Source organism: Zeugodacus cucurbitae, chromosome 4 (assembly GCF_028554725.1).
Source record: "Zeugodacus cucurbitae isolate PBARC_wt_2022May chromosome 4, idZeuCucr1.2, whole genome shotgun sequence".
Lineage (NCBI taxonomy): Eukaryota > Metazoa > Arthropoda > Insecta > Diptera > Tephritidae > Zeugodacus > Zeugodacus cucurbitae.
The window spans coordinates 64214320-64358498 of record NC_071669.1 but is presented as its reverse complement, the minus strand read 5'-3'; the positions used below and the strand labels follow the sequence as shown (position 1 = coordinate 64358498).

At 34.9% G+C, this 144179-nt stretch overlaps 11 protein-coding genes, 1 long non-coding RNA gene and 1 other non-coding gene across 40 annotated transcripts in view; 7 read left to right on the top strand and 6 right to left on the bottom strand.

The window, feature by feature from the left end:
• LOC105211168 (uncharacterized) overlaps positions 1–13746 on the top strand; it is a 14422-nt gene extending 676 nt beyond the window's left edge. Inside the window, exons 3-27 of the mRNA XM_054229927.1 lie at positions 87–163; positions 237–358; positions 432–584; positions 655–749; positions 806–966; positions 1072–1234; positions 4656–4732; positions 4792–4913; positions 4987–5139; positions 5204–5298; positions 5355–5515; positions 5626–5749; positions 9336–9388; positions 9462–9583; positions 9634–9742; positions 9822–9942; positions 10006–10166; positions 10247–10370; positions 11904–12119; positions 12212–12294; positions 12359–12471; positions 12534–12686; positions 12927–13024; positions 13219–13361; positions 13551–13746. Coding sequence (XP_054085902.1) covers positions 87–163; positions 237–358; positions 432–584; positions 655–749; positions 806–966; positions 1072–1234; positions 4656–4732; positions 4792–4913; positions 4987–5139; positions 5204–5298; positions 5355–5515; positions 5626–5749; positions 9336–9388; positions 9462–9583; positions 9634–9742; positions 9822–9942; positions 10006–10166; positions 10247–10370; positions 11904–12119; positions 12212–12294; positions 12359–12471; positions 12534–12686; positions 12927–13024; positions 13219–13361; positions 13551–13724 — 3173 coding nt within the window. The 3' untranslated portion in view covers positions 13725–13746. The remainder of the gene's footprint in view (positions 1–86; positions 164–236; positions 359–431; positions 585–654; positions 750–805; positions 967–1071; positions 1235–4655; positions 4733–4791; positions 4914–4986; positions 5140–5203; positions 5299–5354; positions 5516–5625; positions 5750–9335; positions 9389–9461; positions 9584–9633; positions 9743–9821; positions 9943–10005; positions 10167–10246; positions 10371–11903; positions 12120–12211; positions 12295–12358; positions 12472–12533; positions 12687–12926; positions 13025–13218; positions 13362–13550) is intronic.
• Positions 3764–5857, top strand: LOC128921633 (serine protease snake-like). The gene is made up of 8 exons (XM_054229779.1): positions 3764–3918; positions 4008–4223; positions 4656–4732; positions 4792–4913; positions 4987–5139; positions 5204–5298; positions 5355–5515; positions 5626–5857. The coding sequence occupies exons 1-8, from the start codon at positions 3852–3854 to the stop codon at positions 5794–5796; spliced, it is 1062 nt and encodes a 353-aa protein (XP_054085754.1). The 5' UTR covers positions 3764–3851; the 3' UTR covers positions 5797–5857.
• Positions 13747–14208: 462 nt separating the features above from the next.
• LOC105211136 (serine protease snake) lies at positions 14209–16977 on the top strand. Its single transcript, XM_054229780.1, has 8 exons — positions 14209–14373; positions 14446–14643; positions 14720–14796; positions 14942–15057; positions 15114–15266; positions 15348–15445; positions 15551–15711; positions 16725–16977. Exons 1-8 carry the CDS (start codon positions 14313–14315, stop codon positions 16902–16904), a joined length of 1044 nt encoding a protein of 347 aa, XP_054085755.1. The 5' UTR covers positions 14209–14312; the 3' UTR covers positions 16905–16977.
• A 5042-nt stretch (positions 16978–22019) lies between these two features.
• LOC105211133 (epsin-1) lies at positions 22020–43399 on the bottom strand. Of its 16 annotated transcripts, XM_011182442.3 has the most exons (12): positions 42768–43027; positions 42104–42684; positions 32748–32941; positions 30189–30277; positions 29444–30099; positions 29214–29379; positions 28658–29155; positions 28478–28580; positions 28154–28401; positions 27464–27562; positions 25890–26930; positions 22020–22218 (listed from the first exon to the last, which is right to left on the bottom strand). In XM_011182442.3, coding segments are annotated over exons 3-12 (2967 nt in total). In that variant the 5' UTR covers positions 32749–32941; positions 42104–42684; positions 42768–43027; the 3' UTR covers positions 22020–22152. The 16 variants fall into 16 exon arrangements, with proteins under 16 accessions (XP_011180744.2, XP_011180746.2, XP_011180747.2 ...); XM_011182444.3 differs by lacking the exons at positions 42104–42684; positions 42768–43027 and adding an exon at positions 43154–43399; XM_011182445.3 differs by lacking the exons at positions 42104–42684; positions 42768–43027 and adding an exon at positions 43205–43399.
• A 1389-nt stretch (positions 43400–44788) lies between these two features.
• On the bottom strand, positions 44789–64411 carry LOC105211130 (leucine-rich repeat protein SHOC-2). The gene is made up of 4 exons (XM_011182435.3): positions 63092–64411; positions 47269–48283; positions 46770–46968; positions 44789–46703 (listed from the first exon to the last, which is right to left on the bottom strand). The coding sequence occupies exons 1-4, from the start codon at positions 63391–63393 to the stop codon at positions 45670–45672; spliced, it is 2550 nt and encodes an 849-aa protein (XP_011180737.2). The 5' UTR covers positions 63394–64411; the 3' UTR covers positions 44789–45669.
• LOC128921634 (uncharacterized) lies at positions 52166–63085 on the bottom strand. The gene is made up of 2 exons (XR_008471062.1): positions 53141–63085; positions 52166–53108 (listed from the first exon to the last, which is right to left on the bottom strand). It is a non-coding gene; the product is annotated as an uncharacterized LOC128921634 (long non-coding RNA).
• Positions 64412–79535: 15124 nt separating the features above from the next.
• Positions 79536–87280, bottom strand: LOC105211131 (large proline-rich protein bag6-B). Of its 5 annotated transcripts, XM_029039537.2 has the most exons (13): positions 86709–87280; positions 86485–86632; positions 86186–86303; positions 85698–85894; positions 85504–85635; positions 84793–85443; positions 84142–84727; positions 83999–84052; positions 82630–83268; positions 81621–82394; positions 81420–81547; positions 80688–80957; positions 79536–80622 (listed from the first exon to the last, which is right to left on the bottom strand). In XM_029039537.2, the coding sequence occupies exons 2-13, from the start codon at positions 86548–86550 to the stop codon at positions 80284–80286; spliced, it is 3954 nt and encodes a 1317-aa protein (XP_028895370.2). In that variant the 5' UTR covers positions 86551–86632; positions 86709–87280; the 3' UTR covers positions 79536–80283. The 5 variants fall into 5 exon arrangements, with proteins under 5 accessions (XP_028895370.2, XP_011180740.2, XP_011180743.2 ...); XM_011182438.3 differs by having other exon boundaries at positions 80688–80918; positions 86485–87280; XM_011182441.3 differs by having other exon boundaries at positions 81621–82316; positions 86485–87280.
• Positions 87281–87607: 327 nt separating this feature from the next.
• Positions 87608–126164, top strand: LOC114803847 (cytochrome P450 4d8-like). 8 transcript variants are annotated; one of them, XM_054228985.1, is made up of 8 exons: positions 87609–87814; positions 87961–88033; positions 88109–88678; positions 88753–88883; positions 123942–124328; positions 124394–124463; positions 124930–125501; positions 125557–126164. In XM_054228985.1, exons 5-8 carry the CDS (start codon positions 124097–124099, stop codon positions 125898–125900), a joined length of 1218 nt encoding a protein of 405 aa, XP_054084960.1. In that variant the 5' UTR covers positions 87609–87814; positions 87961–88033; positions 88109–88678; positions 88753–88883; positions 123942–124096; the 3' UTR covers positions 125901–126164. The 8 variants fall into 8 exon arrangements, 7 of the variants coding, with proteins under 7 accessions (XP_054084960.1, XP_054084962.1, XP_054084963.1 ...); XM_054228987.1 differs by having other exon boundaries at positions 88098–88678; XM_054228988.1 differs by having other exon boundaries at positions 87609–87855.
• Positions 92530–92611, bottom strand: Trnas-gcu (transfer RNA serine (anticodon GCU)). Its single transcript has one exon. It is a non-coding gene; the product is annotated as a tRNA-Ser (tRNA).
• On the bottom strand, positions 102551–103584 carry LOC105211126 (pupal cuticle protein G1A). Its single transcript, XM_011182426.3, has one exon. The coding sequence runs from the start codon at positions 103462–103464 to the stop codon at positions 102751–102753; it is 714 nt and encodes a 237-aa protein (XP_011180728.1). The 5' UTR covers positions 103465–103584; the 3' UTR covers positions 102551–102750.
• Positions 113935–114809, top strand: LOC105211128 (uncharacterized). Its single transcript, XM_011182427.3, has 2 exons — positions 113935–114085; positions 114167–114809. Exons 1-2 carry the CDS (start codon positions 113942–113944, stop codon positions 114731–114733), a joined length of 711 nt encoding a protein of 236 aa, XP_011180729.2. The 5' UTR covers positions 113935–113941; the 3' UTR covers positions 114734–114809.
• Positions 123681–131298, top strand: LOC105211129 (cytochrome P450 4d8-like). Of its 2 annotated transcripts, NM_001364883.1 has the most exon segments (6): positions 123681–123789; positions 128934–129031; positions 129089–129475; positions 129544–129613; positions 130083–130654; positions 130710–131298. In NM_001364883.1, coding segments are annotated over 6 exon segments (1533 nt in total). In that variant the 5' UTR covers positions 123681–123727; the 3' UTR covers positions 131054–131298.
• Positions 131299–132180: 882 nt separating this feature from the next.
• On the top strand, positions 132181–135255 carry LOC112694738 (cytochrome P450 4d8-like). Its single transcript, NM_001364884.1, is given in 5 exon segments — positions 132181–132537; positions 133267–133717; positions 133781–134367; positions 134425–134954; positions 134987–135255. Coding segments are annotated over 4 exon segments (1533 nt in total). The 5' UTR covers positions 132181–132380; the 3' UTR covers positions 134763–134954; positions 134987–135255.
• Positions 135256–144179: the final 8924 nt, after the last annotated feature.

Sequence of the window (144179 nt, the reverse complement as noted above, 5' to 3'; positions counted from 1 at the left end):
ACAGATTTTTGAAATATTTTTGAAAAAATACTATCTGTAATATCTCTCTATCTCTTAATCTCTCTCTCTCTTAATATTATTGACAGCATGTTTAGACGCTCATATACCAGTACAATTCATTACATCTGGTGTGGTTGCCATGTCAAATGAGTTTCCATTTATGGTGAGTCCAACTCCAATACTAAAATATGTATCAAAAAATGTTTAAACTTTTATTAAAAACATGTTGTTTATAGGCTGCCTTGGGTTGGCGCGTCAACGAATATGATGGTACCGAGAGCATAGCTTATAGATGTGGTGGAACTATGATCGGCAGCAGATATCTCTTAACAGCGGCGCATTGTTTCTATCACTCTAGGTAGCCTTAAAACAACTTTGGTTTACCTATTTTCTTCTCTATTTCGAATTCTTCTCTTTCTAATCCTATCCAGTGACAACCCAGTTGTGGTGCGCCCAGGTGGTTTCGATCTAAATAGCACCACAGCAGTTGATTATGAAATCGACCAGATTATCGAACATCCCGATTACATATATCCTGGGCTATACAATGACATAGCCATCGTTCGTATATCTCAGGAATATTCGTAAGCATTTAATAGATAATAGATAATTTGAAGTATAAGAAAATGGTTTACTTATGTTCTTAAATTACAGCGTAAGCCCGCCGTTTGTTGCCAGAGCGTGCGTTTGGTATAAGCCACTTGAGGAGGAGCAAGTCACTGCCATCGGCTATGGTGATACGCATTTCGGTGAGAAACTGGTGAAATTTTTGGTTTTTTTAATTTAATAACTTAGCATCTTCCAGCTGGCGCCTCATCGCCGCTCTTGATGAAAACTAGTTTATCGACCATATCGAATGAAGAGTGCAATCAACACTATGAACAGGATGATGAAATGCTAAGTTCCGGTATAGTCGCTACGCAATTGTGCGCAAAAGATCATGAAAAGCTGCGTGATACTTGTCAGGTAATATGAAAATCAAGTTTATAAGTATATATATATATATACATATATATATAAACTCAATGCCGTTTTACTATAATTTACAACATAATTACCTCAATTGTCCAGGGTGATTCTGGCGGTCCACTGATTTTATATGAAGAACTACCCACTTTTGGTCGTATGGCTTACATTGTGGGTATTACCTCGTTTGGTATTGGTTGTGGTACTGGTACACCTGCTGTTTATACACGTATTTCGGAGTATTTTGATTGGATTGAGGATACAATTTATAAATAAAGAAATATTTATGTGTAATTTGTATTATAAACAAGTAAGGAAGGGCTAAGTTCGGGTGTCACCAAACATTTTGTACTCTAGCAATTTATTGGTGTAATTTTATTAAGACAACACACAATTTGATTCATATATGCGGCGTAAAGTTCACTAGAATAACGAAAATTATCATATATAGTATATGGGGGCTGAGGTAATACTTGAACCGATTTCACTGTTTTTCACCACCAAGGTACACTATATCTAAGGCTATACGCTCACTTCATTTTATTTAAATATCTCAGATATTAACCGATATTTGCAGAATAAAGACCACCGTATTTTTGAAAAAAAAAAACCTATAATTAAGTATAGTATGGAAGCTAGGGGAAGTTATGCCATGATTTTAACCATTTCTGGTACAAAGGCACGCTATTAGAACAAAGCTCACCCTCAAGCACCAGAAGGAGTCTCAGTTACCTTTTACGCTGATGACTGTACGATATTGACGTCGGGCAATGGACACTATGACATGTGTTCGAAAGTAAACAGCTTCCTCCTCCACCTTTCTCGCTTCTTCACTGCTAGGAGCCTAACACTCTCCCCTATCAAATCCATAGCGACTTTATTCAATAATTGGACGAAGGAGTACGGTCTAGACCTGAACATTTCAATCGTAGGCATTAATATTCCGACAGTCAATAATCCCAAAATTTTGGGTGTCACTACTCCTTCACTTCCCACACGACCGCGATTGTAACCAAAGTCCTCAAGTCGCTAACAAACAAAGAAACTTTGTTGGCAACTTACCAGGCAATCGGCCGGCCGGTCCCTAATTACGCAGCCCCGATATGGTCGCCTGGATGCAGTAGGACGCAGATGGGGAAGCTTCAGACTTGTCAAAATACCGCCCTCCAAACAGTCACAGGTTGCCTCGTGAGATCTCCGGTGGAGCACCTTCACAATGAGGCCCGCATGCTACCTGTTAAGGAGCATAGCATAATGCTTACCAAGCAGTTTCTGTTGGGGTGCTTTCGTAGAAATAACCCCTGCAGTTGCCTGCTGGAAGCCGAGCCGCCTCCCAGAGCCATCAAGAGTACCTTCCTGAAATACGTAGACGACTTAAAAGACTATACCGACAGGAATTCGGACACGACAAACTATGGACAAGCACTGAACGCCATTCGCAGAGGAGCTATTAACACCTTCATTGGCTCCCTACCCGTGAATAGCGAAACAACATCCACCGTTGCAGACATCGAGCTCGAGTTGCCTTGCGAAACTAGAGTGACCCTTGCGCAACTTCGTTCGGGTTAGTGTTGCAGACTATCCAGACATACTAAACATATGTCCTGCATGCAAAGAGTCCCCGCATAACACTAACCACCTCTTTGCTTGATTAACCCTACTCATCTAACACCCTTTTCCCTTTGGTCCGATCCCACCGAAACAGCTCGTTTCCTGGGACTCCCCTTAGATGACTTCGATGACAATTAGGCTAGGCTTGTCGTTTCAGGCAGGCCTGAGTAACCGCTACAACATCAACAACATTAGAACAAAAAGATTCCATCTGACTTACATTAAAATATCTAAGGGATTTACAGATATTTTCGGTGAAAAATTACCCTTAAGCACTCAATTCTTCATGTTCAATATCCGCGGCATTGAAAAGTCATAGTCCGATTTCGACAATTTTTCCACAAGTCATGCCACAGCTCAAATACAGTATTTGTGTAAAGTTTTGTTCTGCTATCTTCATTGGTTCCTAACGTATATATTATAAAGTGAACGAGTCAGATAGAATTCAAAATTGTATTATATTATATTATCCGTTCTCAACCACGCCTAGTTGTGAACGAATTTCGCTCATTTTCCATTGGTAATATCAGGATGTCGAATAATTATAATGTACCGAATTTTATTGAAATCGGTCGAGTAGTTTCTGAGATATGGTTTTTGACCAATAAGTGGGCGACGCCACACCCATTTTCCTTTTTTTTTTTTTTTAACTGAGTGTAACCTTTTTCTGTCATTTCTTCCGTAAAACTTAGTGTTTTTGATGTTTTTCGTTAGTGAGTTAACGTTAACGAAGTAATTTTCAACATAATATTTGTATGGAGAGGGCGTGGTTATTATCCGATTTCACCACTTTTCACAAAAAAAAAAATCATCCAAATATGCCCCTACCTAGTTTGATCCTCTGTACCAAATACAACTTCAATAATTTTATTTATGGCTTAGTTATAGCTCTTTATAAGTGAATAAAACTATTATTCTCTGTGCAATATGTTGCGAGAGTATAAAAATGGCTCTACAAAATAAAAAGTTCACACGGTGTATAACAACTTTTTAACTCTGAAGAAATATTAAATGTATGAATTGTTGCTTTAAAACCACAACAAACTCACAAATATACAATAAAAAAATAAAAAAATTTGCATGCATTTCTTTGGAATGAAACCTGTTAGCTAACCATACGCAAGCGCTTCTGAAGTTTATAGGAGTAACTCACTTGTTTTTAGCCGAATAGCAATTGTTGCCAATTAGACGCCGAATGTTTACAAGTAACATTAAATTCTCGCATTCAAGTTTTGTGTTGACTAGCGGACAGACAGTTGTAGAATTTGTAGAAGATGCGGCGCTTGTGCAATCATTCAAAACAACAAATAATTGTTGGTATTATTAAATGGCTGGTATTGGGTAAATATCTAGTAAATATGTACATATATATATTTTATATTGGAAAATATTTGGTAAATATCTATTGCTTACTAATACTTTATCCACAGTTTTGCTTTTTTCTTTGACAACCGAAGCCTGTCATAGTAGTCAGGAGTGTTATACGCCGCAGAACTTTAAGGGAAATTATTATGCACCTGAGGAATACAAATCACTTACCGATAGACAAAAGGTCAATTGTGCAGGGAATTGTGTGGATAATAATGTGACGCTAATCTGTTGCACATTCAATGATCAACCCCAAAAATATCGGTTGCTTTATCAATGTATGTATGTTTTAGAATTCAGAATTTAAGCTTTGAACTTTTTTTTTAATATTTGGTGTAATAATATTCAAAGCAAAAAATAGTAGAGTTGCCATATGTTAAACATTTTTAAGTCTAAAAAAAATCTATAAACTCACTGAATTTTTCACTAAAATGTGCCTTTAAAGAGATAAACTCTAATAATTTAGTATGCGATTGTAGTGAAATATTAAAGCACGGTCATCAAACAAAATATATCTTTAAGCAGATATTTTCTGTAAGGGTTGCCATCTGTTCAAATAAATATATAAAATTCATAAAAATAAATTAACTAAAGCGGTTGACGGGTTTCTTTCGGCAATACTTGTGAAACAAATTAATATATTTTCGAAAAATTTAATTGAATTCAACTTAAAATTATTAAAATATTCTAACTCTAAATAATATTTGCAGCATGTCTGGACGCGCATTTACCGTATGGTTTTGTTACATTTGGTGTGGTAGCTGAGCCAAATGAGTTTCCATTTATGGTACGTTCAATTCAAATTTATGTACTTAATTATAGATATATGTTTCTTTGAAATCCTAGGCTGCCTTGGGTTGGCGTGTCACCGAAAAGAATGGCACCAAGAGCATAGCTTATAGATGTGGTGGAACTATGATCGGCAGCAGATTTCTCTTAACAGCGGCACACTGTTTCTATCACTCCAGGTAGCCTTTAACCAATTTTGGTTCAGCTATATTCTTCTCAATTTCTAATTCTACTCTTTCCATTTCTCCTCAGTGACTACCCAGTTGTGGTGCGCCCCGGTGGTTTCGATCTAAATAGCACCGAAGCAGTTGATTATGATATCGACCAGATTATCGAACATCCCGACTACATATATCCAGAGCTATATAATGACATAGCGATCGTTCGTATCTCCAGGGGTTATGTGTAAGTATTTTTTAAAATATAGCTATTTATAATTAGATTAAATGTGCCGATTATAATATTACAGTAATTATTCGCCAATTGTTGCTAGAGCATGCGTGTGGTATCAGCCACTGGCTGAGGAGCACGTCATTGCCATCGGCTATGGTGATACACAATTCGGTGAGAAATTGGTGAAATTGTTGATTTTTTTAATTTAATAACTTAGCATCTTCCAGCTGGCAACCCATCGCCGCTCTTGATGAAAACTAGTTTATCGACCATATCGAATGAAGAATGCAATCAACACTATGAACAGGATGATGAAATGCTCAGTTCCGGTATAGTCGCTACACAATTGTGCGCAAAAGATCATGAAAAGCTGCGTGATACTTGTCAAGTAATATGAAAATCAAGTTTATAAGTATATATATATATACTATATACATATATATATAAACTCAATGCCGTTTTACTATAATTTACAACATAATTACCTCAATTGTCCAGGGTGATTCTGGCGGTCCACTGATTGTATATGAAGAACTCCCCGGTTACATTCGTATGGCTTATATTGTGGGTATTACCTCCTTTGGTATTGGCTGCGGTACTGGTACACCGGCCATTTATACACGTATTTCGGAGTATTTCGATTGGATTGAGGACACAATGTTTAAATAAAGAAATATTTATGTATAAAATATATAATAAACGCCGATTTCTTCCATTTTCAAACTACAATATTGTGATGCCAAGGAAATGTTATGCAACGAATTTTGTTGAAATTGGTCGAGTAGTTTCTGAGATATAGTTTATATGACCCATAGTGAACGGAGCTACCCCCATTTAAAATTTTGTATAGAAATATAAGAGCAGCTGCAGCCCTTCCGTACCATCTTTACCATGGAATTTAAAGTTTCTGGCGATTATCCTTTCAGGATTTAAACATTTTTATTAGTTTTCAACATAACCTTTTAATGGGAGGTAGGACTATTTGACATTACTAAGCTTTATGAGAATGCGCAGTGGAGAAAAATATTCAAATTCGATTCACTTAAATAGTGAAGCAGGGTGTATATGTATTTGTATATACAAAATAAAACTAAAGAGCACCGATGGGAAACGTACTGTACCGTTGTTGGTAATGGCGTTTGACGCGCCACTTAGAGTGGCTGATAGCTTTTTAAATTTATTTATTTAACTTTATTTATATTATATAATATATTCGTCATATATATTGTATAAAGTCCATTGAAAGTTGGAAACCATAATATTAGGTTAGAAGCACCGAGGTCCTCATGTTCGATATATGGGGCCTTAAAAACCTATGGTCCGATTTCGGCGATTTGTAGAATGGGGCTGCCACACTATTAACATAGTATTTGTGCAAAGTTCTGCACCGATATCTTCACTAGTACTTACTTTATATTTTGTAAAGAAAACTATACAGATTGTCTTCAAAGTTCTGGTATATAGGAAGTAGGCGTGGTTGTGAAGCGATTTGGCCTATTTTCACAACATATCATTGGAATGTAAGGAAACTATTACAAACCAAGTTTCATTGAAATCGATCGAGTAGTTCCTGAGATATGGTTTTTGACCCATAAGTGGGCGACGCCACGCCCATTTTCCATTTTGTAAAAATATCTGAGTACAACTTTCATCTGCCATTTCTTATGTAAAATTTAGTGTTTCTGACGTTTTTCGTTAGTGAGTTAACGCACTTTTAATAAGTTTCAACCTAACTTTTGTATGGGAGGTGGGCTTGGTTATGATCCGATTTCTTTCATTTTTTGACTGTATTGGGAAGTGGCTAAACAAAACGACTGCAGAAAGTTTGGTTTATATAGGTCTATTGGTTTGCGATATATGTACAAAAAACTTAGTAGGGGGCGGGGCCACGCCCACTTCCCCAAAAAAATTACATCCAAATATGCGCCTTCATAGTGCGATCCTTCATAAAAATAATTTTTTTTATTTCCATAGCTTTATTTATGGCTTAGTTATGGCATTTTTGTTTTCGGTTTTCGCCATTTTGTGGGCGTGGCAGGGGTCCGATTTTGCTCATTTTCGAAAGCAACCTTCCTACGGTGCCAAGTTTCATCAAGATATCTTAATTTTTACTCAAGTTACAGCTTGCACAGACGGACGGACGGACGGACAGACAGACAGACATTCGGATTTGAACTCCACTCTTCACCCTGATCACTTTGGTATATATAACCCTATATCTAACTCGTTTAGTTTTGGGTGTTACAAACAACCGTTATGTGAACAAAACTGTAATACTCTCTTTAGCAACATTTGTTGCGAGAGTATAAAAATGCATCAGTCAAGCATCAATGTTGTCGTTCATTTAATAAAAATAGAAAAGCAGAGCGCAGCTAACAAAAAACCTAACGTAGACAAAGTTATGATTGAATATTTTACGATTTTAAAATTTTAAATTTATCCGGTTTATCTGTTTTAATCAAGTTAGGCATGCCAGCTCCAAATCGTGAATAAATGATGCATTTAATAGAGAATTCAAACAGGAACGGGAATATGTCTTTTAATATGATTACCAGAAATTTAATTCGGTAGTTCAAATGAATATATCGCTGTTGAATCGCCAACAGAACAAACACAATCGTTGACGATTTTCTGTAACTTTGTCTCATCGAAGAGCGTATCCATCAACAAAGTATTCCCATCTACAAAAATAATGAATGGTTGAGAGTGTGAGCGATTTTGGCGGTTAAGAGTTAGATGACTTAAACTACATAATGCAGAATGAAAGCATTAGTACGAGTACACTTCATTCATTCACATCTAGTGCCTGTGTAATAAACAAAAGATTGACACCGTAGTAATCATGTTTCGAAATTTAAACCAACTAAACGCGTTTGTTGGTAAAAAAATCAATGAACAAAGTGATCTACGCGATGATACTCAATGGAAAGTTCGAAGTTGAAGAAGTTCTGATTCCGAGGATACCGATGATCCTAACCTATATGCCGTTTGAGTTGAAACGAGTTCAATTTCCGTTCCGTCTAGCATTCGCTATGGCCATTGCACGTTTGTGGTCTGAATCTTGAAAATGCATGTTATTGCCATGGCCAATTATACGCGACATGAATGAATGAATGAAGTCAATAAAATCAAAAATCTGCTAATTTATTGCCTCTAAGGCGGAAGTAAATACACCGCCGGGTCAGCTAGTAAAAATAATAAAAAAACGTAAATGTTTGTCTTTTATTTCAAACCTGTTAAACGAACTGTTCTCAAGCGCTTAATTTTAACGGAACATGCTTTAATTTAATATCAATTGTTGCCTAATATTTACCAGCAGCATAAAATGCGCGCATTCTAGTTTTGTTTTCACCAGCAGACAGACAGTTGTAGAATTTGTAGAAGATGCGGCGCGTGTGCAATTATTCAAATCAACATATAATTTTTGATATTATTAAATGGCTGATATTGGGTAAATGCATTAATACATTAATTATAGAAATATATTAGCAAAAATATTACAAATTATATTATTTAATTAATTATTTCATTCACAGTTTTGCTTTTTTCTCTGACAATCGAAGCATGTTATACCCTTCAAGAGTGTTATACGCCGCAGGACTTTAAGGGAAATTATTATTCACCTGAGCAATACAAAATTCTTACCGACAGTGAAAAGGTCAATTGTGAAGGGAATTGTGTGGATAACAATGAGACGCTAATCTGTTGCACATTCAATGAGCAACCCGAAAAATATCGCTTGCTTTATCAATGTATGTATAGTATGTTTTAGAATTTATTTAGTCTTTATTATATAAAAAAAATTTGCTTTTAAAGAGATAAACGGATGTTTACAACGTTGGAAAAAGAAAATGAAAACTTATTGCGAAATTAGTTGCCACCATTTTATAAATTAGAATCTGTTATAATGAAAAACTTGCTCATCAAACGTGGTATACTCTTAAGCAGACATTTTCTCTAAGGGTTAGCATCCGTTCAAATAAATATATAAAATTCATAAAAATAAATTAACTAAAGCGGTTGACGGTTCTTTCGAATATATTTGTGAAAGAAATTAATATATTTTCGAAATAATTAATTGAATTTAATTTATATTTATTAAAATATTCTTACCCTTATTATTATGGACAGCATGTGTAGACGATCATCGGACTAAGCCGGGTGATGTTACTACTTGAGGTGTGCAGGCTGATCCTTCCTTACCACAGCAGCCGTTGCGCATGGTTGTGAGGTGGCTAAGCCAAATGAGTTTCCATTTATGGTGAGTTCAACTTCAATGCTAAACTATTTTTCTGGAAATGTGTCAACTTTTATTCAAAACATGTTATTTATAGGCTGCCTTGGGTTGGCGCATCACCGAAAAGGATGGCACCGAGAGCATAGCTTATAGATGTGGTGGAACTATGATCGGCATCAGATATATCTTAACAGCGGCGCACTGTTTCTATCACTCCAGGTATGCTTTAGCAAGTTTTGTTTAGCTATTCTCTACTCACTTCTCCTCAGTGAGGACCCAGTTGTGGTGCGTCCCGGTGGTTTCGATCTAAATAGCACCGAAGCAGTTGATTATGATATCGATCAGATTATCGAACATGCCGATTACATATATCCAGAGGTATATAATGACATAGCCATCGTTCGTATCTCCAGGGGTTATTTGTAAGTATTTGTATAGTTTAACTATTTATAATTAGATTAAATATGCCAGTTATTACATTAGCAGTAGCAAGATGCCAATTATCACAGCATGCATGTGGTATAGCCCACTGGCTGACGAGCAAGTGACTGCCATCGGCTATGTTGATACGCAGTTCGGTGAGAAATTGGTATAATTCTTGGTTTTTTTTTTTAATTTAACAAATACTAAACATCTTTCAGCTGGCAACCCATCGCCGCTCTTGATGAAAACTAATTTAACGACAATATCGAATGAAGAGTGCAATCAACACTATGAACAGGATGATGAAGTGCTCACTTCCGGTGTAGTCGCTACACAATTGTGTGCGAAAGATGATGAAAAGATGCGTGATACTTGTCAGGTAATATGAAAATCTAGTTTTCCTCAAAACTCAATGGCGTTTTACTATTATTTTGTAACGTAATTATCTCAATTGTCTAGGGTGATTCTCGCGGTCCACTGATTGTATATAAAGAACTACCCGGTTACACTCGTATGACTTATGTTGTGGGTATTACCTCGTTCGGTATTGGTTGTGGTACTGGTACACCGGGCATTTATACACGTATTTCGGAGTATTTCGATTGGATTGAGGACGCAATTTATAAATAAAAAAATATATATGTATAAATTGTATATAGTAATAAGAAAGAGTTAAATAATTCCGCTATTTAAAAGAGACTGCATATAAATTGTAAGTTGAAACTGCAAAAATTTACCTCATGGCTTTAGGACTACCCTACCAATTAATAATTGTTACGGTTTTACCAAAAAACCGGCTGTAACTGTCATATATATTGCGCTCACTTGTATATAAGTGAGTTACACTGTGGAAAATAGGTTATTAAATGTAAGAATAATTGAGAATTTTGTACTCATATTTATACAGTTTTATTCTGCCCAGGTCTGTAACAAAATAACAACAAAACATTTAATGTTAATGACATGTTAATTTTTTATTAAAGATTAATTAATTTACTAGTCAAATAATTAATAAATTATTAAATAATTAGAAATCAAAAAAAGCTTCTGCACCATAAAGCAGGAAGGGAATGATAAGCGACTTCTAGAGTTTGATTTTGTTTCGTCGAGAGAGGACTTTAGTTTTCAATTGATTTTACCTTCTCTATTTAGCTCTGCAGCACGTATTATTTTTTCCAGCATCAAGTTAAAGAATTCACACGGTAGTGAGTCACCTTGTCTGAAACCTCGTTTGGTATCGAACGGCTCGGAGAGGTCCTTCCCAATCGTGACGGAGTTTTTGGTGTTGCTCAACGTGGGATCTCCCTTTTTATGGATTGGGCAGAGTACACTGAGATTCCAATCGTCAGGCATGCTTTCTTCCGATCATATTCTGTAAAGAAGCAGATGCACGCACCGTACCAGTTCTTCGTCGCCGTATTTGAATAGCTCTGCCGGTAATCTATCGGCCCCCGCTACTTTGCGGGTAATTGCTATTCGAATTTCTTCATGGTCGGGTAATGGAACATCTGTTCCATCGTCATCGATTGGGGAATCGGGTTCGTCATCTCCTGGTGTTGTACTTTCCATGCCATTCAGCAGGTCGGAGAAGTGTTCCCTCCATAATCCCAGTATGCCCTGGACATCGGTTACCAGATTACCACCTTGGTCTCTACGGTCTTGAAAGCTTCGTTAAATCGCTTCATTTTTTCATAAAATTTTTAACATTACATTTTAAAATATTAAATTTCTTTTTCAACGAAATTGCCATTTTCCCACAAACAAAATGTAGATACCGTTATTCTTAACAGTGTTGCTAACAGGTAGGCATGTAAATATGTAAGCAATTATACTGTAAGAGCAACTTCTTCTGCCAACGAAGCACCGCAAGAGTGCAGTGCGAGTTAAGTAGTTCTTGTGGTCAGACGGTCAGTTGCGCTGCGCTCATCTCAAACTGAAGTTGAAGTAAACAGCAGCAAAGAAGTAACGCTTGCAAGATGCACAAGCCAACAAAACTCATTCGCTTACTAGCAGCGCTAGAATTGTTGATTATAGGTAAAAATAAATATTTTTTAATCATATTTTTTGTTTATGGGTATATTTTCGAAATAAAAAATTGCAAATTTTATTTCACCAGCACCTAATATGCGCTTAGCCATTGCCTGCCACGACGATCAGATCTGTTTGACACCGCGTAACCGGCTCGGCAACTATGTAACACGCGCTAATTATCTTAAATTGTCCAAGGAATTACAAGATTTATGCCTAGGCGTATGTAATTACAATGCAACAACACGATTTATATGCTGCACCAATTTTGATGAGCCCTCAGTACAGAGAATATCGCAAACTCGTGAGTGACCTATGAAAATATATATAAAGTATTTGTTGTTGTTGTTTGTCAAAATTGTTATAAAATTTGAGAATTTCACCGTTTTATGACAGAATGTGAACGAGATCATCGCAAATTGTCCTTTATATTCATCACAAATGGCAAGCCTGCGCGTGAAAATGAATTTCCGTTCATGGTGAGTACAATTTTTTTTTTTTTTATATTTTCACTATGTTAAAATATTCATTTTTCAACATTAGGTTGCCATCGGTTGGCGCTCGACATTTGGCGACAATGGGATTACATACAGATGTGGTGGCGCCTTAATCACCAGTCGGCATTTATTAACGGCTGCACATTGTCTGCACGCAGAGTATGTAGTAGTATATAACGGTACATTAATATATATATATATTTATATTCCCCACATTACAGTGCACCACCAATTGTAGTGCGTCCAGGTGGTTTCGATTTAGATGATGGTGATGCGCGCGATATTGAAATCGATCAAATTCACATACATCCAGGCTATCAATATCCGGGTGTCTACAATGACATTGCAATTATACTTATGAAAGAGGAGTACTAGTGAGTATAACGGCACATTAAATTGCGAAGAAATTGTGGTCTTCACAAAAGCCGTGAAACGACCTTGACTACCAAAAGAAAAGTATTTGAAATTTTTGATTTTGTTTCATAACTCTGAGACCAAACCACTAGCTTTTCGCCATATTTACATGAAATGTAGCAGTTCTATATTTTATTTCAACAAAAATGTGAATTTAACTTAGCTATTCAATACCATTATGTTCCTTAACCATACTTCAGTACCCCCAGAACAGTGAACTCTGGACCAGCATGTTTGTGGGCAAAACCATTATATACGGCAAATGTTACGGCTATCGGTTATGGAAATACGCAATTTGGTAAGTAAATAATATGAAAATAGTATACTCACCACGTGGTGAGTTTCTTGAAATGTGTTTGTATGCAATTTTATGCATAAAATATGAAAATTTTTATACTCACCACGTGGTGAATTTCTTAAAATGTATCTAAATGCTGTTAAGTGTATTTAAAATTTTATCTCATGCTTTTTTCTTTTCTCCCACTTAATCAGCCGGCTTAGCATCGTCCAAATTAATGAAGGCTCAGTTGAGTATTCTACCAAATGAAAAATGCGCCGCATATTATGAAGAAGATGGCATTATATTTTCGCAATTATGTGCTAATGATCCGATAGAAAGGGGTGATACATGTCAGGTGAGTTGAAATTGATTTGAAGAAGTAGATGTTATTATTGATTAAAAAATTGTATTATGAAAAAAAAAATTATAATAGGTTACATTATTTTAATTATTTTTTTCTAATTTTATATTTAATTTTTTTTTTAAATAAATATTATTTATTATTAAGAGTTTATGCATATATTGAGAACACATTTTCGCACAGGGTGACTCCGGCGGCCCTATCATAATGTACCGTAATATCGGTAAACATATTTTTAATGTACCATACATAGTTGGCATCACCTCTTTCGGCATTGGTTGCGGCACTGGAGCACCAGGAGTTTACACTCGCGTCGCCAGTTACGTGGACTGGATTGAGAAAATTGTCTACTATTGAAAGTGTTTTTATTTAAAATTAAAATGCGTATTGAAAAATATAATTTTTATTAACACAATTATTTATATTAAAATATTTATATTTAAAAGTAAAAATAATCATTAGAAGCAAAAAAAGAAGAAACTTGTATATTTAATTGTAGCCTAAATCCTAAAGGTATGCTACATTTTTCTCGTATTGAAATTAAAATTTAGAATCGTTTACTATGAAACAATTGATTAAGGATTAAAGATATAAAGGAGCTGAGTAAAATATTGACCCTTTTCTATACATTTTTACCATTCGAGTGAAAAATTCGTTTAATTTCAAGTATTGAAGATTAAATTAAAAATCATTGCCTACATATAGGCAAATTTCATACTTGAAAACTTACAATTTTCGCAAAATTAAATCTCAACTCATCCGCGCTTTAAATTGCTATTCATTTGTACTCGTTTATTACCTCAACTTGTAGTTGCTTGTAGACAGTAAAAATTCTTAAAGAGCCACAAGCGTGCACTCAACTCACTCTAAAAGTCAGAACAAGTTTAGTCGTCCTTATGTACAGTGACTTGTCGCTTGTTGTTTAGACAGAAGAACGCTTAAAAAATGCGCATTTTAGATTTCATTGGCGTCATTGGCTTATTCCTCGTACAATTTTCAATTTTGGGTAAAATTTTAATATTTTAAAATTCTATTTTGCAAATCTACAAGTGAATCTGTAACTTATGTGACCACACAGTGAAGGGCTGCTATGAGTATCAAAGTTGTCTGACCCCACGAAACCGGCTTGGTGCGTATGTAACGCGTGATGTCTACCGTCAGATGGCGAAGAAATCGCAAGACATCTGTTTGGGTGTCTGTAATTACAACAAGACTACACAATTGATTTGTTGCGCCTATCAGGATAAGCCGGCGGACAAGAGAATATCGCAAATTCGTGAGTTTTATGAGAAAAAAAATTTAAATATTTGCTGTTGTTGTTTTTGTATTTGGTTTTATTTTCTATTTAAAAGAATGTGAGATCGAACACACGAGACATCAATTAATAGTACATGGCAAGTTGGCGAAAATAAATGAATTTCCATTCATGGTGAGTATATTAAAGCTGTGGTGAAAAAAATTTAATTTTATTTTTTTTTTATTATTTTTATTTTATTATTTATTTATTTTTTTAATAATTTATTTAATTTTTAATAATTACTATTAATTATTTTTAATTTAATTTTTTTCCGCAGGTCGCCATTGGTTGGCGCGACTTGTTTGCCGTTAACACCATAACCTATAAATGTGGTGGAGCTTTAATTGATCGCAGATATTTAGTGACAGCGGCGCATTGCCTTTATCATTCTGAGTATATAATCTATAAATAACGGTAATTTTTTATTAATTTTTTTTTCGAAATTTCAGTCAACCACCCATTGTGGTGCGTCCAGGTGGTTTCAACTTAACTGATGCGTTTGCAAAGGATTTCGAAATCGATGAAATCTACATACATCCTGGCTACGATTACCCGAGCGCTTACAATGACATTGCAATTATACGCTTGAAGGAGCCATATTAGTAGGTTTTGATGTCGATTTGAGTTTCGCTGCGAAATTAAGTGAGGTTATGTTAGATGAAATAAAAACTTAATTTTTTTAGTGCCCAGAGTTTCAACAACACTGGTCCGGCTTGTGTTTGGGCACTACCTTTGCATGGTGCCAATGTTACAGCTATCGGCTATGGCAGCACCAAATTTGGTGAGTACAACTTTTTCAATACTCTTTTTAAACATAATTTTAAGAAAGAAATATGTATTACAAAGCATACTTACTTAGTTCTTACCTCTATTTAAACACACTAAGCCGGTTTAGCTTCAAACGCCTTGATGAAGACGGACCTTAGGATCTTGACCAATGAAGATTGTGGCAAATATTACGACCGAGATGAAGATTTGCTTTATAATGGTATTATACACACGCAGGTGTGTGCGAATGATACTGTTGGAATGAGTGATACTTGTCAGGTGAGTATAACTATATTTATAATGTGTTTAACTTTTGCAAAAAATACGTCGAATAGATGAAAAAAAAATTGATGTAAATGCATATATTTTTTAAGGAAAGTACGTTGAATGCATGATTTTAATGAGTTTTACTTACTTACGTCGAATAGATGAAACATTTTTAAATGTGGGCATATATATGTATAAATACATATACGTCAAATAGATGAATTTTGGTTGCTGAAAAATGCTTTGTGTTGTTGAATATTAAAAAAAAGAAGTCGAATAGGTGGAAGAAACTACGAAGTATATGCACTTTAAAGAAAGTACGTCGAATAGGTGAATTTGATTAATTTTGAGTCATGGAAATTTTCTTTGATTACGTCGAATAGATGAAAATAATGTATATACATATAAATACTTTGAATAAATAAAAAAGGCGATGTACATACACTTGATGAATATTTTACCGAAATACGTCGAATAGATGAACTTTGATTGCTAGGAATTGGTTTGCATTTTTAAAGAAAAATCCTCAAATATATGAAAAAACATCGAAATAATTATATTTTAAGCGAAATACGTCGAATAGATGAATTTTGATTGCTGAGAATTGGTTTGCATTATTAAAAAAACATCGAAAAGATGAAAAAATATCTTAACCGAAACACGTCGAATATATGAACTTGGACTGCTGAGAATCGTTTTGAATTTTTGAAGAAAAAACGTCAAATAGATGAAAAAATATCGAAATACGAAAATACGTCGAATAGATGAATTTTGTTTGCTGAGAATAGGTTTGCGGTATACAGAAGTCAGTCCGAAGAAAGTACGACGAATTGTAATGGTTTGCATTATTGAGTATTTTGAACCAAATACGTCAAATAGACGAATATATAAATTTTGATTCCTGCATTGTTGTGTATAATTATTGATATAAAAATTTAATTGTTGCTAAAAACGCCATTTGATTATTGAATATTTTGAAATACCATTGAATTTATAACAATATTTTTCTTTCGCAAAACCTACAGGGTGACTCGGGTGGACCGATTATAATGTATCGTAATATCAATGAAGACTACTTTTACGAAATGCCTTACTTAGTTGGTATCACCTCATTTGGTAATGGTTGTGGCGGTGGGCTACCAGGGGTGTATACGCGCGTCGCTAGCTATATAGATTGGATCGAGAAAATCGTTTATTATGTATGAGAAAATAAAGAATAATATATATAAAATAAACACACAAAAAAACAATTTTGCAATAAAATTGAAATATAAGATCCATAACAACTAACTTCAATAGTTTCATATTCAGCGCTTGCATAACGGCACTTTTCTGCACAGTTATTTTACAGCTTTATTTTTGATTTTTGGTTTTTTTTTGATGACGATTAAAGGTTCGTTAAATTTGAAATTTCCGCATAAGTGACGACGACACGTTTTGTCGCTAACTGTACACATGCTAGCCGTCAAATTGCCGACTTGGTGTGATGTCACCGCAAAACACAGCTGGAGGCTGCTGATAGTTCCAAATAATGCAATGGATGCGGTGTAATGGCAAAGGTCAAATGTTATGTAAAACATGTGACGCCTGCGCCTGCGCACAACTGTGTCAACAGACAGATTTTGTTGGTGAGGCGCGCAATTGTTGCTCCAGGCGCTAATCACAATAGCTGAATTATTAGAATTGCTATATGAGCATGCACATATATATATTTACGATCCTACGTATGTGCGCAAAGGATAAGTGTATCAGCGGTGACGTTGTCGCATCAACGCCTGTTTGCAACACGAGTCACCTCTGATAAGGTGCGCATGCTCACTTTCGCTTTTGTTGCTGATATTGTTGTAGCAGACTATCATTCACTGAATTAACATAATCGTGATACTGCAGGCACGCCGCGTCTATAAAGTGAAATACTATAAATTGAAAGCGAAAAATACATATACAGACAGACAGACTGCCAGACATGTGTGCATAAGTGACGGTTTGGGCAGTAGGTGCTGCATAGAAAGTGTTTATAGGTGTTGCATGAGCAAATAAATAGCAAAATTTCCTCCGGCGAGCATTTATGCACATAGTCTATGCCACCCTAATACATATGCATGTAATTTGTTGGGCTAAATTCGAGCGTAGCAAATTTTCGTGTTTACCGTTATATTGATGTTAAATTTTTTTTCAACAGCATTTTTGTTTCTTCTTCTTCTTCGCTGCTCAGTGCTTTGCAGTGCAAAATTTTAAATTTTTAGCATTTAATTTTTTTTGTTATTGTTTTTGTTATTTTGTCAATAAAAATGCATTGTTTAGCTTTTTATAAAATTTTTTTGGTTTTGTATATATTTTTTATGTTCTAAATAAATAAGAAATTATATATTAGTTTAGTTGATTTTCTTATCATTTCTTATTGTTGTTCTTGTTGTTGTTTTATATTGCTGCTAAGCTTGAGAGTGTATAGTTTACGAGTTTTACCGGCTTATTTTCAAATGTCAGTTTAACGTCGGGTGTGTGTAGAGTAAATATTTATGCAGCAGCAGTGTTGTAACGGGTGATTTTTTTGAGGTTAGGATTTTCATGCATTAGTATTTGACAGATCACGTGGGATTTCAGACATGGTGTCAAAGAGAAAGATGCTCAGTATGCTTTGACATTTCATCATGAATAGACTTACTAACGAGCAACGCTTGCAAATCATTGAATTTTATTACCAAAATCAGTGTTCGGTTCGAAATGTGTTTCGCGCTTTACGTCCGATTTATGGTCTACATAATCGACCAAGTGAGCAAACAATTAATGCGATTGTGACCAAGTTTCGCACTCAGTTTACTTTATTGGACATTAAACCAACCACACGAATGCGTACAGTGCGTACAGAAGAGAATATTGCGTCTGTTTCTGAGAGTGTGGCTGAAGACCGTGAAATGTCGATTCGTCGCCGTTCGCAGCAATTGGGTTTGTGTTATTCGACCACATGGAAGATTTTACGCAAAGATCTTGGTGTAAAACCGTATAAAATACAGCTCGTGCAAGAACTGAAGCCGAACGATCTGCCACAACGTCGAATTTTCAGTGAATGGGCCCTAGAAAAGTTGGCAGAAAATCCGCTTTTTTATCGACAAATTTTGTTCAGCGATGAGGCTCATTTCTGGTTGAATGGCTACGTAAATAAGCAAAATTGCCGCATTTGGGGTGAAGAGCAACCAGAAGCCGTTCAAGAACTGCCCATGCATCCCGAAAAATGCACTGTTTGGTGTGGTTTGTACGCTGGTGGAATCATTGGACCGTATTTTTTCAAAGATGCTGTTGGACGCAACGTTACGGTGAATGGCGATCGCTATCGTTCGATGCTAACAAACTTTTTGTTGCCAAAAATGGAAGAACTGAACTTGGTTGACATGTGGTTTCAACAAGATGGCGCTACATGCCACACAGCTCGCGATTCTATGGCCATTTTGAGGGAAAACTTCGGAGAACAATTCATCTCAAGAAATGGACCCGTAAGTTGGCCACCAAGATCATGCGATTTAACGCCTTTAGACTATTTTTTGTGGGGCTACGTCAAGTCTAAAGTCTACAGAAATAAGCCAGCAACTATTCCAGCTTTGGAAGACAACATTTCCGAAGAAATTCGGGCTATTCCGGCCGAAATGCTCGAAAAAGTTGCCCAAAATTGGACTTTCCGAATGGACCACCTAAGACGCAGCCACGGTCAACATTTAAATGAAATTATCTTCAAAAAGTAAATGTCATGAACCAATCTAACGTTTCAAATAAAGAACCGATGAGATTTTGCAAATTTTATGCGTTTTTTTTTTTTAAAAAGTTATCAAGCTCTTAAAAAATCACCCTTTATTTAATGTTGAGCATTGTTTTTGTAGTAAGAGAACGAATTTTTGTAAAAAAAATAAAAAATCTATGCTATTGCACTCAAAAAAAATATTAAAAAAAGATCTGGTGGAAAATATTTAAATACTAAAAAATGGTCGAAATTTTTGGAAATTTTTTCTGGTCGAAAATATTTTAATATAAAAACACTGGTCGAAATTTTTTTTAATTTTTTCTGGTCGAAAATGTGCTTCGAAGCAATTGCATTAAATTCTATAATTTTCTACGAAAAATTTAAAAAATTAAAAAAAAAACTGGTCGAAATTTTTAATGGTCGAAAATTTGCTTTGAAGCAATGACAATAAGTTCTATAATTTTCTATAAAAATTTTTAAAAGTTAAAGGCACTGGACAAAATTTTTTAATTTTTTTTTGGTCGAAAATGTGCTTTGAAGCAATTGCAATAAATTCTATCATTTCTATAACAAATTTTTAAGAATTAAAAAAACTGGTCGAAATTTTTTTCTTGTCGAAAATGTGTTTTGAAGCAATTGCAATAAATTCTATAATTTTCTAAAACAAATTTTAAAAATTAAAAAAACTGGTCGAAATTGTTTTTAATATTTTTTTGGTCGCAAATGTGCTTTGAAGCAATTGCAATAAATTCTATCACTTTATATAACAAATTATTAAAAATTATAAAATTTTCGAAACATGTGGCAACGCCGAATATCAAAATTTTTGGTGCTAAGCTTAATTTGCTGTGCTTTAATACAACTGGCGACATGTTTTTGCGTTAGAAGCTGGAATTTAATAGAAAAAAATGTTCGATACTCACAATTCGATTTCGATAATCATAGCACTTTTTGTTTAGTATCGTTTTTGGGGATCAAAACTATTTTTTCTGAATACTTAAATTGTTATAACCACTTGTCAATATATCAATTTGATTATGCCACTTTATTTATGCCAGTTGTTTTGTCGTTTCGCCACTCGCTAAGGTTTGAAATAAGATGTAGAGGAGACTAAAATCTATTGCAGAAGCCAATGGAAGCACTAGGTACGTGCCTACAACAGTTGGGTCTACAAAATCGGAGTGCAATCGAATTTCGAACAGAATGGTTTCGGCGATTTTTTTGAATTCTTTTAACACATTTTTTTAACTTTTTTTTTCTAAATATTTTGACAAATTTTTTTTTTCGAAATTTTTTAAAAATATTTTTAACAATTTTTTCCTTAAAAAAGAAAGCACTACAATGCTCAGCCAATAAATACAAACACTGCAGAGTAAATATTTCTAAATTAATACATAATTTAGTAGGAGTAGCTGTCAAATTTGATCAAAAAAGTATAGTTGTTGCTTTTTCTCTATATATTTTACACAATAAATTTTCAACTAATATTTGTTTTTGTAAATTTTATGAAATGAAACAACATGATTATAGCGCTTACAATATAGTATATAGCATGTATGAGTTTGTAGTTAAAAATGAAATAAAACATTTTCGTAGCACACATATTGGGGCACATAATCGTTGGATACCTGCTACCAGCTAAATATTAGGACATTAAATAATAATATGCTTGTAAGTAAATAGTAATAAACATTGGTTTTCGGCTATTTGCAATTTGCACATTTTAATAATTTTGATACGTTTCACTTGAATTTAGTCAGCCTGCCTGCTTAACGCTTGCGCTCATTTGGTTTAGTATTTTTGTAAATTTATAATTATATATAATACGTTGTTCACATCGTTAGCTGTCATTTTTGGTTGTGGAACAGTTATTACAACAAACATAATCTCTGCTCTAGCGCTTAGCATTGGTTTTGGTGTTACTTGCATACATACATACTAGTCTGTTGTATGTGTGTGTTGTATATATATAAAAATATCGCTTTTGTTAAAAATTACAAGACAAAAAATAATAATTATTGAAAATTTACAACGAATAAAATATTTAAACAATTACAATTTCTATGGGTTTTTGAAAAAAGTTAGCATTGGTGTTGTTGTTTACACAATCGTTTAGCATATACCGTTAACAGCTTAATTTCTTACGTTTACATAATAATTCTAGGTGTGTATGTCTGTGTCTGTGTGATTTTAGTTAATTTTTTTATTTTTGTTTTTAATTGATCTGCTGCTTGTGCAACTTCTGGTGGAGCGCAATGCGGCTATGTGTGTGTGTCCGCATGTGAAACGACATTTAAAATAAAAATTGTATAAATTTCCGTAAATAACACGCATTCGCCTTTCAAAATTGTATAAATTTAAAATTTTGCCGTTGCACAACCACACACACACACATGCGCGCATGCGCCACCAACAGCTTGTTGCGCGCTCTCTGCTTTATTGACTTTCGCTCTCTCTCTCTCTCTTTGTTTAACACGCTCAAATACAACTGTCCTGCCACAGCTTTTCAAACATTTATTACAATTATAATACTTATATTAAATTTATACTCCTTCCTACAATTATTTTTTAAATTTTTTTGTTTAGTTTTAGTTTTAGTTTTTCTTTCTTTTATGCGTAAATATGTATATATATAAAAAAAGAACTCTTTATTCCTCTAACTCGCGCACGCTGTTTTAAAACCCGCCCTATATAAATTTCCGCATTTAAAAAAAACTATTTTACGATAAGAATGGATTCGACGACGATGCTGCTTCCGGGTTCATCCAAGGCATATTATTGTTGTTCTGGAAAGGAGATGAGAATGTTTAGTTTCCTTTTTTTTAATTCAATTAAGTGATATTTTATATTATATACAATATAAAAAAGTAAATTATTTAAAAAAAAAAAAGAAATTAAAAATATTTAATAATTAAAAATAAGAAAATAAAAAGTTATAATAAAAAAATAAAAATTATATAAAAAATATCGAAATATTGAAAAAAAAATAAAAAAAGAATAAATAAAAAATATTTTTTATAATAAAAAAAAATATATTTTAGATTTACAAAAAATATATAACTTTAATAATATATGATATAATTGATAAAAAAATATATTTTTTTTAAGTTTTGCAATACAATTATTTTTTGTAATATAAAAAATTTAAATTTTTTATACAATTTAACAAATTTCAAATTATATTTTTTTATGTAATAAAACATATTTTCTTTTATTTTTTGCAATAAAATATTTTTTTGTAATATAAAAAAGTATAAAGAATGAATTTTTTTGTGCAATTTGACAAATTTGAAATTATATTTTTTTTTAATGTAATTGTAGCAATAAAATATTTTTTTTTTATATAAAAAAGTATACAAAATTTATATTTTTTTTTTTTGCAATTTCAGAATTTTTTTAGTAATAAAAAAATATTTTTTTATAATTTTTGCAATAAAAATATTTTTTTTTTTTTAATTTTTGCAAAATAATTTTTCGCAATATTATACCTTTTTTTATAATTTAACAAATTTCAAATTGTAATTTTTTAATGTAATTTTTGCTATAAAATAATTTTTTGTAATATAAAAAATTTAAGTTTTTATTTTTATTTTACAAATATCAAATTACAACTTTTTAAGGTAATAAAAAATAAATTTTTAATTTTTGCAATAAAATTCTTTTTTTTTTTTAATTTAAAAAAGTATAAGAAATTTATATTTTTTTGCAATTTCAATTTGTGAATAATAATTTTTTTAATTTTTTTTTTTCAATGTAATAAAAACTATTTTTTTTTATAATTTTTGCAATAAAAAATATTTTTTTTTTATAATTTTTGCAAAATTATTTTTTGTGAATTAAAAATATATATTTTTTTTGTAATTTAACAAATTTCAAATTGTAATTTTTTTAATGTAATTTTTGCTATAAAATAGTTTTTTGTAATATAAAAAATTAAAATTTTTATTTTTATTTTACAAATATCGAATTATAACTTTTTAAGGTAATAAAAAATATATTTTTAATTTTTGCAATAAAATTCTTTTTTTTTTTATATAAAAAAGTATAAGAAATTTATATTTTTTTTTGCAATTTCACAAATTTTTTAATACTTTTTTTCAATGTAAAAAAGAATATTTTTTTTTTATAATTTTTGCAATAAAAAATATTTTTTTTTATAATGTTTGCAATAAAAATATTTGAAATTTATTTATTTTATTTTATTTTTAAAAAAAATTTTTTTTTCTATAATTTTTGCAATAAAAATATTTTTTTTTTTTAATTTTTGCAAAATAATTTTTTGTAATATTAATTATATATTTTTTTGTTTTTTTTTGTAATATTACAAATTTCAAATAATAATTTTTTAATGTAATAAAAAAATATTTTTTTTTATAATTTTTGCAATAAAAACTATTTTTTGTAAATAAAAAAAGAAACAAATAAATTATATAAGAATATATAAATATTTCTACATAATAAAACCAGAAATATATTTTACACAAACTAAGAAAGTTTTTTTTTGGGTTAGTAGAGACCAGCAATTTGCATGCAAGTTTCTGTTTAGCGCAGAATTTTTCGATTCGATCGGTTTGCTCACTACAATTATTTAAGTTATTTACATGCAATAGGCTACAGCTACGGCAACTTGCTACTTGTTAAACAATTAAGCAACGCAGCAATTCTTAAAAAACGCAGAAATGTTTTATAAACCAAATAAATAGTTATAAAACATTTCTAAAATATTTTTATAAATTCAAATATATTTTTATCACTTTTTATGAATTGTGTGCGTGCGTGTGGCATGCGATTAAAATTTGTTTAAAGCGTTCATTAAGTTTACCCATTGATTTTATTTAAGCGTCCAAGCCTCCATTGTTGGCTATAAGATATAAAATTTTTTAGAGATTATGTGGAGGATAATACTTGTCAGTACATATGCACTATGTATTTGAGCAAAAATGTTTCGAGGAGATATACATATGTAAGTAGTTTAAAGGGAGCGCAAAGGGTACAAGTTGGGAGCAAGATAGTAGCTTAGTGGTAGAGTTCAGGGTTTTATAGATCCGTAAAAAAATAAAAAAATATATTTAGAATTATTTAGAATTTCATCCTAAAAGTATGCTATAATATTAGAAATTCCCTATTTATAAAAGTATCTTAGAGAATTAGATGAATTTGCAACATTTTTCATTGTAAGGTATGCAAATATTACATATTCCGCATTTTGATTTGTTTCAATTTATAAACAAAAAATTTTTAAAATAATAAAAAAATATTTTTGTAGTATTTTGATACATCTCTAACTCCATTTTTAGTCTTCCAGTGTATACTACAGTTACTTATTTCATCTTGATCGCCAAATTTTCTTCCACGCAGAAAAGTAGGCAACATTTTGTTAGGAAGTTCTCTTGATTACACTGAATTTCATATAGACTAAAATAAAGAAATTAATTTAAAGTGCTATTAATAGAATTAAAGTGATCTCCCAGATGTTCTTTTTACTCAAGCAAAGGAAAAAATATTTTTGTAATCAATGATCATTGGTTTCAAGTTGTTTTGCATACTTTTCGGCGCATTTATTTTTTCAATTTTTTATTTATCATTTTTACTTTATTTTGATTTCACATTAAGGCAATAGAATAACTGTAAAATGATCTTTCAAATATTATTATTCGTGGACAAAAATTATGTCGAGTTAGATCAGCTATTTTAAGTAATTAAATATGATGTTGCATACTTTTTGGCGCATTGCATTTTTCTATTTTTTTTCCTTTTTAACCCCATTGAAGGGAAAAAAGCTTTTTTCAATGAAATAACTGTTGTAGTAACGAGTTGAAGCTTTACAAAAGCAAGAGTAGAGATATTACTCCAACACAAGAGAATAGCCAATTTATACATATATATCTGGTTAATACTAACAGATTATATATAATTTGGAGTATGCAGCACTATAGAAGCACAAATTAACCATTACATAATCTTTTAATAAATTCATTCAGTAACGAGTCCTTGACAGCAATATTTAGACACTTTAGTTCTCTATACCCTGTATACGTCCTTGTGTACGCAAAACTTTACAATACTTTCATCTAAAACACAATTTCAAATAAGACAAGAAGAACAGAAAATAATAAGAAAAATAAAACTAGCAAAACTAACGAAAAACAAGTAAAACGTAACGTGTAAAATCAGAGCAATAAAACAAACAAAAATACACAACTAAATTGAACAACAAAATTGAACAAAATCAAATTTCAAACAAAAAATAAATAATTAAGTAAAACGCTCGAAACAGCAACAAATTCAACGCAAATAGCATAGCAACGGCAGTATGTAGCAATAAACTCAACAAAATATGTATGTATGGTACGCATTATATAGCCAACAGCAACGTTGCATTAATACTTTTAACAATTTCAAAATTTTTTTTTGTTTTTTACTTCAAGCAATCAGAGCGTGTTTAATGAGCACTCACTTCCAGCTTGCAGTTGCCCAGCGCTGCTGACGACGACGTAAACAAAGCATTATTATCGAGATTATTGCTAAAATTGTTGTTGTTGTGATAGTTCATTGTAGAATTCGCATCAAAGAAGCCATAATTGAAGAGAGAACCACCGCCACTACCAGCACCGTTACTATCAAGGCTGTTGCCAAAACCAGCCGGATAACCAAATGTTGTTGTTGTTGGCATTGTTGTAGCTGACGTTGATGGCAGCATTGTGACCGGCGCTATCTTAATTCCGGGCGTATCGGCCAGCGCCGCAGACAAGGCATTGCTGTAGGTTGACGTCAATGGCGGCGCTGCTGGATATTTGGCATTTGCATTGCTGATTGATGTCTGGCCAAATGCGTAATTCGAAAGAGGATTGTTGTTGTTGTTGTTGTTGCTGCTGTTGTTATTATTAATAAAATTACCACCGACACTCGGAAAATCCGACTTAATTGCGCTGCCAAAGTCAGCAAAGGGCTCAAAGTGGCTGCTCGCGGTGGGTGCGTGTGTTGGCTGCATGGTCAGCGTATTGTTGTTGCTGCCGATGCTGGTATGGAAGCTGCCACCGGCCAGCATATTGGGTTGACGTAGCGTGGTGGATGAGGCTTTAGCCTGCAGTTCAGTGTCGCTATCGACGCTGGCGATTTGCATATTACGTATATTGTCAACGCTTTGACTATGAATTTGTACTTGCGTTTGGAATTGATATGGTCCATCATGCTGGATTTTATTATTGCTATTGTTGTTTTTGTTGTTGTTGGGATAAGTAAAGAAATCACTGGAGCTGGCAAATGTAGAGTTGAAGACGTCATAATCACTCTTGGAGTACGGCATTGCCTGCTTGTTCTTGTTGTTATTCTGATTGTTGTAGTTATTGTTGTTGGCTTGTTTGTTGCTATTATTATTATTGTTGTTATTGCTGTTGTTAAGTAAGTCATTATGATTATGTTCGCCGCCGCCGCCGCCACCGCTATTGAAACTTGTGAAATCGTCGCTATCATAATCAGTAAAGAAGTTTCTGGAGGGCTTAGTTGTCAAAACAAGGGAATAATTATGGTTGCGTTGTTGTTGTTGTTTTTTTGTTTTTGATTCATGCGTAAGCAAACATTTTTTTTTTGTTTTTTAGAAAAGAGAAATTAAATTTTTAAGAAGAAAAAGAATTGAAAATTGTAGAATTGTTTCAAATAAAAGTTTGAAATAAATTATAGCAGATAATTATAGTAAGTGAAAAAAATTAATGCATTTAGCGCACATTCATTATAAAAAAATTATTTAAGTAAGCGAAAAGAAATGACAATAAGCAATTAAAGTATTTATGGAAAATATATAAATATTAAACAATGCTCCTATATACGTTTATGCCACCGTATAATGCATCTCAAACCCCCTAGCAGACCATGCACCAAAAGTATGGGCTTAAATTACTCAGCTTATAATTATCTATAATTATTTAATCTTGGAAAAAATTTTGTTTTAAATTTTCATATTAATTTTCGTAGTTTTTTTTTTTTTTGCTATAAAATTATAGCATTTTCCTATAATTGTATGGCTAAACGTACCTGTGACGCATTAGTGGAATTAGCGACCGGCGCCCAAGGATCCTGGTTCATAGTCATAGCAAAAGGCTGTTGCTGTTTTAGCTGGTTAATGGACGGTACCTGGAAATAACGGTAAATATTTTTTTGAGGTTAAAAAAATTTCGCGAAAGAAAAAAAATTAATTAAAAATTCTAAACACTCCAACATAAATTTTTTCAGAAATAAATGTGTTTTTAGAATTTTTTAAAGCAAAAACGGCTGTAGTTGTTGTTGTAGTATCATAATAAAGCTTCTGATATAAAAAAAAATTTCCTTAGAAACTGTTCCCCCACTGTATTGGAAAGAATTTAAGATTTCTTTGTTGTTGTTGTTGTTATATAAAATATCTAATACCAGTTTATAAGCGAGTTTTAATTGTTGTGAGGGGTTGTTATTGCTCTTCTAACAGCATGCCAACGAAATAATATGCTTGGGAACATAAAAGAACTGTTCCCATGACAGTTCCCACCACAGCCGGGTCTGATTAACCGAAACGGACACTTAGCAATCCGAAAATTCTTTCGGTTATGTTTTCTATAGCTACAACAACAACATGTGTCTCATCATGTGTGATTATTTATGCTTTAACCAAGTTTCTCAGTGAGAGATTATAACCAAACTTTTCCTCCAATATAATATATAACACAAACAAATATGAAATTCATAACTCACCGCAGGCTGTTGTTGTTGGAATAGATTTGTTTTTGGTGGTATAACAGTATCGCTAAATGGATTGTAGGCAGCATTGCCAGCTTGTGACTGCGTTTGCACGGGCTTTATTAGATTATCCAAGTTAACTAATGACGAATTTTCACCTAAGAACGATTGCGGTGTTTTCAGTTGTTTGTTCGTATTCGTTGCTGATGCATTGAGCGATGAATTCGTTGCAGACAGTGGATCCAAATCATCGAGTAGCGATGCTATGTTGTAAAAACAAAGTATTTTGAGTAAAATATGAAATTAAAATAAAAATTAAAAAAAAAAAATAAAATCTACCGTTATTGTTGTTCGAAGCACTTGTCAAGCCATCGATTAATAAATCGCCAGTCTTATTACGATTGGTTATTATATCGAACTCATCCAAATCGGGCGAAGGCTTCTGGAAAAAAGTTTTATTTTTTTTCATAATTTCCAACACAGATTTTATTATAAAACAAAATTGCTATGCCATCATACCTTAACCACATTCGTTTGAGTGCTCTTCCAGGGATCATCATTTGCCGCTCCAGCTTTGGGCGCCCACGGATCGACATTGGGCGCAGCCGCCAGTGGTGCCATAGTAACTGGTTTCACACTTTCCGTCAACCATGGATCCGCCGGTTCCAATTTCTCCGCTGCCGCAGCGCCACCCATGCCGCCAGTTTTCGATAGCCAAGGATCCAGACCACCAATCGCACCGCCGCCCAGCGAATTGCCATTCAAAAGCGCAGCGCCACCAACCGCACCGGTGATGCCAGCACCACCACCACCATTGCTATGCAGCCAACCCTCAGTCGATGAGCCGGAAGCGACGGACGGCGATTGTGTGCGTGTTAGACCCCAAGCATCGCCACCATTACTGCCTAAACCGCCAACGGCGCCCAGTGGTGCTGAAGCTGTGGCTGCACGCATAGCTGCGGCCGGTTGCCAAGGATCGATTTGTGGCGACGATGTGCCCGACCAAGGATCCGAGAGCTATAAGAAAGAAAAATATCAATATTTGGAAATTAGCTTAAATCGTTGTTGTCAATACCTGACTGGCAGCACGTGCCGGCGTGCCCCATGGATCACCACTGCCGCCGGTAGCGCCCAATGGTGGACTCGAAATGCTCGTGGCGCCCAGAGAAATGTCCAGCAAATCTAGAAGATGTGATTGTGGTTCTTCCCGTTTTGGCGCCGCCGCCGGTACAGTTTGATCTCTGCAAGAGTACACAAATGAAAATATTTTTAACAGTACGTGAAGCAGTCAAAAATTACACGCACTTGAAATCCTGTTCACTCTGGCTCAGCGCAAGCTGTAGACGCACATCATCGCTACGTCGCTTAGCCTCCTCTTGTTCGGCTTCTTCGCGCGACATCGCCATTGCCAACTGCAGCTGTAGCTCCTCTTCGCCTGCCGTTTGTGGACGCACCCTCTCGAGCTCGGACACCGGCTTCGGCTCCTCTTGCCAACCGGGCGGCATATCACGATGCGTCGGTCCATCAATATAACCGTCACTACCAAAACCACTGGGATGTTGCGCAAAGCGTTCTTTCGCCTTCAATGCTTTCACGCGTTCGTTTTTCAAACGTTCATCGTCTTTCAGCAGATTCACCAACTGCTTGGCCTTTTCACGTACATGCGTGCCCTGATCTTTACCCTCCTCGAAGTAGACGAATTCACGCAGCGTTTGTATGGCGAAAATGTTCTCTTTGCACTGTTGCGCTACCTTCTCGGTGCCGGTTTTGATTAAATACTCCAGCAGTATGAGCGCCTTGTAGACGTGACGCCAGTTCTTGCCATGATCATTCAGACGCTTCCAAATCATTTGCATTATCTCCGAGAAGGCAACCACATTGTAGGTGAGATCGGCGATTTCGGCCATTATCGTGGCCGATGGCCCCCATGGATCATTGGAGGTGGCCTCGCGTACTTTCACCTGTGTGTGAGAGAGAAGGACATGGAGAATTAGAAGATAATGATTAAAATAGTTTAATGGTTGTTGTTGTTTATGTGAAGTAAGCTTACCTGCGCATCTGAGTAGTTGTGCGCGAGATTTTTGATGTTCCGACGTAAACCAGCGACATTCACTTGCATGTCTTCCTTTTGTTTTCGCACTTTAGGAGAGATAAATAAGCATTAATTTTATGACAATACAACGGAAAATTATTAACTAAAATTTTAATTTTTATAGACAAATTAATTTGAATGCATGGCTAGTAGAACATGCAAATGGAAAGATTTTCTTCTACGAAGAATTCAAATATAACAAATTTTAGATATCATAACGGTTATCAAGAGCAAGCAGGGATGCAATAGTGCTGGAAAATATCATTAAAGTTTGTGCTGAAGCTTTAAATATAGAACAGCTTAAAATGCGCCTAAAGGTAGGCAACACTTTAAGCGCTTTATACCAAAAACAACGCATAAGCGCCTAAACGTATGCAATAACGCATAGATTTTGCATGAAATACTAGAGAAAACAACTTTTAGTTTAAATAAACCGCAATTTTTAATAAAAAAATTAAAATTTGTATTTCGAAGCAGCTTCACATTGCATCCATGCTACTTCTTTCGTTATTTCATATAAATATGTAATGAATTTGTTAATAAAAACTTCAAAATTAGATGGCAGGCGTTGCATTAGAATTTCGATTTTTCAACCAGGGTTATCAAGTTTGAAAGAACAGCATTTTGGGGTTAGAGCATGAAATGAAGATAGTAGTAATTAAAAACAAATGTTTACGATTTCAGTTAAAAAATATATGATCGCATGTGTGTGTGGAAAACCATAAATTTTAGTAACGAAAAAATTTTTTTTTCTTAAAAAAAAAATAACGGTGATAAAAATAATTTTGGCACACTTTTATTTTTTTTATTTTTTATTCTTTCGTGCGCAAAAACCAAAAAGGCGCTGTCATGCATGTGCCGAACACTTCATTCAACGTAAGTTAGTATAAACAATAACTGAAACGATAACGAAAACATTCAAAAGAAAACCACAAAATGTGAGCTGTCAAAGGCACACTTTTTAGCGTGAAATAAAAATATGTAAATAAGAAAGTGGGATTATTTTTTTATTGCGAATGCACCCGATAGTTGAAAAGTATGAACAACAACATAAGCGAATTGGAGTGATAAAATGGACAAGTACTTGATTATGGTGTTACTAAGTTAGAACATAATGATGCATATAGAAATATATTTTTTTATTTTTTTTTTTAATACAGAGAGATATCCGGACATAAACAACCCTTGTATGTAGATTGATATTCAGTTAAAATCATATGTACGTATTTTTATGGGATAAACAACATATATAATGGATTATAAATTACAGTTCAGCGCAATTATTATGGATTTCGGAATACTTTCGGAGTAGATTCGGAATATATTCGGGTAAAAGCGGAATAATTTTCGAATGGAATGGATTCGGAATATTTTCGGAGCAAAAGCGAAACATTTTCGAATGATTTCGGAGCAAATTCGGAATGCAGCCGATGTAATTTCGGAATACTTTCGGAGTAGATTCGGAATATATTCGGGTAAAAGCGGAATAATTTTCGAATGGTTTCGGAGCAAATTCGGAATGTTCGGTGTAATTTCGGAATACTTTCGGAGTGATAAAATATTTCTTACACAATTACATAGTGTCTTGAATTTCTTATTATTATTTTTTTTTATATTACCAATTGATGTAAAATATGTTGAAAGGTCGCTAAAGTATACCGTTAGTATGATGCATAAAGAAAGTAGATTACAAAAGTTCTTCTGATTTTAAAAGAAATTATTTTTAGAGAAATATTATTTGTTTACTAGTCAAACCGAATAGAACTCTATAAATTTTACTTAGACTTATTCAAAGTGGTTCTAGAGGGTCTCTAATAAAAAAATATTTTTATATTTCAAGAATGAATAAAGATATTAAAGAAACCTCACGGATTTCGAGTCTTCGGACGGTTCACTATTTTGAAAATAGATTCTCAATGCCTTTAAAGGCGCGAGAATTCAAAATTATCATTTTTGTGAATGACTTGATTCCACAAACCGTTGACGATCTCTCTCTCCGTTTCATGCGACCAACGTGACATCTCATTGTAATTTCACAGAGTAAAAAAAATGAGTAAAAAATATATGTGGAAAAGATTATGAAAACAAATGAGAGTTCGATAAACACACAACAAAAACGGGAATGGCGTGAGTGCATAAACAATTGCATTACATTTAAGCGGTGGATATTTATGAGTAATAATGCAAGTGGGACTTATGTAATACCAAGTATGGAGGAACATTTCTTATAAAAAATGCAAAAACATATAGTATGTGTGGAGCGATTTGATGCACAAGAAACGTATTTATGTAGATAAGAACAATATGTTTTTAATAAATTACATTTCATTGCATTGATTGGTGAGAAATGGGTTCATTTAATATATAAATAGAGAAATACTTCATAAACACTAATGATACAAAAACAAAAAACAAACATTTATATATATGTAGGTATGTAAATATGCAATTCGAATATTGACTAATAATTGTAAAATTGTATTGTATGTAGGTAGTAGTAGTAGTTTAAGGACTTACTTTTGATTGTTTTCGCTACGCTTAGTCTTTTTTTGGGCTTTCTTTATGTACTTTTTCTTAAAATTTTATGGCTTTGCGTTTTTGTTTTGCGTAAAATGCTAGTTTTTATTGTTATTTTTTGTTTTTGGTTCAACTTTTTTTTTTGCTTTTGTTGAGTTGCAGATTTTGTTTTTTAGATAGTGCTCCAAAGCAAGCTATGAGATACAAGATACAAGATAACACAATCAAATAAAAATAATATACATTTTTTTTTCAGTGTGTAACGGCATTATTATATAAAAAAAAAAATTAAAATAAATTGTACGAAGGACAGACATACAAAGCGAACACATACAGATATGCGAGAGAAATTGAAAGCGGCATTTCAAAGAATTGTAGAAGGAGTTTCGAATTTATTTTTAAGTACAAAAAAATATGTTTCTTTTCACAAAATTAATGAAAATCACTTTTGTTTTTGTTGTAAGCTATATAATGAATACTCAGCGTAAAAATAGCAGCATTTAATAATCGTTTTACATGAGATCATGAATTAACTTGATTTTTTGGAGGTTATGAAGAGAAATTTTAAATAGTTAAATTATAAAAAAAATCAATTTTATAATTTTTTGAATCTATATTGTTATGATAGAAATCGCACACTAAGCCTACTGAAGTTTACAGTGAAATTTTAGCGTTCAAAACCCCAAAAAACCTTTTTCTTACAATAACATTCACCCATATAATTTCTAATATATTGTTTTATACATTTTATTACTTTTTTTAGTCTGAAAACTATTTTTTCATGAATCACACAACCGAATACTTTTCTAAAAAGCATTGCCTACATTTAGGAGCTTAGTTTTAATACAGAACTGAGAATTTAACCAAGTCACAAACCTCTTAAAATGAAAAGAAAATTGGTATGATAAGCAAAATGTTGTTTAATGGTTTTTAGATACCGTTAAAAGAGTTTATATTTGTTTTTAATATAATTTGGAGACGAGATTTGAAGTTGGATATGAATATTTTAAGAATCAAACTTCTATATAGACGATGATTACTATCTCAAATATAAAAATTTAATTTTTTTAATAAAAAAGTAACAAAGAAAAATTTTATTTTTATTAAAAACTAACCAGACACATTTCTTACTCTTTAATAATCTTTAAAAATCATATAAACACATGTCAACTATTATCTGTTAATTAAAAAAAAAATCCCACATTTAATGGCACTCTTCAAGAAACATTCACACAACACATTTCGACACTGTTTTCGAAATTTCGCACTTTGTTTTACAACTTGAATATTAGTGAACAACAAATCAACAAACAGCTGTTTTATTTGCACTAAAAATATATATATTAAATGATCACTACGAACAAATAAAGAACACTTTAAAAGCAGCGCCAACAACACTAACAAACAATAAACACATGTTTTTGTTAATTACCTCCGAGCAGCAAAATCAAAAGTAATTTTTTTTTATTTTATTTCATAAAGTTTTTTATTATATTTTTAAAATTTTTTATTTGATTTTATAAACTAAAGCACTTCAAATTTCAACCAAACAAAAAATTGCGTAAAACTTTTCACAAACCACAAGTACTGAGTGCGGAGAACTCACAAAAAATATTGTACAATACCTTCGCATCAAGTTCACGCGAAAACTGAGGTCACGCAACACCTTTGCGAACAACATTGGCCCCAACAACGGGCGAAAAGTATGAAAAATTATGCCTATGAGAGTACAAAAAAAAATGGTAAAATTCACACATACACACACACACATGTGCGCAGCACAACCTACTAGTGATGATTATAAAAAATAGCAACAAATATAACAAAGAAGCGCTGTACTGAGTAGAGCGCGCCGAGTTCTAAATGCAATTATCTACATATGCAAAAACAAAAAAAAAATATGAAAGTAAGCAGGCGAAAGCATACATACAAACATTTGCATGAATTACCATAATCACCAACACAAAGCCCATAAAACACACGAAGACTCACTCAATAATATTATGGAAAAAACGGTGTAGACAACAAAATGACTTTCAACAAAAAAATAAAATACACTCACACATATACATACAGACATATGTGAGCCACTGTGCGTCCAGTGAGCACACACACACACACAATTCTCCAGAGTCCAAATACAACACACATACAATAAACAAAGCATTCGCCAATTCATACTAACCACACAAACCGCGAATACTCACATACATACATACATATGTACATATAAACAAACAAACAAATATATGTATGTTTGCACGTTGAATATTGGCAAACAAACCAAAACAAAGCGAAAAAGTGAATAATTCAATTTGCGAAATTGCGAAAAAAAAAACTCGCAGCAAAAGTGTTTAAGCGAAACCCTAGCAATGCGAAAGAACTAAAATAAATAGGGGAAATTGCTACAGCTGACCGCGTAGCTAGCGGTAGATTTAACAATACTTTGATGGGCAACTATATATTTGTGATTTTTTTGTTGGTTTGTATGCATTTCAGCTTTAACTTTGCTGTGGGGGTGGCCAGAAAGGGTTGGTTGTAATTAATATGCAGGAATTAACTAAAAGTGCTGATTAATATATATTTCTATAATATCGCTCTTATAAATATTATCCAATGATTAATAAACCACATTCTAATTACTTAAATTACAAAACAATTACATAATTAATTAATAATTTTTGAAATTTTCATTCAAAAATAGTTACTCATACGCCCTGTCGGGTATTCATCGCAGTCGGAATAAGACGGACAAGGGACTGGCAGTCCATGAAACATACAGAAACAAAGTAGTTTACTCAGTGCAATATATTCTGAAGGCCTAATGAAAGTAAGTGGAGCTAAGTTTACTCCTCGGAAGATTCAAAATTCTCGAAGAAAAGCGAAACAGAAAAGCTTCTAGAAGAGTTAAATAAATATTTCCCATAATTTAGATGTAATGTATTGGTATTCCTATGACAATAATTTGGAAAATGTAGTTGCCACCCATAGAAAAAATTAAAAATTGTTGAAAAATTAAAATTATGAAAAATTAAAATTATTTATAGAAAAGTAATATTCAATTCATATAAATTAAAATATAAGTGAATAATATTCAATTATATTATATATCTCGACAAATGATTTCGAAAACAATTTTTCGAAAAAATTTTAATATTTTTTAAGAGCAAAACACAAATGGTATCTACTACTCGACAAGTAAGTAGGATTTCAAAAAGTAGGTGGTTCAAAACCCCAAAAAAATAGAGTAGCCACTTAATTGCGTTTTTTAATGATTGTGTTTAAAAACCAAAGAGAAATTTTAAAATTAACTTTAATCATAAACGAAGTTTCTAATTCGAAAAAGAAAATTTGAAGAACATTTTAAAATATTCTAAAATAAGTGATCCTTATAAAAAATATTGCAAAAAAAATAGCTAAAACTACCTAATAACTGATTCCCTTTGACTTTGCACTTTCAATAGTTGCTTACAAAGTATTATAGTTCATTAGTTATTCAATTTAATCAGTTACGTCCATGTCAGACCAGTGACCATGGAAAGCTATTTATCGATTTATTTACTATATACTAGATATATGACCATGTGTGACCGCAACGATGCATAATATAAACAGACATACATATATAACTGCAGTTGAAACTGGCCTGCAGTGAAATTATAGAACTAGTAAGAAAGAATACTTGACTGAAAAGGAGCCTAGGTGAGAATTGTTTTTGTACAACTAGAAATGCACTAGTTCGAAAAAACTCAAAATTGGAGCGATTATAAAATAAGTTATGCAGGCAGGTTCTGCAATCCGAGTGAAAGTGAAAATTAAAATAAAAATTGGAATTTGAGAAGTAAAATCGATCACCAAATATCGGATTGAAAGTGAATTTGCTTGAATTTCACTGGGAAGTGATTTACAGAACCTGCCTGATGATGTATTTATTTGATTAAATTTTTTTATTTCCATACAACTTCATTAAAAACATACTATCATATAGTTTTAGACCACAATTGAACTATATATTTTTTTTAACTAATTTGGGATTAGTGATTTATTGATCCAAATTTTACCAGATTACCCTGTAGTTGTATCGACCATGTACAAATTATCAATTTCTTCTATGAAAAAAAATATATTTATCTAATTATTTGGTTTCGAAGCTCTTAGAAGTCGTACGAGTATGTCATTTTACTACAGAGATATATTCGTATTAATGTACAACCTTAAGCTTTCTTTTCTTTTTCTTCCTTTAACATTTTCTTGTTGTTTTTTTAATTTTTTTCTCTTATTGTTGCTCACGTCAACTGAAACTAAAAATAAATTAATTGGCATGTAAACAAGAGTAAACACGTGGTGTTGATATTTACTTTGGTGTCGGGCAGGCAAAAAGACGAGGCGTGACGACTACAATGAGTATACAAAACGACATGCAACTTCTCTGCAGTCACTAACTAGCAAAGTTATGCTAAATCGATGAAGTGCAGAAAATTTAAATGCAAATCGAATATCCAAATACTCACAGGAAAGGAAATACGATGCAGCTGTGCACCGGAAGTGGGTTCAACGAAAGGGTAACAGTGTAATATGCGAAAGTAATTTAATTAATTAAGAATTAAGAGCGTTTGTATGTATGAAATATTGTAAATATGTGCAAAAAATGTTGCCGTTTTAATTGAGTATTGTTTTAATGCGGTTGGATATTATATGCACAGTGTTTTCTCTGTTTTAAGGATTCCGCTATGTATTCCAAATAACTTCGCAATTGACAGCTGACTCGTAAATTATTGATTAAGACCTACTTGTATGACTCGTGGCTTCTTTATTTTACTGAATTTTAGTTTTCGATCAAACAAAAAATGACTTCAGATCATTATTTAAATATTTACAAATTATTTAGGTTAACGACACGGTACGATCAACAAGTGATCACATTGGAAACAACATGATACTTTTGAAAATATATTTTTGAAAACAAAGGTTTGAAATCTTTCAACATATTTTTAATTTGACACTGAAGATCATGTAAATACGACCTGCGTCTAAACAAAAGATCACTTGACGATCTTGTAGCGCTGAAGTGTACTCTAAGTAGTATAAAAAATTAATAAAAATCATTGCAAAATCGCTAACAGGTACTGTAAACACACCACATCCCTGACTTATTGAACGCTCCTCTTATTCTGCTTTATTGCCATTTTCTGATTTATAAATATTTTTAACGTAATCTTATCAGCTGCATGAAGGCTGTCAAGTATTTGCAAGTTTATCTAGGGGTGTATAAGTGTATGTGTGACTTTTTTTACCTTAACGTCTGAGGCTTATTTGTTGAAAATACATACACATATGATAGAAGAACGTACTTGTAGGTAACTTATATACTTTACATATTGTACATAGATTATAGACGAAAACACTTATGTGCTAATACGCCTGCACATACAGACACACAAAGCACAATATATTCACCAGAAACGCTGATGAGTTGTCAAAAATGCGCTTTATCACACAAAGGTGTAAATTATCGTAATTGGTGTGATAACACAATTCGCCTTCGAAAAAAAAAGTTGGAAAGAAAAAAAGTACCAGAAAATATATCGAAATTATTGCTTGAATAATTAGTTTAGAAAATAGAAAACACTAATTGAAAGCCATTCAGACCAAAAGCGCTTTCAAACATCTGACATGTAATCAGAAACAAATTTTTTTCTTACAACAACTCACCATGTTATGTTTGAAATCCAAGCACTCGCTTGGAATTTCTGTTCACAAATTTGATTTGGTAATAGTAATCTGAGGTTCAACCAACACTTTTACATAATTAATGCATTTAAATGTACAATTTTTAACAACAACAATAACATTGCGGTTTTCCGTAGCCAATGTTAAAGCCTCAAAGTGAGGTTAAAAGAATAAAAAACTATATATAAAGCATAAAAATCGAAAAAATAAATATTTTTTAACAATAATAAATAAAAAATTCATTTAAAATTATTTATAGAAGTATAAAAAATATTTAAAAAAAAATTATTTTATTTTGATTCCATTTTAATACCAAAAACATTTAATGCAAGTATCAAAAAAATAATAATATTAAATAAAATAACATAAAAAAACCTCAACTCAAACCTAATAAAAACGAACTATTCATGAATTTGCCAAACGTTATCAACGATATATTCATACATTCCGACACACATACATATAAACTTACAAATATGCATATTTCAACGCTGATTCAAAGCGCAAGCAAATATGAATGAACTTATATTTTGTATGAGCGCATGCGACGAACTGACCGCCGTTTGCTTTGTACTAATTAAAAATCATTAGCATCGATTCATTTGCATAAATTGACAAAAAATAACGGACAACATGAACTGGCACAGTTCGCTATAACAAGAGTATACACTTTAAAAACAGCATCCATATCAGCAGCAACTACAAAGAAAAGAGAGCATGAGCTTATTTACATAAATACATTTATGACTTTAACGGTTACTTCTTATAAAAAAACAAAGCGGTTTGATAAAAACACAGCCGCACAATTTAAAATGTTGATATCAACTGATGACGCAGAATTAAACGCATAAATATATACAAACACGTATTTAAACGCTTGAATTTGAGTGTTTTGCAAGTGTTTGTATGTATGTATTTATCGGCACGTAATTGGTAGTGGTAGCGCAGCGAAAGCATACAACGGCCGGCCATGATGAAAGTAGTAAATATTTAACGGGTGCATGAACTTGACTTTCAGACATATTCGCTTAACTCAACGCCACCACCGCCGCCGCCGTCGCCGCGAGGCTGTGAGAGCAAGCAGTGCAAATACATTGGATTTTGTATGTAAATGGCGTTTTAGCGCTTAAAGCTTCATACAAGTTCATTGTATTTTTTGGCAAATTCAATCAGTATCATCTACAGGCGCACATAAACCCAAAAAGTTAAATAAATGAAATCAGCTATGTACTTGAGACGCACACAGAGTAGCAATTAAATGCAAAGAACTCTACAAATTGTACAATGAGCTCTCGAAATGTTGCACTTCCCTCGACTTCTCTCGAAATGTTGCCAGCGTGTCAATGGGCGTCAAATGGCTGGAGTTTTGGGCGCGTGTTGACGCAGTTGAGAGCGACAAAGCAAAGCATAAATAAACAAACTCATAAAGAAATTTAGGATTTTTAAGTGTTTTTCTTGTGGTGATTGCACTTCTTAAAATAAGTTCTTTGTCTCAATGCAATAAGTGGCTGTTATCGGATACTTTAGTGATAATAATCAATTCTTATTAGCAGACTAAAATATGCGCAAAATTTAGAATTGTTTGCAAGAAATTGATTTATTAGAGTGCAATGGACGTAAGCATTAGCAAAATTTTAGGAAAATTAATAAGAATAATTATTATTTTAGCTTTTGAACAAAATTTGAAGACAGGAAACAACGTTTTTTCGATAGTTGGATAGGCGTCATAGAAAGCACACTCTGTTTTCTATACAGAAAAACCCTGCAGCACACTTCTAAACAATTTTAGTACACTTTTATGCCACAACAAGAATAACATAACAGTTTAAACATTTTTTTTTTTTACTTTCATACTTTGCATTTAAAATATTTAATTTCTTTTTTTTTCAAACAAAACCACAAAAACCGCAAAAACCACCCGCACCCAAATTCTGGCAAGTGTGAAATGACGCACTGTTTAAATACCAAACAAACTGATAAGCACAAAAGTACATGACATAAAACTAAAATCACACTTTTTTTTGTTGGGCGATACCACTTTTAAGGTGAGTAAGTGCAAAAAAATAAGCTAATACTCGATAACAAACATATGACATTGCTTAGGTGATTATGTTTTGTAGATAAATTTGTATACACTTTAATAATAATATTCACAAAAATCCACATGCTTGCTTTAAAATTTGTGGAAACACACTAACCATTCACTACTTCTGATAAAAATCATGGTTTAAGAAAGTAAAAGTAGTTTTACTTTAGTATAAGCTATACTGTTCTCCATTTTGGTTTGCTCCAAATAATAGTTAAAACCGCATTGAATTATAAATGCACTATAAAAATGTACACAAACGCATTTTTCGGTTTATTGTTCATTTTTCTGTTATGTTATGTGTGAGTGCAACATAACCGCAAGTGATGGTGCAATCAACATAACAAAGTCATTTTACACAGTTGTTAGCTGTAGAGAAACATCACTATTGCTGATAAAGCACAATGTACTACATTCAGCTAAGCTTATAGTTGCGTGCGTGATGACTTGAAAAGAAATGAAAGTAAGCAAAACTAGAAAAATAAATAGAAATTACTTAACATTTTGAGATATTGAATATTTTTACAAAAAACCTTTTTTCACTTCACTAAATTTTCAAGTAATTTAAACAAAAAGAGTATTGATAAATAAACAAAAAACAATTTTTCATTTATCTTTCACGAAAAACGCACTCTTTATCACATAAAAACAACTTAAGATCACTGAAATTGTTAAAAAATAAAAATAATAATTGTAAATAATTTTCTGACAACGTCAAATACACGCAGATGTATGTACGCTCCTCATAAACAAAAGATGTAAATATGTCGTTTTGCAGAAAGTGTATGAAAGCGAAAAACAAAATCATAGCAGCAAAACAGATAAGTAACAGCTTCCGGCTGACGGTAATAACACTAGCAATATAAGCATACTAGTTGTAATGCATGGAAGAGGTAGTGCGCCAGCTTATCGCAAAGCTGTATGCCCAAAGCGGTTTAAGTTACAATTACTGTAGTTGAAGCAGCAGCATAGCAGCTCAGGTAAGGTCAAACAACTTAGTCATAGTGAATACGGCGTTGAAGTTAGTAGATGACGGCGACATCATTTGAATACTTATTCGTATTTAGCTCGCAGTTATATCGTTATGCCGTGCTCTATTAATAATTGCAACTTTAACGGTTAATAAACTCAATTATGGCAAGTGATAATAATGAAACGAAAAGCTATTCGTTTTAGAACAAGGCAAATTAAACTGAATTTTGCTATGCGAGCTAGCTAACAAGGTATTGACGAAGTTACACTTTATGCCGGAAATAGCAACACATAGGCATAAACAATGCACACAAGAATTAGAACAATAAATTAACATACAAAATTAAACAAAAATAATCACACAGTGAAACTCGGTTGAGTACGAAATTAATGTGCACAACTCATACGGCCTCTGATTGCATATCGAGTTGTATATAAATAAGCAAGTACTTTTGCCGATATTCTTATTTGAAATGTATGCAATCAAGTACACCGCGTGAGTGTGTTGATAAATTTTAAACAAAAGATAAAAAATTAAGATCATCATAAAAAGAATTATTCGGCTCACCTAAGCCTTTTATATGTAGAATGCGTAGTTAGATATTTGCTTGTTTGCAGTCTGACTGCTCTTTTCCTTTATGTGAACACTAAATTGTTGTTGTGGTTAATGTAGAAGTTTCTCTGTTTGGCCCCAGTTGCGCTGAGCCTCAGCTGAGCAATGTCACGAGACACCGTCCGTTTAGTGTACTAGCTACTTGCCCGAATGATAACTGTGGCACTGTGCTTTATTATATTGTTTTTAATTTTTTCTTACTAGGCGTATATTGATGATGACACGTAAAATCACATATGGGGGAGTATAGCGCACACAGCTGGAGCTTTTTGTGTAGTGGAGTACAACTAGAACAGGGAATACTACGACGATGGCTTGACGATGACTTTATATGCAGTTTGTGTTTAATTTGCTTCTGTAACTATTGCTGCCAATGGCGACCAATGTCTACATAAGTGTTCGGTTGCACTTTTGGGTTTGCCCCTTTTTCTATAGCTGCTCTTTACTACTTTCTTTCTTTTCCACTTGTAATACGTATTCACCTTTCCACTATTTGGGTTTTCGTTTGTAGCACTTACGTTTCAGTGTTATTTGCACTATACGATTTTTTATACAATTTATAAAGAAATTATTTATTTAAAAAAAGCTACGAGCGATTTTAATTTTCACGAAATATCACCGTCCAAAATTTCTGACGAACGAATACTGGATGAATGAGTAGGTCGTCTGCCGTCTATGACCAGTAGGAATTTAAGAATGGGAGTGGAAGAATAACGCAAAGCGCAATATGATGACAATTGATGACGTTTTTGGTTTCGCTCTTTATACGATGCTTCGTTGTTTCTCTGCTCGTTCTGCTACTGATTTGGAACGACTGTTTTTTGCGTTATTTCGCTCTTTCGAAATAGCGATCATATTTTAAATCACACTTATTCTTTATATTATATACAAAGCTGAGTTTGTTTAGAATACCTAATTAGAATAAATTCCCAACTCTTTCAACACACAAAATACAAAACAAAACTTAGAGAAAATTTTCGAAAAACTATCTATTTTGTCATTCACCTTTGCTGATGATTCGTATGTTGCAAAGGTTATTGTTTTACTTGTGCTTACTTTTTCAGTTCCGAAACGATATTAACTCTATTTGCGTACGTTCACACTCGTTAAAATTGTCTAATCTTTGTGTATAGCTGAATATTTTTCAACAAAAGATTTTTAGAAGTTTCTAATAAAAATATATAACAAAAAACAGGAGCAAATTTTGTTCCCACAGACTTTCCAATTCTACGAATACAACAACACTAAATTAGAAACAGTGTGAAGATGCCAATAGGCAGCAAATTATTTGTGCCCGTAAATTCCCTAAAAAGTTGAAAAATTATAATAATTTGCAATGTTAAAATTGTAATGCGTTAAATTATTAAATTCAATTCACTTAGTTTATAGTCCATAATAGTATATTTATTTTGCATAATTTGCTGTAATTAATATTGGTTGGACGCAGTAACACTGATTTTTATAAAGACTGGTGGCATTATTGGGACAACGACAGCGGCATCTGTGGTACAATAGCTGTGTTTATCTTAATTGAGAAATTGTTTAAAATTGGTGAAAGCATAAATAATAAATAAAATTTATTGAAAGAAATTAATTAATAAATTATTAAGAGATAAAATATAATATGATTTATATAAAAATATATATTATAATTCCAATTAAAACAAAATTACTACAAAATATAAAATATTATTTATAATATTAATAATTTGAAAAATTCTTGATTTAATTACATTTAAAAAAACAATTATCTTCAAGTTAAGTGTGTATTGCGATTATAATAATATAAGATATATTAAAAAATATAGTGAAAACTTATAAAAAAGCATGAATAGCAATGTAACTTCATTTAAATTGTGTTTTTCCCTTTGTTTACTTTAACACTTCCCTGCGTAATATCAAACCTCAATATTTATTTATATATTGGTGCATTATTGTTTAAAAGTATACGCATTGTTAATATGTTTACTTAGGAGTCAATTTATTGTGCGCACGCGCTTTGCCACGCAATAGTTCAATAGTTAGAAATGGTCTCATTTATCAAACTGGCATTAAAAAAACATATTTAAAACAAAAATCTAAAAAAAAAAGAAAAGGGAAATAGCAAACGTGAGCTAATTCAATCAATAAACAATTTATATATAAATACAGCAACTATAAATATGCGCTTTTGTGCGAGTTATCATATTACAAACGCATACATTAAACAAATAATAATAAAGTTATATTTGTTTATGCATTTTTAAGAAAAATATTTTCCTCTTGGGCTCAAAAAAATAATTTGTAATAATTTTTAAATGACTTTGCAGCATTAAATGACATACAAATTTATAAATAATTGTCTGAAAATGGCATTACCATTAAATGACATTAAATTACATAAAAATATATAAATAATTATATGAAAATATTATTACCTGTGTGCAATTATTATTTATAAGTTTATGAAGCTAAAAATTTTACTAAAAAATTATTTTCTTTCCATACAAATATTATTTGTAGTTTCTTTATGTTTATATATAGTATAAACATTATAAATAAAAGTTTATATAGCAGAAGCCTTACTCAATTCATTAGCGTTACTACCACCTTCATCTCACTCCCTCGCCAAATTCTCTTTGCAATAATAAAAAGCGTCAATTATTGTTTGACTTATCAATTTTATAATTTTATTATTCTGCTCAATAAAATAATGAATTTCTAATCGTTTATATTAACCAAAAGTAGATTTCATAAACATACATATGTAGGTATATGTAAAACAGCACTAAATACATACATACATATAAACATATAGACAAACATATATATATTTATATAATATATAGATAGTGAATAAATTTTGGCATAATCACAAATTTCAACTTATGTCATTTTTAGTCACAATAAATCAACATTTACATAACATACATATATATTTCGAGTTAATTCACTACTATTACACTTTCGGAACTACAATATTTGCAATTTATCTTTCGTTTTGTTTTGATTTTTTTTTTTACTCTTCTTTTACATTTATTACTTCACATTTAAGCGCTACATCAAGTGAAACAGTAACTTAAACTTAAACAAAATAATAACTTAAATCTTGTAATATTTTTAACATTAAAATAAAAATTAATAAAAAATGATCGAGTTTGCGCTGCGTATGTATGTGTTTGTGTGTGTGTGGCTGTGTGAAAGTGAATTGAGCTTATTTAAGTTGTATATGGGAGCGTGCGTGTTTACGTGTTCGTGCGTGTGTGTGTGGTATGTTCTTCGGATGTGCATGTGTTGAAACAAACCGTTATAATATAACTTCAACTATAACTACTAAAACTAAATGCGTTAATCGAAATTAAATTAATTTATAATTAACCTGAAGTGGGACATAATATGTATATAGTAGACAGCACAATAGCAGGAGACATAGTTAGATAGAGAGAGAGAGAGCGGGGGACAGGGAGAAGGTTGAAACTTAAATTTTAATAATGTAGATGTAATATAATATGTTTGTGTGTGTGTGTGTGTGTCACTAAAATTTAAGGATTTTCGGGCGGTTCATCCGGTGTTAGTAGACTTTGCGGTGCATTATCGAGATCGGCCAGTACGACCGATGGGAATTCCTCATGCACCGAATTCGAATTCGAATCCTCTTCGAGTACATTCGGCGGCGGACGATTTCCCGGTAGGAATTCATCCAAATTCGGTATATACTCAACCGTTGCGTATTCAGTTGGTGGCGCCAACGATGCTGTCTCCGGCGGTAGCGGCTTGCCGGCCGACACTTCTTCGAGCACCGCTGGTGGCGGTGGTGCTACCACAACAGCTGATGCGCCAACAATTTTAGTCAATTCCGAGATAGCGTGTGCGGACTGCAGTGTGCCCTCTTGTGCCGCGGCTGCAGCTAGTGCGCCTCTTATGACCTCATCAGCAGCGGAGTGTGATTTCTCGTCAACTGAAACATCTGCTTCAACGGCGTGTGTCTCCATTGTGTTATTGTTGAAATCAACTGCATTCGGCTTGTTTTTGGTCGTGTTCGGTGCCGTTGTAATGGTGATGTTGGTGCTTGTATTGACGCCTTCGCCCAGATTTGTGTTGGCCGCTTCATGTAGTTCTACTGCGCCGTCAGTTTCGTTAGTTTCCAGAGTGGATGTGGGCGCTTCCAGCGTTGCCACCTGTTCATTAGCATTAGTTGCAGCTGTGGTTGTTGTGGTGGCAGCAGTTGTAGTCGTAGTTGTTGTTGTTGAAGGTGTAGTCGTCGCCAGTGTTGGCATGGGTGCAATCAGCAGCGGTTTTATAATCGGCGCAATCAACGGTGGCAACACTTCGTCACCATTATTCAATGGTGGATTGAGTAGCGGTACTATAACGACCGGCTTTGCATTGGCCAGCACTTGTTGACTCAGTTGCGTTGGTATAATCAGCGGATAGTTATTGACGAACAGCATCGGCAGCACGGTGCAGACTTCTTGATCGATTTCGAAGCATTGCGACTTGCCACGTATGCGCGTCTCCTGTTTCAGCATGATGGGACAGAGTTCGTTGAGACGATTGTCACATAGGATTGGATTGTCTATGGGTGAGGAGAAAGGGGTTATTGAAGAGTTGCAGTGTTTAAGTGAATTTAAGCGAGACTTACCATCTAAATACAATTCCAATTTGCCGGGTACATTGTGGTTCATGCATCTCGTTTGCGAAACCAAATCCGAAGATATCGACGAAATTTGATTGCTGGTCAGATTGGCTTGACACAGCACGGGTAAGCCATGGAAGTCCTTCTCCAATCGGGTGATGTTATTGTAAGCGGCCTTCAAGATTTTCAGATTCGGAAGGAAGGTCTGCAAATATTTTTTAAAAATATATTAGTTTAGTGGCAACTCTGTGTCTAAATTAAAATTTTATTTAAAGCCTATCTAAACCTATTAAAGTTATTTAAAACCTATCAGAGTACTTTTCGAAAGATTTTTCAAAACATGTCTACCTTAAAGGATTTCCACATATTTTCAGAAAATTTTTAATTTCTATTTTTTTGCGGTACTTTAACAGTTATATGTTTTCGAAAGGTGGTAACTCTGTATCAAAATAAGCCTAAATAACGATTTTCATTATCACCATCTATTTGATAACGATTTACTCACCCTTTCCATTTCCTTCAGCGTCAACAGTTGATTGTGCGACAAATCCAAGATCTCCAGCTTAGCCAACCCAATAAAGTCCTCCGGTAAAATGCGTTCCAGCTGATTGTACGACAGACTTAGTATACGCAAGCTATTCAAACCCATGAGAGCGCCATCCAAGGACTTCAATTCATTATGATCCAAATTCAACTCAAACAAGTAAGAGTTCTGATCAATATTATTCTCCTGATGGCCGGTCAAACGCTTGATGCGATTGTTGTTCAGCATCAAATGACGCAACATGAACAAACCGCGTATCTCATTCATGGAGAACTCCTCGATTTCATTGTAAGAGATATTAGCGCGATACAAACGACTCAACGGCAGCAATGAACTGTTCAAGGACTTGATGTGATTAACCGAGAAGTCAATGTCCTCCAGCATTTTGCACTCCAGAAAGTCATCTTGACGCAAATACTCGATCTCATTGTTGAAGGCGTGGAACTCATTCAAATTGCGCGCATGCTTGAAGATCCCGTCGAAGGCGCGTATGAGATTGTGTTGTACATGCAGATTCTCCAACTGTTGCATGTAGCGCATGCTCTCCGGCAAGCGTACCAAGCGATTATTCTGCGCCATTATCAATTTCAAACGATTCGACTCGGGCAACTCATCATCCAAACTGCTAATACGATTCATATTAATGAACAGCGATTCCAATTTGTCCAAATGCCGCAACGTGCTGTTGAGATTCTCGATTTGATTGCGCCCCAAATGCAATGTGACCAGACTCGTCGGAAATGCGCCCTTATCCAAACGTTTGATATTATTGCTCGGCAAGAAGAGATTCACCACCATTTTTGTGCCCTTGAGATCATCCTGCAGCACCGAACTTAGGCGACAGCGTCCCATATCGAAGGTTTTCACAATTGGCATATGATTCAGCATGTGCTTAGGGATCTCTTCGAGTTCATTGTCGCCAATACTCAGATACTCCACGTTTGATAAACCTCGAAATGGTAACTCAGGCACCGATCTAAAAATAGCCAAAGTAATGTAGATGTTGAAAAAGTAGAATAAGTGGAAGAAGAAGAAGCAAAAGTTGTTGATTTATTTCATTTTTTTATTGCTTTTGCTTGCATTATTATTGTTGTTATTTTGAATATTAACAGTGAAGCGTAGAGAAAATGGTGGAAGAATACATGTATGAATGGAAAGCTTCCGACGTCGAACGACAACGTTGATGCGTTGATGTTTTGCAAAAATTATAAAAAACAATAAAAAAATAATAATAACAATAACAATATCAGCACATGCATGTGTATGTATGTATGTATATTATATATTTTTATACAGTTATATATATTATATATTATTTGGATTTGTTTTGAATTATCAATCAGCCGCACACACCGTCCGCTACAGCAACAGTCCCTACTATTGTCGCGCCGCGCACAAGCCAAGCGCGGTTCACGGATACTGCAGCAGCCGCTGTTGCCGTTGGCTGCGTAGCTGCGCATTTGCTTTCTTATCAAATTTGCATATTTCAACTTTTTCGTCACATTTCTTCGGTTGTTCTTTGCGTATACATCTATATAGTATAATATATATATTTGTTGTTATTGTTATATTTTTGGCACAATGTTGTTGTTTTTATTTTTGTTGTGTAATTCATCAACACGTCATTGGCAAATTGCGTTCAACTGTGAAATTATATTGACCGTTTTTCGCAATTAGCTAGGTCTTAGACCAGCTTTTGCGAAGAAATAGCGAAGAAAGCATTTCAGAGTCTTCATACATACATACATATATTTTTAAAGCATATATATTCCATCAAAAGATAAAAAACTGGGGTAATTGCCTTATGTTGACATGTACATGTCGTACAGGAACTTTGTTTCGCATAGACACTTTTATATGCTGCTACCGGGGCATACAGTAGGCGTGCATATATATATGGGAAAACGAATTTTATTATACTATACACCATTGTTTTACTTTTCAACACTATTTCAATTTTTTATACCCTGAACAGGGTATATTAAGTTTGTCACGAAATTTTTAACACCCAGAAGGAAGCGTCGGAGGCCCTATAAAGTATATATATAAATGATCAGTATGTTGAACTGAGTCGATATAGCCATGTCCGTCCGTCCGTCCGTCTGTCTGTATATATACGAACTAGTCCTTCAGTTTTTAAGATATCGTTTTGAAATTTTGCAGATGTTATTTTCTCTTCAAGAAGGTGCTCATTTGTCGGAACTGCCGATATCGGACCACTATATCATATAGCTGCCATACAAACCGAACGTTCGGAATCAAGGGCTTGTATGGAAAACTTCCGCATTTTACTACATATCTTCACGAAATTTGGAGTGAGTTATTGCTCATAGAAATAATTTCATCTCCGAAAAAATTGTTCAGATCGGTTCACTATAGCATATAGCTGCCATACAAACTGAACGATCGAGATCAAATGCTTGTTTTTACTTACTTTTTCTTAAGTCTTTAGATTAGCTTAAACACATAGTTACTTAAAGAAATGCATCTGTGAAGGGTATATTAGCTTCGGTACAGCCGAAGTTAACGTTTTTTCTTGTTTTAATTTAATATAAAAAATAAAATTTTATAAAAAATAAATAAAGTTTGAAAATATATATATATTTTTTAATTCAAGGAGGATATGCCTGAAACCAGTAATCTGAGATATGCACATGAATTTAATGCCACGATCTAAAAAAAAATCCAATCTTTTTAAATTTTCCTTCGTTTCATTCATGACATCACAAATCGATTCTTTTTTCTGCCAAAGGGCACTCAAAAGAAGTAAAGAAGTTAAAGTTTACACTATTTCTAGCATTCTAGAAAGTAATGACGCTATATCAGAAGTCTTAAAGGAATCGGAACTGTCAAATTTTTCACCTTTTTTCTTTCATGACAACACAAACCCGTTTCTTTTTCTGTCCAATGAATTCCAAAATATAAAGAGACTATCGTTTTTTCTATTTCTAACATTCTGAAACGTAATCACGTCTATTTTAATGAGAATCTAGAAAATTTTACTTTCTCAAGCTCTATAACTCTTAATAAACATAATTATATTTATAGAACACATAAATTGTCCCTTCTTTCTACTTTCAATTTTGTAATTTTTCGGCGTGTTTCCATTTTTTTCGCCACCTACTGTATGTATATGACAAACGGACCTAGTCTGACCACAGAGCATAATGAGTTTCATTCACCATATTGTTTACGGATGCCCTTGTCTCCATTGCAATCTTTTGCAGTGATGCAATGAAAATAAAACGAAAAGAATAAACAAGTTTATGGCAGACACGCGCACTGAATGTCCTTTGAATCATAATATTATAAATAAACATTATCAATATGCAATAAAAATGAAATCAAAACAAATGTACTCGTATAGAGCACACCAAAAAAAAATACAAAAAATATATATTTCAGTATAATTAAAAGTTTAACGGCGTCTCGTCTAAGGTTTTTGGAACAAAGCAAAATATTTTGCGCTAATTGGATCACACGTCATGAGGTAAAATATTTGCGGTAAATGAACTCTTGAGACAAGCCATGGTCAAGCGTATGTTAAATGGAAGCAGAAGAGGGTTCAAGACAAGTCAAACCTAGGTCATAGTCTGTGGACTAAGATATCCCGAAGATATTCACATGATAGAGGAGCTCAAGAACTCAAAGACGCTTGTAGAAGTCCTCAAGTACAAGTTAAATACAAAGACGCTAGTAGTAGTCAAGCCAGTGCAGAGCTCTGTTGTTGTCTTCGAGTTGTGCTTCCCGATCTACTTAAATCTAATTGGATGTAATTCCAAACAATCTCCTATAAAAAGCCACAATCATTCTATCTGATACGCAATAAAGAAATCCCAAGGACAAACGAATGAATACCAGCCTGAGTGGAATGGAATGCATCGACTTCCTACCCACTACGGCACCTGTCAATCTGTCAATATGACACACTTGACTTGGGCGCCACTTGTGACAAACGACGTCACTAAAAATAGATTCACATCACACAATTAACGACCATTTGTCTGGCATTAGAAATTCTAATTTCCTACACTGCTGTACGACATGCAGCCAACACTTTCTTTACACGCAAGTTGGCGCGCATGTGCAGAAACAACAGAAAAAACTGGTTGCAACGAGTAGGCATGACGTCTTAGCTCCCATTGAATGTTTGTTTGTTTGGTAAAGCCCACTTAATGATAGCATCCAAGCTCCTCTATCATTGCTTATAACTGAATTAATTAAATTGTTGAAAGAAATTCCAGTGGCGCCTGCTCGTTGCTACTGGCATACGCACGCGATGCAACAAGTGTGGACCCTGTAGGAAATTGGAAGTGACTCTTCGGACTGTTGACTGCAGCTTGTGGATTTTGCTTGTGGTTGGCATGCGTATACTTCGATTCAACGGCTGCTGTTGGTTAATTGAAGGAAAAGTGTCTGCTGCAGATATTTTTCCTACAGGGCTTGTATGTGCGTTAGTGTCCACTTAATGCAGTGCATCATCAAATGCTTGATGGATGATGATGCTCTGACAACACACGTCTATGTTGTTAGGAATGCTTGCGGCGTACATTGCATTATTCATCTGGGAATGGACTGCAATGTTTTTGGCGCCATTGGTCAAGCGCAAGGCGTGCTGTTGCGCTGCTGCTTAATAAGGAGTGCGATCGCGATTACGATCGTGATTGCAATGTGCTATTCATAATGATAATGTTCAACAGACTCGCTTGTTGATGGGCTGTTGTGACAATTGATTGGAGTATCCTCGCGTCTAATCACCAATAAACACACGCACAGCAGCACACCAACTGGTTCCAACGTGCTTCTAAGTTGTGTTAAAGTGCTGCACATTCCATGCATTCCGTTATCGTTGCGAATGATGAACGGCTGTCTACTGTATAGCTTCTATTTTTAGCATTTTTAGCTGCCCATTGGTGTGGAAAATATCGGCAAACAATTTATTTATACCGGGCAAGGCGAGCTATTCGCGCCATATGACAATTTATTTTCAATTTAGACAAGATTCCTTGAGGACTACATTGTTGTTTTTTATGGTTTCTATTTTCTATGGTCAGGAAGTTAGATTGTAGTTAATGGATAAATTGCAATTCGCAGTTGGTAATTGCTGCGGAGCTTGTAACCATAATTACTTTGTTAGTTGAGCCGTAAAAGTTATTTATTACTTGGGTCACACACATGTTTTTTCATTTTCACATTGATTTGATGATCTTCTAGCCGTAATTGAGTAATTATTTATGTGAAGGAAAACTTCTCACGCATATTCGTGAACTATTTAGGTGCAGGACCCGCGATTTAAGGGATAGCATGAAGACTTACACGCAAAAATAGGAGGTGAAGCTCGAAGAAGCACTCAATAAAGGTGCAATAAAAATTATCCAATGGATCCAAAACTGGTGAGGCATCCTTAAAACCTCCAAAGAACGTTCTGGGGATTGCCAATGTGATATTCTTTTCTGAAGATTGCTTGTAGCTGGGTGGTATAGATATCAATTCAGTCTATGTTAGGTTTTGTGGTCCTCCTAGGTCTTTGGGAGGCCCATTGTAACTCAATTCAGTCTAACACTCGAACTTTATTTAATATCCACACAATTTAAGAAAATTTGATTCAAATCTGAACTATTTGTGAAGTATTCGAAGACGAATTAGGATTGTCGGAAGTAAAATACCACACGCACGAGAATCGTGTGAATTCAGCCTCTTCTGAAGAATTGATTTGTATTTTATGGTTATTCATTTAACCAATATTTGAACTAAGCCGAGGTTTATTTAGAGAGGTCCAAAAAAATGAGTGATAAAATTAACTTGCATTATGAATTTAAAATTTAACCTTTACATTGAAGAACTACAGAAAGTGTTGCCTACATTTGGGCGTATAGTATAATAATTATTCCAATAGAGGACATACACTTAAAGGGTTGGTGATAAATCTTTGCTTGCTTGGTACCCTTAAAAATATGAGTATTATCTAGGGTTTAATGGGTGATCCAAGTAGAGGTACTTTCTTCGATATCAGAAAATACATTATTGGAATATTCGACTGTTTTTTTTTAAGCAGGGAACCTCGAAATGGATCATCTTTTATAATATTCAAAAGTATTTTTAGAAATAAATGAAATAGAAATTCCTGTTCTTCTACTTTAAAATATATATAAGATAAATCGAAAAAATCACCGTTTAATTAGATTCAATAATGTAGAAATAAAATTTGGGAAATTTAAGAGGGAGAAACCACTTGTCAATAAAAAAAAAGTATCAAAGCGAAGCGAAAGTAAACGTGAATCGAATCTTAATATGTTAATCAGAATATAGTTAACTGCAAACATTTCAAAAGCAAAATTCGCACACATTTTCGAAGAGGAAGCAGCATACAATCTACAAAAAGAAAATGTCGCTCACTGCAAGCAGAATCGTCGTTCTATGCAAAAAGCACGATCGGTTGCGTGTTATCAAATATATATTTTATTAGTTCATGTGCTGTGTGTGCGCCAGAGACGTCACAAAGTGATCACTTCTTTTTCAGCAGATAACCAATGAGCGGCGGGGTAATAGTTCTTCTTCTTTTTTTATTTGATAGAAAACATTTTAATTGTTTATTTTTCTTACTAATTCATTCCGCTCGCATTAATGTGTTGTTATTTTTATTATTACTTGGAATTGTCAATGAATATAAGGCATTTACATTTTTATGATTGGCGCCAAAATATTATAATAAAAACTTTTTATTGCCGGTTTATGATCATTTAATGGTTTTGATTATTTATTTTTCACACACACATTCTGCACATAGGTTTATGAGTATGTATGTGTGTATGTATATATAAAGAGTCATGTGTTATGCCTGCGTATATCAAGTAATCATACAATTGCCAAAATCAAGATGATGCTAAACAGTTTAGAGAGCGAAATCTTGTCAAGCGCTGCAGAATGCTTCTAAAAGCTATAACAGCAACAGGGAGTAAGTACACCTTGTATACTCATCAAGATATGAATTATTAGGTCTACAACCTTGCTTCCGCCGTTTTCCAATAGATGTCTCTATGGTCAAGCACTGGTCGATTAAATCATTTTATATCGATCTTGGACATTTGTGTCAACATTAACACAACAAAATATTTGTAGAGATCTCTTTGCATCCCAAACTTATTCTCAACTGAAAATGTCACTTTTTGAACCGAATTCTCGACATTTGCGGGAAATTTTGCTTTTCTTTTTTAATTCCAAGAAAAGTGCGGCTGAGGCTCATCGACCTTTGTAACCTTTTTTATACAAAAAAAACTTAAATTTACAAAAAAAAAAACGGCGGAAGCAATGTTGTAGACCTAATATTTATAGCGGGGTCAGTGAAACCGCTGTTCTCTGAATCTCACGTTGCTCTAAATTTTCTTAAAATTTTCAACCAAAAGTTCTCGTCTATTGATTGTATGATCTTGCTTTCTGGAGAATCTGTTTCGCTGATAATGAAGCGTGAATACGAGTATCTAGACTCTAGTCCATCTTGAAAATGTGATCATCTCTACTGTTGAACAAAATCAGACTCTCAATCTGATATCCTAACTTGCCCACCTTAAAGGAGATGGTATATGTGTTAGGACTACCTTTATGGTCGGCTGAATATTCCGATAAGACTCAGTTCCATTTAAATAATATATCTATACTATATGTATAAATATTAGCTGCGCCCACAGCTTCAAATAATATTAGTTATTGTTATTATTATTGCTTCTACGACGCTATGGTTATCACTCGTCTTCACAGTGCGTCAGAATTTACATACAAACAGACAGAAGAAAAGACAACAAAATATATTAAGAATGAGAATCGTTCGTGCACATTGCGTGCATGAAGTGTACTCGTATTTTGATTAATTGTGGAATATTTTCTTTCCACAACCATGCGTCGAACTTATCAAACTTTCATTATGTTTTCTTCAAGTTAGACTGTCAAGTTGTTTGTATGTTTGTATTTAGTATAGTTCTATTAAAAATTCCATTCAAAATCAAAAATTTTAATGAGTGTAGAGTTCTCAATGAATTTTTCCATGTTTCTCAGAGATTTTGTGACATGTTTGACAGTTCATATTTGACAAGAGCTGTCAATTAGCCTGTACATTATTTACATGGTATAATATTTGGCAGTATGTCATTATGACAGATGGCAAGTGACAGATGACAGGTGACAGTTGACTTTTTTTGTAGATTTTTAGACAATTTGAGGCTTTAAAGTTGGCACTTTGTAAATAAATTTAATTTATTATAGTTAATGACAGATGACAGCCTCATATATTATATTTAAATGACAGCACTTGCAATCTAGCTTCAAATTGTTCTGTGAAAATTACTAAATCAGGTCGACCTTTATAATATAATATGAAACTAATTGTTAAATTAAATTGTTTATTAATTTCAATTAATTCAACGAAAATCATTGTATGGGCACTTTCTGGAATTGGGGGACATGATGATATAGATGATTTCCTTGAAAAATAATGCAAGATTCTTAGAAAACACTATGTTACTATGCTAATTTGGAAGAATGCTGATATGAACAACCCTGACGAGATAACAGAAAGTAATAAATTTAATTGTATTTGTGATACTCTACTCTTTGTGATATTACTCTTAAATAAATCAAGGAAGTCACATTTGGAAATGTTTTACACTCTCTCTCTCTCTTTTCTAAAAAAATACACTTTTGAAATTTACCTCTCTCATAATGAGAGAGAATATTTTCAATCACTTTTCCTACTGGGTATGCAAGCTCCAAACTATTTACCCATTACTTGGTGGTTGGGGTCAACATTGCGGGGGTTGCGTTGTGCGGGAATGTGAGCATGACGAAGTTACTTCAATTGAATTTTATTGTTACGTTCAATCAATGATCAAGAGGCCACTATAGGTCGTGTGACAATTATAATATTTAAAATATTGATCAAGTTCACAAACTCAATTGTACTGTCATATACTGAAGAGAAATATACATACACATAAGTATGACAATCACTATAGAAAATATTATATTTTATATACGTTCCATAATTAGTTGCCACCGTGTGTGTGTGTGTGAAAACTTAAAGGGTTTTTTTGACTTACTATGAAGATAACTTGGCATTCATTTGTATTTGGAGATACCCCCAAGCGCTTGTAAACATTTTAATTAGTGATAATTGAATTGTAAAAAGAATTGTGGAAAATTTCATTACTCATACTCGTAGAAATATTGAAGATTTCGCTCTCATTTATTTCAATCTTTTCTGAATCTAAAACTTTTAATAGATTTTAGCTAAGGCACTTCTTGTTATTATAGACACCTTTGTCCACCTCTAAGCCCACAAGTGACTGACTGCTCATTCATGGATTAGAGCTCTTGAATCACAATTTTGTGCGGCATGTAAAAATCGAACGAGTTGAGAGAGCCTCTTTGAGGAAAAATTTCGTTCTTCAAGTTAGGTAAGAATATGAAATAGGGTTTTCAACAACTTATGAAAGTTCGAGACCACCTTATACAGCTAATATATTATATAATTAGAAACGGAGTGAGAATTCTTTCCACCACCTGCAGTCTTGTCAAATAATATTGTTTCAAATAGAAACTTCTTAGTTCCCTTTAGAATTCCTGTTTCGACTAAGTCAAGATTTTACAAAAGACTGAATGAAAATAGATGTTCAAAGGGTATATTGATATCGCAAAAAAAATCTCAAACAAGTCTTCCAACTAGGTCTTTTAACGGTAATATCCAAAATTGAAAGAAAATAGAGCTCGAAAATCATCGCGTTCCTATTATAGGAAACAGTAGTTCTGAATATGTCTTATGAACTGACTCAACAAAGGCTCGTGGATGCTTGGGTATGAGAGATTTTTGTTTTAATAACTTCATGTTGTGGTCGACAAGCCAATATAACATGTTGTGATTCGTATCGACTCCAAGATTATCTACTTTGAAGACAATAACAGAGACCTTTTATTAAAGAAAAATTTGAAATTAAATCATATATGAGAACTCATTTGAAACACCCATTATGACCACATACATACACTAATACATACATTCATACAATCAGCTCATTTCCATTTACATTTGCGCCTCATTACTTTTGTATTGCTTTATTTACGAGCTCGATTTAGTTATGCTGCTTAAATGTAATTAATTAGATTTCATATGGCTGTCTTCTTAGCGCATTCACTACAAGTACATACAAGCCATATAAGATACTATACTCACACACACATACACGCAGTTACGAATATTTCATGAGTCTTACTCAAAGTTATGTGTATTCCTTATTGTCTTCATAACATTTCCTTTTGTCTGCTTTGGCCCGGTCAGTTGCATATTATGGCAATAGGTCAATTGATATAAATTACTAGCAACAGCAAAGATTGAAGCCACCAATGAATTGAGTCGTTGGCGAATGAAATAATTCGATTACAAAAACACACACACATACTTCTATAAAATTCTTTGTTTTTCTGTTTTTTTTTCATAAATTCTATTATAATTTGCTTCGGGTTTTTTTGCATTCTTGCGCATTGATGTATTCTATTTCTTTACACTTGTAGCATTGTCTATAGTACAAAATGAAAGTTTCACTCGACAAACGAAAAATGATTCAAGACCAGTGATATCTCGTTAATGTATCTCTGTTTTTTTGTGAAGATTCCTAACTGTGCATTTCATGTTTTAATAAAGTAAAATATTTCATTTATTGTCTACTAATAGTCTGCTGTGATTTAGTTCGTACCAGTAGCAGGCAGATTTGTTTATTTCACTTTGTCTACGTCATACGAATGTGTGTGAGTATGTAAAATTAATTATCTGTAAAGATTAATCTAACTAAGGGAACATAAAAAATATTAAATTGTATGCAGTAATCCCTAGAAATTGTGAAATCAAATTTTATGATGCAATAAATGTTTTACTCAGATCTGCAGGCGCCAAAAAGTGGGGTGCTTCATTTTAAAACCTAGATTTGTACGAGCTTTTAAAAGACTTTGAGTTTTCCCCTTAAATGTACTGGAACATAAAAATAACGGTAAATTTCTGTTTGTAACAAATAAATTTTTTATCATCCTAAAGATAATCCAATCGTTTTTACCACTATGGATATGCCGGATACATATTGATATTTGGGTTCGTTCACTCAAATCTATGTGTGTTCCAAAGAAAAAATATTAGGTCTACAACTTTGCTTCCGCCGTTTTCCAATAGATGTCTCTAGGGTCTAGCACTGGTCGATTAAATCGTTTTATATCGATCTTGGACATTTGTGTCAACATTAACACAACAAAATATTTGTAGAGATCTGTTTGCATCCCAAACTTATTCTCAACTGAAAATGTCACTTTTTGAGTCGAATTCTCGACATTTGCGGGAAATTTTGCTTTTCTTTTATAATTCCAAGAAAAGTGCGGCTGAGGCTCATCGACATTTGTAACCGTTTTTATACAAAAAAAACTTCAATTTACAAAAAAGCAAAGTTGTAGGCCTATACGTTCTTGAATAATCAGCGCTCCGCCGTCTTCTTGCGGCTTACTATTGGACGATAGGGCCTCGCTCTCTTAATTCTTCGCCTAAATGTTTTCAAGGACCTAGTGGTTTCATGAAAGGTTCTCAGTGTTTTCACAGTTGTGAATAGATCTATCCATACGATTTGTCTAAAATGTCTAGATGTGCATTGTTGAAATTGCTTCGAAAGTCGGGAATCATATTATACTCTCTTTCGGTCTGTACCTATTCTACGATCGCGACTAAATTCGAAAAATCTGGTATGTTATACCTTTATTCATACAGTCAAAGGTAGAGGGACCGAATTGAGCAGACGGCGCTTTGTCTAAAAGTGCACATGAGGGGTCGGATCCATCTTTGACAGTTTGTCTAAGAGAGATCTTCAAAAGCCTGGATTGCAGTTCAGTTTGATTTTCCTCTGTTTTTTAAGAACAAACATTCTGATAGCACTGTACCGAAAAACTGTTCGGTCAGTTATCAAGCTAATGATGTATTCAAGATAACTGCGCGGGAAATTCAAAAAGGCACGAACTGCTATCAAAACGTTGGGGATTTTCTAAAATATAGCAAGTTTAGCCAATGTCTAAGCTATTTTACGTTTATGAGCTCTGGAATTATCGTGGAAACCCCCTAGCCAAAGTCAAATGCTTGTTCATTTGTAGTATGAGTTTATGTTTCCATACATAAAAAGCAAACATTTCAAGCGCTTGGCAACAAAAGCGGCATGCGAGGGCTTGACAAAAATTTCGATCACATTTTGTATAAACGAAAAGCTTTAGATTTATGCCTGCGCTTGTGTGATGTTATAGAAAAACGATCAGTTGATTTTCGAAGCAAGCAATGTGATTACTAAGTCAAAATGATTTACTTAAATTTTTTCCCATTATTATTATTATTTTTTAAATTTCTACACTTGTGAAATGAAATGAATTAAAGCAAAATTCAGCTGATAAGCGCGACTTTAAAAACAAAATCCCGCTGCTGTTGTGCTTGTTGTTGTCATCACAACGTCAGCACACACAGCACACAGCCCACAATGGCAGCACCAACAACATAAGGCGTAGCATCCCGGCAAGTGTCAACGCGAGCGACGACAACGTCGACAATGACAAGAAGACTTTGTAATTATTGTATTTATTTGTTATCAAAATTTTATTTCCAATAAACATGCAGGCTAAAGGAGAAATTGAGGAAGCAAGCTAAGACATTCTAGTATATATATATATACATATATAGTATGTACATGGAAGTGTCGCTAGAAAATCTGATTAAATGCAAAAGTTGCTAGTTAATATTCCAAGCCATTGATAGCGGCAATTGCTGATCACGCTCGCTGGTAAAAAAATGCCCGAACACATGTTTATGCCGGGTGCTCGAAGACGCGCATACAAACAGACATACCCTCGTGAATACAGTTATTGAGAAAAGTAAGAAAGAAAACATAAAATATATATATATAGTATAGCTATATCAGCAGGAAGTTATATAAAAGGTTTCAAACATTTACCCTTAGGTTATGTTAGGTTAGTTTAAATGTGGCTGAACAGACTCAGGCGAAAAGTGGGAGCGATTGAGAGAGAGAAAAGTGCGGCGCATGGTTTGATGGATAGAGATTCCAACTAACGACATAAAAATGGGTGGTATTGGCAATTGATAGAGTCAAGATCCCAGGTAGACATATTTAATACCAGCGATCAGTGTTATAGGGTTGATATAGAGCTCAATAAATCATCTCACGAAATGACATCAAGAGATAAATTACTACGAGTACGAAATCTACTCCTAAAACCATCCATAAGGCTATGGAAATGCTTTAAGACAACGCAAAGTTAATGAGAGGTTATATCTGATAGGAAACCCGACAGTAGTCTTTATAGAACGTTTGAGACCGATTTTTGTACCTTTGAAGTAATATATGTAAGGTTATGTACCTCTTTCTGATTAAATTCTCATCTCAATCAGCTCATCATCCACATTTCTAGTGCCACCCTATAGTCTCCGTCGACAAACTCTTTGTGCTCTACATTGCAGCTTAAGCAAATATTTACGAATTTATCAAATTGTCAACAACTTTCCGCCCAAGGGCTGAAGAAGTGGTTAGGCGGTGCATTTCCTAATTAAATATTTTTTGTTTGATAAATTCATTTACAGTTCATTTCGATTCCGAAGTGCAACTTATGTGCGGCAGACAGCACGGCGTTGACTATGGGGCGAGTAAAATGCATGTAAATCGCTATTCTTCTTAGTAGCTGATTTCGAAGAAATCTACACAAACACTGAGCGCACATATACTCGATTGCTATTGTTTCTACTACTTTGAATATCTTATAAACCATTTGTAGTACTAATTACTTGATTGAAAGCGTAATTAAATGATATGCCCATTATGTATTTATATGCACTGTAATTTCTTTTTTGCACTCGCAAACATATTCTTCTTCAGAAGAAATTAGTGTAGGTGGGTGATCACAGGCGATCATGCTGTCGTGAGAATGAGTTCATTACTTTCGAAGATGGTAATTTTTGTTTTGGCAAAGTACGAAAAGGTGTATAACATAAAAAATATGTGCGATTATCGTTAAATGGACCATTAAGTCGAGTGATCGCAGTCGATCGATCTTCGAGACAGAAAATGATATGAATAAACTGATTCAAGATTGATTTTCGCAAGTTCGGCGAGCTTTTTAACTCGTTAGATAGTTAGGTTAGGTTGTATGGCTGTTCCCAGAGCGGAAACACACGTAGACTATGAAAGGCAGTCCTTTGTGAAGCGCCCTTGATTAAGTATTAGAATTAGACAAAGTGTCCTGAACCTACTACAAATCTGCAGAGACTTTTCTGTTTTATATCCTCTATTTCGCGCGATTGTTCGAAAATGTGAGATCCGTGAATTATTTTTCCTAATCTCACAAAGACGGGATATTCAAGAAGAATGTGATGAGATTAATCCATCTCGTCCTCCTCAGGCAGCTTCTACAGCTTGCATCCGATAAGATTATTAACCTTACAGCGTGTATTCCGAAGGGACAATGGCCAGTTAGACTAAGGAGAAGTGGATTTTACTATGCGCAAAGAGCTCAGTATAGACCTCCAGCGATTCACCTTAAGCCTGAAAGATCTGCACTAGTGCTAGTGACTGTCCAGCGCTGGCCCAGCTCGGCCGAGTCCCACCTAGTATGAGAAGGGTGCTCCTACATTTTCCCATGCTACTATTAGTGAGACAGACGTACCTGACCTTGTCAGCTCAACAGCCTTACAATTTCCCGCGATTTCGCTGTGGCCAGTAATACCGACCAGCCTAATAGAAAAGTAAAACGATGCCACTCATTGTGAAAATAAGCATTCCTTAACCAGCCTTGAGCGTGTAGTCAGCGAACTCAAGGCTAAAATGGACATATTGTAATATTTGTCATAAATTTGTGGTTTAAGTAAAAATGTTTCAATCAAGATCAATAAATACCATTAAGTCCGATATATTTAGCTGGACCGATGGTCAAAATAATTTGTAACGAATAGGAAAAATAGATAAATAATAGACACAATTCGATGTAACCTCTTCACATTCATATAGTTAATATCCAAGGAATAGCTTCTCTGCCAATGATTCGATAGACTTCGGAAGCATAATGTTCTGAGTTATGTTGGACGAATATAAAGGACAAAGTATTACAGATGAACCATCAGAACCACTAAAATCATTATTTCTGTACACAATAGACGACTTTCAGAAAATTTTCACTTTGAACTCAATGACCTTTTTTAATTTTTGCCAGCACAACAGAGCAGAATTAGCGAGAAATTAAGTTCATTTAATCTTCATGGTGAATAAAGATGGGTATTTAGGATTAGGATTTATAGAATTATATAGATCATTAACGAACTATGGTTTATTATGCTCTACACTGTCTGTTAGAAATCACAATGGTCTCACTTTGTGGATTAATTCAACCGAGGATTTTGTGCTTCTTCTTCCAATTAGTATAAATTCGAGGAGAAAGTGTGCTGGAGCCTTCGGCCAAATTTTATATTTTAGACTAAAATACATATACAGTTGAACTTCCTTTACTCGAATCATCATAACCCGCAAACAAACTTCGAGTTAGAGAGACTTCGAGTTACGGAAGGTAATTTGTATGAAATTTGACTTCTATTGCGAATTCAAGAGTTCGATTTATGGAGATCTTCTTGTTCTAGAATTTCGAGTTATAGAAGTTTAACTGTATATTTATTTTTTCTAAACTTACTTTCATTTGTTATCATATTCTTTTCTCTCTTACTCACCTCAGCGAATTCCATTGCATACGTAATTTAACCAGTTTCAACTTCATATCCATAAACGAACGCATCTCCAGGTCCTCCAATTGTGAATGTGATATTTTTAAGCTTATATTAACGTCCGGTTCGAATTTATTTGACAGCGCATCGACAATTTGATGGAATGAGTCCACCTTCTCGCACGACAGCTCCACATAGTTATCCGCATAGATGGGTTCACAGGTACAAGGCGATAGTTCGGGTCGCACAGAGCAATGCACCGAAGCGACATTCGTAATACTCCAAACTGCATAAACAAACGATGCCATTTTGGCACGACAAGTGGCTGGCCTTACACGAACTGACTTTTAAAGTTTTTTTTAACTATTTTCAAAAATGTTTTCAAATCGATTACTTTTTTAAGTTTCTTGTTTTGCACGTTGTCACTGCGACGAGTGACCGTTTAGAATAATTCTAGTTTTTGTTTTTGTTGTCTGCTTTAATTTTTTTTGTTTTTTTTTTTTCAAACTACTAACACAAATTGTATATTATCTTGCTCGGCTGTTTTGAAATGTTGCTATTGTTGTTGCAGTTAGGGCTTATCAGTGTGACTTTCATCGCAAAACAATGCGCTGTTGAGCTTTACACAATCGCGTTCGTGTGTTTATTGGCATGCAAATGCGTGAGCGTGTGCGTGTGTGTGTATGTATGTACGTGCCGGCTTTGCGTGCTTGCTTATCACTGTCGGTTTTTATCGCGTTAAAGTCGCGTTGTAGGCGTACGCTGGCTTCGTACTAACTCTTACTTTTGACGCTTAGCACGCGCGTTCACCGCAACTCACTCACTAGCAGACAATGTTGTTTGTGTAATTTTCTCTTTGTGCTTATGCGTGTGTGTGTGTGTAAACATGCAAGGATCTAAAAGGCATGCAGCGTGTTAAGACAAACTAACAATCAAATATCTCTCTGTGTCAAGCAGGGAGTTCCACCTTGATGAGGTGTTTACAAGCAATAGATAACTGTTTTCGTTTTAGTTGCGGGTTTTTTCCCACGACTACGGCTTTTCAACGTATTCATGCACAGTAAAGCGGAATTTCCGTGGTGAGTTTGTTGCATTCGCAGAAAGTGTGCAAAGTAGTTCAAAGAATATTTTTTGTTGTTGTAAAAATCTATTAGTTTGTTGTGCTGGTGATTTTTTTTTGTGAAAATTTAATTGAAAAAAAAATCACTTTTTAAATATTTTTTCGTATTAAGGCAAAAAAAAAAAATTTTTTTATTAAAAAAATATCTTTTTTTATTTAAAAAAAATATTGTTTTTTATTTTTTTTTTTACTTTTTTTAGTTGAAAAAATTGTTATTTAAATAATTTTTTTTTTTGTTTTTGCTTGTGTAATGCTTTTAATTCTTTCTGTTTTTGTTTTTATAATTTTTATTTGTGTTTATGCTTAGGTAATGCCTTTAATTTTTTTTATTAAAAAAATATCTTTTTTTATTTAAAAAAAATATTGTTTTTTTTATTCAAAAATATTTTTTTTTATTTAAAAAAAATATTGTTTTTTTATTTTTTTTTACTTTTTTTAGTTGAAAAAATTGTTATTTAAATAATTTTTTTTTGTTTTTGCTTGTGTAATGCTTTTAATTCTTTTTGTTTTTGGTTTTATTATTTTTTATTTGTGTTTATGCTTAGGTAATGCCTTTAATTTATGTCTGTCTTAGGTGCTGAACTCAATTCCAATACACAATCACAATCGCTTGGAAATTTGCTCGTTTTTTTTATGAATATGCAAATATATACCGTTAACATTTGACACTCGCGCACAACAACAACAATGAAACACTTGCATTAATCTACATTTGTCGTAGAAAATACTAAGAATTACCGTTTAAAATAATTTTTTTCGCCGATTTTTTTAATGTTAGTTTAATTTTTTTTATTAAAAAATAGTCTCGTAGCACGTTTATGGTGTTTTGGCGAATTTTTTTCACAAGTATTTTATAAAAAAAAAATTTATTTTCAAAATTGTTACTCAGTTTTCTCGCTTATTCCTTGCTTTATTACAAAACCCGTTATTTTCGAGCGATCTTTGTACTTTGTTTCGCCGCTGAGCAAATATCAAAATTTAATCTTTTCCTCATTATATGTAGTAAATACATACATATATAAATAATATTTACATACATACATATATGTATGTATATTGTATATATAAATTTTAAAATATTTTTCTGATCTTTTACAGTTTTTGTTTTTTTGTTTTGTTTTACTTGTTTTCTTCTTATTTCATATATTATTTTATTGTGTTATTATTATTATTTTTCAGCTGATATGCGCGCACACCACGATCGTTTAAATTTCTACTCAGCTCACGCTTCGGTTCAGTTTTGTTTCAGTTGAGTTCAATTCATTGAAAATCGTTGCTCCGCTATTGACGTCCGTTTGCCAACACGATCCGATTACGACTGGGAAAACAATTCACTGTGACGATGGAGGATAGTCCGTAGTCAGTCGTCGTTGTGAAGATCAGAATCGATTCTTGAATGGTGGGTCTGTGGCAGCGGCGTTTGGCAGTGTTTTGGTACGACGCTGCTGCTGCGGTTTGTTGTTGCTTTAGCGATTTTTCGTACGCATGTATTGGTGTGCCATTGCTGCTACTGTTTGGTGGCCGTTGTTGTTGTTTTTGTTGTTGCTGATCGTCGTCGTCGTCGGCGTTGTCAGTATTGATGCGCTTGCTCGGTCTTATCGCAATACAACTACTGTTTTCACAGCGCAACTGCTGCAGCCGCTGTCAATACAGCTACATAAATGGGCGCTCACACACACTTACACTCATATAAATGAGCAGTATCTTTTAAACGCCCGTTCTTAGTAGTATCCAGCGCTCCAGCTAGTATTTTTTGTTGTTGCTTCGTTTTTGCAATGCATTACTGAATCAAACTGCGGCAGGCGATCGATTGCTCGACGCGTTGTCGTGTTGTTATTGTTATTATTGCACACTTATAGCGCGCTCCTGCAATTGTTGCTTCAGCTTCGCATACCCAGCTACATTCTTACATCTGTATGTTGGCTGGAAAGTTTTTATCAGCTGCCGTTGCCGATAAACTCATCATATCCAATCCGGTAATTAGACAATTGTACACGCAATCCAGCCGGAAGAAAGTTTATTCTCATATGCAAGCAAATCAATCGACAGTAAAAGGCCCAATCGCCGTTGTTGTAGTTGTTGTTGTTGTACTATTATTATGCTACTATTTCTAATTGGCAGTGTGGATTCTTTATTGCCACTTCGTGGATGGCTGCTAAAATTTTAAGTGGCAATCTCATTTTCAACTGATATATTCGATTAGCTGCTGCTGTAAAAAAAGATCAATGGAAGCGTATAAGTGTTATGTAGTACATATGAGTGGATGTCAGAGTATAAATACATGTGGACATACAAACGAATATGAATGTATAGACTATGTCTAGAGTTCAACAGCTACTGGCTCCTTTCTTTGATTCTACGCGGCCCATACAATGAGACGCATCTAATTCCGTAACGTATTTAATGGAACAAGTCTGCTTGGCTATCAATTCAGTGCTATATATCCAACGCACTTGGATATCTTCGCGATATACTCTTAAGACCTTCTATTATGCATTCACATAGATTCGATCTAAGCGATTCATCCAATTGCCACAACTGATGACACATATAACGGCTTAGTATCCTATTTATAGCTAAAAGTAAAAATAAATTAGACTTAACAGAAATGGGTCTATGAATGTTAGTTAGTGTATTAGTAACTTCTGGAACTAACTTTTCAATATTTTTCTGTGATCAAATGCTTCGATATCCAAAAAATCCTCTCGTGCTGTCGAAGAACTGTAACGGTACCTGGCTGATGATGAACCGCACGCTGCTCCTAACCTAAAACATAACAGTTCTGTTCACTTCAGATTATGTTTCGTTATATATTCTTTCTTGGTATAAGAGAAACTTGTAAATTGCTCAACGTAACAGCTGTTAGTTACACTATAGTTTTCAGATACTGAATACTGAATATAATAATGGAATAAAAGAAAATTAAAGTTGAGGTTATGGAAGTGGAGATATTTCCAACGGCTATGTCCAAATCTGTTAACCTCTCGCTCATATTATCTGCTTCCAATCTTTTCTGACAGACTGTGTAAATATATTTCTGAAACATTATTGATTATTTATAAATGTATATTTGTAGATGATATTATCATCGGCGTATGCCAGTACAGCTACTATTATACTTTTATAAAAAATGGTACCTTCTCTGTTTAGCTCTGCGGCTCGAACTATTTTTTCCAGCATCAGGTTAAAGAAGTCACACGATAGCGAGTCACCTTGTCTGAAACCTTGTTTGGTATCGAACGGCTCGGAGAGGTCCTTTTCCGATCCTCACGGAGCTTTTGGTGTTGCTCAACGTCGGCTTACACAGCCGTATTAGTTTTGCGGGGTACCAAATTCAGACATCGCTAAATTCAGTAGCTCCTTTTCGTGCTGTCGAAAGCAGCTTTAAAGTCGAAATTTAGAGTTTGAAATTTAAATCAAATAATAAAAAATTGCTTCTAAAAACCTATTAAGGGGTTACATGGATTTTGTCTATTAAAAAGGGTTATTTTCAATAATTTTTTCTACGTAAAAAATTATTTTTTAATTCAACCTTTTTTCTGTCTTATAGATACATATTCAAAGAATTATTTCTGAAATAAAAAAAAAAATTAAAACTCCTCCGGTGACCCCTCGGAAAAAAGGTGCGTCCGCATTCTCAGCATAACTCCTAACAGAATCATCCAAATTGAAAAACAAAAATAAGTGTTCTAGGTTAGATCATAAACTCGTGCTTCAACGAAGGAAAGACAAAAAAAATTAGAATTTTGGCTGAAATTTTTCCAAAAAAATAAAAACTTCGGTCAAATTTGTTTAGTTTTCGAGAACATTTGACAACTGACTTTGAAAACACGGTACCGAGAAAAACGCGTTTAATGAGAAATTTTGAGTAACAATAATACCTTACTTGAAGCGCTCACCTTCCAAAGGCTGTATCTCCGAAAGTATTATTCGGATCGAATTGAAAATTTAGGATAATATTCTTGAGATGTTGTAGAAATTAAAACGGAAAAAATAAAAACTCGATTTTTTGAACCCACGAAACCCATATATTGATTTTTAGAAACTATCTAATCTAATCATATACTTTACCTTCATTGTATCACAATTCGAAGACGTCTATGTTAAGTTATGGTTTAGAGTAAACCATCATCTCGACTTGAGAAAAAAAATTTAGTAAAATAAAATTTTAATAAAATTATTTTTTTTTTTTCTCCTGCGCTAGCAATACAACGCTTCAGGTATCTAGGGTCCCCACAGTACGAAAACTTGGAAGAAATATCGGTAGTGAGGCCTCATATTCTCTTACAACTCACGTCAAGCGATGTCATCCTAACCGATGACTACTACTCAGAGAATACGTGACGGGACTCCTTCTGGTATCGCTTGGCACACCAGACAAACCTAACCTAACTAAATTGTTATTTTATTTACTCGAGAATTTCAACAATTAAATACAATGATTTTTCTCAGTGTACGCATATTATTTATTGAGTATATTTTTTCCTTTACCGTATCCATATCGCTATTTTCGTAAAGGAAATGCTACAATTTTGTAATTGTTGGCAATATGACACCGAATTGATCAGGCACGCATACACGATTTTAATGTCAATATATGTATGTATGTATCTTATAAATATTGTATCTAAGAATACAATAACAACAAACATTGGCATGCGTTGCACATGTGTTCCCCCGTTTGCTCTTGCCTTCACTACTTCACTTCTGGCTTTACACATTATTTACATACAAGCAATCAATTACCCATGGCTTATCTGCAGCAAATAAATATACCTAAATCTAAAGAAAATGAACATACAGACAGTGACAGAAAACGTGATAATCACAATGAATGTGACACCAAACACACACATACATACATACATACACACATCATATGTGCATAGCTACGAACATGTGTTACATACATATGTATCTGTGTATGTACGCCTATAAGCCGCTGGGCATGCAATCGTTATCAGCAAAGCATTGCAGTTGAAGTGGCAATTGACAATAAGCGTTAATGCACGGCATGGCGCTAAAGATACATATTTACGTTTGCATGGGAATTAGTGGGCACTACATGTGTGTGTATGTGTGGGTGTGCATTAGCGATAACAAGTTGATGGAAAGGGATGTTGCAAGTCCCTAAAAAATTTGCCTACGCACCCTCACACACGCACGCACACGCGCATTGTTGTCTCACTTATGTAAGTATGTGTTGCCTTGAGGCGCCTATCGTTGCTCTCATTATCTTATTTATTTCATTGTTATCGCTCAGCAAAGTGTTATGTTACATAACCGATTGGAGTTTCTCACACAAATTAATTTATTGCTTTTGGAGGATTTATACCTTAAACGACATGTTATTCGACTCCCAGAGAATTTCTTATTATTATCAAGATTATAACGGATATATGTATATGACCCGTTCATTATCACAAATGCCTCACTGGTAGATATTTTAATGTCGAGCTTCACAAATCGTTTAAGTACAAACTAACCAATGACTTCGAGGGACTCCTGTTGGATCGGTATTGGTATGGTACAGAAGACTAAAAGGACGGTAGGTAGGTAAAGTGGATATTATACCACGCACTTAGGCCTTTAGAAGGCCCATTGTCACTCCACTAGGACTAGAAGTCCCTAGAAGAAGAACTCACACTACCATGTACCATCCTGTGGCGTTGATAAAGTTGTTCAATTCAATAAGTTTTATAAATACAACTCCGGAGACATCGTCAAGAAAATGACCGATCGTTTGTCTTTGTTTTCTTGTGTAAAGCCTTACATCCTCATAGAAGATGTTCTACTGTATCCTCCTCTTCTACTTATTGTCAACTTTTACAATTAGAGTCTCAGCTATATCTATGACGTATTTGTCGATTAAATGTCTACAAGAGGCCTGAGGAATGTATATTTCTTATTTATCGGAATTTATTTGTAAGGTGGTACCTAGTTCATCCGCTTCACAGTTTTCTGGAATGTCACTGTGCCTTGGAACCCATTGCTGGTTTATTGTGAAATAGTCAGATGGAGCCATTAATAGCTCAAACAATTCTTTCCCGATCTTCGATGAGACTCTAAGAGACTTTAGTGACTTCAAGGTCGCCTGGCTGTCTGCAAACATAAATATATTTCTTGTTGTTCTTCGACTTCTTCGACCATTGAGCACGCGTAAAGGGAACCAGAATTGACTAGAAGGTTTTGATGGATCTACGGTTAAATATATGGTGCTCAACCTCAACCCAAGAGATTTTCTGCATACTCTGTCATTCTAGAATGAGGTAATAAACAACTTGTGGGAAGTTGGTCGCTTTTATGAAGGATCACGAACAGTTAACTATAAAGTCAACATTATTAGCCGCAGAACCGATACGAGTCAACAAGTCAGTCATCTTGCTGAGTTTAGAGGAATGATTCGCATTGGTGAATGATCGGTCGTTTAAGAATCTGTGTCCATTTCGGGTACGTAGTCCCGACTTTAGGGGGAAGTATTTATTGTCTTTTGCAGCCATTAAAAGCATAACCTTTAAACTACCTACCTTATACATGAAATGGTCGCAGAACTTCCTGTGTCTCCTAGAGAATTAAGATTCATCATGGTAACTTTTATCAATATGGTCAGCAAAGGGTCGGTCAATGACATCAGACATCCAATGTGGATCAGGAAGGATGTGAAAAGCGTGATCTTTTCAATTAAGTTCGAGTACAGAGGCCATTAATGAAGCTCTTTCCTCTAGATTATATTGAAGCTAATACTTGATTTTTTGGGTTTCTAGGCTCTAAAGAGCTTTGTGTCTTTAAGAGACGATCATTTCCACAGATACTGCCGATTTGAGCAACTCAACTGTACACGAACAGAGAGCCAATTGGTAAGTACAGTAGCAATTACGAATTCCAATACTTGATTTTCGAATTAAAAATCCTGAAAGTACTGCTGTGTCGCCGCAATTGTTTTGACCAAATATCAACTGCGTCATCGATGCGGACCAACGCAATACCCCCTTTTGCGGTAATTGAGCGCACTTCGTGGTCGCATTGGTGGAATTAGCTTATTTCATTTGTTACGCGTCGTATTAATTAAGGAATTTTCAAAAAATAAAAAAATAAACGAAAAACAACAATAAAAATAACAACATACATTTCATTGGCGCCAAATAACGAGCGTCAGCAGTCAGCAGTCGCGTTTAGCAGTTCTTCAACGCGCTCCAAATGTCGAATGAAGTCGAGTGAATGGAATGTGAGTGATGCCTGCAGCCGCTTGTCAGCGCGTCAGCCTACTTTGCCGCCAGCAAGTGCGTCTAAGTAGTACTTTACCCTTCGGTATTTTTCGGGCGCATCATATGAGACACATGCATAAGAATCAACACATTCTGCAGAAGACTACTTAGCAGCTACATACATATGACTCTGCATATGTGTGTGTGTGTAAACGGTGTCTTGCGTGCGAGTGTTTTTTTTCCAAAATGAGCACAGATTCTTGCTCGATATCACATACCCGTTGGTGGTTGGCATGCGTGCCCTCCATGGATGAGTGTGTGTGTAAGTTCCTATAATGTCATTAACGCATGCTCTCACACATATGTGTCCCTCCTGCTGGCCAACTGTTTAACGCCTCTGTACACCGCGCGCGCCTCACCCATGGTGCAGAGCCAATCTTCTGCTGCTTGCGAATTCCTTTGCTTACGCATTCCGTAAAGTTCCTTTACATTTTACTGCAAAACAATATGTAAAAGTGTGTTAGTGTTGTTGTTGTTATTGCATGCGATGTTGCATTGGCGACATTACAATATCCACATATGTTTTCATGCTAAATAGTGTTGACAGCGCGCAATGTTGCCGTCGAGGCGCCCATCATCATTCCGGCACTGTTCTGCACTTGAAAATTCTTTACGCTTAATTTAATGAGAGCGCATAATGAGTAATTAACTGGGTGTCGCCAAGTGACAGACTGCTGTGCGCAGCATAGCAGTGATCTTTGGCAGGAGTGTGCTCAGCCATACATACATACATATATGATACATAACGGCAAATACGAGTTTTATGTAAGTACAAAAAAACGAAAGAAATGATCTTCCACTGCTACCGAATGTTTTATACCCAATGCACAGGGAATAACGGGAATTCTAGGAAACTTAGAAGTACCATTTTTCGGATCGTGAGAGTTTAAGGTCTTGAACTTAACCCTAAAACGAATGTGACCTTAAAGAAGTGTCAAGTTCTTTTATAAAAGTACTCGTGATAACAGTTAATTTTCAATTTTTATTTGTCTCACTGAATAAAAAATTAGGAACGTAACCTAAAAAGGAAAATTCGATGTTGGAATCTATACACTCATATTATAAAAGATCTAAAAAGGAATTACTGGTCTTCAAAGTCTTTCGTTTCAGTGTCCAAACACAAATTTCTAACCTAAAAAGTAATTTATGGAAGCTGAAATATGTATGTCACTCAACACCAAATTTTATATTCTAACCCATAAATCTTACGAATGCCGAAATTCATATAAGTCTCTTAAAACAAAAGCTTCGAACCCAAATTAAGATCTCTTTTATCCGTCTCAGATCTATCTTGAAGACCAATATTCTTTTCTTTCAAAAAAATAATAATTTAGTCTCTAAACCCCAGAACTTGTGCAGCATAAAATCACCTATAAGTTTACCCCTGATTACTGAACTTCTAACAAATCATTATTATCCTATGTGTTAAAGTTCAATTTGTTACTGTTTTAGATTCTACCTCGGTCTGATGAGATAATCGTGCTAAAGGACTGGTCTACAAATGTTTAAGGGCTTGGACGTATAGAAAACATATATCTACTGACAAACGATCAATGAATATCATGTATGTTCCTCAATGATGTTCTCTCATATTTTGGGATTCTGTTGATTGGATACTACCTCTATGGAGTTAAGTGTTATACTTAAAGGTATACTAAAATTAAGATTCGGAAAAGGATTATCGACTATTTCTAGATAAAAAGAAGTGTAACGTATCAAAACTAGAATAATTTTCTTTATTTTCAATTTGTATTCTTAAGGGGTTACATGGGTTTCGTCGCGTAAAAATGATCTATTTTCAATATATTTTTTCATGTAAAAAATTATTTATTTAATTCAAACTTTTTTTCTGTCTTATAGATACATATTTAAAGAATAATTTCTGAAATTAAAAAAAAAAAAGTTTTAACTACTCTATTGTGACGTCATTACCGGTGACCCCTCGGAAAAAAGGTGCGTCCGCGTTGTCAAAATGTCTTTTAGATAAGATGTCTTTTAGATAAGACCATAAACTCGTACTTGAACGAAGTAAAGACAAAAAAGGAAAAATTGGAATTTTGTAAGACAGTTTTCCAAAAAAAAAAATAAAAAAATCGGTGAAATTTGCTTTACAAATTTTTTTTCGAGTTATAATTTAAGAAAAAAAGAATCCTTGGAGCAGGAGTAAATTCACCTGTTCAAAATTACATTAAGATCGGTTGAGTAGTTTTCGAGAACATTTGACAACCGACTTTGAAAACACGGGGCTCGGAGAAAAACGCGTTTAAAGTTTTGAGTAACAATAATACCTGACTTAGACCGCAAACCTTCCAAAGGCTGTATCTCCGCAACTGTTATTCGGATCGACTTGAAAATTTCGGATTTTATTACTGAGATGTTGTAGAAATTAATAAGCCAAAAAACAAAAAAACGATTTTTGGTAACCCACGAAACCCATGTCCCCCTTAATTCGTATTTCAGTATTCTACTCTTCCTTCTGTTCTTCTTTACAAAATACTGATCCATCATCCATCTAAAATTGAAATGGAGATCAAATCGTGTTTTATTTGAAGACCCATTTTTTCAGATAATGAGATAAAAATTGTTATTTATACTCACAGAGCTTTTTGACTCCTTGCGTTTGTGTATTGGGTACAAATAAATATTTCGACGATGAAAGTGTGCTTATGTAGCATGCTACCTAATGATCCGACGCTATCCCTAACGTAAATAAGTGAGCGCGTGCCACAATAATTGATGCTTATCTCGTGTTTCCCCCAAGCTACTGCAGCGCCATGGAGCTCAGAGTAGAGTATGCGTGAATACTGAGGCTGCTGAAGACACGCTCAAGCGCCCAATTCAATTATTATTGGCAACAAAGCTGTTCTTGTTGAGTAGAGTTACAGTTAAGTGTTGTTCCCTTTGTTGTGGAGATTTTTTGTTTGGCATCGAAGGGCAGTACCAGTGATCTGTACAACATATATTTTTTTTTTATTAGAAAAAAAAAGATTTCCTCTGAATTAAATTGAGATATCTGAGAAATTTACCGATATTTTCGGTGAAAATTACCATAAGGCACTGAGTTCTTCATATTCGATATCCGGGCTATTGAAAAGTTATAGTCCGATTTCGACAATTCTTTCACAAGTGATGCCACAGATCATATACAATATTTGTGTAAAGTTTTATTTCGCTGTCTTCATTGGTTCCTTATATATATATTATAAAGTGAAGAAAGAAGATCGAATTCAAAATTGAGTAATATGGGGAGTTGTTGGGATTGTGAACCGATTTCATCCATTTTCCACACGTGTCATCAGGGTGTCAAGAAAATAATATATACCGAATTTCATTCGAATCGGTCGAGTAGTTCCTGAGATATGGATTTTGAACCATAAGTGGCCGATGCCACGCCCATTTTCCATTTTGTAAAAAAATCTAAGTGCAGTTTCTTTCTGCTATTTCTTCTACAACATTTAGTGTCTCGTTTCTGACGTTTTTCGTTTCATTTTCATGGTGTATGGTGCGGTACGTAAGGGAACCGACTACAGAAAGCTTGGTTTATATAGCTTCATTAGCTTGCGATATATGTACAAATAACCGATTTGAGGGCGGGGCCACGTCCACTTCCCCAAAAAAATTACATCCAAATATGGCCCTTACTAGTGCGATCCTTTATTCCAAATTTTACTTTTATAACTTTATTTATGACTTAGTTATGACACTTTATGTGTTTTCGCTTTTCGCCATTTTGTGGGCGTGGCAGTGGTCCGATTCTGCCCGTTTTCGAAACAACGCTCTCACGTTCCCAAGGAACATGTGTATTAAGTTTCGTCAAGATATTTCAATTTTTACTCAAGTTATCCGTTGCACGGACGTACGGACAGACAGAGATTCAGACTTTAACTCATCTCGTCACTCTGATTATTTTGATATACATAACCCTATATCTAACTCGTTTAGTTTTATGACTTACAAACAACCGTTATGTGAACAAAACTATAATACTCTCTTATCAACTTTTGTTGCGAGAATATAAAAATAGATGTTTAATAAAGCCAGATAAAGAGATTAAATTCCTGTTTCCTTACTTCTAGAATATATTATCAAGAACTATCTCAGAACTTGGGGCATTAAAACTATTTCTGATATGTTTGTTAATCATTAAGTTTAATAGTCCTTTTTTGTTGTTGTTTTTTGATTGCAAACTTTGATAAATAGACTTTGATGAGGTGTCTCTCTTCTAGTATGACTCACCAAATCTAAAATCCAGCCAATAGCATATATCATAATCAACACACTATTGAACAAACGGCTCTACATAGTAGATGTATGTATGTATGTATGTTTATATATTTATATGTACTAATTTTAAATCAAACGGTAAATAAAAATAATTACGCGCTAAGCTATTTTTATCCACACACCTCACACCATATTTTGTTTTTTTTTTTTGCGATATTTATTTTTTCATCACCCCACATATTTCATTAAAATATTATAGAACTGCCTATGTATTATATTTATTTTTAATAGGTGACACTTTTTTCTGCACAAATCAAATATATATGTATGTCTGTATATCTTGTGTGATTATGCCGCGAGTTTTGCTTATTTTGAATTTTTGGCACAGTTGTTAAATATAACATTTCATTTTAATGAGCCACTTCATCATACCAAACATGTTGACATTTTCATCGTACATACAAACATACATGCGTACAGATGCATGTAGGTATGCACATAAATTGCCGTGTGTGACACCTAAGGTATGTGAGAAAAGAGATAAATATTTGATGTGTTTGAAATGTGTGGGCAGTGACATCGACCAATTGATTTGTGAGCGGTTAGATGGCGTGTTGGGTATAAATTCCGGACATACATGCAAATCCAGCGAAATAATTTGTCAAAACGAATATGTATGATGTGAGAGTGTGTGTGGATGTACATAATTAAACACACCTGAATATAAGTTCACAGTTTCTAAATAGAAAGGCTCAGATTAGTAAAGGATCATAAACGAAAAGTCCTGATTATGACAATAAGTGATTGAATGTGTATGTATGTATGTATGTACGTATGTATGTATGTGTGTGTGTGTGTGTGTAAATCAAAAATAATTAAATTAAATCAAGTCTTCCAACCTTTGAACCACTTTCTTCCCAGAAATATTTTAAGTGCTCTGCTGTCTTGTTGATCAACTCTTCTGTTCCATTCTTTTTCCATTTCTTGTTGTTTATGTCGTTGCTGTGATAACCAAATTGATATGTAGGCGCCGCTGTGGTAATTAAAATATTATTGAATTTGTTGAAATGGCATATTTCTATTTTGGCCATTTGCATCTTGAGCCAAATTGCTTCGAATTCCAAGCGTTGGACGTCAATACATATATGTGTGGTTATAGCGGAGAAATGGGCTCTACTGCTGTCGTCATCACATCATGTGCCGGTGATAGTGTTGGAATGCGATTAAAAGTAAAATCCCACACATTTTAATGAATGAATTTATCAATTACGTTTTGCGCTTTTGTACATACTATGAACTAGGGCTGGTGCTGGTGAAATTCTTTTATTTTTGTATTTTTTTTTTGTTTTTTTTTCGGCATACAAGTGGGTATGTACTCACAGTGGGACAGAAGAAAGCAAAAGTTTTTTGGAATTTAAAAAAATTTCAATTGAATAACTAAATAGAATTCTATCATAAAAATTAAAAAAAAAATGGTTTGGAAAATGCGTATTCAATAGAAACAGTATAATGAAAAAATTTACTGAAAATAAAAGCGTTAATCACTTTTTGCCCCTAAAAGTAGGCTATGATTTTTGATTGTATGATTTCAATTCTACTGGATAAGCAAAATACCATTGCCTACATTTAGGGATACCTTAATATAAAGAATAGATAGTATATTAATGTCATATATTATCTATAACACCTCTTGATATTATTTTGTTATTTATTTTATTGATTTTATCTGGATTGTGCCATCCTTATGCATATTTATTTAATAAAAAAAAAAACACTAGAACACAGTTAAACTTCCACAACTCGACCACTTGAATTGGCAATAGAAGTCAAATTTCATTCAAATTACCTTCCGCAACTCAAAAGCCTCTCTAACTCCTCTACGTTTTTTACGTGTTAAAGAATTTGTGTTCCACGCAGTTTGGTACTAAAAATTAGCATCGTCCCGCAAAATTTTAGTCTACAATTTTTCTCCTACATTTTTATACTCTGAACAGGGTATATTAAGTTTGTCACGAATTTGGAACACCCAGAAGGAAGCGTCGGAGGCTCTATAAAGTATATATATAAATGATCAGTATGTTGAACTGAGTCGATTTGGCCATGTCCGTATGTCTGTCCGTCCGTCTGTATATATACGAACTAGTCCTTCAGTTTTTAAGATATCGTTTTGCAGAAGTTATTTTCTCTTCAAGAAGCTGCTCATTTGTCGGAACTGCCGATATCGGACCACTATATCATATAGCTGCCATACAAACTGAACAAACGGAATCAAAGGCTTGTATGGAAAACTTCCCCATTTTACTACATATCTTCACGAAATTTGGTGTGAGTTATTGTTCATATAAATCATTTAATCTCCGAAAAAATTGTTCAGATCGGTTCACTATAGCATATAGCTGCCATACAAACTGAACGGTCTCAATCAATGGCTTGTATGGAAAATTTTCGCATTTGACGTGGTATCTTCACGAAATTTGACATGGATTACTGCTTAAGGTAATAATATAATCTCCCAAAAAATTGTTAGGTTCGGTTAACTATAGCAAATAGCTGCCGTACAAACTGAAAGATCGAGATCAAATGCTTGTTTTTACTTACTTTTTCTTACGTCTTTAGATTTGCTTAAACACATAGTTACTAAAAGAAATGCACCTGTGAAGGGTATATTAGCTTCGGTACAGCCGAAGTTAGCGTTTTTTCACACTGTTTAAAAAAAAAAACTAAAATTATTTTTGAAACGATAACGGAACTCGTGCGGATGCGAAGAAGCTCTTATTATGTCAACAATTATCGTCGGTATCATCTTATAAGATAATCGTTCTAATGAATTGGCCTACGAAAAATTGTTTTAAAGGCCTTGGACATAAAGGGACGATATAGCTACTGACAAATCTGCAGCAAACCTCGCGTATTTTCTTCGATGACCTCTCATATTTTTGTAAAATGTGAGAATGTGTACTACAACAAATTAATTCCATTTTTTACATTTCTGTACTTACCTTAAGCCTTGATGTACAATAAAATGTAATCTTTATAATAATCCGCAAGTTTTTGAAATTCTTTAGACAATACATTAGTTTCCAGTTGCTAGTATTAATTTTGAATTTTGTTAGCATAAATTTTGATGATATGATTAATACGCTGGAAAATGAGGCATGAATTTATTAATGATTTGCCAATTGGAATGAAATAAATCAAATTAAAAATATTATAGCATACCTTAGGGCGCTGCAGCCAATACCAATTTCACCATTGTAATCAGATATCAATTTTATAGTGCTGAAAGGGAAAATGCTTGCCATTTTTAAGTGGAAAATAATATGAATTGTTGTTGTAGTTTTAAGAAATACTGCTGATGTGGCAGCCTTTGATAAATCCAAATGCATTTCAGGTTTATTTCTGCTGTAGAGACAGTAAACATTCGACTAACAACTTTCGAGGAAAACTGCAGTTGTGAGATCTTGTTAGATTACGTAGAATCAATTGACGCTTGAATATTACAATTTTCTTTCACGCGTTCCATCTCCTTTGACCTTTGAAAATTGGGCCTAATCATTGAATCCGTTTCGATCGAAAATCTTTAACGTATCGTAATCGAATACGCTGCCGATTCAATGATTATGCCCAATATATGGAGTTTCACTTGCTGTCTCGTTGCTGAAATTTTGACTTTTTAAAAAATGATAAATTCTAGTATTCTACTTTTGCCTATATATATATTTTTTTTTAAATATATACCATACTACAAATCAATAATTCGTTGTTGCATTCCACACACCCTATACTTGTTTGTGTTGCCACATTAGCATGCGATTTGCGTGCGATTTGTTAGAAATCAGAGTTTATTCGCACATACAAGTGCATTGGATTATATTTTATTTGCCTTATTCTTTATATGCACTATACATAAATGTGTGAAACTTGTTATAGTTGTTTGTTATGCGTCTGTTTTGCTTTCTCTAGATGTGGGTTGGCTGTCTTAATTAAACTTAGTACTCAATATGCGTGACATCTTTTTTTTTAATGTTTCAATTTATGATTTTCTTTTCTCTTCTTCTTTTAATATAATTTTATATATGTATGTATTAATATCGTATAAAGTACAATTGGTTTGTTTTTAATTAGTATTTTGTATTTTTTTGTTTGTTTTGTTTTCCACTAGGGTTGTTCTCTTTTTCCACCTGTTTCGCTCAATGCATACGTTATCAATAAGAAAAAGCATAAACTTAATTAAAAAATGATAAAAATAAAATATAGTTACATATAATCAAATAATTTTTTTTTGTTTACGTTTTTTGTTTTTGTTTTGTTTTTTTTTTTGTTTGTTTGTATAACAAGTACCAGCAACTGCACATTAATTGCTTCAACATTTCACGCCTCTCTCTTTCATCAATATTTATTATATAACTTAGTTTCGTTTGAGTTTAGTTGCAATTCGCGTATACATGCTAATGTTCTTCCATGCCTTCCTTCTCACCACCTTTTCTTCGACTTTTTTTTCGTCTTCTTCGTCTACAACGGCTTTGCTTGTTTAAATATAGTATAACTGTATATATGCTCATTACCTACGCAGCACCCAACTATGATTTCTATTTGTTAATGAACTTTGCGGTATGCGGAAATTTATCAGCTTTGAAATTGTTGTCTTTCTGCAAGCGTTCGCGCACATTTGTGCGCACCGCCTCCCTAAACGAAGTGTTCACCGTCGCATCGTTGGCGATCGCCTCTGTGATCTCCTCGGCTGTGAGCGATTCCGCGGCGGCTGTCGTGGACGCACGTGGTCCCACCGTCTGTATGGCTTTGCGTACGCTGCGTGCGATAAGTGAGTTAATATCGGCTGGCGGTTTATTGTTCTGTATCATTTTCCTTCGTTTGGCCGACATTCCTGATATGTACGCATCCGAGAATGGTGTCTGATTTGGCGGATTCTGCAAGCAGCGCACAATGAATATTTGTAACGAATATTATCGCTTAAGGTTTAATGGTTACTTACTACACTTTGTGTACCGAGATCATGTCTTATGATCGGCAACCAGTCAATGGGGAAATTTCTATGCCACGGCTCTGAGCCGGCGCTTACGTGGGGTAATGGTTCGGGAAGCGTAAATTCGGGTTCTACATCGTCGTCGTCGTCGTTGTCGTCGATGTCTATTGAGAATTTACTACGCGGGTTTGCTTCGGATGTAGACGCCACATCGATCATTTCCACATCAGTTTCCAGCGGCTGTAAATTGAAAGGTTGCGGTGGAGTTACGAAGGACTCCTGTTGAGTTGTTTTGTGTGAAATGAAATATTTAAATATATATGTGGAGTATTGAATATTTCTTTAAATAATTTGGATTTCAATTCATTTTAATAAATATTTTACTAACTGTATATCTATAAAATTATCTCAAAATTTGTTTGCCGACGTCATCTTAGCGAATTTCAACACAGTTAGTCTCTTTGCAGTTTTTTTTAAACAATTGTCAAAAAATTTAAGATATATCATCAATATGTCTACACAAGAAATTTTACCGTTATCCAACCTATCCGAAATTTATCCATATTCACGGATAAATCATATCGAAATCTGAATATTTGAATATGCATACAGTAGGTCTAGATATTTCACAGAATAAAAAAATTCACCACTATAGAAAAAATTCACCACTATAGAAAAAATTCACCACACTCCCCACTTACAAAAAAAAAGTATTAATTTCCAAATATGCTTTCAACTTACTGCATCTTTCTCCGCCACACTGGGTACATCTCTGTGTACAATAAATTGTTGTGCATCAACCGTGTCCGTGGTGGATGGATTAATGTGAAGATACCTGTTTAAGAAATGTAGTGCTTCACCGCGGAAATCTAAAATTAAATAAATATAAAAATTTCATATTTCCATTTCTACAAAGCGAAGTGTATAGTGAAAAGGACTTACACGAACGTGTCGGCACCAAGAGCAAACGCCTCAATTGTACCCAATATTGTTCTGCATTATTGCGGCCCACACACACATACAACACGCTGTACAGACGCTTGACAAAGTCATCGCAAACGCGTTTGATGCGCTGCTCGAACGCGGCCAGATTACTCTGCTCGTCGCGCACGACTTCGATGAATAGCGGCAACATGTGACGCAAAATATTCACGACCGAATGACGTGAGTCATACTCGGGCTTCTCGTATTGCGGCAACAATTCCAGTGATTCACCAAACCAGCCGACGACGCGATTAACCGCCGGTGGCACAGTCTCCTCGTTGACTGGACCACCGGCGAAAATGTGCTGATTCACGAAAGTCAAGAGCTGTTCGCGCAAATTCCGACGGTAGTTCTCCGGGGGAGCAGCAATGATGGATGGGAAGTTGAAAACGGGGGTAGTGGGAGAAGTGGGGGAAGTGGGGAATTCGAGAGAAGTGGGAGAATCGGGGGAATCGGCGGCGGCGGCGGCGGCGGCGGGAGAGTTGGTGGCAGTTGTAAAGTTGCCCCATGTCGATGGCGCAGCTGTTGCTGCTGCTGCTGCATTCCGATTTCGTGCAGATATTAAGTTGCGGAACGAGAACAAAGGTGTGGCTGGACGCATTGACGGTGGCGGTGGGGCTGCATTGGTGCGCGCAGTGGCTGAAGGCGCAGCGCCTACTATGGGCGTGGCATGTACATTCGGCAGAAGATTAGCAAATGCGCGTATAGAGCGTGGATTAGGCGAATTCGTGGCTAATAGATTAGAAAATTTCCAATTGGGAAGAGAGTTTGAAAAATGGTGGAAATCGTTTTTGTTTTTTTTTTTGTTTTTTGTCTAATTGCAAAAGAACCAACTCAAAAGCTAGGTTAAGTTGAGGCAGTTTGAAAAATACCACTGACCCCATTTAAATACAAGTAAGAAGATAGCAACAGTTAACTACAGACACTTTCCACCACTTTTTAGTATTTCATTTGCTTTGGTACTCACTTATTATCTGTGGCGTTGCATTATTGATGCTGGCAGCATTCGCATTGGAGGCGTTGGCGTTTGCATTCGTCGGGGCCCTGGCGTTAGCTGCATTGCCGTTATTGCCATTCTCCGGCTCCCGAATGTGGTGACTATTGCACGGAAGGAAACGATCGAATGAGGACATCATATTGGCTGGTATAAAGCGACCATTCCAACCGTTAGCCGGCAAGCCGCCGATCTGCAGTTGCGGGCGAGATGTTGAACGCGTTTGTGTGGATGTGGTTGGCAACGTGCCAATTGCCAAGGAAGCGGAAACCGGGCGATAACCGCTATTAGGTGTCAAAACGACACCAGCGGCTGGTGCTGCATTGTTGCTGTTGCGATTATTGTTGGCGTTGGCGCCGCTACCGCTGCCGCTGCCTGTGGCATTGCCACTTGCATTATTGTTGCTATTGTTCGCCGCAGCTGCTGCCGTGGCGTTTGCGGCGGCGGTGGCGCGCTGTTGTTGCTGTTCTCCATTGCCATTGTTTCCAGCACGCGCATTCACTGGCACACTCAGTATGGTGGGTGGTAGGATTTGCACATGCAGTTCGGTGTTGATGGGCGCAGAATTCACCATAGCCTGAATCAGACGTGACATTTGCACTTGCGGGTTATCTATAGTTTGAAAAATAAAATTTTTATATAATATTCCAGAATTTTTTTATTTTTGTGGTAAAAAAATCGAACAAAATTTTATAAAAATTATCATTAATTGAAATTAGCGCACACAAGTTACGTTACGTAGATAATTTCGAAAAAAGTTTCAATATTTAAAACTTCAGCGTTTTATTCACTTTGTTGGTGTTAAAATGCCAAACTCAGTAAAAGTTATATTTAAAATAATTAACAAATTGTGTTAGATGCTTAAAAAATTGGAAAAAGATATCAACAAATGGGTTTTTAGTACAATTAACGCTAGTTATGGATTTCATTTTAAGTTATATTCCATGAAAATTGCTATCTTTTGAACCGATCCAAAATTATATGAATTTTGTTTTCAGTTATTGAGATTCTACGATGCAATTTAATTCTATTTTATCAAAAGTAATATTTTTTGAATTCAATAGCTGTGAGAAAAAGTAATCGATAATCGATAAAAATATTTGTTCGATTAAAAGCTATCGATTTAGTGTTATTTTTTGTATCCATCCGCTTAAAACCGAGTATGAGACATTCGCCTGATTTTTTTTAGTAAATTAAACATTAAAAACACTCCCAAAACCACAAAAACAAAACAAAAGTGCAAATGGAGGAAATCCATGAAGCAAAAACAAACAAAAGTAAACCACAACAAGCAACAACTGTGCAAATATTATTTAGCAGCGGGGGAAAAACAAAAACCTACTGCCAAAATACAATCCACGTCTCGGTTGGAGCATAATCTCTATGGCACTACCATCTATAATAGTTGCAAAACGCAGACAATATAAATGAAATTTATGCTGAAAAACCAAAGTTTGCATTTTAACAAACTGCCGCAACTCTTACCGTTGCTTTGCGTGGCCGCATTCGCTGCTGGCGCTGTACTCGTTGCATTCGGATTGGTCAGCGGTTCATCAACCGGATCATCAATGGAACTACCGCTACCGCTGCCACTTGCGCTGGCGCTTGCAGTTGTGCTGTTACTATTACGATTATTATTGGCGCTGCTACCAACGGCGGCGCCACTGCCAGCATTGCTACTACCACTATTGTTGCCCGCTTCGGCAGCAGCAGCAGCATTGCTACCTGCAGTACCGTTAGCATTACCGCTTGCAGTGGTCGGTGGTGAACTGGTTGTTATGGTGACAGGATGATTGTGACGTGGTAATGTAAAAGTGCGCGAACGTTGACGTTGTTGATTATTACCAGTGGCGGCGGCGGCAGCAGCCGCTGCAACAGCAGGTAAATAATTATTGGAACTAACATAACCGCTTTGCTCCACCAATATGGGGCGACAAGTGAGAAAACGTGGTGCTGGCTGTGAGACGTCCAACATCAAGTCGGATATAGCATGCTGTGCATGCGACATATAGTGCAGCGCCTCGGAAACACGATTGTAAAGGCGTTGTGCATTATCGCGTTCGGTTGTGTTCTATAAAAAAATATAATAAAATAATTTTATCAAATTTATTATTATATAATATGTGCAGTACACACTTCTTCCTCGAACGTTGGATCATTATTTAACAATTCGTAGAATTGCTGTATGAATGGATTGAGACGTGTATGTACAGTGCGCATTTGTTCAACCACTTCAGCCAAAACGCGTGTATTGGTGCGACGACGTGCAGGATTCTCCTCGGTGTTTGTGCCCGTTGTTGTAGATGCACTTGATGCGTCTGTTGTTGATGCATCTGAAGTTGTTGTGTTAGCGGATGAAGTGGTATTATTTGCGGTACTAGTACCAGTAGTGTCGGAAGCAACGCTAATGTTAGCACCCACACCTTCGTAAGCATCATCAATGACATCCTCTATAATGACAGCAGCAGCAGCAGCATCGGCATCGACATCACCATCCACGTTAACAGCAGCAGACTCGCTCTCTGTTGCATCCATATTTGCTTCGCCTTCAGCACCATTCGCAACGCTGGCTTCACCCTCACTGGAACCAAACACTGTGGGCAATTGCACAACAGTCACGTTTGTGTTGTTGTTACGACGTAACGCTGCGGAGACAGCATCTTGCACCATTTCTACGATATTTTGATTTTGTGGTAAGTCTGCGGCTGTGAAACCGACCTCCACCACAGTTGATTCCATAGTCCAGTTACCGCGTGCCAATATATCCAAAGAGGTGTTATTGAGACCCTGAAATATTTACAAAACAAATTGTCATTGTGTTTCATAGTGGTATTCGAAAATATTTACCCTCTCCGGATCTTCCAAATAGGCGGCGATATTATTTGCACAATCCAACATGTGCCGAGCCACTGTTATGCGGTTCATACAAAAGGAAGATGAAGCCGCAAAAGGATTCACCTGCTGTTGACCGTTATTTTGCTATGAAGAAAGTGTAATTATGTAAATATATTTAAAAGTTCTAAGGAATATTGGTGCCTTACAACAGGATTCATTGGTATTGCCATCGTGCCAACAACCATGCCATCCAGTGCTCTAAACAAAGGCGAATTTCGCATACCACCGCGATTGGTACGCTCACGTGTGTTTGGTGTATCGTTTGCGGTTGAATTGGAAGTTGACGGACCACGCTGTGACGGCGGCGGACGCTCAGCCACATGTACCACTTTTCCATCGACATCTATTTTTAATAATAAAAAATATATTGAGTAATTTTCATGCCAACAAAAATGGATCAAAAAACTTTTCCAATAAGTTCACTGAAGAAGTATTATCATTAATTAATTTATTTATAATTTGAAATAATAAATTAAATTTGTTATTTGTTGTTTAATGAATTCTATAATTAAATTCTATTCAGCACAAAATGTAAATTATTGAATTTCAACTGTATCTAATCATAAGCTGTCTCAAAAGTTTTTCTTTTTTTTTTGCGGTCGGCTGCATTTGCTATTCATATATTTTGACTCACCGTATTCTTTCAATTGTTTCTCATCGGCAAGAACACGACCACAATAAATGATACGCTGTTGGTCTGCGGAAATGTTGGTTTTCTCAGCGATTTTGTCCTTAAATTCGCGAATAGTCAACTGCAGAATAGCAAAATAACATGAAAATATAGGGAAATCTATTAATATTGTTAGACAATAGCGTTACGATATGCGGAGGCGGTCAATGGCAGACAACCCCTACCTTTCATACGCTAGGGAGTGGTGCTATTTTGCGTGATTTAGGAATTTCCAGTGTTCTAATCGCAAACTATCTACTTACCTCATTGTCAATATTAAAGTCATGCGTTTGGGCATCGAGCGTTTTTACTCTTAAATTTATTAACATTTTGCGTGATGACGGCACTTTCCTAACGAAACACCGAAAATGTTGGTTAATGTGGTGTAAGTTGTATAGCGCCTAAACGCGTCTAGTAATCACAGAAATATTATTAATTTATGCACGGTTATTTGCGTTATAATGCGCGTTTTTTATTATTTTCGTACTTTAACTATATTCCGTTTGTTTTGTTGTTGCTGGTGTTGGGAAAAATTTTTATTTTTCCAGAAAGTTTTTTACATCAGACGGTGAATGCAAACGTTGAAAATGTCAAATGCGCGCAATTGACGTTTATTTGACAGTTATGTGTGTGTGTTTTTTTAACACGATGTTTTTTTTTTTTGCTAATTTTGAAAGATTTGCAACGTCTAGTCAGAGGTAAAAATATGCTATCACTTTCACTCTATATCAATGCATTCGGTGCAAATATATTAGTTGCGTTCCTTTCACACACACCCAGAGCCTTCCAATCGGAGCACCTTGCAAGGCATTGATGGTTGGGAAAAAAAGTCTTATAAGCGGCACGGAATAAGACCACTTTCATTAGAGTTTTATCAACGTAATTGTTTATACACTCAAGAATTGGAATTGTAGCACCTTTTCCATGCACTCTAGCTTATAAACTTTTGAGTTTTTATTGTAATTAGACACTACTTTATTGTTTTTCTCAACCAAATTTCACCGCAAGCGAAAAATCGGCATTTGACTTTTGCTCCGCAACCGGAATGCTACCGTACGTAATAAAAAACTAGCGTTGCCAACCATCATTAAATGTGCTGCCATAATTGGAATAGACGTTAAATATGATTTAAGTTTTCTATTGAACCATCTCAGAGTTAAATTTAAATCTTGTTATTGTTGTTGGTTTCATAATTGATCAATCATCATATAAAAAAATATATATAGTTTATTATATATATTTTATACATGTATATATACATATATTTCTTTTTATATGACCAAAACGAACTTGCAGAGGAAATAAACGAATTAATGATTGGCAACGCTGGCTTTGATTGTCAGCAGTTTGCTATTGTGAATAGTACGTTGATTTGAAAGTCAAAAACATAAAAATAAGTTTTTCGTTTATAAACGTTAATTTTATATATTTTTACTAATCAAGTTTTTTTGTTAATAATAATAAATTAAAAATATAGATTTTGAATATTATTGATAAAACTATAAAAATATATGGCTTTGAAAGATGTGAACAATAAAAAAATGGAAACCCGACTTTGAATTTGTGGAATTACATACATAGGTCCGAAGTGAAGTAAGTGAAGGAGGCCTCATGCAACCGGAACAAGAAATGCTGTAGGCAGAAATATTACATTTCTAAGAGCTTTAGAATCTTCAATACTACAATCTGATCGATATATTGTGCTTTATTTTCTAAACAAATTCTTCTTCATATTTTAGGATTTCTTGAAATTACAAAAGGATCCCAGGTTCCGAAACAAACTCTATGAGAAATACATATATATATATATATGTATGTATAAATATTTGTATTTGAAAATATATACATATATAAGCCGCAGCAGTAAAATAATCAGCTTCATTGTAGAACTGCAAAAATTTGCATAGCAAAGGCACTGTGCAACAACGCCGACTTCAGACAAAATAAAACAAAGTGCAAGAATGGGAATTCAAGCAAAAGGAATAAAAATACGACGCAACAAAATAATACTGTACAAAGGCGAACTTATGTCAATTGTAAATTAAGCGTGGAAATGAGCAAGTACTGGCGCATGCCACATGCAACATGATTCCACTGGCAAAAGGCAAAGTAACTGGCTAACACCATAGTTAACCGCCAGACGCGCTAAAGAACTGAAAAGCTGTTTAACGAGAGGCAACGACACAAAAGAGTGGCGAGTTTATGAAAAAAAAAAAAATGCCAAACAAAAGCGAAAAGGAGTTCCTATACAAACATGTTAATACAAATTTACATATCTCCTAGTTTGTATGTACATATATTCATATGTACCAATATGCATGAGCATATCATTCCCTGCAACAACGAATATATTTGCGTGTTTCAGCGGCAGCATGTGTTTATATGAGTATTATGCGCCTGGAAATTTACACATTTCAGGGTTAACGGTGTTGATAAATGTGTTGCAGTTGAGTGTATGTATGTATGTCTGTATATCATATGCATAAACACTTGCTTAAATTTTTCTTACATATAAAATAACTAAATTGCAGAAAAATTTACTTCATATCAAATCACCAGAGAATTGTGTACCTCTATTCACAAATGCGATTGCTTTGAAGTGATTTAAAAAGAGCTGGTGGTACTCTTTAATATCTCCAAACAAAATCAAAGGGCGTATCAGGTAGGTAAGAAGACGTATTTACCAAATGTGGTTATTTCAGCATAAAATATTTCCTAAAAAGTAAAGAATTCCACTGATTTTGGCCTCCAAAATTTCATTCTCGATTTTTCGAAAAAAAAAAATTATATTTTCTCTCTTAAAATGTTTTCTCTGCAATCCCGTAAACTGCAAAAACAATCACAGTTACAATAGAATCTTGCGCATAAAGTTTAATTGCTCAGCTCACTCATTGACGATTTAAATAAGCCAACTAACATGAAATCATAACCGTGAAAGGCACATATACACACCCTTATATCCATGTAAGCGCGAATACGCTTCTTAGACATGCATGAAATGATATTTGTAGTCGAATGAATTTGAGTGTGTGTGTTTCAAAGCTGCTGCTGCAACAGGCCTCAAGGCATTTTCGGCGTATTTCCTTTTGCAGCAGCCGCACTTACACACACACAGCTTTGGCACCTGCGCCTGTGAGATCCTTTGCACAACTTGCCAAAGTGCGCTTACAAGCATGAGAAAAAGGTGCTGCCTGAGTTAATATGATTGAGCATTTTCCCACTGGAGTTTAACGCACACTTTCACACACACACACATACAGTGCTGAAGTGGCGGTTGCGGCGTCGAAAAAAAAACGAGAAGCACTTTAACACTCACTTCATACATAAAAGTGTAGGCATACACACACATGCAAAGCTAACAAAAAAATAAAGTAAAATGTTTGAAATAAAAATATTCTCAAAGCAAAACTACATCAAAATTTCACACCACTTTGCGCAAGTTGCTCTATCGGCATGCCTTGCTGCCTTGCAGCTGCATCCTGTGGGAATTCGTGTGCTTACACCGTTAAAGTTCGCCTGCTGTGGCTTTGAATTCATGAGTGCGCGAGTGCATTGCGGCGTTGGAAATAAAGAAATGTGCGGAAATTTGATTTAAATAATCGCTGTTGTTGTGGTTGTTATTGTTGGTGGTTGTGTTTGTGATGCTGCAACTTATACGCCAACTAACAGCGATTGTGTGCGCTTATGCTTTCACAAGGATATGTGTGCATATTTCCGCTATGCCGCTTCGCTGACGGCGCCAGCACCTCGCGGTTGGATTAGCTTAACCGAGCCTTAAATCTTGCATAAATCTTTTGTAATAAATAAGAAATGATGCCACCGCTGCCGCACAGCTTCGGAATTAATTTCGTTTCACCTGAGTGAGTGATGCGTGAATGGTTGGAGAGTAAAAATTTAAAAAGCCAGTGTTAAGCGTATTTAGGTGTTATAATAGGTGGCAACACTCTTAAAATATTTTATATTTTATTTATTTTTTAATCTCTTTCGTTTTTGTTACCTTTGTGACCTAAAAATTTCAAAAAGATAAAATCGACCTAAAATTTTGCTGATTGGTAAAAAAAAATCTTAAAAAAAATTAAATTTTATTAAAAAAAAATTGTATTAAAAAAAATTGTATCTAAAAAAAAAAAATTTTAGGTGTAAGATTCTTGATATTGACATTCAAACCTAACATCCTTACAACACCTGGGTTTTAGGGTAAATGTAGTATATGGATCTTCATTTCTCCATATTTTAGAAATAAAACAGCTGTCATTGCATCAGAAGTTTACCGAGATAACGGTTTCTTGTAGATATAAATTCAAGTACTGCTGATTATTTTGACTTGTCGACCTTGGAATGTCATCTGAACTCCAAAAATTGGAATACTTCATATGGTTTCTTAAGCGGTTACATGGGTTTTGTCGTGTTAAAAATGGCCTATTTTCAATATTTTTTTTTTCTGTGTAAAAATTATTTATTTCATTCAAACTTTTTCTGTCTTTTCTGAAATTTCAAAAAAAAAAAATTAAAACTCCTCCATTGTGAACAGGGTGCGTCCGCATAACTCCTATCAGGATCATCTAAACTGAAAAAAAAAACAAAAATAAGTTAATGAAGACCATAAACTCGTGCTTGAACGAAGGAAAGACAAAAAAAGTAAAAATTGGAATTTAGGCAGAAATTAAAAAAAAAAAAAAAATCGGTCAAATTTACTTGACATTTTTTTTAAATAGTTTTAGTTTAAAATTATTTAAATATTTGTTAAAAAAAAAAATTGTATCTCGAACACCTGTGCAACAACTGTTTATCAAGATCGGTTGAGTAGTTTTCGAGAAAATTTGGTTCCGAGAAAAACGCGATTAAAGTTGACCTGACTTGGAGCGCTCACCTTCCAAAGGCTGTATCCCCGAAACTATTATATGGATCGACTTGAAAATTTAGGATAACATTCTTGAGATGTTGTAGAAATTAATAAACCAAAAAACAAAAAAAATGTTTTTTTGAACCCACAAAACCCATGTAACCCCTTAAGGGGGGTAACGTTTGACAACTTTTTTTTTCATTTTTGTTTTTATTTATTTTTTTTTGAACCATCAACATCTCAAGAATATTGTGTTAAAGTTTTAGGTCATTCGAAGAAAAACTAACGAAGTTACAGCAGGTTGAATAACGGTACCTCCAGCTACCTGCGCTGACTACACAAAACTTTGAATCGATTTTCCCAAATATGTCAGTTTTAAAGTCGGTGATCAGCCTACAGGAAAAACTATTGCATCGATCGTTTTGAAATTTTGAACAAATATTCTACATATATATAGCTCTCGAATGACGTCGTTTTTCCAAAAAAATTAATTACTAACAATTTTACAATAACAAATAGGTCGATTTTTTCGTCTAAAATCGTCATTTTGGCTTGAAAATGGTACCAAAAATTGAAAAAAAACTCGACGTCAATTGAAAGATGAACTAATAAACTAAAGAAAGCATTTTGATTTTTTGGTTTCGGATGATCCTGCGATGCTGTAGGCTGGTCACCGTACAAACATTTCTTTTCGAGGTGCCTGCAGAGATCGACGATAAATCCGTTATTCCTCGCTATTTTCGATAAAACTTTTTTTTAAGTATCCTTCAAATGTTTTTCATGTTTTTTTTTCGATTTCATGTTTCTTTACAATATCCTATATATCAAAACCTCTGAAATTCTCCGTTCGACACATACCTCTGGAGTCAATCGACATATGGAACATTAAAAGTCCGAAGAATGGACTCTTGAAAGAAATTCTCGAGATTGAGGAAATTTTTGAACCACAACCCAAGCATAAAAATTAAATAGATCACTATAATCGATATTGCGCTCTAAAATAACCTAGGTTGAATAGTTCATTAAAAATTTGCCAAAAAGAATGTGATTTCCTTAAAATAGAAACTGAAAGCCCATTAATCATAAAAGTTAAAAAATGTGATTTTAAATGTGAAATTAAATATTTTTTGATTCGTAATCCACATACGAATGTATAATGTATGTACAAATGAATGTCTTCATGTCTACGTGTTGTTGATAACCTACTTTTGCGAATTGATTTGAAATCAAATTCGCCATCTCCTGCTTATAATTATCATAAACACTTTATTTGACATACATACATAGCAACCGTTATCGCGCTATCGCCAAACCCAAAGCTCGCTTTCCACAAACAAAGTCAACGTTCTTAAATCTCAAACAAATTCCATAATTGCAGCTAAAGTTAAACACATTAATTCGCAAATATTTCGCTTATGTAAATTCGCTCTCACTCTGTATTTAGGAAATAAAAAATTTGTTTGTTCGACGAGGATGGGATTCGAACCCACGCGTGCAGAGCACATTGGATTAGCAGTCCAACGCCTTAACCACTCGGCCACCTCGTCTTCTTGTGAAAGTGCTGTCGCCGAACGCATCGCATCACCGCAGACTGCGCTCGGCACACGGCCGTTCGGCAAACACAAAGCATAATAATCAACAAAACAAACAACAAACACCAGATAAATAAATGAAGCAATTTGTTTAAATATTGATTAGTTATTCTTTGTAAATCAGCAGCGTGTGTGTGTGTGTGTGTCTGTGTTTGTGCCGTTTTTAAATAATCAAAGTAGTGAAGTTGCGATAAGCCTCTCTATTAGTTAGTTAGTGGCTGATTAGTGTCAATGAGTTTGAGGTTTGGGTTATTATGCAATTGGAGCTTATTAATTGAAGCTTTGTTGTTGTTATTTTTTTGTTATATAATTTGTGTTTCAGTTGTTGTAGCTTTCTTCAAGTACCCATACCATGTTTCTGTTTAAAAATTTGGTCTCTTAGAGGGTTGTGTAAGACATATGATTATTAATTTCTTCTACCCGCAAAATCTTGCAACGGTGTAAAATAGTTTTCTTCGTCTAAATTTTAACACCTTAAATCAATTTATTTATGTAGATATTTAGCTTCATTCGGTATCAAAAATTGAAAATATCGATCCAGAGTTAAGACTCCCATATATTGAATAATGTGGTCTCTTTCTTCGCCCTTTCGTTCTAAGATATACAAAGTCTGCCTTAATACGACTTCTATGAGAATTAAAATCCATAACTTCTGCGGTTAGACCCATCACTCAAAAGGGAAGTGTAAAACTTTCAGGTACATCGCTTTCTCCGGATCTAAATTTCTAGCGACTTTTTCGTGTTCTTATACCTCAAGATAATTCTGGATAGCTTTAGCAACTCTGAAGAAGAACTCAATGTCGAGGCTGTGTCCTATTTTTTTTAGCAAAAGACTGACAGTTCTTCAAAAATAATATCTACAGATTGAAAGAACACCTTAAATTGCACTTGCGATATCAGGGGTCATAAAGAAATCTGAGATCATTTCGGTTCTATTGCAGTTAAGGGTGAGAACTACAACTGTATAAAGCCAAGATATGCAAAGCCTGTCTTCTACGACTTCTATGACAATTGAAATGACTAAGTTTTGTGGTTGAACCCATTACTCAAAAGGGACGTGTAAAAATTTCAGATACATGGCTTTCGCCGGGCTTAATTTCTCAAACCTCAAGAGAATGCTGAAAAGAAGCGACTCTGAAGAAGAGCTCAATGTCGAGGCTGTGTCCTATTTTTTTAGCAAAAGACTGATCGTTCTTCAAAAAAATAGCTACAGGTTGGAAGATCACCTTAAATTACACTGATGATATCAGGGATCTTAAGGAAATCTGAGGTCATTTGTAGCGAGGCAATCAATATCTTCATCAGTTCCATTCTAGGTAATTACATACTAAGGGTCACATATATACATACGTATAAGGTCATGAACTTAGAGCCAAGTGAATGCGTTATCCCAAGAAACTTTGGTCTGGTCCTCATATAATTGCGATCCGGATATTGCAGTAGATTAAGGTATTCCCTAAACCGACCTTAAACCGTTATACCACGCCTCGCTACTTAAGCCTAACCAAAAAGTTCGTTTCATGGACTTTTCGTAAGGAACAATCTCTACAGGGACTACCTCTCAACTTCTACAACAATTTCTGTAGAGATCTCCAAATGTTTAATAGATTGGAAAGCAGCTCATAAAATTCGACATTTTTACACTACCTTCTTCGATATTTCTTAATAATAATGTTTATAAAAACACAAAAATGCCTGCTAGACCTTAAATTATCTTTTCTCCATTGCAATTACGCCTCAAATTTATTGCATAAGCAAAAAAAAATTTGCTCAGGCAGTTACAGTGCGTCTTTTAGAAATAATTTAGTCATACATATTCATATGTAGTTAATGTTATATATAGCTGTTCAGGATATCTTCACAATGCTTATTGTACTCATTGCTGTTGCCACTTGTCATCATAACGACCGTTAAGTGCATACAAATGTGAGCAAGAAGACGCTTTCAATTTGTGGCATGCCACATAGTTTATTTATACCTTGTTGCCCATATTTCATACCTTTCCATTCTGCCTTCGCGTAATAAAAAATCTATTTCGCATTCGCTTTGAAATCGCAAATTTTGGCCAGGGGTTGCTTGTTCTATTTGCGCGCTTGTTTGCAGAAAGAATTGAATTCATTGCAATGCGTGGAATATTTTTTATCACTCCTGTGAGATGGAGCAGGTAGATATGCCATTTAGAAAAGCAAGTGTCGGTAAATGCGGAGAAATATGTATCAGTAGATGTTTGGAAATAAATTTCTTTATTGTAGATGAAATTGACGATAGCCAAGAAGCATAGAAACGCTTTAAGCGAATAAACGAAAGAAGCCCGAAATGTCGTCTCTTGGCTTACTATTAGATTGTCAATTGATGTCAGATCTTTTAAATGGAAATATTTCACAGTATTATTAATATTTTATTAAAAGAAAGTGCTTCAAAATCCACCCACAATGAATTCCACTCTTTAAATTACTATAAAACAATTCAATTGTATAATCTGTTGCCTACATTTAGGGTCAGTGCGATTATTTAGCGAAGTCACACACCTAACGAATAAAGAATGACACGTTCTTTTATAAATTTTGATTTTCGAATGAGTCTTGTAATTACAACTGGATCCAGTAAATATGAATATATTACGACCTATAAGGTGTAAGATCTAATCTATAATGTATAAGATCGATCCATCCCATTAATCTTAGACCGTATTTTTATAGCTAAAAACTCTGATTATTGCTCAAAAATATGACAGATTTCAATCTTAAAACTCTTTAAGGGGCTAACCAGTGCAACCTATAAAAAAATAGGCGATTTTCGTGAGGGTTTTTTTTACAAAAATATTGAAAAATAATGGAGTTATATGCTATCTTCGGTGGTGCCAGAAAAAAAAGTTCCCTAACTGCTGACATGATTCCGGCCGAATGAGTTGCTGAACCAAAAAAATTTAAAAATGGTATTAAAGTTGAAGATATTTCCTATACAATGATCTAAAATATCAAAAATTAACAAAATGGCGTAGTTCTGAAAAAATGTCAAATTTAAAATTTTCAACAAATCAAAAAGTTCGTAGGTCATTGTATAATAAATATATTCAAGAATATTAAGTTTAAATTTGAAGTCGATCGGTCAATTTCTCGTTGAGTTCGTTGAGTTGAGTTATGATGTCAGCAATTTTGAAAAATGTCGTTTCGAGAAATATACCTGCGAGCGGTCGCTCTTTAGAACGCTGTCATTCAAAAACTATTCAAGATACAATCTTATCGCTTTCACAGTCTATTTTTCAAAGTATAAACTATCGAATCAACAAAAAATAAAAAAACTCGATTTTTTTAAAACGTCACACTGGTATAGCCCCTTAAGTATTCGAAATTTCATATGGTTCGATCAATCACTGAATTTAGCATCGTACAAGTTGCAAAAGAAGTTGTTCCTGTATAGTTATTGGTTATAGTTATCCTTAACAGGATAAGGAACTTTCAATATCCGTTAGGGTCAGGTTTTATCCATTATAGCCATTAAGTGATCAGCTCTTCCCTACAATCACCTTAATATTGAACTCCATAATAAAAGGGGAGTATGAAACTTCGATTCACTCTGGCCAACTACTTGACAGATATTTAGTATTCGAGAGAAATCTTAACTATTGCAATGGAACTGTAACTTCCTAAAGAGATGGAAATCTATGACAACATTCATGGAGTGATCTCAGATGCTTGGAGAGAGGCAATCGTGAGAATTGTCCATATTTGTCGAAGAATTTTGGTAAGAGTACGAATGAAGTGTACTTAAGTTCCAGAAATGTCGGAGTTTTATGGGTTACAAACGAAATATTATCTTATAGAGTTATTCTACGAACTTAGATATCTGAGTTTGAGAAACTAATGTGAAAAATTTACCGAAAAAATACTCGTATAAATAGTTTATGAGAAGTGTCTTTTTTCGAACTACTTTCTCATAATACTTCAAATAATATCGTTTGTTGCAAAATTTCACTTCACCGGTGGTGAATTCTGGCATTCTTACACACAAAGCTTATTACAAGTATGACTTTAATGAGCCATCCACTTGCAGCCAGTGAAGCGTCATTTTCTCATTTTCCACTTGTCACTGAGTTGTGAAATGCAATCATCGGAAAAAAGGCGTAAAAAAAAGAAAGAAATACGAAAGCAACATTTATGCATAACTCGCTTGCAGCAAGACACTACTTCCATTTTACTCCTTCCCTCCGCTATCCACTCACTTGCCTTTGTTTTTGCCGCGCGCGGCTGTTGTCAACGCCACTGTTGCCGCTTTTGCGCTAGTTTGTGCGGCTTTTGCGGTTTAAAAAGCCATTAAAAATGTAATTATGTTGATAAATACCTTTTTATTTTGCTCGCAACTTCCGGCCGCGCTCAGAAGCAGCGCTGTCGCTTCTGCTCTCCTAACTGCCGCATACCACCAACACCATGCACTCTAGTGTCTATTCTTCCAATTTGTTGGGCACTTTTGCCTTCGAGGCACTCGGAGCGTTGTTGCTGTTGGTTGCATTTCTTTCGGCCACTTACACATTCCAACCACACTCCAATTGCTTCCATTCCAATTCTGGCCACTACAATTTGTGGTTTTTTTGGTCCTCATTGTCGTTGTTGTTCGTGTTGTTTTGGTGTTGATGGCCACTTTTGTGCCGACACTTGGCTCTTTGGCTGCCACTAATTCAATAAGAGTTGCCGCTTAACTGCGGTTCCAAGCCGAAAAATATTTTATTTCTCAAATTTTTGCAATTTCTATGGGGAATATTTTTCATCCGAATGAATTTGTTAGCATGAAGGGACAGCGTATATTTTTTAGAATACTTTACTTGGGGGCTTGTGTCGCTGGCGCATTACTTTTCTTGGATTCTTTAATGCATTTGTGGTGCAACCAAGTGTTATGAGTGGAAGTCAAGATAAGTGGAATATTTTCATTCGGCGCTTTATTACCTAATTCCAAAGTGCACTCGAGTTACTTAGGTATTTTTGATAGTGGATTTTTGAAAAATTTATAGGTTAGGTATTTGGTATGCAAATTCGTTTCAGGAAAAAGTTATAAACCTACGAAGTTATTCAATATATTTAAAATATGTGGAGCTTATCAGTGAGTTCGATAACTACATTAAAGTTTTGAGTGTATTCGTAGTTCAAATATCAAAAGTGAGGTTATGTTGTCCATCCCTTTAAAAAATTATTGATAAAATGGTTTTGTAGTTATAAGCTAGGATAGTTTATATATTAAGAAATATATATATAGTCTATACCCTGGAATGAAAGTCCTTGAATCTATTCATTATGATAATATTAGGTTGTCACATATCTTCCTTCCGCCTTTTTGTCTTTTTTTTGAATTTTGCGGCTATGTATAAAGCTATACTATACATCTTGGAAAGGTCCTGACATAACCTACAAAACGACGCTATGCCTGATTAGTTTGGATATTGCGATCAAACAGTTATAGACGTGTAGACATGGAGTTCACTAACGTCGAAATTCGCGCTATTTTAATGTTTTCCTTCGTTAAAGGCAAATCAGACAGAAAAACGTTCCTTGAGATTTAATTGTGTTTTGTGTCACTTCGAACTGCGAAAGAAAGGTTTCGACGATTCAGAGCGGGTGAAAACGACAACATGGATAAGCCAGCCGGCGGAAGACCTGTGACAACGAATACCGATCAAATCATGGAGAACATCGAGTAAGACCGGCATGTGACATCTTGGGACATCGCCCAGGAGATGGGAGTTAGTCATTAAACCATCTCAAACCTGCAGAGGGCTGAATATACAAAAAAGGTTGATGTTTGGGGCCGCATGATTTGTCGCAAAAAATCCTTCCGGCCCGAATCAACGCCTGCGATATGCTGCTGAAACGGAACGAACTCGACCCATTTTTGAAGTGGATGGTAACTGGCGACGAAAAATGGATCACATACGACAATATCAAGCGAAAACGGTCGTGGTCGAAGGCCGGTGAATCGTTCCAAACAGTGGCCAAGCCAAACAGTGGCCAAGCCGACATTGACGGCCGGGAAGGTTTTGCTGTGGGTTTGGTGGAATTGGAAGGGAATCATCCACTATGAGCTGCTCCCATATAGCCAGACGCTTAATTCTACCATCTACTGCGAACAACTGGACCGCTTGAAGCAGGCGATCGACCAGAAGCGTCCAGAATTGGACAAACAAGAAGGGTGAGTGTTCCAACAGACCACACACTTCGTTTCCACCATATAGCTCAGACATAGTGCCAATTGATTACCATCTGTTCCGGTCCATGGCGAACGCCCTTGGTGGTGAAAAGTTGAAATCAAAAGAGGCTTGTGAAAAGTGGCTGTCCGAGTGCTTCGCAAATAAGGAGGGGGGCTTCTACGAGGGGGGTATTATGAAGTTGCCGTCTAGATGGAAACATATTATCGAACGAAACGGCGCATATTTGAACTAACTAATTAAAAAAGTACTCTGGGTATCCAAAAGTTTATGTTGTGTAGTTCTCCCTGATATACTCGTGGTTTTCGGCACAGCAGCCCAAGTAAGCGAAGCCCTCTTTATTAACTGTAGACAGACAGTTGAGGATAGCTTTAATACCCGTGCAGGGGACCACAACTGTAAAGGTCCCATCGTGAATTATTTATGGAAAATAGCTTACTTTAGCAGTGTTGGTTTCGATCCTGGTTTCAATCCTAGAACTCATTTCTGTATAATACCCTACTTAGCGCAAATTGAGGTTAGGTTCGGTCATAAAAAATCCTTTTAATGAATACTTTAAAAACCTTAAATAATTCAATTCCTGTGACAATAACTAGTCACCTCTAATATCAAATACGAAAGAGTTACAAGTGTTAAAGACGAACCACTTTCCTCACTTCTGAATAACAGCCATTTAAGTCTCATCGATTTCCCATTAAAATGATAAAATCACACAAAACGGCGACACCATTTAAATTATGACAACGAAAATTATGCGAAGATTCCAAGCAAACACAACGCAGAAGATTGGCTGCACTAACAAAGTAACCTTTGGTCCCTTCTCTAAGAAGTATTTGTGTGTGTGCGTGAATTTGAACGAAAAATGCAAAATTAATGACTCCATTAAAATTGAGAAGGTGAGAGTAAAAGGTGCCCAAAAAAATTTGCATAAATTATAAAAACCCAAATCGACAAACCGAAATTTACCTGCAAGACAGACAAAGACACTTCGGAGTTTATTTGAAGTAAGAGTATGTAGGAAAGTGCGACTACTGTTAATAATTGATTTGTTGCTAACGACACTCGTTTTGCATTCAAACCCTCTCTCCAATTCAATTACAACAATTTTATTTAATTTTATAAATCAATTTGGGATTTTTGCGCACAAATTTCTTTATTGGAAATTGAAAACCATTCACTCGGAATTGAAATCGAATATTTTTTGACAGGCGACAAGGACAAATATAACATGTACATATGTATGTCTGTAACGGCATTCAGAGTCAAAGTAGAGTCAAAGGCGACTCATATTGCACGCATGAAAAATGCACTGCACTCAACCCCGTCAACTTACCGCCGGCTGTCTTCAACTACCAAAGCCTTATAGGTGTGTGGGTCTGCTTGCAGTTGTGGAGAGTATTGCATTGCACATTTTTATGAGCACTTCGTGCAACTATATACCCTCATTGGAATGCCTTTATGACGCTGACTGCCGTTGGCACTTATCATCTTCCTCCGCTTCAGCGTACTTCCGTCGCCGCTTTGCCATCTTCCTCCTCGCTGGACTTTGTACTATACTGTGTTCGCGTGTGTTTCGATGTGCGTGTGACGCTTTCCTTGGTGTGCTTGCTTGACTTTTCTGTATGCTCAGCACGTTGCTGCCAATGTCCGATTTTTAAGTTGTTGCAGCAGAAATCACGTAGCCGTACGTTTGGCTGTACTCTTTGCTTTTGCCACATTGGAAGCGTAAATAATGTCGATGATTTGAGTTGAGATTTTCGCACGAACTCAAGAAGAATACGATTGCAGAATTGCATTAACTTGTGAGTGCATTATCTGTACAGTGGGCTGTCATTGGATAAATGAGTGGTAAAAATTGTTTAATATAACTTGGTTCCATTGCCACCACAACTTCTGCAGATTTCTTCATAAGAGTGTAAAAGAGTATGAGTAAGACAAAATGGTGACATATTTTATTGATGTTGCCAGATTTTTAAAATTGAAAAAATTTCAAATACAAATTTAAATTATGTGAACTTAATTTGAGTGCTAAAAGAAATAGATTAAATAGTAAAAATATTTTGAAAAATATTGCCATTTGCTATCAAAACATGTGATATATAAAATATTTAGTTCAGAAAAAAATTATAATCATCATAATGAAGGTTAAAAAACTTTTACTCACTATTATAGTAACAAAGAGAGTATCATGGTTGTGTTCACATAACGGTTGTTTGTAAGTCATAAAACTAAACGAGTTATATATAGGTCTGTCTGTCGTTCCGTCCGTCTGTGGAACGGTTAACTTAAGTAAAAAATGAAGATATCTTGACGAAACTTGGTACACGACCACGACCACCTCCCACACAAAGGTTGGGTTGAAAATTACTATCAGTGCGTTAACTCACTAACGGAAGACATCAGAAGCACTAAATTGTACAGAAAAGATGGCAGAAGAAAGCTGCACACTTTTTAAGGAAAATAGGTATGATTTTTTGGTACTTCGTTTTTAAGTGGTGGGTCCCAAAGCCTACGCACAACTGCAAAAGCGGGTTCGCCTTCCAACGGGTGTTTGTTGGCTACCCAGTGGATACTTGGTCTAAAACCGGAAGTCGTGAGCTGCTTGAACCATGTGGAGAAGAATCGTTTCTGGCTGCTCCTAAGCGAATGACAATCAATTCCTCACTTACGTGAACTTCTATACACGATCCCATCCTTCCAAGGGGAAGGCCTCAACTCCGTTGAAAGGATCATTTGGAGAGCGACTGGGTTACACTTGGGATCTCCAATTGGCGCCGAAGTGCGAGGCAAAGAGAGGAGTAACGCGCTATCATCGATTCGGCTATAACCGGCTAAACGGTTCCTACCGTGGGTATGGGTATGATGTCTCCCACTTATTGGCCCAAAACCATATTTCAGAAACTACTCGACCGATTTCAATTCGGTACATAATATTTTCTTGAGACCCTTCACAACCACGCCTACTATATGAGGATATAACTCAATTTTGAATTCCATTCTATTCCTTCACTTACCTTAGGAACTAAAAAAGATAGCGGAATAAAACTTTACATAAACTTTGTATTTGAGCTGTGGCATCACTTATGGAAAAATCGTCGTAATCGGACTATAACTTTCCAATGCGCCGGATATCTAGTTCCCAATACCTAATTATATTTTCAAAATTCCACAGTGGGAATTCTTCACAGTGGGAGATTTTCAAAAGCATATATTGGTTAATATGTGAGATATCTTAGAAATCGGTTCAGAAATTACCTCAGACCTCATATACCATATATGAGGATTTTCGTTACTCTTTTGGTTTTTATGCCGAATATATGAGCCAAATTGTCTTATCTTAATAAAATTACAATAAATTGCGAGAGTATAAACTGTTCGGTTGCACCCGAACTTAGCCTTTCCTTACTTGTTTAATAATAATAAAATTATATACAAACAAACTCATTTTTGTCCCACTGTACCACACACAATCACTTAATACACCACTGAAGCACTTAACCCATTTGTAGATGGCTCACCAGAATGGCTAAAAGGATTTGGCGATATTATTGTTTTACTTCTCCTAAGGCAATAGCAATTTTATGATTTGTTTATAGCTGATTGCATGACTTCCCGGCAGAATTAAAAGATAATTTCAAAAACAGTTTTTCTTTGTTTAAAATGCCTTTTATTTGCTAAGAAATGGAAAACTTCGTTAATTGAGTGATTAAATAGTGATCATATAATATTTATCATGCATATAGAAACACAATGTGAATGACAATAATAAATGTGTGAGTACAACAAACACAAAATAACAACAAAAAAATAAAATATTAAAAAATAATAATTTCAAACTCCTCGAACAGTTCCGCTTTCATCGACAAACGCTGTACAGTCTTATGCAACAACAAAAGTCAACTTAGAAGCCCCAGTGTGTGCCGAAACCATCGAAGCTCATGTGTGAGACCATCTCGGCGGGTGAGTACTGCACAGTTTGGCTGGAACCATAAGCGGCAACAGAGGGTGAGTTGTGGGTGTAAGTGGTGGCAGCTGGTCCATGATTGTAGGTGGTGGTGGCCACTGGAGCAGCTTCATGGTGGTAAACTGGAGCTGGCGCGGCATAGCTGACTGCCTTGACCACAGGAGCCTCATGGTGGTAAACTGGAGCTGGCGCAGCATAGCTGACGGTCTTGGTTACAGCTGGAGCGGCATAAGTCACAGTTTTGGCAACAGCTGGTGCGGCATGGGTGTACACCGCAGCGGTTGGTGCGTGTTCAGCGTGCTCATAGACGGCAGGTGCGGCCTCGTGATGTTCATAAACGGTTTGCGAGGGTGCACTCACATAGGTCTTGGTCACGGCAGGTGCAGCATAGGTGACAGTCTTAACGACGGCTGGTGTGTAGACGTTGTTGCTGATGCGTGTGTCCGATTTGTGTACGCTGGAGTAAGGGGTCTCGATGTTCTTCGAGTACTGGGAGACAGTACCGCCGAAGGAGCGTACAACGTTCTGGTGTGTCGCGGCGACAGCATCCACAGCGGGATTGACGACATGAGCATAGCTGACGGGATGGTGCAATACACCGGCGCTGGCGACGGCCAAGATTGCTGAGAGTACAATGAATTTGAATGCCATTTTGTGGAGATTGCTGATTTTGATCCTTTCTTGCTGTTGTGTATGAATAATCCAAATGTTTGGTTGCTCTAAGCGTTGTGAAGCTGAAATGGGAACTGATGCTGTTGCCAAAGCGCACGGGGCGTTTTATAGTAATTACAGTCAACTTTCAGTTTATACATATTATTTAATAATTTTATAATCATAATTCATTATTACACAAACAACAAATATGTGGGCGTGCATTAGTAATGCAAAGTGCTGCATTACATGGCATAATTCGTCGTTTTTGATTTTTCTCAAAATTGTGTTTTATTTCTTTATCAAAAATCACTTTTTGTTGTCCAAATGGCACGCTTCATAATAAATCATAACATTTTTTTCAATGTTACCCATTAACGGTATAAAAGAAACCGCAATTAAGAAATCACAGATTTTTTTTCATTTGCGCTCATTTCATTTTCACCTTATCTTTGCGTTATGTTTATGCCATATTCCAGTTTGTACTTGTCATTTCGTGCGCCGCATGAGTGGCAGCAGCATTACAAATCAATTTTGCCACATACAAATTTAATCACACCTCGGCCATGGTCGCGCTCACGATCAGCCAATACGAATTGGGCTGGTCACAGCGCGATAGCGATTGAGTTTTGTTAGCGATCAGCTGGTGAGTATACCATTTGATTTACTAAATACCCGAAAGTAACACGCAAATATTTGATAACAGTTTTCATTTTAAAATTACCGTTATTCATTACGGTAATGGGAACAGTATATTATATATATTCGAATTACTTTTAGATTAACCCAAAACGAAGTATTCCTTAGGATAATAGTTTTGTTTGAAGACTTTCTTAAAAATTTATTTAATTCTACATGGACTTGACGTAGCCCCACAGGAAATAGTCTAACGGCGTCATATCGCACGACCGAGGCGTCCAATTGGCTTGGATTGACTGTATTAATAAATCGATTGTGACATTCGCTGTGTGGCTTGTGGCGCCGTCCGGTTGAAACCACATATTGTCCAAGTCCATATCATCCCATTCGGGCTAAACATATTTGGTTATGATTGAGCGGTAGCGACTCCCTTCCAAAGTAAAGTGCCGGCGCACGGAAGAAGTACGGCGCAATGACGTCGCGACGCCGGCCCATAAACCGGATCTAACCGTAATTTTTTGGGGATGCAATGGTGACTGGATTGCTGCCTCACCAATAACGCATATTCTGCTTATTGACGAAGCCATCCCGCCAGAAATGATCCTCATCGATACGTGGGATGAGGCGCTCTTAAAGTCGAGGCCACTGCCTCCGAATTTCGGTAGTAAATTTTAATAATTTTGACTCGTTGTTGGATCTTACTGTAGACAAATGTCAAAAGAGCGTTGAAAAATATGGCGATGTTTGCTGTTTGTCTACTTTTGTAGCGTCACTATTGAAAAAACCCTTTATATAGGGTATATGAACATGATAGAATCTCGGAACTGTTCGTTATACTGCTTAAGCTTTCTAAAAGGCTCCGATATTCATAATATCATAATAAAATGTAATGGAGATTCAAAAAAGTTAATAAAATGCTCTTGTAATAATTTCATAAAACAGAATAGAAATATAGAAGTTCCTTGAATAAATAGTTATATACTCCTATATACATAAGAGGGAATTGGTCTTTGTATGTTTTTTTTTAGCTCTGCTCTCTTGTGAGAAATTTTACTTGAACAAAACATCCAGTAGAATTCCATAAAAGGTACTTAAATGATTCAATCTCTTTTTATTATATTATATCTTGCTTTCAATACTTCAGTTTATTGGATTTCTTATTATTGTCTGTTGGATTCACTATATTATATTATAACATTGGATATTACTGCCATGATCTATCGTAAAATTCCCAGAGCTCCTGGAGTTAACAAACTATGAACTATATTTCTATCACTAAATAATAAAATATAAATGGGGCTTTACATAAAAAAAAGATTGTTAATTTAAATGCTTCTTAAGTAATGTACTGCTTGCTTACTCTTTAAAATTGAACTCCGCTTCAGAAACTAAATATAGTTACTCTTTAAAACAATTTTGTGTGAACTTAGAAAATTTCTTAACACAATATCTTGTTGTTGTAGTACATCCAATCTTTGATCCCTTCGCGATTTGCTGCTTTTCCTCCATCCACAACCAATTAAGTATGGACTGCACACATCATATAATAGAGGTTAGGTATTGTACATACATACATATGTACGTATGTTTGCTTATATCTATATCTATATTTATGTACTATACAGTCGTGTGAGCAAATGTTGATTACCCACTATTCTATGAATGCATTGAGTTTTGTTTTATTGTCCATGCGGGAACATAACGGCGATTCCATTACTTCGCTTGATTTAATTTGATGAGAGAATTGGGTACTCGTATTCGATTGCATTGTAAAGCATTGCGAAAGCAAACGGCCGCATGCCATGTAGGAAATTTGTATGAAAACGAAAGTATTGATGATTGGGAGAATTCCAAAGGATTTTTTTGCTTGTTAAGGATACTCAAATAATTTTTTGGAGACCATATATGTTTATAAGAAAGGATTTATACAGAAACTCTGTCTTTTGATACACAAGAGAAGGTGAATTTTTTCTGAATCTTGTAATTTTATATGACTTAGACAAAAAGTGTTTATTTCCCACAACTAAAATCATCTCTGTTAATATAAAATAATATATACAACTCGAATCACCATAATCCACAAAAGAACTTCGAGTTAGAGAGACATCGAGTTATAGAATTTCCATTAAAACTTATATTTTCCAAAAAGTTCTAAAATATAGATTTTACACAGTTTTATTTATTTATTTCGCTTATCGTGTGTACATAAAATTTTATAAAATGTATTCTGTAATTTTGTTCGTTGGAGTTTGCTATTGTTAGGCTATTGAAGTCTGTATTCCATGCCTGTGTTACATGATTTATGCAATCCATAAGTAAGATATCATATTTTTTGTTAGCCTCCATACGATATAGACGGAAAATACTCGATAGTAAAATTTTAAATTTTGAATTATCCCTTGGTCGAAAAGTTCGAATTATGGAAGGTAATTTGTATATAATTTGATTTTTAAACGCTATTGCCAATTCAAAACTTCGAGTTATAGCGATCTTCAACTTATAGAAGTTCGAGTATGTTAAAAAAAGTTTGTTCTTCTAAAAACCTTTTTTCGAAAACTCCTAACTGTTGTTTTCTTCAAAATTATTTCCATGAGTCGCCAGCTCATATTTTTCCTACTAGGTATCCCACACACATCTCTAAACTACTAAAATTGCTATTATTATTTTCTCTCTAACCTAATACAATGTAGCTCTTGATATTATTATTGTATTATTTGTGGATTGGCGCGTTCAGCAAGTAGGTAGTGTGGGACAAAGTCTTAAACGCGACGTTGTTAGGAAGTCTTGTACTTATGCTTTAACTTAAGTGTAAAAATAATATTTAAAATAAACTTTCGGCAGTAATTTTGCATTAAACCTTTAATAAGAAATAAATTTTTTTTTTTGTAATTATTACAAATTCTCACTTTCTCTGCGCACTACTTCGTTTTTGCAGAAAATTAGATTAAATGTTACATTATTTGTAAATGACCCCAACAACAAAAAATTACATTAAAAAAGTATTTCCTTACAAAAAAAAAATAATAATAATAAGAAAGGAAAGAGAGTAAAGAAACTAACATAAATACAATTACACGCGAATATGGGGGGTGAAACATTCGCAGTTAGAAAGTGAATGGTCGGGGTGGAGATGGGGGCGGCAAAATTAATTTCCTACTGCAATATTTTGATACATTTTGATTGCGAGAACAGGGTGTACTAAGAGTTCACTGCGCCAACATTTTTATTTGTCGCTACTTTTCTCATGTTGTTCTTGTAATTTTTCAAACTTTTTTGTTGCGACAATTTCATTATGCGACGCTTAATTTCGCCTCGCCTGCTCACTGCGAAACTTTCCGACTTGAACTTGCACTTCCCTGCTCATTTGGTCGATAATGATGTTGTTATTGTTATTATTATTATTACTTTTTTAACTTTTCGTTTTCTTGTTTACATTTTTCTTGTATTTGTTTTTGTATTTTTTGTATTTTCTATTTTGTTTTCAATAAATTTGTACTCATTGTAATGATTGTTGTTGTGTTCTTTCGTTTTCTGTTAACTTTTTGGTGATTTTCGACGGCGACAAATTCACCAATGCATTTGTTGTTGTTGCTTAAATATTTAATATTCGTAAATGTTTTTGTGAGCTCGTTTCTCGGTCAGAACTCCAGCAGAGTGATACATTTCATAGAAACGTCAATTACTAAGGCGTGAGGTTATTTTTCTATACATTGTTTTGCTTTTATTTTTGTAAATTAATGTTTTTGTTTTTTTTTAGGCCATTCCATTGCAGTTTTCGTAGAAAAAAGAAATTTTTAATTCATAATACAATTGTATAACGGTATGTGCCTTATAAAGGTGTTGAAGTGCCCCCATGATTTTAAGCTCCTTTTATTATATTTTGTTACTGTAATTCTCTGCTTTCGTATTTTACTGTTACCCATGCAATATCTCTATAAGTATATATTTAGATGTATTATGTAATAACTAGGTGTTAACTCCCCGAGTGTTGCCTAAGCGTTGTGGCGTCCGTTGAAAACTCATTAAAACTTTTTTTACAGCCCATTTAAAAGCAATTTGTAAATTGTGAAACTTCCACTGACCGGGCATAAATACAAAAAAAAAAAAATAATTTCATTTGCAATATTGTTGAGTTTTAATAATTGTTTTCTGTTTCTCTCTATGTATGTACATATATATTCTATTTTTTGCATTTTATATTATCCTTGCTGGCTTCGAAAAGTTTCACATCATTTATGTGATAGATGAAGTCGCGTAACTCGCAGAAAGTTTACTTGACTATAAAATATTATCATGAAGTGGCGGGCAAAATAAATAGTTACGACCATACATATGAAGTCGTGGGAGTCGATGGCAAAAATCAGATGAACTATGAATGGAGAGGTTGAGGAAGGCTCTATTGAGCAGTGAGCAAAGTAAAGTGAGTAATAATGTAATAATTATTTTACTCGCCATTATCTCGGTGGTATATATATTTATGATTCTAAAATCTACGAGTATATGTCTATATATCATATCATAGTCTCCACAGATTATATATCCTTTCATGTTGGAAAATATACTTTACTTTCGAGGGCGAAGATTTCTTCCTTGTGTCCAAAATTCTTATCAAGGGTTGGTACTAAAATTGGATCTGCCAAAAATTGGCCAAGAAGAATTTTCTGAAATGTGCGCTCACTTAATTGTTGTTGCTCTTATTGTAAAGAACACACAAATCTGTTAAGTACTACCATTGCCATTATCTAACTCGAGATTCAGAAAACGTGTTTATTGGTCAAGGTTCAATCTTAGAGAAGGAGGATCGCATTTCAGTTAGCTCTTCTCGTCTTAGGTCATTGCTTTGATAATCTACCAAACCAACTTGAGCACGTTCACAACCCGATTAGCTGTTCCCCATACATATCGGGAACCTATCTCTATTGGTTGGTTGGTTGAAAAGGGAGGCGAAGAGAGCCTGCTCGCAAGCGGCCGCACTTAGGCCCATTGTGCTCTCCAAAGGTACCCTGATAAGCGACACCTGAACAACTCGGTCGATTTAACGAAGCTTCTGAGTTTATTTCATCCCTGCTGCCCAATTTCTCTCAGATTAGAGTAATGGGAGCCATGGAAGGTATCTCTTCTTAACCGACAGAAGGCCGGGTATTCGCAGAGATAATGCTCGAGTGTCTCGTTAACTTCCGCGCACGCTCTGCCGATTCTACTAGTCTCTCAAGTCTCTGCAGGTGGCCTCTTAGAGGTATCTCTGTTAATAATGCCATTCCTTTCCATGACCTACTTTGTAGTACAACTGTATTGTTGTTAGAAATCTATCAAGGAAACCTCTCAAGAATCTGTTGTTCAGCAACATAATTTTAGAGCTCTATAATCATTTCTTTTAAATAAAATCGAGGAATTTTGGTACGACAATTTTATGAGTTTATTTCATCCCTGCTGCCCAATTTCTCTCAGATTAGAGTAATGGGAGCCATGGAAGGAATCTCTTCTTAACCGACAGAAGGCCGGGTATTCGCAGAGATAATGCTCGAGTGTCTCGTTAACTTCCGCGCACGCTCTGCCGATTCTACTAGTCTCTCAAGTCTCTGCAGGTGGCCTCTTAGAGGTATCTCTGTTAATAATGCCATTCCTTTCCATGACCTACTTTGTAGTACAACTGTATTGTTGTAAGTCCAAAATAGATGTAATTGTTGTTAGAAATCTATCAATGAAACCTCTCAAGAATCTATTGTTCAGCAACATAATTTTAGAGCTCTATAAGCATTTCTTTTAAATACAATCCAGCAATTTTGGTACGACAGTTGTTGTGACCCGCTTCATACTCAAAATATCATCCATATTGCAAGTCCATCCACAAAACATGTTGAGAGGGTATGTTTTATATCACTAACAACAACTTGACAATTTTTTTCATACAATTTTCTCATATTTGCGGTTTTTGAGGCTTTTAAGACAGTTATATATAATATATTTCTCAAGACCTCGATTGAATTATATATTTTTTTAAATTTAATTTTATGTAGTTTCATATAAATCCACTATAAGGAAGAAGTTTCCAGTTAAGTAAGTTTGAATGTTTTTAAGTACTTGGAAAGTAATCATCATTACAATAGCGAAGCTTAACTTTTCCGCGGCCACTCAAACCGCAATTTGTTTTATAACAAAATTCACGAAAACAAACAAACAAACATATAACGTTAAGTATACCGTTATAATACATACGAGTATATATAATATATATATCCTATATATACACTTATAGTCCACACATAGCAGTCGTGCTGGCATAAAACACTTGGGCAGTAAATTTTTATATCGAAACCAATCAAAGGCTTATTGCTCCCACATTCATCTTTGACAGTCGCACTTCAGTGCAGCCAACATAGCTACATACTACCACATATAATGAAATATTACCAACACACACACACACAAAAGCGAGAGAAGAAAAGAAACTCGAAGCACAGCGAAATTATTGCCCACAGTTAATCTTCTGACAACAGCAAAAGACGAATCAACGAAGCAAACGCAGTAAGCGAGCCTTAAGCCTCAAGTACCGCCTGGCGGTCATTTATTGTGCAACTACAACAACAAATAACACAGAAAATAGTTATAGTAATGTTCGCACATTATCACAAAAGTTGCAACGTGACATACGCTGTCTGGGGTTGGAAGAGAGGTGAAGCGCAGGAGTATATCCACTGCCCTCCTAGTGGAGTAAAATGAGACGTTTCGTAATATCCTGACCCAGCACACACATACACTCATCGTTGAGCTCCTTTAGTTTAAGGTTCCACAACAACATTGAAACGCTCAGGTTTATTGCTGTTATTGTTGTTGTTGTTGTGATTTTTTATTGTTTATTTGTGCTTGCGCTGTTGGCAAATGTATTTCTGTTTCCGACTTTTAATTTATGTTTCAATTCCAATTAGCTAAGAAAGCGCATTTTCTCTATGGCATGCCGTTTCTGCGACCATCAACGAACGAGCGAACGTTGAAAATTAGTTCGATGCAATGGCGCGCGAATGCTAGAGGTGCAAGTGACGAAGATAAAGAATCGTCGTTGGGTGGGAAAAAGGTAGTGCAGGCATTTAGGCGAGTGCAATGGCATATAGTGGTCTCGTAGGGAAATTACCAATGAGGAACTCGAACTTTTTCAGTTAAAAGTGGATGCGCCAAAATGTAGGCAACAATTTTCTAAGTAGTTCTTTGTAGACTGAATTAATTTCATACGCTCTCGAGAGTATTTCTCAATTTTAGACATGAATAAGTGGTTCGATGACTTCTTTTGAATTTTTATTAGAGAAAATGTCATCTTCAAGAGACCTATGACTTTAATGGGTTAAAAAGTGAATATCCCTATGTCTCTCTTACTCTCCATGTAGATAACAAATAAAGCTATGATATATGATAAATTCAACCTTTTCTTTTTCAATAACATCTCTTTCTTATTCTCTTCCACAAAATGTTCAGATTTTTCCTACTAGGTATACACCATATAACGGTCGTAAAGTAGGACTTCAATGTCTTGTGTATAATTGACTTTTCTACTTTTGTTCATTTCACACACTAAACGTCATTTGTAATTGGATACAATAACATTAAGAAAAGAACAATAGAAATGTAGCAATAAGGCAGACGATAACAAAGTGGCCACGGCAATCAGGACTTAAGCTTGATTGTACATTTTTATAGACACATAATATGTATTTGTATATAATTATGAGAACTGGTGATGATTAGCAATTATAGTAGACAGGTCGTGGAATATATAGTAGAGAAAGCTTTTTTCTTCACTACTCAGAAAAGGAGAGAATTAAAATTATTATTAATTGGAAACACTATCGAAAGCTAAATATTTGTTCAAGTGATTAAGAAAAAAGTCTGCTGTAGTGTCTTAAAGTCCTAGTAGAAGACAGTTAGATTATGCGTCAATGCTTGCTCCTCTATAAAAAATTTCTAAGTTTATTGAGAAATATTTACTAGATTCAAGATAACTTATACCAAGCTGACCTATGCAGTCCTATGCTGTCTTTCTTTGGTCTAGGATTACAATTTTATTATTTTATATAATTTATTTCTCCTTGAACATATTAAGTACCTTATTTTCCTTATTTTTAAGGACGGCTTTAAGTGTCTATAAAAGAAAAGTGCAAGAAGAAGATATCTTATATTATACCAAATGAGGCATATCTAACATGAATATGGCTTCCAAAAATTGTTAAAACTAATCCGAGACCATTACAAATTTCCAGAAAACCTCATAAATCAGACTGGGAGTCCCTAAGATTCCAATTACAATAATAAATGTTTTAAAATTTTCTCGTGTCTTTAATTTAATAATTTATAAGGCATAGGGAAGGTATTTCCACCAATATTAAAATCTTTTTTGTAATACTAGTCGAACATTGGCAGGCCCAGACAAACTTCCGAGCGTAATTTTGCCATGACAAAGCTTCTAATATCATCTATTAGTCATTAGGAATAAAATATAATAACATAAATAATAATAAAACTTATGAGTCCCTGAATTTGTTTAAATTTATCAAGACACACCATACGAGGTGTGTTCAAAAAATAACGGGAATTTTCGTTTTTTGAAGTAAATATTTATTCATCGTCTAGATTAATAATTTCGTATTCAAAGTAGTCCCAATTATATTATGCACTTATGCCAGCGTTTCTTCCAATCGTCGAAACATTTCTTAAACTCGGTGTTTTGGATAATCTTTAGCTCTTTCAGCGATTTCTCGTACGCTCTTTAAGGTTCACTTTATTTTTGGAACTAGGATAAGTCACACGGTTCCATGTCTAACAAATGACTGGACAATTGGAAATTTTAAAATTCCTGTTATTTTTTAACGCACCTCATAAATGGGAGGAATATCTCTGCCCTATAATCTAACTGAGGTGACTTATTTGTAAGTAATATTTTGACATGTTTATTGGTTAAGTTTCAAAGGTTCTGTAATTAAGATATGTACACTACATAGATTTTTATAAAGGTCGAAAATTATTTAAGAATAAGATTTAGGGAGCCTTTGATTAAAAAATGTTAAAAAAAGGTTCTTAAAAATTTTTATTAGTCTTAAGCTTGTAGCTTTCTTCCTTTAGAATTTTAATTATTAACGAGCAATCAATCGATGATCATACATAGAAGTACAATTCAGATCCGGTAATCGAGAATACGCTAATTTATCGAAAGCAAGATATTGTCCCTTATTTATTTTTGCCATGTTTACAATGTTTGTTGTGTTAATGGCGTCATATTATTTTTGAACTCTTTAAACAATAACGTGTTTTACACACCTGCTGTGTTTATAATACCTTAACACCCGTATTTATCTTTGTACTTTTTAAGCAAGTCATACACTCTTTATTAAGTACTATATATTTACTTATCTAATAAAAGAATTATACCTAATGGTATATTTATCATTTGGGTGCGTATTATTAAAACTCATATACGATACTACTATAAATATTTTGACTATGAAGTGTTCAGACATATAATTAATAATTGATTAGTCACTCAGTAACTTACCAGTTTCTTAAAAAAGGAATTTTAGGATTACACATATAAAAGAATCAGAAAATCCACGATGAATAGTCCTTTTTTTTTACTAAAAAAGGCTTATAAAAATATTTTGTCTTTTTGCGATAATTTTTGTGGAATGGAAAATTTCTCTTATACCAAGAATACTCAACCGTAGTTAAGCACGAAAACGTTAACGGATTTTCGATTTTGCGATATCACAATTTTCTTCATTAAGCTCAATATTATCGTTCGATCAAAACGAGCGATAACAGTAACCGTTATCAGTTTATAGTTAATCCAACAATTATGCTTTCGTGTGTTGCCTTTAACAATATAAAGCATAGAGCGAGCAAATATTTTCAATCACAACAGTATTTACCAACCAAAGCGATCACAATGAAGTTAGCTGTGCTTGCAGTCGTCTTTACGCTATGCCTAGCATTCGTCGCGGTGAGTACCTCGACATTAACTTGCTTGACTTAGTTTACTAGTCTTCAATATCTTCAAATATTGTTATCCTCTCTTCCTCAGGCCGATATCGATTACTCCATCGAGGATAATGAAATAGCGGAGTTCGCACCTTTGGGTATCGCCGATGAACTTGGCGATGCGGATACATTCAGTGTCTTCGGCATCTTATGGTTCGCCATTACGGGCAGTTTACGTACGCTCAAAGGTGTCAATTGCACCGTACGCCGTGTGATGAGCATACGCAGTGAAGCCGTTAATTTCCTGAATGCTTTCAAGGGTTGTAATAGTGGCGCTTTGAAGGACCTCAACGCTTTGATCAATCAAGTGCAGACTGTGGTGAACACCTGCAATGATATTATCAATTTGAACAGCAATGTTTGCAACAATGGTGCGCTCGATGATCAGGCTGATGCCAAGAAGAATACTTCATTCTCGTGTTTCTTCAAGTTGTTGGGTAAAATGCTGTCGCTGAAGAATCAAGTTGGCAAGACAATCACCTTGTCGAAGAAGTTGTCATCCACACCGGGCACCTATGGCACATGCAATATGTCTGCAGTAACCGATTTGGTGTCGGTGTTCACACAATTCCCGACTTACGTGAAGACTTGCTCGAAGTTGAGGAGTTAAATTAGTGGATTTCTTGTTCGCTGTAAATTTTGATATTGCGATGAATAAATAGAAATCGCATTGCGATGCATATGAATTTTATTGTTTTGAATATAATGGGGCTTTTTCGCAAAGGTGGGTTCACTGTGTGGAAAAGTGGTGTACAGCGACCCTTCTTATAGAATTGGTTGATAAATGTGAATAAGACTTATTTTACGAAAAACATTTCGTGGCGGTATTCAATATTATTTTCCAAAATTTTTTGAGATCTCAGCTCAGATCTTGCAAGTTCCAGACTTCAATTTGAAGGTCTTATCCTAGCTTCTGTAAATTTGTTTATTTCTTATTCTTTAAATTCTACATAAATTCATAAAATCACCCAAACAAAGTAATTTTAATATGAACTCGACTCAATTTGTGGATACAACACAGGGGTGAAGAAGCTTATGAAATACCGTAATTGCCAGAAGCATACATACATAAATACATTTATGTTTTTACCTACCCATTATCGTATATTTCAGGGCAAACGCTTTGAGTTACCAAATAACAATCATAATTTTCGGCAACAACGGAAACGGAAATAAAATCAAGCACAAATGCAATAATACAATTTTATGACATTTCACAAATGCCATTTACTATACATAAATGTGCCTTTACGTACACTTCCACGTACATTTAGGCACATCTGTACTACTTCTTCAGGTATACAAACATATATTTAAATAGTTTTGTGTGGCCAGCAGGAAAATTGTTCATAAATGCAAGAGTTTTTAATATGAATGCGCCAAAAGGTAGGCAACAATTTTAGAACGCATATAATTCAAGCTGAAACTTGTTATAAAGTGTATAGTTTGGGGAGCTTGGAGATAAATATTATCAGTTCTATAGTAAATAATTTAAAAATTATAAATTCTCCGTAAGTTAAAAAATATATATCTTCATATTCACTAGAGAGCTTGGACCAGTATAACTTCACTATTTTTTCCTGCAGGGTCTGTCAGCTGCCAATGAGCTTTGGTGAGATAGCATAAAGTCCATGGAATTTATATATATAAGCACATTTGAAAGAATCAACGTACAATCTATAGACACACATATTGAAGCTCATAAGTCATAAACAAAAGTACATTCATAGATAATAATATAGTTGAATATGTGGACTCGTATGTAATTCATATGAATGCAATTTATATAGACACTATAATAAATTATATGAATACAGGGTGAGTTAGTAGGTGTAGTAAAAATTGTTATAAAGATAGAAATTTTAAGTTTTTTCCGCTGATTAAAATTGCCTACATTTTGGCGATCGAGATAATTTTACAAATATTTTTTATAACTTGTGGAAAATCGTAAATTCTTGAAATGATGATTTTAATTTCACAGATGGTAAGGCAGATGTCTATATATTTCTAAGGTGTATCTCTCATCTAAGCTGTTATCTGATCCAAATAATTTTTCCTGAGAACAAGACTTAATAAACTTCTTTCTAATTTCCTGACAAAATAGGTACCTTTATTGACTGCATAAAATTTTGACACACCCCGTATGTCTAAGACCATAAGCATTTGTGTTCTGCCTTTAAGGAATCGACAGGTGCCCGTAAATGTAGTGACAATAAAACGAGCTGACGAGCAGAGCCAAACAAACGAGGACACAAACACAAGTGCATATAAAGACCATTTCTGGTGAAATATCAAAGGTGAACTAGAGAACGACTGCTTTGGGGGGGGTGCAATGGGCATCAAAATGATTTACTGACGAGCGCAGAACAATTGTAAATTGCCATAATTTCATTATTACATTTATGTTTGGTATACGCAGGCATATATACAAAACCATACATACATTTGTATGGACGAAATACAATTTAGTGAGGGAGCTGAAAAAATTACCGTTAGATGCTAGTGAAAAATTCATACAAACACACAAAAAGTAAGGTTGTATTAAGTTCGAGTGGATTTGAGGAATTCAGAACGGGCTCTCGACCTCAAATTCGACTAGGAGGAACTGGCTACTCGTACTTTCTGCAAGTTTTGGCGATTATCCGTTGAAAGTTCAAAATCGAATTATAAATTTGTATACTACTTCACTAACAGTTCGTTATTAAATCTTATGGTCGGACATAAAAGTGTATTCACATTTCTTAAGATCAAGTTAAAGATCTAGTGTTTATGAAATGTCAACTGAAGAGTTCGATGACTGACTGTCAGATAACTGCTGTCAAGTGGTTGTCAGATTGGTAATATCAAGTGGACGTCAGTTGTCAATTGGATGACTGACAGTTGACCCCTATCAAAAAGTAGTCAGACGACTGTCAGTTGGAAGTCGGATGTTAGTTCGATGACTGTCAAATGGATGTCAGAATTCTATCAGTTGAAGTATCAACCATATAGTATATGATATCAGATGGCTATTGTCAGATACTGATATACTGTTATCAGAGACTTTAGTAAGTTTCAAATCCAACTAAGATTTTTATCTCATTTTGAGTTTAAAATCCCCACACCTAAAATAGATGATGATAATGCACTCATTTTGGTTTAATGTACGATCATATGATGAAACCGTTGAAACAGCTTCGTCTGGGATGACGATACTTGTATGTAGACCTGAAAATACTCTGGTATGAAATGTTGAACTCGGGTATAAAATTACAAAAAATAGCCTGCTTGCTACTAACGAAAAATTATTCGCACTAACAACAACACTACAAACAACAACTGTGATAAAAAGCTCTAACAAGTCAACCGCCGCCCACATGTGGAACAGCACACACAACGGCACAGGCTCATCAACGAATTTTGTGTCTGATTGTTCACAATGAATTTGGGCAATCGTCATGGTCGCTTTGATGCGCTCAGCTTGTATTTTTTATCATTGCAGGTCGTTGGTCCTGCTATTTGATTGTCCTTTGTCGCTGCGACTTTTCAACTGATTGCCATTTCAGTCGTCATGAGTCCTTAATAGCTAACGAATGCAGGGTGTGTGTGGGGAGAGCGATGCGAGGCGGTGAAAAGGTGGTCAATTGGTTGGCTTGTGAATTGGAGAATGAGGAATGCAATAAACGAAACTCACAGTTAACTTATTTATGTTTTACGAATTTTCCCTCAATAACTCGATAGATAACTCAATTGTAGGCACATTTACGAATTGTCGCAGTGATTGAGTGAATCGGAGGGTGTGTTTGTAATAGAGGATATATATCTGTGTATAATCTGCAGGTGTCCATTCAACTTGTCTTCTTGAAGTCCTTTGCTAGACAACTGCGTCCAACTGCGCTTCGCTGACGAGAAACAACAACAACAATAACAACTACTAGCCAAGTCTCAACAGTGGCTAACAAAAATATAACAACAATAACAACAAACTTTGTCTAACTAAATGATAAGCAGCATAATATGTACTTCAAACAGTTTACAAGCACCACCATCGTTGCATGCAACAAAATGTGGCAAGTACAGCACACACTTGACTGTATGCAGGTTGTTGTTGCAGCAATTATGTACCTGTCTGTTGTTGTTGTTGCACACTCTCACATGCACTTCAACTACACTCTTCGCATGTGTTATGTTGTTGTTATTATTATTGTATTGCTCTATTATTATTGTATTATTGTATTATTGTACAATACCTTTGTGCAATCGAAAAGTTTGCCACTTCTCTCATTCCCGCATTCGTTTTTGCCTCATTGTTGGCTGCGAGCAAATCGAATTGTGAGCACTTTATGACTGTTTGCTTTGTTGTGATTGATATTTGTTGTAGTGTTGGTGTTGTTGCATTTATTTTTCTGCAATTGCACACATTGTTGTTGATTGTTAAGCTGTGTGTGCGTGCTATATGAGATCTTGGTATAAGACTTGAAACTGATTGAACTGCACACGTTGGTGACATGAAGCCGACTTAGTGGGTCTTAGATAAAGTCGGGAAAAAGTAATGAGGGCGTGTGGACACTTACATATATGCTTAGAGAAATAAACATAAGTTAGTAGTAGACTGTGTCATTGATAGTTATCCAGACTCTTTAGAGACCTTTAAATTGGAATAAATCCACCACATAAGGATGGAAATAGTCCCAGTTCAGAGCTCTTTTAAGTTTAGGATAATAAACAAGTTCATTAATTAGCCCTAAGAGGGTCTACGGAACAAACAGAGTTCAATATCGGTCCATAATAAAAAAAACTCTCAGCTATATTCGAGGTATCGCGTGAAAAACGTATAGGTCTCTAATCCTCGCATAATCTATGGATTTGGTAATGACATTGATGTCTTCAATTGTTTGAAATTGACATAAGTCGACTTAAAACCTATATAATATACGTAAAACACTTATTTCGTCGAACTGTGGGAGTCTTTTGATCCATTATTAGTATTCGGATGCCATAAGTCAGACATTGAGATTTATCTTAGTGAAATTCTCTGTAGTCGCGAAGATATGCTTCTTGACCTAGACATCATCAAGATGGCATTTTTCGCCTTGTATTTAAGTAATATGTTTCGTGAAGAAGATCTGGTCACTATTTTCAGAATATATTTATATTATGGACGAAATACGTCTACAATCTGCTGAAAGGGGACGCCAGAGAAACGTCCAGATAATGAGATGATCTCCAATGAAGGTTGATGAAATCAATTAGCCTACTAAAGCCGCGGACAAAGTTCTATAAAGCAAATGGAAATCTACAATTGGTCAGATATACACAATACGTTTGATTTTGGGGCAGATCTAGAAATAGACAGGCAAACATCAAGCAAGAAATGGAGTCGTCTTTATGCCGATATAAGATAATTCAGCAGAAGAATTAAACCGCCATTAAATCCATACCTGGATCATAAAAAAACTTGGTATGTCAGTGAGAAAGGAAATATGAAAATTATTATTAGATAATTTTATAGGACTATCATAAATGAGCTTTAAATTCCAATATAGAATTACTCCAGATTTTAACACCTTGGTAATCGTGTATTAATTTCTAGCTCTGAAAGTATTCTTTAGTGTTAGCAAAGTAAGGCTCAATCCACACCGAATTAGTCAAGACAGTTTTTTTTGTCTGATACGACAACAACCCACAGCTTTATATTTGACAACCCACACCGAACACTGAAAAAATTGTTACAGTGTTCGGATTTAGTTCAAATATGCGCCGTTTCGTTCGATAATCTGTTTCCATCTAGAAGGCTAATTTCATAATACCCCCTCGTAGAAGCCCCCCTTCTTATTAGCGAAGAATTCGGACAGCCACTTTTCATAAGCCTCTTTTGATATCAACTTTACACCACCAAGGGCGTTCGCCATGGACAGGAACAGGTTGTAATTACTTGGCACTATGTCCGGGCTATATGGTGGATGCGATAGAACCTCCCATCCGAGCTCCCGTAACTTCTAACGAGTCATCAATGAAGTGTGTGTCCTGGTGGAACACTACATCCTTCCTGTTGGCCAATTCTGGACGCTCCAGGTCGATCGCCTGCTTCAAGCGGTCCAGTTGTTTGCAGTAGATGGTCGAATTAAGCGTCTGGCGATATGGGAGCAGCTCGTAGTGGATGATTCCCTTCCAATTCTACCAAACACACAGCAAAACCTTCCTGGCTGTCAATCCCGGCTTGGCCACTCTTTGGGACGATTCACCGGCCTTCGACCACGACCATTTTCGCTTGATATTGTCGTATGTGATCCATTTTTCGTCGCCAGATACCATCCACATCCGGTGTGGGTTGAGCCTAAAGTACGAATCTTATATAAGTCGGAAGAATCAAGTGGAAACTTTGTGTTCCGAAACGAAAAAAGCCCTGGACTGCTGTGTCGGACTTATCTAAAATCATCAAAATGTGTAGATTTCAATGAACTATACAAAGAAGGAAGGAAAATATTTTTTGACTCGATTTTGAAGTTGGACTGTGTGTCATTTAAGGTTAACGAAGTTGTTAAAAAGTAAAATGTTTACTTTATTATTAGGTTTGAAATTATAGTCATGCCAAGATAATTCGTATTGACAATCACATATATGTGCATATATATTTTTGTAGATTATACAGTTGAATATTCACATATGTATTTTCGAAGACACTTTATCTGCAACAGTCCGCCGATAAGCAATTAATACGAAAATTGCATTTTTTCCGACAGACAGACTCACGAAGTTACATATCGCTACATATAAATATGCAAATTAAATGAAAAATCTCGTCTGCTCGGAATTTTCATTCAATTTTGTCTACCCTTTTAAATGCATTCATACATATTTGTATTTATGTATATATACAATATATATAGAGGCATATTTGCCTGAACACATGAGAGTAAATTGAAAATTGAAATTATTGCAATTGCTGCAACAACAACAACAGCAAAAGTGTCGGCATGTGCGAAAGCAACAAGTGTCCGTAGATTTGTGATATGTTTTATTTGCTGTTGTTGTTATTGTCGATATCAGCTACGAACGTTGTACGAAAGCGAGATATAAATATTGTTCCACTGTGTTGTTGTTATTGTTGTAGCATGCCGACCGCCCGCTGATAAAAAACTCGCATCGCACCGGACAAATGACCACTTTACGTACATACGTCAACGTAATCACATTACGAGCGCGAAATATGAATTGCAGAGCAATGACAAAAACAACGACGACTTTCAATTATAATAAAAGCAAAAAAACAACAATTAAAACAAATAACTGTAATAAATAAGCGAAAGCAAAAAAAGTAAATTAACAGTAATCTACAACATACAACAACAACAACAACAAAATAAGCTGTAGGCATACAAATTGGAAAAGGGCGCAGTTAACTGTACACCCAGCTCACCGGTTTGCAGACTGCTCCACTCCATCATTCACGCCGTCGGTCCGTCCAACCGTCACTTATATTTGTTTGTGTGTGTATGTATGTAACGAGTCGTTCAGTTATTAGTCGTTAGCTTAGATTTCGTTGCTTTGCCTCTGTAGTGTTGTTGTTGCCTGGTGTTAATTAGATTTCATAATAAAAATGTTGCCTGCAGGCGCCTAGCAATTGGATGACGACGGCCATGAAAAGTGCAGGGCAGCGCTCGTATTTTAATTTCCGTTCGAGCCGGCATAACGGAAATGGGCATAAAAATGCTATTTTGTTTTTCTTCAAGTGTTAAAAGTCGCTTGTTACAAGTGTTGTGTTTTAGTGATTATAAGAATACAATAAAAACTGAAAAAATGGAATAAAAAGTTGAGCGTTTTATTGCTCTATTGCCAGAATCAATGGAGTAGGTTTTTGTTACTAAAGCTGAATTACTTATTAAATTTTAAGTCAAATAGATATAAAATACATATTTTTAATTAAATTTACTAATAAAAAAGTATTATTTTAAATAAATAAATTAAATGATTTTTTTTTTTAATTTTTTTATAAACTAAAATTAATAAAAACGAATATTATAATATTATAAAAAAAATGTGTTAAATAATAAATATTTTTTTAAAATAAAATTTACATAATTTTAAAAAAAATTTTAATGCAATTTTTTTAAATATAATTAATATAATTTTCAAAAATCAAAATTCATTAAAATAAAAATTTTAAAAAATTTCTTACATGTCTGTCTTTTACTGGCTACTACTTACTGTAAATGATTAATTTGTGTTTTTATTTATTACATCTTATTATTTATTATAGATAATTTGCTCGTGCACCAAAGGTAGTAAAAAAGTCATTTACATATGAGCAAAATCGAGAGAAGAATTCTCAATAAGAATAATATGAGTCTTAATTCCGATCAAAAAAAAAAGCGCACCATAATTTATATTAAATATGAACCAAAAGCGTGCCAAATTGTGAGGTTGTGTTAGACGATTCATACATACATATTAAACATACAAACTCTGGGTAAACACTGTGTAACATCATTACCTCGACCTCGATTTAATTTCGAGATTTGCATAATTTCATGTACGATATATTCATTAAATAGTTTTCGGGATCACGAAATTTCGGGATTTTCTAACTTTAATTAATTCTAACATTAATTAAAATATGAGATAAATACAGGAAAACCCGTTTTCGAGATTCCAAAATTTAATTGAAATAATTTAAGATATTTTCTGAAGATATGTAGATCTTACAAAATATTTATAGTTATTGAAAAGTAGTTTTCGATATGCCAAAATTTCGGTATTTTGAAAGTTTACATAACACTGTCCAACAGCATTTTTGGAACAGAATACATGCTAATTCTGCGTAAATTACAAATTTGGTAGAAGCCAAAGGCACTACGCGATAATAACATACGAAGCAACAAATAATGTAATTTTACCAGAAGTGCGCTGTGAAGGTGTTCCGGTGCCTCAACCGCCTACACATACATTTTCGGCCAAACATTTCCGTAGAATATTTTAATCCTTAAATGTCCTTTTTTAAAGGATATTTTTTGATTTTCTCAAAAAAAGGGTCAAATTGACCCATAAAGAAACCAGTTAGAGGGTTAAGATCTTCCACAAAAATAATCCTCATACAATTCCACAATACAACTCTGACCATAAGAATTCTCTCAGGCATTAACTTACAACATTTTTTTCATATAGTATAATGCTCCCTTCGACCAAAAAATGAAAACTTTGACCCACTGTAAAAAAAAAAAAATCAGACGTGCTGGACCATAAGTTTGTTCTACAAAAATGATCTACTCAACATACCCTTTCAGAATTATGGGTATTCTGTTCCATTCAAAAAGTCTTCATTTGTTGGACAGTGTAATTTAAAATAAGAGATATTCTTCAGATATAATAAGTTCTGAAAAATATTTATAATTAATGAAAAATAATGGTCGGGATCCCGAAACTTGGGACTTTTGCTAATAAAAAAAATCCATTCCACTTTGTTGCATAGTGTTATTATCAGGTAAATACTCATTCGCACTGCATTTTTATATATTCGGAACGCATTTTTCAATGGAGATTAAATATTAATAAATATCAGCTCTTCACCAGCCGTGCAGTTTCATTTTTATCTTGAAAGTGTCTGGTTTAATTCCAATGTTTCGAAATGTTTTTCTTCGCGTTTTTAACTTTATTTTCCACCTTGGTCCTGCTAAATTATGTGACCATGTTGCGCATACGTCGCGGTGCACTACACAATATACCTGGGCCCTACTGTTATCCTCTGGTAGGAGCAGTGCAAATATTTCTCCAGCTGCGGCCGGATAGTGAGCGAACTTCGATAATATAAAATTTAAATTAAAGTTACGCAATCTTCACAGATTTGCTGGAGTATGTCTCGAAGTTGCATGAACGTTACGGCAGCGTGGTAACCGCTTGGGTGGCCAATCGTATATCGGTTTCCAGTATCGATTTGGAACTGAATGAGCAAATTTTGGTCTCACAACAACACATTGTCAAGCATCTGAACTACAAAATGCTGCGTCAATGGCTGGGCACCGGGTTGCTGTTGAGCGATGGCCGTAAATGGTTTGCACGCCGAAAGATTATCACACCCGCCTTTCATTTCAAGATATTAGAACAATTTGTCGAGGTTTTCGAACAGCAATCGACGATTTTGTTGCGCTGTTTGGCGAAGAAAGCCGATGGTTGCACTGCCTTTGATGTCTATCCGTTTGTCTGCTTGGTCGCTTTGGACATTATAGCGGGTGAGTGGAGTTGCGAGATATATAATATCGTCATTGTAAGTTTTTGTTGGAATTTAATGCTTTAGAGACAGCGATGGGTACTAAAGTGGGAGCGCAAACTAATGAGAGAACTGAGTATGCGTTGGCTGTGAATCAGTGAGTATTAAGCGAAAGGTACACGGCAATTTACGGGACGACATTATAGGATGTGTTAGACTGATTTTAATAATGTTTTTTGTTTTAGACGGTTGCCATCTGTATACAATTTCAAGAAAAAAATATAGAAAAAACACCGGAATATAGGGATTACTGTAAAAAATTTCGAAAAAATTAGCATTTTGAATTATTTTTAGGTAGAGTTGCCACCTTTTTATTTTATTTTTGTTGTTTCACAAAATTAATAAATTAATTAAATTATTACAAAAAGGGTATCACTAAAACAATATTTAAGGAGATTTAAAGTTGATTTGAGAAGGGTTGCCAATTGTTTAAATTTTTTATTTCATAAAATTAATATCAAACTAAGAGGTTTTAAGGAGACAAAATAAGAAAATAAAAAAATACAATATATTTTCAAAAAATAAATAATAAAATTGAAATAACTTCACTCCTTTACTCCTAGAACCACAAAATTGCTTGCTTCTCGTTTCATCAATGCTCATCTGGACAATGAAATTTTATTCAGCATCTTCTGTCCGCACCTCAAGTGGCAACAAATGCGTCTCATTAAGACGCTGCATGAGTTCACCACCAATGTTATAAAACAACGACGTGAAGCACTTGAAAATAATCGAAAATTAGAAACGGTGGATGAAGATTCGTCCGAAGATTCTCAAATTGTGGGCAGCAAGAAACGTATGGCTCTACTTGATATGCTGTTGCAGTCGACGATCGGTGATCAACCGTTGTCCGATGAAGATATACGCGAGGAAGTCGATACTTTTATGTTCGAAGGACACGACACCACAACTTCGGCCATCAGTTTCACATTGCATTTGCTCTCACGCCATCCAGAGGTACAACAGAAGGTGTTGCACGAGGTCGCCACGGTGTTAGGTGATGATCGTGAGCAGCCGATCAGCTTGCGCGAACTCAATGAGCTGAAATATATCGAATGTGTTATTAAGGAGACACTCCGTCTCTATCCATCCGTGCCGATTGTGGGCCGACAATTGACGGAGGACTTCAAATACAGTGAGTTCTATGTATATTTGTATAATTTTTAAATTATTTACGAACTCTCACACAGCGCATTCACAAATTGGTGATGGTGTCATACCCGCGGGCACTGAAGTGCTTATCGTGCTTTTTGGCATGTTGCGACAGGCGCGTTATTTTGAGCGCCCCGATGACTTTGTGCCCGAACGTCATTTGAATAATGAGTGCGCTAGTGCTTTCCTCTTCATACCATTCAGCGCTGGCCCTCGCAATTGCATCGGTCAGAAATACGCCATGCTGGAGATGAAGATGATCATTGCCAAGATAGTGCGCGAATATGAGCTGTTGCCCTTCGGCGTCCCAGTTAAACCTGAAATAAATATTGTTATGCGCTCAGCGACTGGATTTCAGCTGGGTATGAGGAAGAGAGACTGAAGGTTGGGTAGCGATATATATGGTGTTTAATCGCTTTTTTTTTGGATTTTGATTGATATTGTTTATTTCTCATAAGAGTGATGAATATATGTATACATAGTTGTTTATATTTAGTTGTATACATCGAAATATAAATATTATACTGATGTTTTTAAAAAGTAAGAGTTGGAAGACAACACTGTGGTTTCGTAAACCTGAGTTAGAATCTCGCCAGTCTTGAGTGAGCGAGTGAAATTTCGTAACGTGACGAGTAGCCGGATCGCCGCACTCGATAGAAACGATTCAGAACCATATCTTCTTTCACTATACTACAATGTTGAAGTCCATCTAATTTGTTCACTTAACAATATATAAAATAGGCACCAGTGAAGATATCGGTACAAAACTTTGCATAAATACTGCATTTATAGTGTGATATCACCCATCTTAAAATCACCGAGCTTGCGGCTATATCGGTTAGTATGTAAGATCTCTGAGAAAAATTAGTTGAACGTAAATTTTTGGATATAATTTAACTTTGTGGCAAAAATGGTTGAAAAATTATTCAGGAATATATAATATAATGATTTTCGTTATTCTAATGGACTCTGGCCAAATATGTGGATCAAATTGTGTGTTTCTTAAAGGGGTATTCTGGTCTAGGATTTTGAAAAAATTGATTTTTTTTAGCATATTTCGAATGTTTAGACTTTCAAAAATATGACCTTGGAAGGATTTTTCAAAATTCGATTCGTTTTTCTCGAAACTACTTATTTTGAGGTGGTTGACATGATATCTCAAGTTCTACTAAACCGATTTCTTTGAAATTCTTCTTCTTCTTAATACAATGCTCCATTGTGTCTGCCTTGGATTTCCTAAAATTTTGATTTGAAATATTTTAAAAAAATTCGAAAAGGTCGAAAAAATCGGGTAAAAAAAGTTGTTTTTCAAGTCGACGCCATTTTGTTATTTTTTTTATACTCTCGCAACAAATGTTGCTAAAGAGAGTATTATAGTTTTGTTCACATAACGGTTGTTTGTAACACCCAAAACTAAACGAGTTAGATATGGGGTTATATATACCAAAGTGATCAGGGTGAAGAGTGGAGTTCAAATCCGAATGTCTGTCTGTCCGTCCGTCCGTCCGTCCGTCTGTGCAAGCTGTAACTTGAGTAAAAATTAAGATATCTTGATGAAACTTGGCACACTTATTTCTTGGCACCATAGGAAGGTTGCTTTCGAAAATGAGCAAAATCGAACCACTGCCACGCCCACAAAATGGCGAAAACCGAAAACACATAAAGTTCCATAACTAAGCCATAAATAAAGCTATGGAAATAAAATTTGGTATGAAGGATCGCACTATGAAGGGGCATATTTGGATGTAATTTTTTTGGGGAAGTGGGCGTGGCCCCGGCCCCTACTAAGTTTTTTGTACATATCTCGCAAACCAATAGAGCTATATAAACCAAGCTTTCTGCAGTCGTTTTTTTAGCCACTTCCTAATACAGTCCAAAAATGAAAGAAATCGGATCATAACCACGCCCACCTCCCATACAAAAGTTAGGTTGAAAATTACTAAAAGTGGGTTAACTCAATAACGAAAAACGTCAGAAACACTAAATTTCACATAAGATATGGCAGATAAAAGCTGCACCCAGTTTTTTTTCAAAATGGAAAATGGGCGTGGCATCGCCCACTTATGAGTCAAAAACCATATCTCAGGAACTACTCGACCGATTTCAATGAAACTTGGTTTGTAGGAGGTTTCCTTACCTCCCAAGAATATGTTGTGAAAATTGGCCAAATCGCTTCACAACCACGCCTACTTCCTATGTACCAGAACTTTGAAGACAATCTGAATCGTTGACTTTACAATATATAAAGTAAGTACAAGTGAAGATATCGGTGCAAAACTTTGCACAAATACTATGTTAATAGTGTGGCAGCCCCATTCTAAAAATCGCCGAAATCGGACCATAGGTTTTAAGGCACCATATATCGAACACGAGGACCTCGGTGCTTCTAACCTAATATTATGGTTTCCAACTTTCAATGGACTTTATACAATATATATGACGAATATGTGTGTCAAATTGTGTATTATATAATATAAATAAAATTAAATAAATAAATTGCGAGAGTATAAAATATTCGGTTACACCCGAACTTAGCCCTTCCTTACTTGTTTATTTGCTATAGTTAATCCGCTCGTGTACCCTAAGTTGCAAATAAATCATTTACATATAAGTAAAATCGAGAGAGAAGAAATATCAATGAAATTAATTTAAGTCTTAATTGCGATTAAGAGCAAAAGAGCGAACCATAACAAATACGAAATATTTATTATATAAACAAATTACACAAAAAACGTGCGAACGTTGCGTTTAAGTGCGTTGAGAGAATATATTAGACGCTGCAGATTAAACGATAGCTTTAGAGGATGCATATAAATAACTAGAAAGTCTGCCGATAAGATAATGGTAATACGATTACAGAGAGCTTGCAATCAACACTATGTAACCGGATTTTGTTCTCCGAACCCCGAACTTTCGGGACTTAAAAAACTAAAACAATGCTATAGATACCTGTTTCAGTTAATAATATTGTTAATCTGGTTTTAATTTAAAATTAAAGTACTGCTTAATTTTCTAGGTCCCGAATATTTAATGTCCGAATTTTCGAAATTTCCAAATTTGTATGAGGCGAGATATTCTTAAATTGACACCGAAAAATATTTATAGTTAGTATAAAATAGTTTTCGGAAACCCGAAAATCGGCATTTTAGTTAATAAGTAAGAATTCATTCCACTTTGTTGCATAGTGTTATTATCATGTAAATACTCATTCTCACTGCATTTTTATGCGTTGGGACCGCATTTTTCAATGGAGATTAAAGAATATTGAGTATCAGTTCTTCGCCAGCCGTGCAGTTTAATGTTTATATTGAAAGTGTCTAGCGTAGCGTTGTATTTAATTCCAATGTTTTGAAATGTTTTTCTTCGCGATTTTGCTTTTATTTTTCACCTTGGTCCTGCTAAATTATGTGTCCATGTTCCGCATACGTTGCGGTGCACTCCACAATATACCTGGACCGTACTGTTATCCCTTTGTAGGAGCAGTGCAAGTATTTCTCCAGCTGAGACCGGATAGTGAGTGAAGTTCGCAAGAAAACAAAAACTATATAAAAATTTACGGAATTTTCACAGATTTGCTAGAGTATGTCTCGAAGATGCATGAGCGTTACGGCAGCATGGTAACCGCTTGGGTGGCCAATCGTATATCGGTTTCCAGTATCGATTTGGAACTGAATGAGCAAATCTTGGTCTCACAACAACACATCGTCAAGCATCTGAACTACAAAATGCTGCGTCAATGGCTGGGCACCGGGTTGCTGTTGAGCGATGGCCGTAAATGGTTTGCACGCCGAAAGATTATCACACCCGCCTTTCATTTCAAGATATTAGAACAATTTGTCGAGGTTTTCGAACAGCAATCGACGATTTTGTTACGCTGTTTGGCGAAGAAAGCCGATGGTTGCACTGCCTTTGATGTCTATCCGTTTGTCTGCTTGGCCGCTTTGGACATTATAGCGGGTGAGTGGAGTGCGAAATATGTAGATAATGTCGTCATTGTAAGTTATTGTTGGAATTTAATGCTTCAGAAACAGCGATGGGTACTAAAGTGGGAGCGCAAACTAATGAGAGAACTGAGTATGCGTTGGCTGTGAATAAGTGAGTATGAGTATCAGAAACGACAACTTATGGGACGACAGTATAGGATGAGTTAGACCTATTTTAATGATGGTTTGAGTTTTAGAGGGTTGCCACCTGCATACAGTTTTAATTTAAAATATAAATAAACACCTGATGATAGGTATAACTGCAAAATTTTTAATATTACAATAAGGGTATCACTAAAAGAGGTTTTATGGAGAATTAAAATTGAAGCTAGTTTTGAGAAAAGTTGCCACTTATTTACTTTTTTATTTCACAAAATTACTATGTTAATCAAATTATATTAAAATATGCGTATCAAACAGTGGGGGTTTAAGTAAATTTCAATTTGAGAATATTTTTGAGAAGCGTTGCCAGCTGCTCACAGTAATTTATTCAATTAAACTAATATTAGAATGTCTAAAAATTTGGGTAATAAAAGAATTAAAAAATTCCAATTAAAATTTATCCACTTTCTTACTGCCAGAACCACAAAACTGTTTGCTTATCGTTTCACCAAAGTCCATCTGGACAATGAAAATTTATTCAGCATCTTCTGTCCGCACCTCAAGTGGCAACAAATGCGGCTAATTAAGACGTTGCATGAGTTCACCACCAATGTTATAAAACAACGACGTGAGGCACTTGAAAATAATCGAAATGTACAAAAGGTGGATGAAGATTCGTCGGGAGATTCTCAGATCGTGGGCAGCAAGAAACGTATGGCTCTACTTGATATGCTGTTGCAGTCGACGATCGGTGATCAACCGTTGTCCGATGAAGATATACGCGAGGAAGTCGATACTTTTATGTTCGAAGGACACGACACCACAACTTCGGCCATCAGTTTCACATTGCATTTGCTCTCACGCCATCTAGAGGTACAACAGAAGGTGCTACAGGAAGTTGCCGTTGTGTTAGGTGATGATCGTGAGCAACCGATCAGCTTGCGTGAACTCAATGAGCTGAAATATACGGAATGTGTTATTAAGGAGACACTCCGTCTCTATCCATCCGTGCCGATTGTGGGCCGACAATTGACGAAGGACTTCAAATACAGTGAGTTCTATGTGTAATTACATAATTTTAAAATTGTTTACGAAATTTTACACAGCGCATTCACAAATTGGTGATGGTGTCATACCCGCGGGCACTGAAGTGCTTATCGTGCTTTTTGGCATGTTGCGACAGGCGCGTTATTTTGAGCGCCCCGATGACTTTGTGCCCGAACGTCATTTGAATAATGAGTGCGCTAGTGCATTCCTCTTCATACCTTTCAGTGCTGGCCCTCGTAATTGCATCGGTCAGAAATTCGCCATGCTGGAGATGAAGATGATCATTGCCAAGATCGTGCGCGAATATGAGCTGTTGCCTTTCGGTGAGCCTGTGCAACCTGAAATAAATATTGTTATGCGCTCAGCGACTGGATTTCAGCTGGGTATGAGGAAGAGAGACTGAAGGTTGGGTAGCGATCTATATGGTGTTTGGTTGTTTCATATTTAGAATATTGCTTATTTTGTATGGGAGTGATTAAATATAGTGTGGGTAGAAATGTGTCTATTTTGTTTCTTTATTGATAGTTTTATAAAATTTGGGATCAGCATAATAAAGAAAACGTATATAATATTTATATAGTTTAATAAAGACTGCTGTTTTCAAAAGAGAGGTGGTTGAAGACAATACTTCGTAAACCTGTATTGGGAAATTTTAATAATGACTCAATGTTTCTTCAATAAACTTGTCGAAATCAACCTTAAAGCACTGTAATTCTTAGTTCTTATTATCCATAACACACTGTATTTACATATAATGAAGTCTATAGCTCACACTCTATTTGGTTTTTTCAACTTTTGGCGCGTAACGGGTTAAAAAGTCATTAGTGTGTCATTTAACTGCGCAAACTTTTAGTTCAAGCTATGGAGCTCCGCTCTACGCCGGCTATACGCTTGCGAAATCCACTTCCGTAAATTAACGCTAATGGACGCAGTTAAAATGCGACTCACTTATTGTTGTTGTTGCTGCCGTTGTTGACCCGCTGAAGCTGTGTTGCTCACGCTGTTCCACTTGTTTTTCAGCCACAAGCGTACAAATTTGCTTTGACGCTCTCTCAACTCAAGTCATTTACATGGCAATTGCGGTTGTCTCGCTCGTGCACGCTCTCACACACATTACCGCTAATCTACGAACACAATCGGTTGTTGGTGAGATCAACAAATAAACAAAATCGCTGAACCAAAACAAACACAAGACACTGGCGCTAGAGATTATTCAATACCTGTGTATAGCTTCTTACATATATACACATTTCTTTGGACCCAAACAAGTAATTTGTCAGTGTTGGTAAAAAAAGCACATCTTTATTGACGGCATTGTTAAGTTTATTGTGTTTTGGTAATAAAGCTGTTGACTCTCGAGTGATCGCTAGCAAATTTTTATGAATTAACACAATTCAATACGCGGATAAAGATCAGCGCAAAAACAAAATTCCATTCCATACGCAGCAAATAGCGGTGCATGGGGCGCTCAGGTGTGGCGTAGTCGAAATAATTGGAGTGGAAGCCGCATTGCGACAGCAGCCGTCGACTGCGCAGTCGTGGCGCGGACGCTCGTGCGCATAGGCCTCACAGTCTCCAGTCGAATAGCAACAGCAAGAGTAAGAGCAGCAGCCGCTGGCTTTCGGTTGTGCTGCACTTCAGCTTTGTTTTGCATCTTTCGGCGTTGGTTACTTTCAATTTTCAGTTTTCAGTTTGTTTGTTTCGGTCACTTCGACGTGTCGTGTTGCAATATGATCGTTATTTGCATATTCATTTCGTTGACAATCGTTTCGGCGCTGAATTATGTGAAGACGCGTAGGAAACGTGCGCTCATCACGAATCTAAGTGGTCCCTTGGCTTTGCCGCTAATCGGTTCGGTGCAGAAGTTCTTATTGCTGACGCCAAGAAGTGAGTTTTGTGTTGTTTTTGCTGGTAAAAGTGTTGTTGTATAAGCCAAGTTACCAAATTAAGTGTTCGAAAGTGTTGTAAGAAATCGCAAAAACCCTTTCTCGTGAAAAATGTAAACGACGACTCATTGGACTGGAATGGGTCTTCTAAAAAATTCAGCAATAACGGTCTGAATTCATAGAATAGCGTCTAAGAGCTTCTAAAAAAGTTTCATAATATTGGTGATACACGTCTATATAGTCAGATCCATGACTATCATTCGGTGGTCCTAGAGCTCCCGGTAGAAGTTCTCACTTAGATGAAATCTTCGCGACTTTTTAGTCTCGTAAAATGGTTAATCCTTCGTTGAGATCTTAGAACTGCGCCGGGATGTGATCCATGCATCCAACAAAAAATGCCACCTTTGGGTCCTTCTATCTTATAATATTTTCGAAGTTCAACTTCATTGGATTCCAAACTCAGTATGTAATTAGTATCTACCTCATATTTTTATGCTCAAACTTTCGGAACCTTTTAAAGGGTATTAATATACGCTAAAATAATCGGATTCCTTTTTTACGAAATCAGTATCATTTGAAATGAAATAAAATTGGACCTTCATAATATCCTAACTTTCCAAGAGGTTTTATCAAACTGTATTGAAATATTGAAGTCAGCACTCTTAACCTCCTCCGGTATTGAAATCCAACAGTAATATTCACTTAATAAATGAAAGTGAAATTTTCACAGATTTTCTCGTCAAGTCACGCAATTATCTCAACAAGTTCGGCACGCTCTCGCGCTGTTGGGTCTTCGATCGGCTATTCATACTCACCGCCGACTCAGAGTTTGTCACACAGCTGCTGCACAGCGCAGATCATTTGAATACGGGCTACAACAATCTGTTGCAACCGGTCTACGGTGTTGGACTGTTGCGACGAGATGCCGACGAATGGCAACAGCAGCGACAACTGATCGCGCATGCGTTGCGTCCACAGATGCTGACGGACTTTGTGGAGATATTTGCAGCAAAAGCACAGTTATTGGTGGAGCGCCTACGCGAAGAAAGCGATGGTAAAAGCAGCTTCGATATACAACCGTATGTGCAGAGAGCGGTGCACGATATGCTCATTGCAACTGCAGTGGGCGTGGAGAGCAAAGCGCAGTGTGCGCCAGCGCAGTATGCACAAGCTGTGTCGGCGTAAGTTGGGGAAACTGTTAAATTAATTTTGTGGCAATTGTATTGTCTTTAATTTTATTTTAGGCTCATTGAGCTCTTCAAGTCGCGCTTTCTTAGTCTACACTCCGCGAATGCCGCAATCTATAGCATACTTTGTCCGCTGAAGAAACGTCGCCAGCAGCGTCTATTGAAGACGCTCAATCGCATAAATAACGAATTGATTTTGGAGCAACGCGCTGTCGCTACAACAACACCGTCAGCTGATAAGTCGTATGGCGCGGTTTACACAATCCAAGTGCATGAGTCACCCAGCGAAACTGAGCCACTGCGGCTTGGCACACTTTTGAAACAGCTGCTCGCTGCAGAAATAGCCGGTGAGCCACTGAGCAACGCAGAGATCAGCGATGAGCTGAATACCTTCATATTTCAAGGTTGCCTGCTAACACCGGCGGCAATCTCTTTTGCGCTTGTCGCGATCTCACGACATCCGAGCGTACAACAAAAAGTACTCGATGAATTGCGTAGCGTGTGGCCGAAGGGTACGCCGTGCACTTGTACACTGGAGAATTTACAGAAGCTGAAATATTTGGACTGCGTTATACAGGAAACGCTAAGACTATACCCGCCACAGCCGATTATAGCGCGCGATCTCAAGAAGAACTTCAGCTACAGTAAGCTTTATATACTTTCAGAAAGGGATTATTAAACTATACACCTTTCCATTACAGCCCACTCAAAGGTCAAAGACGGCGTTTTACCCGCTGAATCGGAGATCTATATAAATATATTTGAAATACTGCGTCAACCGGAAAACTTCGCAGATCCCGCCTGCTTCCGCCCCGAGCGGTTTAATACCGCTGAAAGTACAGAAATGCTTGCCTGGGGTCTTGGCCCACGCAATTGTGTGGCTCGAAAGTACACTATGCTGTTGATGAAATCTGTGATTGCCCATTTACTACTAGCTTATGAGGTGTTGCCTTTTGGTGCGGAGCTTTGTTTGGAGGTGAAAATCGTTTTGTGTTCCTCGAGTGGTTGGCAAGTTGCGTTGAGAACGCGCGATAATTAGTTACTTAATTGTTCAGTATTTTTTTACAATAGTGGTACTTTTTGGGGGTTTTATATATGCATTTATCAATAAAATATTTATATACACGAACATTAATACTTAGATGGTGTTTTAATAGGAACGTTTATTGCTTTGACAAATGTATCTTTTCTTTGACTTTGAGATGATGGCGGTTTAAAAATTTGTTTACAGTTAATTAATTCATCATGAACCATACAACAGATTTAATGAGGTTGCGGAATCTGGTCCAATATTTCTTCAATATATATATAGATATGACAGTTTGAGACACTTCGAACTTAGTGCAGAATTATTTGATGTACCTTGAGGCAGACTCTAGTATAAGATTTCTTTGAGCTAAGATATTTTAGACTATCACATCTTATTCTAAGAACTTATATAATTATTGAGCAAGCTTGAATTTTAAATATATAGAGATATATTGATATACCAAATGATGCAAACGCGTTAACAAATACATTCCACAATGTTGACGCAACATGTTGCTGTCAACATCTAATGAAATTAATATGTTGAATTTTGTATTTGAAGTATATAATGTAATGAAATTAGAAATAAACTTAATAAAAAAGGCTCCTTATTTTTCTTAGAGATTTTTTTCTTTCTTTTCGCTTTCTAAAAATAATTTAGTAATATATTTTGTATATACTATTTTCAGAATTATAATGAAAGCACATTCAGAGTGGAAATTCTTCAATATGGCTAATAACTGTTAACAAATAAGATTATATTTTTTCCATTTTACAAGTTCATGTTTAAATTTTGTTTGTAGAATCTAACCGAAACTTAAAATGGTGTCAATAATAGATTTAACTTAAGAGAATCTGTCATTCTAACGTTTTTATGCGAATATAACCCACTCAACTTGAAATAAAGGAGTCCAAAATCGTTCGAATTTGTCACGAGATGTAATGTGAACAATATGTAAGGCGGATTAATATAATATTGTTCATTCTCTTAGACCAATATCGACATTTATCATCGAAAATTTAAAATAGATTTGGTTTCTTTAGAAAATGAAGTTCAAGAAATATAACGATACGTTTTCTGAAGACGAATTTGAATAGGTGTATCGAAAATGAAGTTGAGGTTGGGTTAGTTTCACATTTTCAGCTGTTTTTATTTTCGATAACAATCTTTCCTACTGGGCGTAAAGGCTAAGTGATACCTGTTACAGTTAACGAGGCCCTGTCGAGAGATTACATAGACGGTTGAAGATTCAACTCGCACAGAAGAAATTCTTCTCCCATGTAGCGGTCTGAAGGCCTGCTGGCAGCCCTAGTAGCTGAATCGGATGCTTTGACTCAATCAGTCATCCATTTTAAAACAATTATTATAGAAACGATAAACAGAAATAATGAAACAACAAATACCTAAAATATTTTCCCCAAACGAAAAAAATAATTTCCTTGAATAATTTTGCATATAAAGAATATCTAGAGAATAAACATCCTTTCGTGATTTTGTTATGAAAGAAATATAATATGTTTTAGTTGTTAGCAAGATATTAGTCTCTATTTTGTAAGACAGTACTGTGAACCACATTAAATCAATCTACAATATTTAATCATCTTAAATGTTAACATTTACTTTATCGATTGGTATCCTTACACAAATACCCTCAAACTTACATATGCATACTTCTTTGACATTCAATAATCCTTAACACATTTCTGCTATCCAATTACTGCTAATGCATACACCTCCGCTCCACTTCACTTCTCCACGATACATTAACGCAACATCAATAATTTCTTACCCCGAAAAACAGTTCATCATTTCTTAACATTCGATGCCGGGCAAATCGACAATGATTGGCCAAGACCGAAAATTCCAATACACACAAAAGGAGTGGTGTTAGAATATGATTTCTCCAAGGATGTCGTGTACTCAATACATTACACACACACACACACACACATACACTAATATTCATATATACAGCAGCACGCATATTTCGAACTTCGACAGCAAACAGAAAGCGAACAGCAAAACTTGGCAACAGAAACAGAAACTTTGGTTAAAGATACATACACAAACCTACTCTACTCTACTATTTATATTTATATTTGTATGTGTGTGTGCGTGAATGTATTAGTTGCGCACATGCTCCCTACTTGCATTCGCTTTATTAGCAAACAGCCAGCCAGTGAACTCAACGCTTGTAGGGTTGGTGTAGGTGTTGGTGGTGGTGTGAGGATGAGTAGTCAACATTATTTGCAACAGCAATTGAAAAATGACGAAAACATCGGCAACAATTCTTGCTACTGATGGATTATTTGGTATATATATACTTTTATATTATATATATGTATGTATTTGTATAAATAAGTAACAACAAATTGTTCTAATAAATGAAAAATAAAGTTGAAACATCACGGGTGATATACTTAAATTTATCCACACTGAAGCACTGAGCTTAACAACAGGTTAACAGTCGCTGTTACAGTGCCAACATCCTTAACAGTGGCGTTAACAGTGGTTGGCCAGCTTTCATAGCTGAGAGGTTTTTGTCAGCCACTGAAATCAGTTTGTTTGTGAATTTGAGATGGTAAGGATGTGTTAATGCTGCAGATGGAAGTAAAGTCGCAAAATTTACGTAATGAAATGGGAACTGAAATGGTTAATTGCAAAATTTAAATTAAGTGCTGAAATCAATTTTTTAAATTATTTTTAATGGAATATAATTTTTTGTAAGGAAGTTATTTTTAGCAGTAAAATCTATATTTTTTTACAGAGAATTGTTGCTTCTTTTTTCGTGAAGTCCGAAAATAAAATATCTTTAGAAATTAAACTTTATAACCGGTGTTTTTTTTTACGTGTGGTATGCAATGAAGCAATACTTTTTTCAGAGTTGGTCTTTTTGACAGCTCTTACTTGGTTTATACTCAATTTGGTATGTTATTTCATAATGAACAGACTTACTACGGAACGCTTCAAAAAGTGTTCGAAAATTAGAACTCTCGATTGAAATTTTTCTGAGCCAGCTACGGCGGTCACTTGTCAGAAATCATTTTTAAAACATAATGGCAAACCCTTATCTTTAAATAAATCTGAATTCTCGGCCATAGCAATACATTAAATGAGTTTTATTTCTTCATGAATCCCACATGTCTAAAAAAACACCCTTTACGAATGTCAAATAAAACGAATAAAACAGTAAGAACCCTTACTCTAATCATTAAGATCCATAAGATAGATGTTTAACAGACTCACATATCTTTCTAGTTCCTACAGGAAGCCTAGTATAAACTAGGGGAAGCCTAGTATAAACTAGTTTCTTGTTCATAATTGAGCTCTCAGTTATTCAGTATAATAGATACAGCAAATCTGCGTGGTTTTAGACCAATTTCGCCCATTTCCTAAGTGTGTCAAGAAGATCTGAAGAGAATCAATAAAATTTATCAAAAATTGGTCAAGTAGTTTTGGAGATATGGAATTTAAATTCTTCTGTCTTATTATTGAACTGCGTGTGGATATCCGCTATATCATCATTTGAAGCGACTTTTCCGTTTGCAGCATTATTATTAAGAGTAAATTTTTGATCGTTTTGAACAATATTGTTATTTGGGAGATGGGCGTGGTTATGATCTGTTTTCATACTGTCGTATAAGGTGGTGAAATATATTATTCCTCTTATGAATCATTGTGCCAATAGTAAGTTATATCGCTTTATATATTTTCCGATAAGAGTGTGTTAGGGACTTGGCTATTACCCGATTTCGACCGTTTCGTAAAGCAAGTATAGGAACTTTTCTTCTTCCTTGCCTCTGCATCGAAGTGGTTTGGAAGCGTTCTATTGAATTCCAGTTAATCAAGTTCTTTGAATTAACTTATGTATTCAACACTTTACTGTGGATATATAATTTATTTGCTGCATTTGGCGTTCTTTATAAAGTTTGTTTGTTGTGAACTGGAACATAACTTCTTGTAATCATCTCTTCGGATCTTTGAAAACTCCTGGTCCAATTTTTTTAGAAAATTAAACAGGTATGAGTTGAGAAAAAAAAGTAATTTCATTTACAGAAAAAAATTGGGAAGTCTCTTTAAAATGGAATCAATGTCATCAACTCGATTTGAAATTAATAAAATATCACCAACATATTCCCCAACAAAATTCCATTACATTAAGCTTCTTAGCACTCGCTATCGAACCCAATCATTTGCATCCAACGGGAAAATTGGTAAGCATCCTTTTCGGCTAAGCCAATAATTCGACACTTTCGGTACACAGTACATTACACAGTTGAATTTTGAAGCTAATTTTCTGCTATTAATATTTAATTTTACTGAAACCTTTGGGAGTTTCAACCAAAACCGCACATAAACATACAACAACACACATACACACACTCGAATTTAATGTCTCCATTTAGTGGCGCATAACACATGCTTGACAGCAATCGTAACCAATTTTATCACAACAACAAACAATAAGAGTCAAAAGTCCATTTCATGTGGTCTTTCATGCAAAATTGCAGAAATCTAAAAGCATCTGTTGAATTTCCGGCGTCTTCTTTTTTGCATTGGTTTTCTTGCCTCGCAACCCTAAACGGCAAAGCAAAGTAGTATCCTTGCGATTATCCTTAAATAATAATAGTGGAAGTGGAAGAATCTGTGTTGTTTGTATTTGTTGCTGTTGTTGTTGGGTGTGCGCTCATTTGAAACGGACACAATATGCATAAATGTGCTGCTACTTTCAATTGGAGCAAAAGTAAAGAAAGCATTTGGTGTTCTTCTTCTTCTTCGTTTTTTTGTGCTCCTTATTTGCCTTTGTATCCTTTCTTTGCTTTGTGCTAACCCTTTTTGCGTTGCGACACAAAAGTACATTTGGCTCGGTTACGCCACAAAACATGTCATTTCACAGAGATAAACATTAAACAACAACAACAATAATGCTGTGTGGGTTTATTTGTTGCTTTTTTGGCCTTTGGTCAGCGCCATTGATGGGCCATCAGATGGCGCATAAAAGTTGGGGGGGATTCGTGATAAAGAGATTATATATACATATATATTTATGCTCTGAAAGTAGCTTGGTAGAAAGCCTGTCGGTTGTAGACACAAATTGTTTGTTGTTGTTGTCCATGGATCACTAATTTCGCCCCAAAAACTTTCCCCAACTTCATATGAACGATCGACTCTTCAATATATACCCTATACTACATTTTATATATATCGTGTTTCGATTTTCAAACCTCTTTCGATGTTCATAGATCCAGACCGACCGAACTATTTGGCAACTTTGATCGGTCAATTTGCACGTTTCTATGATTATGATCTATATAGACTAACAAAAGAACCCTAAAAATAAGAAGTTATTTTTTAGAAACTTGAAAAAATCCATCGTTAACCACACTCACATTAAAAATAACGGGGCTTTATATCTATATTTGTCCCACCTCCCATATAACGGATTACGAAATTATAAAAATTTCTCAAAATGGACAAGTTCCGTTAAAAAACGATCCTATAATAGATCCCATCAAAATCTATTAAATGCGAAAATTAAAAATTTTCTATTCGAACAGCTTGATCCACAAGGTTTAAGACAGCACTCGAATATTGTTCTTCCAGTTCTTAAGGCCCTGTCATCCTGTCACCATTCTAAGTTGTTTTGCTTTCTATAGTCTCTCCAACATTATCTATTATTTCATATTATTATTGTAATCAAGTCTCTCTAACCTCAAATCTCTGCCAACCCATCTCCACCAGCAACCACAACAACAACAAACCAACAGCACTGAAACTTTAATGACACGCAACAAATGCTTCAAAAATCTTTTCTAAACATTTTAGTGTCTCCACTGTAGTAGTTGTTGTTGTGGTTGCAATTGTTTTTGTTTTCCACGTCGGCATTGTGGTGTTTAAATTCATGATTGTTTTGTAATTGTTGTTTTGTACTTAGTTTTTGTTTTAGCCATCATCGTGGCTGGCTGCGGCCGAAGTTGCATGTCGCATAAGTTTTTTACCGCTTGTCGCTCGCTGGAAATTCGAAACTCCGACTCACTTTGTGGTTTTTTCGGTTGACAATGGTGTTGTGGCAAGTAGACATACATACAAAGCAGGAGTTGATGGAATGAATATATTTGAATTTTCCAACTTCTTTCGTTCTGTTGATTTGAACGTTTTCATTTCGAATTGAATTTACTTCCGTGGCGAAAAATGTAAATTTTTAAATTTTCATGTCAGTTGATGGCATGATGGCAATTCGGTGGCGTTTTACAAACTGTCAAAGGCGAGTTCGAAATAGAGTTTCGGAAACATTACTTATGGTATCGAATCTACGTTTGAATATAATTAGAAAACAACGATTTTTTATAAAATTTCATAGAATAAAAGAGTTCCAGCAAGTAATGGAAATATTTGTGAATCAAATGGTGAATGGTTCTCAATCGGAACCACAAAATTTGTAAGATATATCTGAATTCTTCACGGGATCTTGCTACTATCTTGAGCCATATAGAGCCATTAAGAGAGTACGAGGTCTCGATTGTCAAGTGTGTACCAGGCATGTGAGTTGGTAAAGCTTTGGATCTGGAATAAGTCATACAAGAAAGGATTTAAGTGTCTTTTCTTACGACTAAGGTTAAAAATAGGGTAGGGAGATGATATATTTTGTGATTACACTGAGGCCAGTCTTTTAATGTGAGGAAATTTTTAATTTGGTGAGGGTAGTAGACGTCAAATAACAGAGTTGAGAGAGTATGAGATTATTGGATTCTCTTTTAGTTGACTGTTTACTTATATTCTCTAAAATATGTAATATTCTTCAAAATTAGTTCTCAGCATTGGCCCCAATGTGTCATAATCAAAAAAATTTGTAGGTTATTACTCAAGAAATCAGCAGCATGAGTACAAAGGCAAAGCAGGAAAGGATTTACAAAGCAATCAAAATATTAACCTAAATGATAATGAGACCACACATAAAGATTGTGTCAGAAACTAATAAGTACCTAATATGTTTCAACACATCAGTGCTAATGGAAATCTTCAAAGCTGGAGAAATGTCACAGAAACATGGATGCTTAAGCATATAAATAAACACATACGAAAATGTATTCCCACAAACAGATAAAGGATATGGATATAGTACAAATATGTATGATGAAAAGCTACAATTATCATTACATTCATATGAATATTTCATGTATATGTATGTATATGTAAATATATATTTTTGTTCTTGGTGCTTTGGCAAGGACATTGGATATTAGAAACTAACAATAAAGGCATATCTCGTTTATATCAAATAGAACTGTTTGCTTTGTTGTAGTATTGCCATTGTATTTGATATGCATGGTTGTATTAGTTGTTTTTGTAATTTTTTCAGCGATTTCTATCTCATGTTTTTGCATATCTAAAATCGAAGTTGTAAAAAATTTACTAGTTAGTGGGACTTTACTACAATACTGCGCAAAATAAATGCAAAGCTTTTTAAAAAAGTTTATACAAATTATTTTTTGGCGATAAAACTAATGAAAGAATTTCTTAATTATACTCTCGCAACAAAAGTTGCTGAGAGAGTATTATAGTTTTGTCCACATAACAGTTGTTTGTAAGTCCTAAAACTAAACGAGTTAGATAGTGATCAGGGTGACGAGTAAAGTTCAAATCCGGATGTCTGTCTGTCCGTCCGTGCAAGCTGTAACTTGAGTAAAAATTGAAATAATGAAACTTGGAACACGTGTTCCTTGGCACCATAAGAAGGTTAAGTTCGAAGATGGGCGGAATCGGACCACTGCGACGCCCACAAAATGGCGATAACCAAAAACACATAAAGAGCTATAACTAATCCATAAATAAAGTTATTAAAATAAAATTTGAAACATAGGATCGCATTAGGGAGGGGCACATTTGAATGTAATTTTTTTTGGAAAAGTGGACGTTACCCCGACCCCAAATAAGTTTTTTGTATATATCTTTCAAGCCAATAAAGCTATATAAACCAAACTTTCTGCAGTCGTTTCTTTAACCCGTTTCCTTATACAGTCCAAAAATGAATTCGGGTAATAACCACGCCCACCTCCCATACAAAGGTTAGGTTGAAAATGACTAAAAGTGCGTTAAATCACTAACGAAAAACGTCAGAAACACCAAATTTTACATAAGAAATGGCAGAAGGAAGCTGCACTCAGATTTTTTTACGAAATGGAAAATGGGGGTGGCGTCGACCACTTATAGGTCAAAACTATATCTCAAGAACAACTCGACAGATTTCAATAAAATTCGGTATGTAATATTTTCTTGACACCCTGATGGCACGGGTGGAATATGGGCGTAATCGGTTCACAACTACGACTACTTCCCATATAACTCAATTTTGAGTCCTTCTGATTCGTTCACTTTATAATGTATACATAAGGAACCGATAAAGATAGCGAAATAAAGCTTTACACAAATACTGTATTTGAGCTGTGACATCATTTGTGGAAAAATTGTCAAAATCGAACCATGACTTTTCAAGGCCCCTGGTATCAAACATGAAGAACTCAGTGCCTTAGGGTAATTTTTCACCGAAAATATAGGTAAATAAATTGCGAGAGTATAAAATGTTCGGTTGCACCCGAACTTAGCCTTTCCTTACTTGTTTTTATCGTAAAATACTAGAAAAGATCATAATGGTCTAGGCCTTAATGCCTACTAGGCTTACTGGCTTTTATCTTTATATTGTATATTATAGACGCTGGTTCTATAAATTAGTGGAATAGAAAAAAAAAATATATTATCATTTTTTGAATCCATAATCCATCCAAGATTTATCCATACCTAAATAGACATATATTCACGTCTCTACATATTAATTGTTTCACAATGCAACCCTGCATCGCTTTTTTCCTACTCCTGTGCTTACTTAAATCAACACACTTTGAAATAACAACAACAACAATGAAAGCGATTTTCCAACCGCATGACGCGATGTCTAACGAACAATACGAACATTTATATAACAGTGACAAATGCAAAATCAACAACAACACAAATCGGAACAGTATAGACATTGCAATAGGCATAACAATTCGTGAGGAAAAAGCAAAAAAGGAGTACAAATCCTGTTGCAAGTAATACAAATACCCTTGCAAATGTTTGTTGTTGCACGTGAAAGGGAAGGAAGTGAACAAAGTGACCGTTATAAAAACAACATGCAAAATAAGAGAGGAAACGGTGGTACACTGGAAAATATAGAATTTTGGATTAGAATATATTTATATATCACTGCGGATTGAGATCTCTCGATCCCACGACAGTCGAGTCTACCAAACGAAACGACCGCGGATTTTTATCTGCATAAGGGCCCTATACTGGACATTACTCAAAATTATTTGGACGCCTCTTATCATTTATCTATCTTAGGCTGAAAGGCACTCATAATTGCATCCCGCCAACTTCTCTTTCATG

What these genes read in the sequence shown, in the direction of transcription:
- LOC105211128 (XM_011182427.3), top strand. Translation starts at nt 113,942, where the DNA reads ATGCTTTCGTGTGTTGCCTTTAACAATATAAAGCATAGAGCGAGCAAA. An exon ending in TATGCCTAGCATTCGTCGCG is followed by an intron (nt 114,086 to 114,166) that starts GTGAGTACCTCG and finishes TCTCTTCCTCAG; the next exon opens with GCCGATATCGATTACTCCAT.
- LOC105211129 (XM_054228375.1), top strand. Translation starts at nt 128,872, where the DNA reads ATGTTTTTCTTCGCGATTTTGCTTTTATTTTTCACCTTGGTCCTGCTA. An exon ending in TATGCGTTGGCTGTGAATAA is followed by an intron (nt 129,614 to 130,082) that starts GTGAGTATGAGT and finishes TCTTACTGCCAG; the next exon opens with AACCACAAAACTGTTTGCTT. An exon ending in GACGAAGGACTTCAAATACA is followed by an intron (nt 130,655 to 130,709) that starts GTGAGTTCTATG and finishes AATTTTACACAG; the next exon opens with CGCATTCACAAATTGGTGAT.
- LOC105211130 (XM_011182435.3), bottom strand. Translation starts at nt 63,393, where the DNA reads ATGGCATCGTTTGTTTATGCAGTTTGGAGTATTACGAATGTCGCTTCG. An exon ending in ATGCAATGGAATTCGCTGAG is followed by an intron (nt 48,284 to 63,091) that starts GTGAGTAAGAGA and finishes GGCTATTTTTAG; the next exon opens with ATCGGTGCCTGAGTTACCAT. An exon ending in ATTGGAATTGTATTTAGATG is followed by an intron (nt 46,704 to 46,769) that starts GTAAGTCTCGCT and finishes CCTCACCCATAG; the next exon opens with ACAATCCAATCCTATGTGAC.
- LOC114803847 (XM_054228985.1), top strand. Translation starts at nt 124,097, where the DNA reads ATGCTGCGTCAATGGCTGGGCACCGGGTTGCTGTTGAGCGATGGCCGT. An exon ending in CGCTTTGGACATTATAGCGG is followed by an intron (nt 124,329 to 124,393) that starts GTGAGTGGAGTT and finishes TTAATGCTTTAG; the next exon opens with AGACAGCGATGGGTACTAAA. An exon ending in TATGCGTTGGCTGTGAATCA is followed by an intron (nt 124,464 to 124,929) that starts GTGAGTATTAAG and finishes CTTTACTCCTAG; the next exon opens with AACCACAAAATTGCTTGCTT.
- LOC105211136 (XM_054229780.1), top strand. Translation starts at nt 14,313, where the DNA reads ATGCGCATTTTAGATTTCATTGGCGTCATTGGCTTATTCCTCGTACAA. An exon ending in CGCTTGAAGGAGCCATATTA is followed by an intron (nt 15,267 to 15,347) that starts GTAGGTTTTGAT and finishes TAATTTTTTTAG; the next exon opens with TGCCCAGAGTTTCAACAACA. An exon ending in CTATGGCAGCACCAAATTTG is followed by an intron (nt 15,446 to 15,550) that starts GTGAGTACAACT and finishes AAACACACTAAG; the next exon opens with CCGGTTTAGCTTCAAACGCC.
- LOC105211133 (XM_011182444.3), bottom strand. An exon ending in CTCAAACGAATGTGGTTAAG is followed by an intron (nt 28,581 to 28,657) that starts GTATGATGGCAT and finishes ACTTTTTTCCAG; the next exon opens with AAGCCTTCGCCCGATTTGGA. An exon ending in TGCTTCGAACAACAATAACG is followed by an intron (nt 28,402 to 28,477) that starts GTAGATTTTATT and finishes TTTACAACATAG; the next exon opens with CATCGCTACTCGATGATTTG.
- LOC105211126 (XM_011182426.3), bottom strand. Translation starts at nt 103,464, where the DNA reads ATGGCATTCAAATTCATTGTACTCTCAGCAATCTTGGCCGTCGCCAGC.
- LOC105211131 (XM_029039537.2), bottom strand. Translation starts at nt 86,550, where the DNA reads ATGTTAATAAATTTAAGAGTAAAAACGCTCGATGCCCAAACGCATGAC. An exon ending in ATTTGGAAGATCCGGAGAGG is followed by an intron (nt 85,444 to 85,503) that starts GTAAATATTTTC and finishes TAAATATTTCAG; the next exon opens with GGTCTCAATAACACCTCTTT. An exon ending in GTGTGGCGGAGAAAGATGCA is followed by an intron (nt 80,958 to 81,419) that starts GTAAGTTGAAAG and finishes ACAACTCAACAG; the next exon opens with GAGTCCTTCGTAACTCCACC.
- LOC128921633 (XM_054229779.1), top strand. Translation starts at nt 3,852, where the DNA reads ATGCGGCGCTTGTGCAATCATTCAAAACAACAAATAATTGTTGGTATT. An exon ending in CACTGTTTCTATCACTCCAG is followed by an intron (nt 4,914 to 4,986) that starts GTAGCCTTTAAC and finishes ATTTCTCCTCAG; the next exon opens with TGACTACCCAGTTGTGGTGC. An exon ending in AGCTGCGTGATACTTGTCAA is followed by an intron (nt 5,516 to 5,625) that starts GTAATATGAAAA and finishes TCAATTGTCCAG; the next exon opens with GGTGATTCTGGCGGTCCACT.